The following is a 144,179-nucleotide window of genomic DNA, read 5'->3' on the forward strand; positions in this document are numbered from 1 at the left end:
AAACAGTTCAACCTTAATAAGTCTCTTATGATTTCTCTTTCCTGTTTACCTCTTCATGTTCCACTTGAGTCTTGTATTTGAAAGTCAAATTTTCTATTCAGCTCTGGTCTTTTCATCAAGAATGCTTGAAAGTCCTCTATTTCACTGAATGACCATTTTTTCCCCTGAAGGATTATACTCAGTTTTGCTGGGTAGGTGATTCTTGGTTGTAATCCTATCTCCTTTGCCCTCTGGAATATTATATTCCATGCCCTCGGTCCTTTAATGTAGAAGCTGCTAAATCTTGTGTTATCCTGATTGTGTTTCCACAGTACTTGAATTGTTTTTCTGGCAGCTTGTAATATTTTCTCCTTGACCTGGGAACTCTGGAATTTGGCTACAATATTCCTAGGAGTTTTCCTTCGGGGATCTCTTTCAGGAGGAGATCGAATGGATTCTTCCAATTTCTATTTTGCCCTCTGGTTCTACTATATCAGGGCAGTTTTCCTTGATAATTTCTTGAAAGATGATGTCTAGGCTCTTTTTTTGATCATGGCTTTCAGATAGTCCAATAATTTTTAAATTCTCTCTCCTGGATCTATTTTCCAGGTCAGTTGTTTTTCCAATGAGATATTTCACATTCTCTTCTATTTTTTCATTCTTTTGGATTTGTTTTACAGTGTCTTGATTTCTCATAAAGTCACTAGCTCCAATTGCTCTATTCTAATTTTTAAGGAAGTATTTTCTTCAGTAATCTTTTGGACTTCCTTTTCCATTTGGCCAATTTTTCTTTTTAGGGCATTCTTCTCCTCATTGGCTTTTTGGACCTCTTTTGCCATTTGGGTTAGGCTATTTTTTAAGGTGTTATTTTCTTCAGTATTTTTTGGGTCTCCTTTAGCAAGCTGTTGACTTGTTTTTCATGATTTTCTTGCATCACTCTCATTTCTCTTCCAGTTTTTCCTCTACTTCTCTTACTTGCTTCTCAAAATCCCTTTTGAGCTCTTCCAAGGCCTGGGACTGATTCATATTTTTCTTGGAGGCTTTGGATGTAGGAGCTTGACTTTGTTGTTCTTCTGGTTGTATATTTTGATATTCTTTGTCACCAAAGTAAGATAATATAGTCTGACTCTTTTTGTGCTGCTTGCTCATGATACCGGCCAGTTACTTGAGTTTTAAACTCTTTGTTAAGGTAAGAGTCTGCTTCCAAAGTGGAGAATGTACTGTCCCAAGTTTCGGGGGGTTTGTGTAGCTGTTTTCAGAGATACTTGTAGGGACCAGTAAATTTTCAGTTCTTGCAAGGTGGTATGATAAGGGGCGAGGTGTTTACTCCTTTCCTGGCCTGTGCTGTGGTCTATTAGTGACCACAAGCACTCCTTTCTGTCCTGGAACTGTGAGGAAGGTTTCCTGTCCACAGCCACTACAAGCTCCACCATGCCAGCACTCTTCCTCACCCCAGGACCCTGGTCCAGAACTGTGACCCAGATCCAAGCAAGGGCAAAGCAAGAGATTCCTGCCTCGGCATCAGCAGAGTGATCCCTGCAATCCCCCTCTGATCAGCCACTCGATTCCCCCTCAGTCTGTAGGCCGGAAGCTCAGGAAGCAGCTGCCCACCCCAGGGCCACGTTCTTGGGGAACTGGATCTGAGACCCCACCTTCCTCTCTTAGCACCGCAGAAGCAAACTTTTCCCACTGACCTTCTAAGTTGTCTTTGGCATTCGTGGATTGAGGAGCCTGGAAACTGCCACAGCTGCTGGTGATTCATTCCTCTGAGGCCTGCTCCAGGTTCCCTGCGGCCTGTGCGCCTATGCCGCACTTCACTCTGCTCCCAGCCCAGTGTGATATACCTTTCTGATCAATCATCCAGGTTGTCTTGGGCTGGAAATTTGTTTCACTCTGTCTTTTTGTGGGTTCTGCTGCCTTAGAATTTGTTTAGAGCCATTTTTATAGGTATTTGGAGGGATTTGGGAGAGAGCTCAAGTAAGTTGCTGCTTTCACTCCACCATCTTGACTCCACCCCGATTTGAGTAAATTCTTGAAGGAAATTAGGGAAACTGTGAGGCAGAGATGAGGAGGAAGACTATTCCAGGCATGGGAACAGCTGGTGAAAAGGCAGAGACAGGAGTTCAAATGTTATGTGTGAGAGATCTCAACAAGTAACCAAAAAAGTATAAGAGAAGCATAGCTGTAAGGAATAAGAAGGTGAAAAACCCTTTGTACTCTGACCCGCTCAGAGCTGGAGTATTGTGTTCAGTTCCAGGTGCCACAATTTCTGAAGGACACTGAAGAGCTAGAAAGCATCCAGAAGAAGGCAGCCGAGATGATGGGGGCCTTGAGTCATTGTCATATCAAGCAAACAACAAGCATCTATTGTATCTACTGTATGCTAACCTGTGTTAATAAGCTCCTGCCCTCAAGGAGCTTGTAATCTAGCCTGGTGAAGAAATTTACCTGATCAATACAGATTAGTAACTGTTATGCAACTTACAATGTTAGAGGGTTGTCTGGGCCACCAACAGTTTAAGCAACTTGCCCACAGTCCAGCAATTAATATATGTCAAAGGTTGGACTTGACCCAAGGTCTTCTTGATATTTAGCTAGAAGTCTAGAGGCTAGACTTGATATTTAGCTAGAGGCATTATGCTATGATGCTTCTAAATACAAAGGAATATGAAGTAAATGTATATGGGAAGGGAGGAGAGGACTAACAACTAGAGAGATCAGGAGAGGCTGCTTTTAGAAAGTGGTGCTTAAGGCAAATCTTGAAGGGAAGTAGGGATTCCAAGAGGTGGAGGTGAGGGAGGAAAGTTTCCCATGAATAAAGTGAGGTGGGGACAATCCATGCAAAGATGTAATGTGGGAGATGGAAAGTTGTGTGGGAGCAAATACACCTGTTTGACTGAAATGTTGAGTTCACAATGAAGAGAGACTTGAGGAAATCAGACTAGGAAATCAGTTGCTTTGAGCCAAAAGATGGGCTTTAAATTCCAAGCAGATGAGTTTATAGTTTAACCTAGAGGAAGTTGTAATTTACTGAGACTTCCTGAACATGGGAGTGACAAATGTGCTTTTTGTTTGTTTGTTTGTTTTGTTTGTTTGTTTTGGTGAGGCAATTGGGGTTAAGTGACTTGCCCAGGGTCACACAGCTAGTAAGTGTCAAGTGTCTGAGACTGGATTTGAACTCTGGTCCTGCTAACTCCAAGGCCAGAGCTCTATCCATTGTGCCACCTAGCTGCCCCAAGTGTGCTTTTTGAATATCATTTTGGCAGCTATGTGGAGGATAGTTTGAGAAGAGAGATACTGGAGGCAAGAAGACCAATTAGGAGGGTACTACAGTGTTCTTAGCAAGAGGTAATAATGGCCTAAACAAAGGTATTAGTCATGTGAAAGGCAAGGGACAAGAATTGACAACTGGGCCTATATTGTCAACTGAGGACCTATATATTCTTCCACAAACATACACTAACCCTGAGAGAAGGAACACAAGCCAAGAATGTACCATTGGCAATACAAGTAGTAGAAACCACACATGTTGCTGGGGCAACTCACACCTCCGACACTGCTTGATGTCCCACAGAGCTGCTCCTTCACTGTGGTGCCATCCCGGGACAAGCTTCGTTCTTGGATAAGCTGGGGTCCTCTGGTCCTCTCCACTGTGCTCCTCTCTGCTACTCTCTGCTGACATCTTCTGGTCCCCTGCTGCTATAGGACTTTTGCTCCTCTTTGGAGATTCTTTTGCTTGACAGCCCTCTAGTTAACTATTTTGTGGTTTCAGACACCAGCCATCCACACCCAGACAGCTAGCCAGAGAAATTAGGTATTTGAACTTTTTTTTCCTCTCCTGATGCCACTCTGATCCTCTCTTCCAAACTTTTACCAGAGTGATGTTCTGAAATTTTCTTTTGTCTTATATGCCCTGGACTGCTAGCCTGGGTTTTCTCAATATCTTCCTAGGGAATTTACTTAGGAAACCTTCAAAAGGCCTGAGTGGAGCTGGGGTAAGGGTATTCCTTTCAACCCCATCACATCCTGGTTGCCATTCATATAAACACAGGAGCATTACTGAAAAGAACCTAGTGGTAGTGCAGAATCTGGCAATATTGTCCTACTTCCGTCCAGCAATCAAAATCTGTACTTAACCCGGCACACAGCATCACCACTGAACCTCAAGTGAACTTCCACAAAGAATTTGTATTGGACAGCAGGATACAGTTTACAACAGATGTGATTCCTTTCTTCCTCCTATCCCTGTGTCTTTTCTTAAGACCCATTCAAGGGGTTCATTCTCCTACTTCCTGTTCTGGGTCCAGCATCTCAGCCCAGTTCCTACAGGTGCTACAAGAATATTTATTGAACTGAATTGGGTCATTTGTCAGAAAGGGTCTTTCAGTCGGCACACCCAACTAACTATTTGTAGGGAAAGGCACTCTAGGAAGGAGCCCCTGGCTATGTTCCCCGCAGTTGAGTATTGGCATCTGAGAAGATATATACTCTTCCACAGATTCTCAGAACGGGCTCTTTAGGTTTGAGTGATAAAGACACCCCCCCCCCCTTTTGTAGCTCAGATCGAGAGAAAAGACAGCTCTGACCAAGAGCTGGAGTTTCCTTGCCTGAGAACCTAGCTCTTCCAGGCTTAGTACAATGAAAACAACAGCTCTTCCTTCGCAGCTATGGGCACGTGCGGATCTTTCTCACGGTTCCTTACTTCTGTTTAGTGGTCTCCTTATTTCCCTTCAGGCGTTCCCCCTCGTGCTGGCTGTTTCAGCTACAGTACTTGATCCACAGGTGATCGGTGGCAAAAATATGTTCCCATCAAGGTATTAGCCCGCGGGTGGGGGGGTGGAATCCTCCTACACCCGGGGCTCCAGGAGCATCTGAGGCTAGGGAGAAGTCTTGGGCAGGTAACTGGAGCCAGAGGGGGCCAGATCCAATCCCAGGAGCTAGACTGACTGTGAGGGTCCCCTCAGCTCCACCCCTGGCTGACCATGTGAAGAGCGCAGGAGTGAGGAGGACAAACGGAGCACAAGGGGATTGTGGAGACACTTCTCCAGTGAAGGAGAAGCAGCTAAGGGGAGGGGCCCTCGAGGGGGCGAGAGACTGATGGGGAGAGAGAGAAGGGGGGCCGGCAGCGGGCGGGCTTTGGAGAAGAGCGAGGAGGAGAGAGAGGCGAGGAGAGGGGGGAGAGCACAGCGCGGGGCGCGGAGAGCAGAGAGCTCCGGGGTTGAGTCTGCCAGGGTGCTGGGCTCAGGGACCGCGGCGGTGCTGGCGGCGGCGGGCGATGCTGCTGCTGCCTGCCTACCCTGGGCTCCACTGCTGTGGGTGAAGGCTCAGTCTAGCCAAACCCAACCGCCAAAGGAGTCCGAAGCGGGACTGGAGTTGGAGGAGAGAGAGAAAGGAAGAGGAGGAGGTGAAGGAGGATGGGCTGCGGAGGGAGCCGTGCCGATGCCATCGAGCCCCGCTACTACGAGAGCTGGACCCGAGAGACCGAATCCACCTGGTTGACTAACACGGACACAGACCTGCAGCTCTCAGCTACCGCTACAGCCGCCGGGCTCAGCCCCGGGGAACAGGACAGCGGCCCAGAGGCGGGCGGCCTGCGGGACCAGGGCTCCCTGTACGCGGGTAAGTGAGCCAGCTGCTCACCGAGGCCAGGGCTTCCCCCATGCCCTCACCCTGGATCCCTCCCTCCAGCCCTCCAGGGGCAGTGGCGGAGCGAGGACGCCTGGGCAGAACTCCCCCCCTGGGCTCCAGCCCATAGTCCAGCCGGATCTTTGGGCAGAAGGGAACCGAGAATTAGGATCGGGGGAGGGGGTGATCGACAGGAGGAGCGACACATGTCCCTAGGGTGGCACCCTCACCCAGCAAATCCCTTTACTGGGACTTGATTACCAAAGGCTGGCTTCCTTTGCGATTACATCCCCAGTTTCTGGATTAAATCTACTTCTCTCCCTCGGTATTTTCGCTGTGTTCGTTCATCTACAAGGAGATAGGGTGGGAAGACATCCTGCTGTTATCATAATGGCGTATCCCCTTATTCCCCCCCCATCCCCACGCACCCCCAGCCCCCATACCCCCATTCTACCACTGCATCCATGTTTCTCTCCATCTTTCTCTCTAGCCATCTCATCACCTCTCCACCCAGCTAATTTTCTCATCTACCTAGTCATCTGGTCTTGCTCTGCTTGGACTTGGATCAGATGCTTAAATGCTATATCTCAGCAGATACTGGAGAGCAGTATTTCTCTCAGCTCTCCACATTTTGGTACTCTTAGAAAGCAGCTCTTTGCCTCTTCCAGAAAGCAAAATTCGAACTTACTTCATACATTTTATGAACCCTCAGAATACCAAGCAAGAGAATTTCGTGTTTAACCAGTGTTTCTGCTCTTAAGTTTCCTTGAAAAATTGTTTTGAAAGATGTTTTCCTGCCTGGTCGGTTTATTGTTTTCTTTGAATTTTAGAATGCGACCAGATCATTCATGTTTGTCTGTTACAATGTAAATAATTCCCAGTACCTTCCTTCTCTAGTGTAAAAGGAGGTGAGACTAGATGATAGCAAAGGTCCCTCCCAGGTCTAGTTCCCATGATTTTGTAATATGAGATTCTTAAAAATATGCAAATAACTTTCAGGTCCAACCATAAAGTTAGGATTTGGAAAGAAAACAGGCTAATAATAGTGAGAATTGATATAGAATCATTTTACTCAAAGGTGTTCCTACCTCTGACATACTGGCTGGGTGGCCCTGAATAAGTCACTTAACTTTTCAGTACTCTAGTTAAATTTAGTTCTGTAAGTTAAAAGAGCAGGTTCTGACTTTAATCAATGGAGAGAGTTTCTCCATATAGGAATTCCCTCTGCCAATGAAATCACAGGTCTAATCTCTATCCCTACCCATCTTATCTAAAAAATCTTAGAGTTGAAGTGACTTTAGAAGTCAGCTGGAGGATCAGCTAGGTGGCCCAGTGGAGAGGTCATGGGCCCATGATCAGAGTTCAATCCCAGCTTCAGACATTTACTAGCTGTGTGACCCAGGGCAAGTCACTTAATCCCCATTGCCTCAAAAAAAAAAAGTCATCTGGAAGATATGCAAGATTCCACTTCTGTAAAACCTTGCATCTAGTTGAACACTTCTCCTGAGAGAGAATTCACTACTTCATTAAGTTACTCATTCCACGTACAGACAGCTCTAATTTTAAGAAAAGTCTACTTTGCCTTAAGCCAAAACACACTTCTCTTTAGCTTCCACTCATTTGTTCAAGTTCCTGGCTTTAAGAGCTGTGCAGAACGAATCTAATCCCTCTTACGCAGGACAGATCTTCAAATATTTAGGAATACAGACTTAGAAATGGAAGGAACCTTAGAAATCATTTAGTTACACACAGGAAAGCTAGGTCTAGAAAGGTTAAGTGATTTACCTAAGGCCACACAGATAAGAAATGGCATTTACTTGGAGCTGGGGTTCAAACCCAAGTCCTCTGATCTGAGGACATATCCTCCTAACATTTTTTTACTTTTCTGGGCTAAACATCCCCAGTTCCTTCAATCGTTCCTTGTAAGAAATTATTTTGAGTCTCCTCATCAACCTAATCTCCTATACTAACTGGCATCATGCTGTGACATTTTACCCACAATCTTCAAAAATTATTTTGTAGAAAAGAGGAGAAAGAGCCAACATTCAGCTATTTATTACAAAGGAGCTACCATCTTCTTTCTCAATCAGTTCAAATCAAATCAAATCAAATCAAATCTTGGATAACAATTTCCGTGTTTGGTAGCCAGCATGGCTAATCACTTGAATTCTACTGACTCACTGTGTTGTTTCTGCATCTGAGAGTTCTTAAGATCATACATCTAGGGAAGCTTGTAAATTCTCTGGTCCAATCTTATTTTGCAAATGAGAAAGCAGATGATCTGTTGGTGTTCATACAGGAATTAAAGTAGTACCAATAGAATTCTAACCGAAATGTAACCATGTCAAAGTCACAACTTTTCTCCACTGCTTCACACTGTCTCTTTTAGTTCTTTTGTGAAAATAAAAATAAATGACCAGCCAGGGTATCTTCTAAAGGAGATACCAGCAGAACAAAAACTCTGAGGTCCTATCAAATTGCAAAGTCATCAGGTATTGGTATACCTCTTATTCAAAGATAAGCCTACCTGAATTTGGAGAGACCAGAAGATTGTACCATTAAGTACTATTTTTTCTTTTTTTGGAGGAAGTCACGCATAACAACTCAGTAATGCATCTAATTAAGGTGTGGAGGAGTTAGGATGTCTACCATTGAAGAGAGTACTTAGATGAAATAACAAGACTCTGAAGGGAGGGAAATGAAGCCCAAACTGCAAGTAATGACTGGAAAAATCAGGTGGGATCACACTTAAAAGTTCTTTCATCTCCTCTCAGTCATATCTCAAAACCTTCCTGTTTTGACTCCTGCTGTCATTCTGCCTTACCTCAGAGGATAATTCCCCTCTTTGCCAAAGTTATCCTAGTCACCTGTGCCCTAGATGCCATTCCTCCATCCCTACTCTATCATTCTCCATGGCCTCTTTCCAACCTACTTACAAACATCTTCCATTCTCTCCTCTCCTAAATTAAAAAAGAGCATAAAACAAAACAAAATCTTCTCTGGACCTTTTAGCCCTCTCAAACTATCATCTTGTTTCATCTAATAAACTTCTGGGAAAAATACTCTGACCCTGCTAGATTTTCAAGTTATTGTCTACTCAGTTATCAGATCCGTCCAGTTCTCACTCTTCAATATCTCTGTCTCTTTCTCTTTACTGCAACTACCTTAGTTCATACTTTTAGATCTCACCTTTATTATAATGGTCTCCTAAGTGGTCTTTCTGCCTCCTGTTCTTAACCCCTCTCCAATCCATCATCGACACTGCTGACCAGGTAATTCTCCAGATGCACTGTTCTGATAGTCTTCTTTCCAATCAAAAATCATCAGGGGCTCCCATTAGCTATCTAATAAGGTGTAAACTTCTGATCCTCATATTTAAGGCCTTCCATAATCTGGCTCCAGCCTCTCCGGGCATGTTTCAGTTTACTTCTTTGTGGACACTACTTTCCAATCAAACTAGCTCCCCTCACACCTCCCCCCACCCCTTTACTTTACTGGCTATTCATACTGTTTGTATGTATGTCCATCTCCATGCCTTTGCTCATACTGACTCCCACTACAGGAATGGATTTCCCCTTTCCCATTCCTACCTCATAAAGTTTCTTCCTTCAAGGCCAGGGTCAACGGCCACGACTGCCATGAAGCCTTCCCAGGTGAAAGTTATTTCTTCTTATAAGTCTCATGGCTCTTTGCCCTGCCCGATCCTTTGTTCTTATCATGCTCTCCCTTATATCATGTTTATTTATGCACTTGTCTTTCCCCTTAATTATTGTAAAGTGCTTGGAAGTTGGGTTTATGTCATGAATATCTTAATGTCCCTAAGTGGGGTCAAAATGCTTTGCACATAATAGATGCTTAGTAAATGTTGAATTGAACTGAATTAAAATTGTGTATTTATGTCCTTATAGAACAGAAGTTCCTAACCTTTGTGAATGAGTGAGTGAGTGAGTGTGTGTGTGTGTGTGTGTGTGTGTGTGTGTGTGTGTGTGTGTGTGTGTGTGTGTGTGATACTCCCCTCTGGCAGTTTGGTGAAGCCTATCTTTATAGAATAATGCCTTTAATTGCATAAAATAGAATAAATATTATTACAGAGAGAACCAGTTAAATTGAAATAAAGATGTAACTTTTTCCCATCCAAGTTCACAGACCATTTGAAATCTATACATGGACCCTTTGGAGGGCAGGGGAGTGAGTAGAGGGGGGCAGTCAGTCAATAAACATTTATTAAGTACTTTCTTTGTGACGCTATGGTTAAGCACTAGCAATACAAAGAAAGACCAAAGCACTCAGTGCTCTTAAAGGGTTTTCTAATGGAGGGGATAAGACATACAAGAGACATACAGAAGATCATCTCATGGGAGAAGGCACTAGCTAGCAGCTTGGGAGGAGGAGGAGACCAGGAAAAGAAGATATACATATATATTTTTGAGAATGGTCTAAGTAATGATAGTCATAATAATAGTAATTGATGTTTTATGTCGGTCAAGTCCCTTTCAGATGAAGCTCTCGTAAAACTGGCCAGGGACTGCTTTTCATCCTGAGTATAGAGCTGAGAATAAATCTTGAGACTTCCTAGATAATAACTTCAATAAATTATTACTATTATCTTTATAATAATGATAGCATTATTAATGTGATTCTCTTCTCTCTTGGCTCCTTTCTCATTGTCCAGATGCTCCATTCTGGATGTTTTTATCCAAGATTGTCTTAACTTTTGTTCTAAAATGTGAGCTTCACTATAAAGTCCTCTTAACTCCCCTTTCATCTGTACCAGTGTGTAGAACACCAGCCCTCCATGCCTCCTCATCTTGAGCAATTCTTCTTTATGTCTTTCTTTAAGTGCTTCTTTAGGGAATCCACCCAACTCATTGAAGGCCTTCCTCTAGTTCTTTCTCATGTCACTGGTGACCAATGTACAACTTGAACTCTTCTGCTTTCTGTGCACCTTTTGCCTCTCATATTTCATCTATGATGAGCCCACCTCCATTACTGGTCATACATGTCTTTGAGAAGGTCTTTCACACCACTCTTCATACACAGTTCTTTGTCAGTGACATGCTACAAACATGCTAACACTCTCCAGCCATCTTTCCATTGCCCTTTGGGTTGTCATTTATTTAATTTTGTAATTTTTACAATTAGCTTAATTAACTTTCTAGTTAAATTACAAATAACCTAAGTACATAATTAGCATGTCTAGAAAAAAAATGTACACATTGAACACATGTGAATTTTAATTCAAGTGCAATTCTCCTAGCCCTGGCAAATCAGCAGCCAGGTGGAACACCTTCCAAATCTATCATGACTTCACAAAGAGAGGCAGTGCTTTTGAAACTAGAACCATGAAGGAAAAAATGTCCTTGCTTATAAGACACTTTGTTGTGCAGTCATTTCAGGCATGTACAACTCTTCATGACCCAGTTTGGGTTTGTTTGGTTTTTTTTTGGCAAAGATACTGAAGTGGTTTGCCATTTCCTGCCTCAGCTCATTTTACAGGTTAGGAATGGAGGCAAACAAGGTTAAGTGACTTGCTCAGGGTCACAGAGCTAGTAATTTGTCTGAGGCCACATTTGACCTCAGGAAGATGAGTCTCCCTGACTCCAGGCCCAGCACTCTATCTACTGTGCACCTTGCTGCCCACAACATACTTTAGTTACTTTTTAATGAAGCTTGGGAGTTGGTCTTCTCCTGACCCTTGACAAAGACAGATTATAGGCTAGACTTCGCCACTAACTCACTGTGTGATCTTGGAAAAGGTAATGATTTTTCCTTCTCTGGATGTCTTCAGGCAGATGCTGCATGATCATTTGTTGGGTGTTTTGTAGAGGGGATTTTTTGATCAGATACATATCAAGCTAAATTATTGTTAGGAGGTATTCTTCCTTCTTTCCTTTCTTCCTTCCTTCCTTTCTTTCTGAAAAGTCATTTGTAATTATACTCTCAAATGCCCCCACTTTAGAAACATGACTTTTCTCTTAAGAGTGAAGTTTTTTCAAACTTTGCAGAAAGTCATTCCACTTTATAGTTGTGAATGGTTGTCATAACTCCAGGAATCATGCTTATGATACCATGTTTAACAAAAGTAAAAGCTACAGTATTTGTGGCTCCTAACACAATGATTTATTTAAGCAATTAAAATACAGTAAACAGTAATATCTACAGCTTTTATTTACATACTGGTTACATGCTTGGAAAAATAATTTTAAAAATATCAAAGGGCTGGCAGTGTGGTCAAGTAGTGTGAGATTTCTATCTAGTCTTTCTTCAGCTTTTGACTCTTGATCTCAACATCCCCTACAAATGTTCCACTTCTGTGATCAAGAATTCTGAGATTATTCCATATGACTATAACCTCCTATCATTCTATCTCTCTCTCTTTGTGTCTCCTGCCTTCTGAACCAACTTTATACATTTCTCTGTTTTAGAACTCCTTATCCTCTTGCCAAATAGTCATTAATACCTTGCCAAACCCCTGCCTGTGTTGCCATCATCAGCCTCTTTGGCTTCTACTCTGCTCAGCAGTGCTAATGGAAGTCATGCCATTCTACTGTATGGATCTGCTACAAATTTATGTTGTCTAACCTCAACTAGGGCCACACCACAGCAAGGCATTTTTTTTTTTACTTTTCCCAAATTGACTCATCACATATCTCACAGATGTTGTTCCAATCTTTTTCTTCCTTCCTCAGTTCTTCCAAATTACCTCCTACTCCCTCCATCTCCATCTTATACTTTACTGAGAGAATAGAAGATGTTTGCTTTGGGCTCCCATTTCTTTCCTACTCCATGACATTATTCCACATTCTCTTCTTCCTTATTTCAGTTTTGGAGGAAGAGTTGGCCCATCTCACCCAGGCTCACTTCTTTACTTGGACCCTTGATTCCTTCCTGTCTACTTGAGCAGATTACTCCTGAAACCATCTATTTCCCCATCCACTCTATCCCCCCATTTTTAACTTCTTCCTGTCTATTGGTTTCTTTCCTGCTGCCTACATACATGCCCAGTTCTCATCCAGCTTGAAAAAAATCTTCACTTGACTGCACAATACCCTCAAAGTGTCATGCTATATATCTCTACTCCTTTTCATAGTCAAACCTTTATGGAAGGAAAGATATCTACACATGGTGCTTCCGCTTCCTTTCTTCTCTCTCACATTTAGGCCCTTTGCCATCTGACTTCTAATTTTATGAATCAGCTAAAATGCTGTCACTAAGAAAACTGCAACAAAGAGAAACTGAGAAACTAAGTTCCAAACATAATCAATTTATTAACAAGGCTAGCAATTGCCAATAGATGGGATCCAAGGCTCCTCAGTGGCCAGGGACCCCCTGACAGGCAGAGCAACTCTTTTATACAGTTGGTTACATAAGGTCCAGTGATGCAAACTAAACTAAGACTGTGATTAGTCTAACACAGAGATGGGGCTGGACTTATATTGGGTTTGACTCAGAGAGGGCATTTCCAGAGCCCATGGCAATGGGTTGGCTAATATCCTCTAGAAAGGCTCATGGTGGGCAAACATCCTATACCTGAGCTGATTCACATCCCATCACGGGCAGCAAAAGCTCATAGAATTTGAGTCTTTGTGGTCAGACGGTAGCCCCTAGGAAGCCAAGGAAGTTAAACTCTTACAAATTCTACCACTGAGAGTTGTACAATCAATTCTAAACCTGATCCAGAAGTACTGATTCCAGTGATTAGATAACAATTCTCAATCAACAATTAATACACAATACAAAATAGTGGGGTATTAATTTTCAATTTCACAATGCTTACTCCAAAGTTACCAGGACATTCTTAATTGCCAAATCAAATCAAATAGTCTTTTCTCAGTGCTCATCTTTCTTGACTTCTGAAACACCTGACGTTGTTGACTATTTTCTTCTTCTGGATACCTTCTCTCCATTGTGTTTCTCTTCTATGTATTCTTCTGTCTTGGATCTTCTACCTGTCTGGCTGTTTCTTCTCAAGACCCCTTGATCATCCCTACCTTTCAAGACATGGTTCAAAAATTGAAGCCCTGTAATCAAACACTATCTTCTTAAAGTTTTCACTTCCAAAATCTGCCTTTCTCTCTTGAAGCCCTTGTCTGTGATCAGCAACAGGTGGTAACCTCAAGTCTTCAGTTTCTTGGGCAAGATTTTACAATATTTAGCAATGCTTTCTAGATTCCTTTTAGCATTATCATTTATGCCCATCTGAATGATCAGAGATAAGTAAGTTTGAATCTATCCCTCTTCTTTTTCTTTGTAATTCCTAGGAGTTATTTTCCATTCCTACAGCTTCAAATATTGGATAATATTCCCAAATAGATTATTTACAACCATGAACTCTCTCCTAGGCTCTAGTCCCACAATTTCTAACTCTTCAGTACACATTTCTACCTTGACCTGAAAGGGTGCTGGAACCTCAAAGTCAACATGTCTAATTGGACTTACCATCTTTCTTCCATAGCTAGCTCTTAACTTAACTATTTCCTTTCATACCAACATTTCCAATAGCCTTGCTTGAAACCTTGAAGTAATCTCTAGCTCCCTCCTTTTCCTTAGCCCCTACATCTAATCAGTTACTAAGTACAACTGGTTCTCCCTTTTGATTACTTCCTGTATTGGTCTTTGTTTCTATTCCCACAGCTACCACCCTAAATTCAGGATATCACCCCAGGGTGACATTGAAATAGCCCATGAACTTGTAAACCCGCCTCAATGTTCTTAAAATAGAAATACTCAAATAGAACACTAGACACTATTTTGTTCAAGTACCCCTACCTCTGCCATGATGGAGGAGGTTTGTTTCATTATCTCAATTCTTCAGGATCTTCATTGGCTCTTACATTATTCAGTTTGACTTCCCTGAGGGATCTTTTAATTTACATTGTTGTCATTATGTATTTTTTGTCTTAGTTCTGCTTATTTTGCTTTATATCAATTTGTACAAGCCTTCAATTTCTCTGAATTTCTCAAATTTGTCATTTCTTACTGTACAATAATGTTACATTACATTAATATACTATTTCCCGCTACCATTCCACAGTCAATTGTTATTTGTTTCAATCATGTCATGTTATTCATGACCCATTTGGGGTTTTCTTGGCAAAGATACTGAAGTGGTTTGCCATTTCCTTCTCCAGCTTGTTTTTACAGAAACTGAGGCAAAAGAAGTTAAGTAACTTCTCCAGGGTCACACAGCTAGTAAGATATGAACTCAGGAAGATGAGTCTTCCTGATTCCAGGCCTGACACTCTATCCACTGCACCACTTAGCTGATTTCCCAATCAATACACACCCCACTTTGTAGTAACTCTCCAGTTTTCCCAGAAATACTTATCTAAAAGGAAGTCCTTCATCCAGTAATTAATCTTCCTGGGTTTATCAAACTCTAGGCTCCTCTTTTTCCTTGCTTGTTTCTTGATTATATGATACTTAAAAAACCAGTACTAAATAATTTTGATGACCACTGCTTCAAAAAATAGCCTGAGGCTTGGCATACAAAGCTTTCCACAATGATTCTGTTTAATTTAAAAGCTTTAAAAATAAGCACTAGTCTTTTCCTTCCTCATGCTTATTCCTACAATCAAGGCTCACTAACATCTTTATCCCTGCGAGCTGCCAGGAGTACCTCTGGGAATCATTGGACTCCACTAGTAGGCTTCAGTTATAGGGCAGAGAAGGAAAAGGAAGAAAAGAATGGAAGGATAGGCATGGGAGAAGAGAGTTAGAAAAGAAGAGAAAAGAAGTGCTTCTAAAAGTTTTTAATCTCAGGACTCCTTTACACTCTTAAAATTATTGAGGCTCTCCTCCCCAAAGGGATTTTGTTTATGTGTTTATGTTTACAAACAGTAAGGAAGTCCGGTAGGACAATTTGAGTGTTAGATCAACTGGTCTATCATAGGTCATTCTCCAGGGATTCCTGAAGGCCTTATCAAGGCAACTGCTGGGATTAGAGCCTCTAGCATCAAGTGTCCTACACAACTGAAAACGTTAATGTGGAGGGAGGATCTCAGTGTCCTATAGGCAGAATACATTTGCAAAGGCCTGATAACTGGCCAAGGAATTCTGGCCTGGGCTCTGGCAATAGGGCAGGGTGAGTAGTACCTGCCAAGGACAGAACTTGGCACTCCCCCTGTGCCTAGTGATAATGTGGTTACTGAAGTCTCAACTGCCAGACTCTCAGCACCACTGGGAAGAAGCAGCAGCTCCTAAGGCCCAGGATCAGGGTCTCTTGACTCTCCCTCAGTCTTGCAGAGCTTTGAAGGTCATGGAGCTAAGCTGCAGTGAGCGTCCATATATTATCCGAACCCTTCCTGGTCTGGTTTAGACTTGACTTGGGTCAATGCAAGATCAATGAAATTATCTGAGGCCCTTGAATAAATGAGTATGTAGGGGAGTACCTAGAGTTGGGGACCATCATCTTGCCTGGATATACAGCCTCTGATTTTGGGAGACAGGGAGGTACGGTGAAAAAAAATGCTAGATGTGAAATTAGAGGACCTATTCTGAAATATAGCTCTGATGCTTATTGCCACAAAGACCTTGGGCAAGTCACTATTTCTTTAGGCCTCAAGTTCCTCATTTGTAAAATAAGGAGATTGGACAAGGTGACCTCTCTAAGGTCTCTTCTAATTCTGGTCATGATCAAATGATCATAATAACAATGTCAGTATCTATGTAGCATTTTAACATTTGCAAGTACTTTACAAATATTTCATTTGGTGCTCATAATGACTCTGTGAAGTAGGTGCCATTATTATCCCCATTTTACAGATGAGAGAACAGAGACTGAAAGAGGTTAAATGACTTGCCTGAGGTCACAGCACTGGTAAGTCTCCGAGGCAGGATGCAAGTTCGGGTTTTCCTGTCTTCAAGTTCAACACTATATCTATAAGGCCAACCACCTAGTGTCCATTTTACACAATATCTTATGTGTACTTAGTTATTTGAGTTCCTTGAGGACAGATAGTAGGTTTTTAATCTTTCTTTGCATCTCCAATGCTTACTTAGCACAATATCTGATATACCATAAGCACTTAATAAATGCTTGTTGACTGGCTGGCTGACTCTGTCATTGAAATCATGGATCTAGTTCCTAGCCCCATCTTGAAATCTGAGGTCATTGGCCAGGAGGCCTTTGCACAGCGTTGTAGGGGCTAGGGAAATGTGAGCTGCATTGTTGGAACTGAATCCTAACACTTCACAACAACTTTGGTGAAGCCATCTGACCCATTGATGGATGGTTGGGGTCATGTCATTGTTCAAGGGTGCGTTGGTGCTCCTTCATGAAGTATCTGGAATGAGCCAGCAGGGGGCTGTGTGATGTCATGAATGGCATTGCCCAGTCTATGGCAAGGCTCCCTGTTTAGATGCAAAATGTGCTGTGGCTAAAAGCTTTGGAGTCAGAATTCCTGGATCTGAGTCCTGGCACTGGCTAGATGTGTCACGTTGGGTGTCACTTTTCTCTGGGCTTCGGTACCCCCCACCCCCTGCAAATACTCAATTATTTCAGTGCATTTGTTATTTCATCAACATTCTCTCTACTATGTAAGAAACTGAGACCCTGAGAAGGGAAGAGGCTTGCAGAAGTTCACACAGGAAGCACAAAAGACATTTGAACCCAGATCCTCTGAAATCCGGTGATCTTTTTATTGCCTCTGACTGCTTTCCTACTAGAGGTTGGTCCAAGGTGGATTGCTTTAGGGGGCATCTAGTAGAATCATGCCACAGTTTATCTACTCCTAGATGTTAGACGGCCACTAGCAGAACTGTGGAAAGAGCCCAGAGTAGATGTTTTAGCAAATTTATTATTATTATTAATTATTAGAATTAATTATGGGTCACAGGAAAATATAACTGGGAAAGGGAGGACTTTCAATTGGGATATGAGGCAATGTCCCCTTGTGGCCCTGGTTTCCTTACTGAGAAAGTCAAACTCCATTTTTTTGGGGAAAACTTAGTAACTCACCTTATCTTTGGCTTGAATACAGAGATCACCAACTTTTCCTCCCCTTCCCTCCCCCTCAAACTCCCATAACACCAAGAAAGTATGACATAGATGTGTTTTTATATATATATATATATAAAATGGATATTCTAAGTAATTAAAAAAGAGGTGATTTTAATGGCCCTTAGCCCCTTAATTTTTATTCAGAAGTGTGGAAGGAGCCCAATTTAGAAATTTTAGAATGAGACCCTAGAATTAATTATGGGTCACAGAAAAACATAATGAGGAAAGGGAAGAATTGGGGAAGTTATCTGTACTGCAAACATCAAATGTTTTGTAGACCCATCTTTGTTTTCTCCTTCAACTTCGTGGGAGTCCAAGGCCCACCAGAGAATAATGTGCTCACTAACATTCTGTGGCACAAATTTCTAATTAGTGACAACAGGGGAAAAGGTTCACAGCAAGGGGTCACTGGCAGACAGGAAGGCTGACAGTCAGGAGACAGTGGACAATTGGCTAATTGAAAGTCTTGGCAAAGTTCCTTGTGGAAATTTGGGAGATCACCATGCCCTTGTCCAATGTGTTCATGGACTTCAGAGGATGAGAAACTGAAAGGCCTGGGAGAAAACAGCAGGACTGTTTAGAAAATGGGTTGCCATAACAACAGGGAGTGATGTTAGGACCACAGCAATCATCTGCTCTTCCACCCCCAGGATGCACTGAGCAGCAAAAGCAAACAAGCAGCACAGTTTCCAAGTAAAACCTGAATCAATCATTACCTCTAAGACTGAGTTCCCAGGAGACAGAGCTGATTTCAATAGGTTGAGGTCAGTTTGCCTTGTTGTGGTAGTACATCGTGTGCGGTAGATGGGCTCAGAATGATTTCTCTGCGTGAGCTCTTGAAGTTATGGGCATTTCCCATCTTCTGGGCTCTTAAGGCAGTAAAACCTGGCTACATGGCCTGGATTCCTCTTTGGATCAAAGATTGGGAAGAGAATCTAATGGAGTGCATTTGGATGGTCTACCCAGAGGTGCCTCATTTCTGTCTCTTTTCATTTTAAAAGTTGCCTTTATAAATTCAATTTAAATTGAAAAATTATTTAGTATGGGTGCCACATTTTGTAGATGATAGATTATCATTTTAGATATGATAAACTTGAAACCGAAAGGGACCTTAAAGATGACCTAGTCCAGTCCCATAACATTACAGGTGAAGAAAGTGGAGCCCAGAAAGGCTGGATTTTATCTAAATTCATATAGTTAGCAAGTAGTAGCGCCAGGATTTCAACCCAGGTAATCTGATTTCAAACCCAACCACACTTTCCATTGTACCACATAAATTCTGAGCTGTAAGGGATTTAACAGATGAGGAAACTGGGTGATAAAGTGGCTCGCCTGCTTTAAAAATTTTATTTTTCAGTTGACAAGCATTTATTTTTTTCTTCCTTCTCTCTCCCCCATTTAAAAGAAAAACAAAATCCTTGTAACAAGTATATATAGTCAAACAAAACAAATTTCCATATGAGGCATGTCAAAAATGTATGTCTCATTCTGCACCTTGAATCTGTCACCTCTCTCTTAGGAGGTAGGTAGCGGTCTTGCGCATTGATTATTAGTTATATAACCCTTAACAAGTCACTTAACCTCTGTCTGCCTCAGTTTTCTCATCTGTAAAATGAAGAAATAATAGCACCTACTTTCCAGGGTTCTTATGAAGATCAAATGACATAATAATTTACAAAACTCTATGTAAAAACTATTCTTCTTCTTCTCCTCCTCCTCCTCCTTCTCCTTCTTCTCCTTCTCCTTCTTCTCCTCCTTCTCCTCCTCCTCCTTCTCCTTCTTCTTCTCCTTCTTCTCCTCCTTCTTCTTCTCCTTCTTCTCCTCCTTCTTCTCCTTCTTCTTCTCCTTCTCCTTCTCCTTCTCCTTCTCCTTCTTCTCCTCCTCCTTCTCCTTCTCCTCCTCCTTCTTCTTCTCCTTCTTCTCCTTCTCCTTCTTCTCCTCCTTCTTCTTCTCCTCCTTCTTCTTCTCCTTCTTCTCCTCCTTCTTCTCCTTCTTCTCCTCCTCCTTCTCCTTCTTCTCCTTCTCCTTCTCCTCCTCCTTCTTCTTCTTCTCCTCCTTCTTCTTCTCCTTCTTCTTCTCCTTCTCCTTCTCCTTCTCCTTCTTCTTCTTCTTCTCCTCCTTCTTCTTCTCCTTCTTCTCCTCCTCCTTCTTCTCCTCCTCCTTCTCCTTCTTCTCCTCCTTCTTCTCCTCCTTCTTCTTCTCCTTCTTCTCCTCCTTCTTCTCCTCCTCCTTCTCCTTCTTCTCCTTCTCCTTCTTCTCCTTCTTCTCTTTCTTCTCCTCCTTCTTCTTCTTCTCCTTCTTCTCCTCCTTCTTCTTCTCCTTCTCCTTCTTCTCCTTCTTCTCCTCCTTCTTCTCCTCCTTCTTCTCCTCTTTCTTCTCTTCTCCTTCTCCTCCTTCTCCTTCTCCTTCTTCTCCTCCTTCTTCTTCTCCTTCTTCTCCTTCTCCTTCTTCTCCTCCTTCTCCTTCTCCTTCTCCTCCTTCTTCTTCTCCTTATCTCCGGGAATCATAGTTGGTTAATACATTGACAAAGGTTTCAAAGTCTTTCAAAGTTGTTTTCCTTCACAATGTTGTTTTTAGCTTTATATTTAAATTGTTCTCCTGGTTCTATTCATTTCACTGTCAATTCATACAAGTTTTCTCAGGTTTCCCTGAAACTGTCCCCTTCATTATTTCTTATAGCACAATAATATTCTGTTATATAGAATACTTTCTTTATCTATTCCTCAATTGATGGACACATCTTTACTTTCCAGTTCTTTGCCATTACAAAAAACCTGATGTAAATATATCTAGATAGCTAGGTGGATAGAGTGCTGAGCTTGGAGTCAGGAAGACCTGAGTTCAAATCCAGCCTCAGAGACTTACTGGCTAAGTAAACTAGGGAAAGTCACTTAACCTCTGTCTATCTCAGTTTCCTCATCTGTAAAATGGGAATAACAATAGTACCTACCTCACAGGGTTATTCTGAGGCTCAAATGAGATAACATGTGTACAAACCTTCAAGTGCTATATAAATGTTGTTACTATTATTTTCTGTACATGTCTTATTCCCTTACTAAATTATAAGCTTCTTGAGGTCGGGAACTTTCTGGTGCTTACTAAATGTTTGTTGAATTGAATTGATTTTTGTTTTGTATTTAAAAGGCTTAAGGCACAGGCTTTAGAGTTAACTCTGTCTGACATCTGAGTCTAGCTAAGTATGGAGGACTCTTCTCCACCATGCCATGCCAACTACTGGGTGGTCACGGTGGAAAAAAGAGGGAGAAGGAGAGAGAAAGATGAAGGGAAAGAGAGGAGACATGTAGGAAAAGGAGGGAGGGAGGAAGGGGAAGGGAAAATGAGGAGAGCCTGGGATAGAGAGGGAGAGAGAGAGGAAGGAAGGGAGAGAGGAAGTTCTATGTTCTTCCTATGTGCCAGGTGCTGTGCTGATTTTGCATTAGGAATACAATTGCTCAGGAAATTCCATGTCAAAAGATTATAGAATCATAGATTTAGAGCTGGAAGGGATCTCAGAGGTCATCTAGTTCAACACTCTCATTTGACCAATAAGGAAACTGAGGCTCAGAGAGGAGGTCACACAGCCAGTTAAGTGGCAGATTGAAGATTTATACCCAAATTCAACTAGGTGGTACAATTGATAGAGTTCCAGGCCTAGAGTCAGAAAGATTCATCTGGCCTCAGACTCTTGCTAGCTATGTGACCCTGAACAATTCGCTTAACCTTGTTTGCCTCAATTTCCTCATCTGTAAAATGAGCTGAGAAGAAAATGGCAAACTACTACCGTATCTTTGCCAAGAAAACCCCAAATGGGGTCAAAAAGAGTCAAATATGACTGAAAATGACTGGACAACAACAAAACAACCTTTGACTCCAAACCCAGCCCTTTTGCTTTACCACATATTCCCTCCCAATCAATGTTGCTGCAGCTTCAAGGTCTGACGTTGGAAGAAGAATGTTGATAAAGGGAAGAGGGCATGAAGTTCATGCCATATCAATATCTATATCAATATCTATCTATACATCTATATCTAAATATATATTTTTGCTTTTTGGTGAGGCAGTCGGGGTTAAGTGACTTGCCCAGAGTCACACAGCTAGTAAATGTCATGTGTCTCCTGAGTCTAAGGCCAGACTTCTACCCACTGCACCACCTAGCTGCCTCAAGGGGTTTATATTCTAATGCAGGAAAAGATATTTCTATATATAGGTATTTCTCTCTCTCTCTGTGTCTCTCAATATATATCTAGAGATATAGTGTAGAGATGTAGGTGGGGAGAGAGAGAGAGAGAGAGAGGAGAGAGAGAGAGAGAGAGAGAGAGAGAGAGAGAGAGAGAGAAATGTTCACCTGTTCCAAAGACACTGCTAAGATACTGTTGGGAAGGTAGGAAGACCTCTGGACCTCTAAAATCCACAAAATCCTACTTTTGCTAATTGTAGGAGTGGAGGGAAGCAAAAGCCTTGATACTCTCCTTTCCTCCAAGGATTCCTTCTCAGAAACAGTTTTCTCTCCTCTCCATTGTCATGAGCTTGCTGGACTTGGAATCTCTTGGGTTCTAACTGGCTTAATATTTTATAGCTGATTCCTAGGGTATGATACAGTTTCCTTACCCATTCCAAATGCCCTCTCTTTGTGCAATGCCACTTCCAGTTCATCCAGTGACTCATCAGAACTATCTAGATTGATCAAAGGCTTTTCACATGCTTTTGATTGATTTTTTTTTCCCAATCAAGATGAGTTCTCATCTGGTTAAGGTACAGCAGTTACTTTAGGTGGATGGAATAATTTGATTGATCAACTCATTAACCCCCCAACTCTTACATTTAACGTAGAGAAGAGAAATTTCAGAGTAGATGTGGTGGCTGTCCTCAAGTAGATGAAAAGCTATCATTTTTAGAGGGCTCAGTCACTTGTGCTTAGTCCTAGAAGGCAGACCAAGCAACAATGGGCAGAAGTTTCAGGGAAGAAGAATTAGGCTTGGTATCAGAAATAAGTCCAACTCCCTAATAATTTGAGCTAGCCCAAAGTGGGATGAGGCCTTTCAAAATTCAGGGAGTTCCCTTTCATTAGAGGTCTTCAAATAAAGATTGGCTTTGTTGTGGAATGGATTATGTTTAGGAACAAGTGGAACTAGGTGTCCCCTGAGGTCCCTTCCAACTCTGACATTCTAGGATTCTACTTTATTGTTATGATGAAAAACTTTTTTTGGGGGAAAAATAGGCTTAAAGGAGTTATACAGATGGATTCATTGGAATGCATTACTACATCTCTAGATTTGCCTAAATTCTGTAAAGACAGTAACCATTATTGAGGGCTTAGGTCTTAATAAAAACATCATTATTATCTCCAAAGAAAATTGTGTCCATTTAATCTATTTCTTTGTGCAAAATTGTAAATATTTGAGGCATTCAACTTGTTTTCTCCTACTCATAGCATATTTGGTCACATGACTCCTCCCCCACCCCATGGGGCACATCGGGATATTTCAGATCAAGAAGGACTCTCAAAATACATACTTTCTAGTTGAGTTCAAATGCCTGGCCAATTGGACAACCATGAAACCTAATTACAATAAAGAAAGAAATTCAAATAAAATACAGTCCTCTGACTTTAACATAGCTCAACACAGCTCACTATGTTTACCTGGATATAAGCTGGACAGCCATAATTACTAATCCTGTTACTTGTTTTGATAGGAATTGGCTCAGTGTTGGAATTGAGGCTGTCTATGTGCGGTAAAAAAAATGTAATCAACTAAATCAATATTTGTTGAACAAAATTCATAGTTCATTATATCCAATGGGGAAAAAGCAGTCAAACTAGTCATTAGACTGATTGCATTTCCCATTTTGAGCAGATGTTTTGGCACCATTTAGACATGGCCTAAATCTCTTCATATTTCATTTCTAGTACTTTTGTTTGGCTGATATAGAAAGACAGATTCAGGGAAGCAGCATCAGACTCACACTCTATTCCTGAAATATACACCGTCTTTCTCACTCCGAATCTTAGAATCCTGAGCTTCCTTAAGCCACAGCTCAGGTACAACCTTCTATACGAGACCCTTCTAGATTCCACTTTTCTCCCCCAGTTGTTCGTGCTTTTTCCCTCTTGCAGTTGCTTTTTGTATCTCTTTATATACTTTGAAATTATCTGTTATACTTTATCCTCTTGCTAGGGTTTAGGCTCCTTGGGGTTGGAACTATTTTGTTTTTGTCTTTGTATTAATAAAAATAATAACTAACATTTACATAGAATTTTAAGATTTATAAAGTGGTAGTGCAAGTTAGACTCAATAACTTCTAAGTTCCTTCCAACTTTAAATCTGTGATCTTATGCTCTCGTTCCAAAGCTCTCTTATGTCATTCTCTGCTCACAACTCTGAGACAGGTGGTATTATGTCCATCTTACAGATGGGGAAACTGAGTCTCAGAATTAAAGGTTAAGTTAACCTTTAAATTAACCTGCCCAGAGTCATACAGCTAATTAAGAATCTGAAGCAGGATTAAAACTCAGCTCTTCTTGATTCCAGGTCACCTAGCTTCCTAAAAATAGCCCCTTCCCTCAAGACTAGGAAGTATCACAGGTCAGATTTGAACACAAGTCTTCTTAAATCCAAGGCTATCATATACATTGGCACTAAACACAGTGTCTTGCACATAGTAAATGCTTAGTAAATGTTTGTTGAATTTTAAGTTTTTAGCCTTTGTATATATGCACTGCTGCTGCTAGAGTCTTTGTTTCTCATAAAATTTTTCTTAGATTGTGTATTTATTTGTCTGAATAAAAGAACAGGAGGCTACATAGTATTTTGGGAGATGGGATGGGAAAAGACTTTAATCATCATGATTGAACCATTGGAATTACCAGTGTAGGAAATATGCCTTTGTCTTGATGGATAGATAAGAGATCCCAAACTTTGTACTATTCTTTTGTTAATTTGTTTTAAGGATAGCCTTATATCATCAAAGCCTTAACTTTTCCTCAAAACTGGGGAAAATGAAGTCAATCAATCAGTAAGTGTTTAGGCTTTGTATTAAGCTCTAGGGAGAAAGAAAAAGTATACAGTAGTCCCTGCCCTCAAGGACCTTACATTCCTTTGGGGTAGAAAATGTGTAAATAAATAAGCACATACAAGATACATGAAGATTAGATGGAAGGTAACTATAGAGGGAAGGGGCTATCAGACAAGGGCACCTAGACAGATCTCCTGCATTTGAGATTTGGCATTTCAGGCATTTGAGATTTGAGTTTAGCCTTGAGGGAAGCCAGGGGTTTTGTAATGGAGGGTAGCTAGTGCAACAGTATAGAGATGTGAAATGGAACATTGTGTTTGAAGAACAGAAAGGCCAGTATGGCTAGACTTTTCAGGAGGTGGGGTAGGATAATGTGTAAGAAGACTGGAAAGGTAGTAAGGGGTCAATTAAGCTGTGTTGTTGTTCCATCATTTCAGTCGTGTCCAACTCTTCCTGATCCCATTTGGGGTTTTCTTGACAAAAATACTGGAGTGGTCTGCCATTTCCTTTTCCAGCTCCTTTTACAAATAAGGAACTGAGGCAAACAGGTTTATATGATTTGCCGAGGGTCACACAGCTATTAAGTGTCTGAGGTTAGATTTGAACTCAGGAAGCTGAATCTATCTTCTTGACTTCAAGACTGCATCACTTAGCTGCCCTCGGCCAGGCTATAAAGAGCTTTAAATGTTAACAGAAGGCTTTGTACTTGATCTTAGAGGCAATAGGGAGCCACTAGAGATTATTGGGGTGGTATGAAGTATTGAGGCTTACTTGAAGGAATATGAATTTGGTGGCAGGGTGGAAGATGGATCAGAGTAGGGAGAGATTTGAGGTAGAGAGACTAATTAGAAGATAAGAAGATTGCCTGAATGAGGATTGTGGCTATAGGAGTGAAGAGAGGATTCATAGAAGAGAAAGAAATGACAAGATTGTTCACTATGGAGATAGAAATGACATGCTTTGGTAACTAACTAAATGGGGTGAGAATAAGGAGTAGAGGATGACACAGGTTAGAAATCTGGGTGAATGGGAGAATTGTGGTACCTTCAACAGTAACAGAGAAGTTCAGAATAGGAGTGGCCTTTTTTTTTTTAAGATAATAGGTCATTTTTTTGACTTTTGAGTTTGAGATTTCTATAAGACTTCCAGCTCAAATTGTCCAATAGGCAATTAATAATGAAGGAGTGCTCAGGGGAGAAACTAGGGCTAGATATATAGACCTGATAATCTGCATCGAGGTGATAATTGAACCCCAGGGAACTAATGAGATCACCAAATGGGATAATATATAGAGAAAAAAGGACCAAGGACAGACCACGGTGGGACATTCATAGTTAGGGGGTATGACGTGGCTGAAGATGTAGTAAAGGAGACTGAGAAAAAGCAGTCAAGTAGGAGGAGGAGAACCAGGTGAGAACTATGTCATTAAAAACCCAAAGAGGAAAAAGTATCTAGGACAAGGTAATCAAGACTCAAATGCTGCAGAGAGATCAACAAGGATGAGGATTAAAAAAGGACTGTGAGATTCGGCAATTAAGAGACTATTGGTAACTTTGAGGAAAGCAATTTCAGTTGAATGGTGAAGACTGAAAGCTAGATTGGTGAGGGTTTAAAAGAGAGTGAGGAGAAAAGATGGTGGCACTATTAGTCATTCAGTAAACATTTATTAAATGTCTACTATGCCAGGCATTGTGCTAAGCGCTGGGGATTCAAAGAATGGCAGGACAGTTCCTACTCTTGTAGAGTTCACAGTATAATGGGGAAGAAAATAGACAAGCAAATATATGCACATAAACTACCTACAAGATAAATAGGCAATAATTAACAGAGGGAAGGAGCTAGAAATAAGAGAGACTGGGAAAGGCTTTCCAGAAGAAGGTGGTATTTTAGCAAAGACATTAATGAAACCAGGGAAGCCAGGAGGCAGAGATGAAGAGGGAGAGCATTCAGGCATGGGGGACAGCCAGAGAAAGTGTCTGGAATTGAGAGATGAGTATCTTGTTCATGAAGGCTGGTGTCACTGGATTATAGAGTAGGGGTGTGTGTGCGAGGTACAAGAAAGATGGAAAGGTAAGGAAGGATAGTTTATGAAGGGTTTAAAATGCCAAACAGAGGATTTTGTATTTGATCTTCATGATTATAGGGAGCCACTGGAGTTTTTTTAAGGGGGTAGGGGATAGATGGCATGATCATATCTGTGCTTTAGGAAAATCATTTTGACATCTGAATGGAGGATGGACAGGAGTGGAGCGAGACTTGTGGCAGACAGACCAACCAGCAGACTTTTGCAAAAGTCCAGGCTTGAGGAGATGAGGGGCTGCAGCATGGTGGTGACAGTATCAGACGAGAGGAGTTGTATCGGAGAAAGGTTACAAATGTGAAGTCAGTGGGCGTTGGCAGCAGATTGGATATGGAGTGTGAGAGAGAATGTGGAGGAGTTAAGGATGATGCCTACACTGTGAGCTTGGTGAACTGGGAAGATGGTGGCACACTTGACAATTATAGGAAAGTTTGGAGGGGAGAGGGGAGACTGGATAGGTCAGACCACAGAGTTTAGCTGAGAAAAGGAAGTTTTATATATATCTGTATGTCATATGTTTTATATACACATATATGACAACAACTAGCCAAGATTATATGATCTAGTGAGGGTTTACTTTTTGTTTTGTTTTGTTTTATAGTGGTGGTTTTTTTTTTTAGGCAATTGTGACTTGCCCAGGGTCACACAGCTAGTAAGTGTTGAGTGTTTGGTCTGAGGCCGGATTTGAACTCAAGTCCTCCTGACTTCAGGCTGGTGCTCTATCCACTGTGCCACCTAGCTGCCCCTAAAACTTTTTTTTTAAGCAATTGGGGTTAAGTGACTTGCCCAGGGTCACACAGCTAGTAAGTGTCAAGTGTTTGGTCTGAGGCTGAATTTGAACTCAGGTCCTCCTGACTTCAGGGCCAGTGCTCTATTCACTGCGCCACCTAACTGCCCGAGGGTTTACCTAACTGGCCAAGGGTTTACATTTTCAAAAGATTTTAAACACCAAATGAGCTTTTGCATAAACAAAATAAAAGAGAAATAGAGAATTGTACATGAAACTGAATATTATATATAGCTTGCTTTTCCTTTTAAGTACATAATAAATTCAACCTATAACTTCTGAAGCTCTTCTGCTTATCTGTGTTTCCTTCTGGCCTTCCTTCTGTTCTTTTCTGCACATTTTTAAAAAAAACACTTCAATGACATTTTCTTTTGGTAACCTTATCACTAGGCCCCCTTTCTCTTCCACCTCTGCTTTCCACACCCCCCCCCCATTGGGGACAAGAAAGAACAAAAAAAAAAAACCCAACCCTTGTGTAACAAATATGCATAATTAGGCAAGACAAATTCCCGCATTGGCCATTTTCAAAAAACACTGGTCTCTTTCTGTACCCTGAGTCCATTACCTGTGAGGAGGTGAGCAACATGCTTAATCATCAGTGGTCTGGAGAAGCAGTTGCTCATTCTATTGACCAGCATTCTCAAGTCTTTCAGAGTTATTTATTTTTACAATGTTGTTACTGCAGTATAAATTGTTCTTCTGGCTCTGTTCACTTCCATCTACCTCAATTCATAGAATTCTTTCCAGGTTTACAGGAGATAGTGTTTGAATATAAGGTACTGTCAGAGATTGGATGGAGGGAGGCAAGAACTAAGTTTTAAACTGGCCAGTTTAGACCACCACAAAGATTGGAAGAGGGAAGCTGGGTCTGGGAATGAAGGAAACATGAATGCAAGACTGCTCATGTTTGGGTCAAAACCATGTTGGAATCAAGTTTGCTGGCTTTTATCATTTACCAGGAGGTCTGGCCACATGTGGGAGAAAAATAAGCAGGGGGAGATGAGGCCTTGGGATAGTGGCATCATGGATTTAGATCTGGAAGAAACTTTAGAGGTCATCTCGTTCAACGGCTGAAGAAACTGAGGCCCATGGAAGTTAAATAAGTAAGAATGCCCACCTCCTCTGACTATCCTTCACATTTTTACTGAATTGTTCCAAAGACATTGGCATAGATAAATACTTAGGAGAAAAAACAAAGCCAAATAAGAGATAACAAAAACCAGTCAGGCTTAAGAACACGAATAAGCCAGATGGGAACCATGAGGGTCAGCCTATAAGGAGATAAATTGTCCAAAGACAAGGTAGCGTTAGCCATGCCCATCCTCAGGTCTTCTCAGCTTATTAAATGCACTTATGAAAGCATCATTGAATCTGCTTAGGTTCTTCAGACTGCCTGTTATAAGATAATGAATTTCAGGTGAAGAATGCATCTGCCCATTGTGTCCTTCTGCTGGATGACCTTTCATGTCTACTCAGAATGGAAGAAACGGTGCCAAATAGAGCCAGCTACAAGTTCAGGGAAGCCAAATCAGTGAAAAAGCAAATGAGGAGAAAATGATTTTATATAATTTGAACCAATTCTAACATAAAACAAGCATAACTCAGTGGACATTAAAGACAATGAGAACACAATCTGCTTGCAAAGAATCCCAAAGGCAGCAATGACCCATACAAGTCACTAGTTCCCATTGCTCATATTCTCACTTCCTTTAGAATTCTGCCAGTATTCCTTAGAATCACAGCTATTATTTTTAAATTTCTTGAATCCCTCCAAACCACTCTCATGCAATCCAGGCCAAATCTACCTGACACTGAAGTTTCCAAGGTCCTCCTGGTAGTGGTCTTCAAAAGCCTCAGTCCCTAAACTGTCCCCAAATCAGAACTGATGCCTCATTACCCCAACTTAGAATCACAAAATCTCAGAATTGGAATGTAAGGTCATCAGTCAAATATATTTCTGAGTAGAAACATATCAGACAAGTAGTCTAACTTCTCCTACCTTCTCTATCCCTGTAGAGGGCAATACTATCCTCCCAGTTGCCTAGGCTTACAACCTAGGTGTCATCCTTAACTCCTCACTATCTCTCACCCTCATATCCAATCTATTGCCAGGGTCTGTTGATTTCACCTTTGTAACATCTCTCAGATATGCCCTATTTACTCCTCTGATGATGTCAGCCCTCATTGCTCGTTTCTGGAACATTGAAATAGCCTGTTGGGTCTTTCTTCACTCCAATCTATCTTCCATTCAGCCATCAGAATGATTTTCCTAAAGCTCAGGTCCAACCATGTTGCCCCCCTCCTCAATAAATGTCAGTGGCTCCCTATTATTTCCAGGATCAAATACAAAATCCTTTGTTTGGCATTCAAACCCCTTCAAACTTAGTCCACTGCTACCTTTCTTACACATTACTTCAATCCAGTGACACTGGTCTCTTGGCTGTTCCATTAACACTGGTTAATAAATGTTTGTTGACTGACTGACTGACTTTTTTTGATGTCTGCACAACTATCCTCTCTCCATTCTTGTTGCTATCACCTACCAATTGCTGAAACACTTTGCCCACTTTATTGGTGACTTTAGTATCTGGCTCAAGGTTTTTTTCACTAACCCATCTCTTGCCATGGTTCAATGACTTCAATACAGACTGATGATTCCACTCTCAATGCCTTATCTTGCCCTCTCATTTCCTTAATCTTTTCAACTCCAGAAATTGTGTATGTACGTGTAGGGAGGGAGGGGGGAAAGAGCACTAGCTGTTGAGTCAGAGGACTTGAATTCAAATCCTACCTTTGACATTTAACAGCTTTGTGACGTTAGGCAAGTCACAACCTCCTTGGACTAAAGCTTTCCCAGCTGTATTTAAAGAGATCTGACATGATAAGACTCTTGTCTAATAATTCTGGTCCCACCTATAATAATTATATTGATAATAATAAATGTCCATCTAGATAATGTCCTTCCTAACATATGACACCTGGAATTGAACACAACACTCAAGATGTAATGACTAGATCAGTGTGCAGTATGACTATTATCTCCATTGTTCTGGCTCTATTAAGAGTATCTAGTATCAATAAATATTTCAGCGCCTAATATGTTCTAGGCACTGTGCTAAATGCTGGCAATACAATTAATAAAAAGAAAGATAGTCTCTGCTCTCAAGAAGCTTACAATATAATGGGGGAGAGAATACATAAAAGGAGGCAGGAAGCTGGCAGGGAGACAAGTCAGGACACCAGGCAGGACAGGTATACCCGGCATGCGGGCATCTCACTCCATGGAGTTGAAACCAGCCAGAGTAACAAATACAAAGTGAAGCTAGCTGAGTGTCCAATTTCTGCCCTCTATAAAAGAAGGCACTGGAATGGGTTTAGTACTCCAACTGTTTAGCCCTCCAGTAAGAGGGGAGAGGAGCCTGAGGGAGGTGGTGTCAATCAGACCTTGAGTTAGCAGCATGGTGATGAGGTTAGAGGTGACAAGCTTACCCTAAGAGTAGAGTTGAAACCAGGCAGAGCAGCAGATGCAAAGTGGAGTGAGAGAACCTAACAGATAGATAACAGATAGGAAACAGTCTAACATGAAAGACAGATAGATACATAGATAGACAGACAGACAGATAGATAGATTGATAGATAGATAGAGGGCAGCTAGGTGGCACAGTTGTTAGAGCACCGGGGTCAGAAAGACCTGAGTTTGAATTCAACCTCACATACTTACTAGCTATGTAACTGGCCACATCATTTAACCTTTCTGAGCTTCAGTTTCTGCATCCATAAAATGCAAATAATAAAACATCTGTTTCTAAGAGTTGTTGTTAGGATAACATAAGATAGTATTTACAAAATGCTTTGAAAACTTTAAAATGCTACATAAATATTATTATTATTATTATTACTATTATTATATGGACAGATGGATAGCTACCTATCCTCAATCACAAGGGCTGATGGGCAACTAGGTTTGGTGCTAGAAATCATTCTAACTAGTTGACCAGCTATATAACAATCTTAAACCAAATAACTTCATTGCCAATTAGTACTTGAAACACCATTTTTTCAACTTTCATTTCATGTGAAGTTTTTGCCTCCATGGCTCATGTTTGCCTCTCAGATTTCTCTTACTAGGTCTATGGAATGGTGATAATTTATATGCTTTCTCTTTCTGCTATCTGGGAGGGAGACTAACAAGGAAAGTTAATGGAGATCTAGTAGCACACCAGGGTGGAGGAGGAGAAAAGAAAGATGTGAAGGATGCTGCATGTGAGACTCAGCAGCCCATTCCATGATTGGCTACTTCTATTGGGGGCACATCCCTGTCATTATCATTTGTAACAGGAATCTGCAGGAGTACATGGTGGCAGGAAACAGGACGTCTGGGGAAAAGTCACCTTATTCTGATCCCCAAATCAATCTTCCATTACTCAACAAGAGCTGAGGGCTCAACAATATGGGTTCTTTGTATACTTCTTCCCAATGTCTTCAGTCAGTACCAAACTGAAACATCACCAATCCTGTGAACTCTGGGTAAAAATCTGTTCAGTTGTCATCTGTCTATTAACACCAAAGGTTCTCATTAAGACTGTCTCCTTGTTGGAGATCCCGCCAACAAACTTGGGCATCCTACCATCTCTTATTTCTATATGAACTCCTCCAAAGTGAAATCACAGCTAGTTGATAAAGCTTCCTTCACCCTCTCTCTCAGATAATAGATATATTGTTGTGAATATTTGTGACTTCTGTCTTCCCTTTTGTAACTGTATCTCCAGTACTTAGCACAGTGCTTGGAACATGGGAAGTGCTTAATAAATGCTTTTTCATTCATTCACTTATTCATTCAGTCTCCAAAGCACAAATCAAAAGGTATGCAAACATCATGAAGTTTATGGTATAAAGTTTGTAGTATCATTCTTGGTGAAGTTAACATCACATACTGACTCCAATGAGATACCCCCCCTTCGCCTGCCCAATTCAGTGTTCCTAACGTAGTAGTATGTTTGATTGGAATGCTTAGGGGAGTGAGATATAGTTCTAAATTTCTGCACATCAAGGCTAGCATTTCTTTGGTTAGATTGTTCTCGGAGTCTGCGCCTTGATCATAATGAATCCTGGCAGGGAATCCATAAACTGAGAAATACTTCAGGCAGGCATGGTGGTACATGTTTGTAATCCCTGCCACTGGGAAGCTGAGGCTGGTGGATGTCTTGAGTTCAGGAGTTCTGAGCTGCAGTAAGGCTAAAGCTGATTAAATTACCATGCTATAATTACCATCATCAATATGGTGAGCTTCCAAGAGTAAAAGACCACCATGATGCCCAAAGAGGGGCAAAATAGGTCAGGTCAGAAAAATGGAGCACGTTAAGGCTTCTGTATTAATCTGCACCGGGATAGAGTCCATGAATGGCTCCTGCCCTTCCAGCCAGGGTGGAATAGGGAAACTCAGTCTCCTGACACCCCCCTCCAAAAAAAAAAAGCAAGAACAAAGCAAAAGCAATTTTACCCACAATGCTTTGTCAGCCACAGGAAATTTACAATTCCTAATTGGGGATACTTATTCAGAACTGATGAAATAATCAGTTACTACTAAGATATGACTTATATTATTGCTATCTCTTCCAGAAGCAAAAAAAGTCAATGTAGACAAGTTAAAAAGATTTATTACTGCTTTCTCTCCAAATATGCAGCACGAATTAGTAATGCTTTTCTCTTCACATACTGAGGACAACATGCACACTTCTTAGTGGCATCTATTGCTATCTTGGGCCAGTAAGATCATTTTCTTACTAGCTTCAGTTTAGCAAGAGTTGTCAAGAGGACTTACGATGTTAAAAATAACTATGGCATTGTGTGTCCTTATGACCAAACAAGAGATGGAGAGCATTATGAGATGTAAAATAGATAATTTTGATTATATTAAATTAAAAAGTTTTTGCACAAACAAAACCAATGCAACCAAGATTAGAAAGAAAGCAGAAAGCTGGGAAATAGATTTTATAGCAAGTATTACTGATAAAGGTCTCATTTCTCAAATATTTAGAGAACTGAGTCAAATTTATAAGAATACAAGTCATTCCTCATTGATAAAAGATCAAAGGATATGAACAGGCAGTTTTCAGATGAAAAAAATTGAATATCTATTGTCATATGAAAAATGCTCTAAATTACTATTGATTAGAGACATGCAAATTAAAAGAACTCTGAGGCACCACCTCACACCTACCAGATTGGCTAATATGACACAAAAGGAAAATATAAATGTTGGAGGGAATGTGGGAAAATTGGGACACTAATGCACTGTTGGTGGAGTTGTGAACTGATCCAACCATTCTGGAGATCAATTTGGAGCTGTGCTCAAAGGGCAATCAAACTGTGCATTCTGTTTGATCCAGCAATATCACCACTAGGTCTTTATCCCAAAGAGATTAAGAAAAGGAAAAGGACTTATTTGTAAAAAATATTTATATCAGCTCTTTCTGTGGTGGTTAAGAATTGGAAATTGAGGGGATGCCCATCAACTGGAGAATGACTGAACATGGTATATGAATGTAATGGAATACTATTGTGCTATAAGAAATGATGAGCAGTAGATTTCAGAAGAACCTGGAAAGACTTTACATGAATTGATGCCAAGTGAAGTGAGCAAAAACAGGAGAACATTACACATAACAGCAACATTGTGTGATGATCAACTATAAATGACTTAGCTCTTCTCAGCAATACAATAATCCAAGACAATTCCAAAGGATTTATGATGAACAATGCTATCCATACCCAGAGAAAGAACTGATGGAGTCTGAATACAGATTGAAGCATTCTATTTTTACCATTTTTTGTGTTTTTCCCTTTTGGTCTGTTTCTTCTTTCATAACATGACTAATATGGACATATGTTTTACGTGATGGCACATATTAGCTATATTGAATTGCTAGAGAGGGACACGGAGGTAGGGAGAAATTTTGGAACTCAAAAATTTTTTTAAATGAATGTTAAAAATGGTCTTTACATGTAACTGGAAAAAATAAAATACTATTAAAAAAGAAATGCCATTGCAACTGAGCAGAATTTTACCTAATGCTCATTACATGAATGAACTCCTAAGTCTATAAAGTCTTCATGTAGCACTTTTGTGTCCATAGATCAACATGCTTGGTAGCACCATTTGCTTCCTGGTCCTGTGAGTGAGATCATTCGTAGTCTGGTGCTCCATTGTACTGCTCAGTATCTAGCATCATTTACCTTCAAATGAAGGCAATTTGAGAGTATTAGCATTATCTCCTTGCCCTTTGGTTCATATCCCTGCTCATAGTCCTTCATCACCCATCTGCTCTTGCTGTGAGTCATCCACATGACACCTGAGGCAAAGACAGGATCAAGGAAACAAGTTTCACATACAGTCCTGCCATGCTGGCTGGTGGAAGTCTCAAGCTCTCTGGTGTACTTGATTGTGGCCAAGCTCCTTGGATATCATATTTCACCTTCACTCCCTCTTTCACTATCACCATAACTTCAATATCACATGGCCTTTGGGACAAGGTATCTGCATCCTTAGTAGACTCCCTTAACCATGCTATTTGTAGCTGACTATGAACTGCTACTCTTCTCTGGCAAGAAGCATCTAACTTGACACTGGTCCAAATATGTTAGGGGAGAGTTGTCCTCTGTACTTGAAATTTTGCTTCATGTACATAGTCTTTGTACTTTTCTATGACAGCCCATTCCAAAATCAAGAACTTCAGTTTGTCTATGGAGAGCGAAGCTCATTGTCACTAAGTCTTCTGCAGGTGAATGCAGCTGGTTTTTGGTGACCATCATTCTCTTGACATAGGACTGCTCTCAACTTTAGCATCTGAGTGCAGGACAAATGGCTTGCTTGGATCTGCATAGGCCACTGATGTATGATTATTGCAATAACCAAATCTTTGAAAGTTTGTTCACATTTGTCCATCCATAGATCTCCAAATGGCTTTACAGGTTTTAGAGCAATTGGACCTTTCTAAGCCTGTTTCTGCATCTCTTCAATTATGTATGCACAAGTGATGTCATTTAGTAGCCTAGATGTAGTGTCATTGTTCTTAATAAACCACCAAATTCTAGAAAAAAATCCTCAGATCTCTAAGGTTCTGCAGATGGGCTAATTTAGGAATGCTTCTGTTTTCTCTGGGTTAGAATACATCTTGCTGAGATGCTGTGTGACCCACGTACTTGCCACATTCTGCAGAATTGAGTATTGTCAATCGGTAGCTTCATACAAACTTATTCTAGTCAATCCAATACTTTTAACAGTCTCACTGTCCCTAAGTCTTCATGTTGTTCCAAAGACAATGAGGTCTCATAGATATGCCAACAATTCCATATTATTCATGTTGTCAACTACTTTCTTCATCGATTGTTGCGAAATGATAACAAGTGCTTCCAAGATGCCTTGAGACAGATGATAAGCTGATAAAATACCACTCAGTAGATAAAAGTCGTCTTTTTCCTTGTCTTTCTATATATGGAAATCTGGTAATATGTACTTAAGTAAATCTAAAATTGAGAACCACTGGTGGGCTGCCTAATTGATGGTCCAGAGAAGATTGACCTGTTGGCATGGTTTGCTTGTCTGTTTTGCTTTTTTTGTCCAAAGTTTTGTAGCCTATACACATTTGTATCTTCCATACCTCACAATAGGTGACAAATGTGGGCTACTGGACTCTGTGATGATGCCATTACCAATCATTCTTTGAGATGGTCTTCCAGTAGGATTAAATAATCTTCCTAGATTGTTTCCATAAGAATAAGGTATTCTGTAGGTTGTGCCATGAGCACATCCCACATCCCACATCCCACTCAGGCAGTGAACTCTGCGTAAAATGTCTGCTCGGTTGCCGTGGTTACTTCTGGCCTCTTCTGTCCTTGAGTGAATAACAGTGTTCTTTATACTGGCAAGCTGAGCTATAGCGGATAAATCAGCAGATAACCTCTCCGGTCCCTTCAAGGTCTACCTATGATCCCATGATCCCGTGGCACATTAGTATGGTCAAACATTAGACATTCCTGTTCTCTAACATCTGGAACTTTGAAATTTAACTCTCTAACTACAGCCTTATATCCTTCTAGCTGTCCCACTGTCTAATTAATTCTAAACCTGTTCTCTTCCTTTATTGTGATGTGGATGAACTAGATCTCTCCCTTTTCTCCCAGTCCCCTTCTCCCACTCTGGTTTCATTTTCTTCCATGCCCAGGCTTGAGCCCATTCTCAGTTAATTTTTCACTAACTACTTCCCTGTCTCTTATATCCCACCTTTCCTGACCACTTCTTGAATAATCTCCACCATCCAATTTCTCTGCTCCTGATCGAGGGTTACTAAGCATTGATGGAGAACATCATGACCCCGAGCTGACTTCATCCACTCCAGATTTATCCTACATCATTGGAGCTGGATTCTTACCCCTGCTTAACAATTTTTCTATTCCACCTTTATTGACTCCCAATCTCATTCCTCACAGTGTCCATTTCAAACCTTTTCTTCTCTCTGTATAGTCCCTTGTCTTCCCCCAAATATCCTTTCTCCTCACACTTATATCCGATGGCCCAGCCTCCTACTTCACTGAGAAGATTGAGGTCTTCTAACACCCTTATTATTTGAAATTTCTCAGTCTTAGCATCATGTCTCTTTAACATATCTCTATTCCTCACCATGGCTAATCCTTCTCCCTAAGTCTTCACTTCCATTCTCTCCTGCCCGTTCCAGGACTTTGCTCTAGCATTTGTCTCATTCCTCTCATGCATCTTTAACCTCTCCCCCCCCCTTTTTTTTTTACTGGTTCTTTCCTATCAGTCTACAAACAACCTCATCTACCCAATATTAAAAAAAAATTCTGCCTTTGATATTTCTACTCTATGCAGATATTGTCCTATGTCTCCTCAATCTTTTGAAGAACTTGTTTATGGATGGATCATTCCCCTTCCACTGTACCCACTATCTCCTTTGTTCCTTGGTTAGGGCTTTTGCCCCTAACACTTGACAGAAACTGTACTCTCATAGGTCCCAATTGACCTTCACATTATCTGACATCAGGTTGTAAAGTTCTCATCCCCCTTGACCTCTCTGCCACTTTTGACTCAAAGACCACCCCCTCTCATTTAGTACTCCTCCCTTGGCTTTAGCTAGCTAGCAGCTAGAACATTTATAAGTATTCATTATATGTCAAGTACTTTGTTGGGGATACAAATGAAAGCACACCAGAAAGTTCTGGCTTTCACACAGTTTATATTCTGATAGGGGAAATCAACACAAAAAGGAGAGATATAACCAAGGAAGTGCATTGTGGTTCAGAAAGTTACAATGATGGTGAGTGAGACCTTAGGCAGTAGACTGACACATCCTTTCTAGTAACAATTGCCTCTTCTAAATTCAAAGTATCACAGTATTGTAGATCCAGAGCAAGAAGGGATCTTCCAGGGCATATAGTCCCACACCATCATTTAACAGATAAGGAAATTAAGGCCCATGGTGGCTGTGACTTGCCCAAGGTCACACAGGCAGAGTGGGGATTCAGTCCCAGGTATTAGTGCCTATGATGGTGTATGGTGATGGTTCTATATGTCTGTGATGTCAAGTGGCTGAAGGACTTGAAGATGTTTAACTTGTAGGAGAGAAGACACACAGTGGGGACATTTTAAAGTACTTTCAAACCTAGTCCCTTCCTATCTTTCCAATCTTCTTACACATTACTCACTCCCCACATAATCTTTGATCAATAATGCTAACCTCTTTGCTCTTTCTTAAACACAATACTCCATCCCCCAACTCTGAGCATTTTCTCTGGCTGTCTTCCATGTCTGGGAATATTTTCCCTCTCTCTGTCCCTCCTGGCTTCTCTGGTTTCCTTTAATTCTTAATCATAGTCTCATTTTCTTCAAGAAGCCTTTTCAAGTCTTCCTTATGTTAGCATCTTTCCTCTGAGACTACCCTCAATTGATCCTGTCTATACATTGTTTGTACACAGTTGTTTTTTGTTGTTTCCTGCGCTAGATTGACTTCCTTGAGGACAGGGACTATTTTTTTGTCTTTCTTTGTATCCCCAGTGCTTAGCACATTGCCTGGCACATTGGTGCCTAATAAATGCTTGTTGAATAACTGATATGGTAGGTTATACTCAAGTATTTGAAGAGCTGTCTTGAAGAAGAGGGGTTAGGCATATTTTGCTTGGCTCCAAACAGGAGAACTAGGACCCATGGGCAGAAGTTACAGAGAGGCAGATTTTGATTTACTATAAAAATGAACTCTTCATAATTATAGCTGAGCAAAACTGGAATGGGCTTCCTCCAGAGGCAGTAAGTTACTCTAAAGCAGAAGTCATATAACTGTGACCATAAGGAATGCCATAGTAGAGATATCAACATTAAGTGGAAGTGTACACTAAATGACCTTTGGTCATTTCCGACTCTAAAATTCTATGTAGGACGGATGAGGGGGCAGCTCTTCATCAGAGAGAATGTTGTCTAAGCCAGGTTATGTCTCAAAGTTCAGGACTTTCACAAGCATGCAATTGTCAATTCAAAAGCATCCCCTCCATTGAAGTAGTTTTCTTTAAATATTAGTAAGGCCAAATATTCCCCATGTGAGATTTGTAAGATATTACCAGTTGTATCTAAAATATTAAAGAATAATAATCATCAATATTATAAAAACTCATATTCAGAGACCATTTTAAGCTTGGTAAAACACTTTCCTCACAACCATCCCATGAGGGAAGTGATGTGTGTGTGTGTGGTGTATATATATATATATATATATATATATATATATATATATATATATATATATATATATATATGCTTGTGCCCATTTTATTTTTTTTTTAAATTTTTATTTATTTTATTTTTAATTTATGGAATAAAACAAACATTTCTATAATATAGTATAATTTAAAAATATGATTGCACATAAAACTGTAACTCTATTATGTACAACTTGCTATTCCTTTTAAATATATAATTAACATATAAATTTATTTTTTTCCTTTCTTTCTCCCCTCCCCCTTTCCCCCTGCCCTAGAGATGGCTACTATTTTATAAGATGAGAAACTGAAGCTTAGAGCAGTTAAATCACGTTAGTTAACCATGTAGGGCCCAGAGGTGGGGAACCTGTGACCTCAAGGCCACATGTGGCCCTCTAGGTCCTCAAGTGCAGCCCTTTGACTTCAAGGGGCCGTACTTGAGGACCTAGAGTTGTTCTGTGAAGTTTGGATTCAGTCCAAACTAGAGGGCCACATGTGTCCTCAAGGCCACAGGTTCCCCACCCCTGATTCTAAACTCTGTGGCTATAGCCCTTTGTTCCAGACCTAGAATTGAGGGGAATATGTCACAGCTCTTGTGGAGCCTTATGCCTTGCTGGACCAGGTGGCTGATTGAGTCCTGACCAAGTTCAAATGACTAATCAGTATCAGAGCTGAGTTTTGAACCCAGGTTTCTCCTGATTTTATCTAGCACTTAAAGAAGAGAAAAAATAGTAATGAAAACCCTCCCAAAGCTCTCCCCTTTTAAACCTTAAGGAAGCTTAAAGTTGGAACACTGGCATTAGTAAAAATGATGCCAGTTGCTGTACAGAATGTAAGATTAGTCGGCGTCCTTGTCCCATGGGCTAATAATTTACATAAGAACCGGAAGGGACTCCAAAGATTAATTCTTAAAACCATCATAGAAAGACAAAGTTTAAAAAACAAAAGGCAAACATTTCCAGAGTGAACAGGCAACATCATCACCATTGAGAAAACCAGTGGCCTAGATCTGTGAATCATCCAGAGAATGGATAATCAAGTCTTCATTAGAGGAGAATGAAAGCCTGAGGACTGGAGGCCAGTTGGCTCCTCTAGGATCTCTTGGCACTGTGCTGCTGCCCTCCTGCCTCTCCCAGGAAGTGACATTTGGCTGTGACATCAGCCCCTGGCTGGAATCCTGCCAATCCTCCTTTACTTGTAAAGGAAACCAATCAATCTATGGAAATTCTACCCTAGCTTCTTACCAAAGAAAGTGGCCCCACTGTGATCTGAGTATAGAGGAGAAAGTCATTTGTGCTTCTTGGCTAGAACAGCCTGCAAAGTAGGTCTTATAGAAGTCACACTCAAGGCTTCCTGGCTGCAGGTGCTAGACCCAGAGAACAGGAACATTTCCTGGCTCTTGTGGCCCAGGTACCCCATTGTGACCAAGCAGCTGATTGAGTCATGACGTTGTGAACCTGCTGTGTTTAAATCTGGAAGCATTTTCTGTGTTTGCCTTGTGATTTCTGAAGACTCAGAACTGTGTTGTCAACATCTTAGGTACATGAGAAACATAAGATCATTGAGTTAGACCTGGAATAACCTTAGAGCTCATCAGGTCCAATCCCTTCATTTTACAGAGGGGGAACTGAAGCCCACTTAACAGTGACTTGTCCAAGGTCATACAGGCAGGATTCAAATCCAAGTCCTCTGACATAAAAATGGCAGGGACAGTATTCTTGAATCTAGGCCCTTTGACAGCAAAGCTAATACTCATTCTAGTGTAGTATGCTGCCTGGCAGTGGAAAGAGCACTGAACTTGAAGCCCCAGATTTGGGCCCCACTTTTGCCATTTACTTGGTGTGTGACCTTGGGCAAGTCACTTCAGTTCTCTTTACTGCAGTTCCTCACCTAAAATATAAAGGGGTTGGATTGGTGGTGTCAGACTCAAAAGGGGGCCACTAAGCCATGTGTAAAGGCTCCCACTGGGCAGCGTTGTTGATGGTCAGTTCTTTCAGTCATGTCTGACTCTTTGTGACCCCATTTGGGGTTTTCTTAGCCAAGCTACTAGAGGGGTTTGCCATTGCCTTCTCTAGCTCATTTTTTTTATGTCTGAGGAAACTGAGGCAAACAGAGTTAAGTGACTCGCCCAGGGTCACACAGCTAGTAAGTATCTGAAGTCAGATTTGAACACAGGAAGATAAATATTCCTGGCTCCAGGCCCAGAACTCTATCCTAGCTGTCCATGTGGTCAGCATATTGACTTAGGAAACCACATAATAATATTATCTTTTTTTTTGGTATTTTATCTATTTTTTGTGTTTTTATTAATTTTGTTAAATATTTCCCAATTAAATTTTAATCAAGTTCTGGGCACTCTAAGGTGCTGAGGATCACATATAGCCCTCAGGCCTGGTATTTGACACCTAAGATCTATTTGATATCTAAGGTGCAAGTTATATCATCATCTCCCTGATGTCATGGTCCTCTTCAAGAATGAAGAACAAACCACACAGAGCTCTATTGGGTTATTCTGTGAAAAGCAGAAAACTGGACCCAAAGCCAAGAAACACCTGGGTTCAAGTGTAGATTCTGACATACAGTGGCTATGCATCTCTGTACAATTGATTCAAGCTCTCAGTGACCTGAGGAAACTAAGATATAAATTGCAGGGGAGGCACTGCCCTGTATCAGCAATGGGAATTTCCTCACCTGGAAATTCTCTATACTGGTAAAATTACAGGCCCAGTCTGCCTTTTCTCTCCACAGCATATCTTGTGAAATATTTGTTGAATTGAATAGGGGCAGAAAAAGAAATGGACACAATCATGCCAAAGTTTCTAATTTGCACAGGGAAGGTTCCCAAGGGCTCCTAGATGGGTCTTGCTCAGAATCAGAAGATTGTTGGAGGAGCTGAATTTGTCCTGCAGCACAACCTTTGAAAGGATGGTGCTTGAAAGGCAGAACTTAGGAATGCAGGAAGATGAGCTATGTGTTTTGTCAAGCTCTACTTACTGGTGAGGCTTGCAATCAGAGCCAAAGAAAAGGCTGAAAATGAAGTAATAAAAATGCAGCCAAGCTCCCATCCAACTCTGCCTTACAAATACATTTTCAAAATTTGTTTTCAGGAATCAGAAAGAACATTTAAGATTCTATTCAGCCCATGGAACTTGCTTTGCTTTCTTCCCTCCTACTTTTTCCCAGAATCTCTGACAATTGTCTGCTAATCAGTCTCTCCTGTGTGTGTTCCCTGGTTTGGTGGGCTGCAAAACACAACTGTCTATCAGTAGCAGACAAATTGCTTGCTCACAAATGTCAATCCTCATGACAATTCAATAGAATTGAGTGCAGGTGCTGCTGATTTTTTTTCATAATCGACATTATCCAGAAGAACTCTGCAAATGGAGCATTTGTAAAATGAAGCCTTTTTTTTCCTCATTGACTTTCAGTCTAATTGCAGAGATACTTTGTTTTCAATTCTGATCACCCTTCCCTCAGCAATGACTCCTAACATTTTGGCTTTAAGCTCCTTGACTTCCTGGTAAGTTAATGATTTGCAAATGATTCAAAAAACATTTATTAAGTACCTACTACACAGAAGGCACTTAATTATAATGGGAAGTTCATTGTCTAAATTCCTGGGGAGAATTTGCTGGTTTTGTATATATCTTTTCATGTAAATTGCACAGAATGGTAACACAAACAACATGTTTTGCTTAGGGATCGTGGGCTCATTGATTCAGAGTTGGAAGGGATCTTAAGTGTTACCTAATCCAACATTTTATAGATGAAGAAACTGAGATACAAAGACAACAGTTTGTCCAAGGACATACAGATAATAATTGACAGAGCTGAAATTTGAAACTAGGTCAATCAGTCACTAAGCATTTATTAAGCTCCTATTATGTGTCAGGCACTGTGCAAAGCACTGGTGATATGTAAAAGGCAAAAGATAGTCCCTGGCTCCTTTCCAGTGCTCTTTTCCAGCCCCTATTCCAAGCCATCATAACCTATACTTCAATCCAACAAACATTTATTGAGGACCTGCCATGTTGCTATGTGGAACATAGTGTACTAGACAGCAAGTGAGATTCAGTTCAGTTGTGTCCAATTGCCGTGACCCCATTTAGGTTATTTTTGGCAAAGGTACTGGAGTGGTTTGCCGTCTCCTTCCCCAGCTCATTTTACAGTTGAGAAACTGAGGCAAACAGGGCTAAGTGACTTGCCCAGGTGAAATAGCTAGTAAGTGTCTGAGGCTGCATTTAAACTCAGGTCTTTCTGATTCCAGGCCTGGTACTCTATTCACTATACCACTCAGCTGCCCCCACTAAGAAGGACATACAGATTAAAAAAAGACATAGTCCTTGCCACTGAAGAGCTTTATAATCTACTGGGAGAGCTAAAATAAAGACTCAAATAGCTAGAAGAAGAGATAGGGACTGGGCCTATGATTTCTTTCATATAGGCAACTTCCAAATGAAGAAACTCCCTCTACCAATGCAGATCTGCACCTTCCCTGCAATTTACAGTATTAGAGGGTCATCCAGGGCACTAAGAGGTTGGTGGTCACATTGTGTCAGAGGTAGGAAATGGTGTTATTTTCTTCAGTACTGTGAGAGATGATCTGTCAGAAGTGAAGCCTCCTCAAAGGGTCATTAGTTCTTGTTAATGGTTCTGGTAGTGTTGCTTTTGAGTGGTACATGTGTACCAACACAATGTGAAGACCCCTCAGAATACAAGACCCCCTCCCCTAGCCTTATCCCTCCCCTACTCTTAGATAGTGTTAGCACAAATTCCTGAGCCATAAGAGCATCCTGTCTATCTCACCCTCTAACTAGTTATATGATGTTGGGTAAAAGGCTGCTGAAACTGTGAGGCCCTGAAAAGGGGAACATGCTAACATAATTTCTATACCTCTTTGTTCTCTCTGTTACTGGGGCAGTTTTTATACGAATAGATTGCATACGTGAGGCTCAGTCAATGAGCCGACAGGAAGGAGGTTACAGGTAGCTTGCTGCGTTAGGGTCTATATAATCTTGCCTTAAGTAGAGAGCACTCACACTCTCGGGGCAGCTGAGGTAGCATGGGGGTGCCCTTTCTCGAGAAAGTCAATAAGGAGATCTCTCCTTTTTGCAAACTTTTGTCAAGACTCTGGTTTTTAACTGAGTAAAACAATGTAAACAATGTGAGATCTCTCAGATGGACTGAGTGTAGCAATGTCTTAGACTGTTGCAAACTCGAGCTTGGTTACACTAACCTGAATAGGCCTAAGTTTCCGGTTCCTAGAAATCACATGATTTGTATTGTTACATCAGCATTAGGTAATGGCTAATTACTAAATAAGGATAAATAGCTAGGATTGGTAGTATTATAATGTGGTTTCTTGTTTCTGGGGTAGATTTTTGCGTTTTAGATTGTAAGGCTGAAATTCCTGTCCAATGGGAATTCAAAGCCAGTGGTGGGTGGGTATCTCTGCGTTAGGGCTATATAACCTTTGTCCTGGCATTTGTGCCTTGCCTCACTTCGCTCAGACTGCCAGACGAAGCAGACACCCGCTTCTCGAGAGAAGGTAATAAATCTTTCACTTTATACCTAGAAAATCTCTGAGTGTTAGTTTTGGACAGCTGTACCACACAGTACTTTTTTGTGCCTTCTTTACCAAGTTGTTGACTCTTTTTTTCATGATTTTCTTACATCACTCTCATTTCTTTCCCTAATTTTCCCTCTACTTCTCTTATTTGATTTTCAAAATCCTTTTTAACTCTTTCAGGAATTCTTTTGGAGCCTGAGATCAATTCACTTTTTTTTTTTTGAGACTTTGGATATAGTAGTTTTGATTTTGTTGCCTTCTTTTGAGTTTGTGTTTTGATTTTCCCTGCCACCATAGTAATTTTCTATGGTCAAGTTCTTTTTTTGTTGTTTGCTCATTTTCCAACCTATTTAGTGACTTTTAACTCTATGTTAAAGTGGGGCTGTGCTCCTTGGGTGGAAGGAGCGCTGTCCCAAGCTTCAGACTTTTCTTGCTGCTGCTCTCAGAGTTAGTTCTAGGGGTCTGTAAGTTTTCAGTTCTTCCAGTGTGGTATAATCTAAAGAGAGGTGTAGTCACTTCCTCTCGTGGCCTGTGCCCTGGTGACCACAAGCACTCTTTTTTTCACCCTGGAACTATTACCTGCTTCCCTTCAGCTGCAAGCTCTAGTGTGCTAGTCCTCCTCCTTGCCCTGGGACTGTGACGCAGGACTGCCACCAGGATCCAAATATGGGCAATGCAACAGAGTCCTGCATCTAGTACAAGCAAAAGGACCCCTGTGATCTCCTTCTGACCAGTTGTCTGACCCCTTTACCATTTGTGGACTGGAGCCCTGGAAACCACCACTGCCATCACTGATTCAGCTGGTTTGCCGGGGCCCAGTTTACCTTGGCATAGCCTGTACTGGACTGCATCCACTCTTACACTGGTGCAATAGGTCTTTCTTGCCAACCTTCTAAGTTGCCTTGGGCTGGAAAATTGTTCCATCTTGTCCTGCTATGGGGGTTCTGCCACTCCAGAATTCATTTTGAGGTGTTATTTAAAGTTGTTTGGAGGGAAATTTGGGAGTGCTTAGGTGAGATCCTGTCTTTTCTCTGCCGTTTTGGCTCTGTCCCTCCTTCCTCTGTGTTCCCCTCCCCCTCCCCCAAGGTAGGACTTGATTCGAGGCCATTTTAACTTCAAGGCAAGATCTCTAGCCATTATGTCAAGCTGCCTCTCAAATAACTCTAATACAAAGTAGAATACGGTAACTGAATGGAAAATTTACAAACAATAACTGATAATTAAATAGTACTTTGAAGTTTACAAGGCATTTTATATATATATGTATATATATATATAATATGTGTATATATATATGTGTGTGTATGTGTGTATATATATATATATATACATATATATGTATATATATTATATATATATTTACATCAATCCAGTGAGATAAGTGCTGTGGTTATTACTAAATGTGGTGGCTCTAGAGAATCCAAAGGGGAAGGGCCATGTGTTCACATGGACCTGTAATAATTTTAGGGGTTCTGAAGTGGTCAGATTTGTCTCTCTGGTGCTGCTCCACAAGGATATTTCTAAGAAAATCTCTAAAAACAAAACTAAGATGTGTCTGGGGTCTCCTCAATAGCAGGTTTCAGAGTCCCCTTCCATAAAGGTATTCAATGTACAATGTGAGTATCAGGTATAGGACAGATGTTTATTTCCTTCACCATAGATCTGAAAGACTTACAGACACTTGTTCACAGATATAGAACCATAAACCATATCAAACAGCTCATTATATTCCTCCTAGAAAGTAAAGACAAGGAAGGAAATAAGCATTTATTAAACCTACTATGTGTCAGACACTGTGTGAAGTGCTTTATAAATACTATCTCTTTTGATCTTCAAAACAACTCTGGGAGGTAGGGCTAGTATCCCCATTTTACAGCTGAGGAAACTGAGGCAGACAAAAGTTAAATGGCTTGCCCAGAGTCACACAACTAGTAAGAGTCTGAGGCTGGATTTGAACTCAGCTTTTTTTGACTCCAGGCCAAATGCTCTAGCCACTGCATCATCCACCTGCCAAAGACAACTTTGTGGAACTGCTGAAGAGATATTTCATATTCGCCTTGGACTTGCATTCTCTGAGCAACTACCTTACAAGATCCAGTAGTGGATATCCTGAGCAGCCAGGATATGCCATTCTTGAGGCCTTCAGTGACAGAGTTGTCCTGGTGGTATTTAGCTTCTCCTCTGAGAAGTAGGCTCTTATAGAAATTTCCTCTCCCTAATCCGCTGATTCCCAAATTGCAAATGCAACATTTCTCAGCCCAGGTGATAAATGGGAAGGCTGAAAGGATCCATTTCTCAGGCTTGCTAGGCGTTAACTGGTACTTATCAAAGGAAACAAAAGTCTGCCAGGGACTCAGGCTTACCCAGGCATACATATGTTCCTGCCGATATGTGCTTATGGTATAAGCTGCCATTGCCAATGGGCGGGGAAAGGAAGAGGAGAGGAAAAATCTCCTCCCTACACCTTGCTGGAAATCCAAAGGAGAGAAAACTATGTGAAAACAGTCCACAAAAGAGAATGGCAGATTGTTTTTACAGATCTTACAGATCACAGTGGGGAAAGGGTTGGGGGGGGGAAGATCCTCTTGAGTCCATCCTCCTGGCTCTATGTTTCCCATCATCTTTTCTGTGTTATTCCAAAAAAGTACATGTCTTTCAGAATGGAGCCAGAATTCATGCCATGTTTAGCCCCATGGGAGTTGCCCCAGTCTAGCAAAGCAGGGGTTTCTTTGACAACCTCCTACTACTTTATCATTCCCACTTTACAGATTAGGAAACAGGCAGGGAGAAATTGGGTGACTTGCCTAGGATCGCAGAGCTAATAAGTGTCTAGAGTAGGATTTGAACCTAAGTCTTCCTAACTGCAAGTCCAACATTCTATCCATTATGCGAGGCTGCCCCTTCTAACAAAATAACATGAATGATTCAAGGAAAGAGATCATTTTGGGCTGGGGGAGGAGGAGATTAGGGAACACCTAATATAAGAGGATGCACCTGCTCTGGGCCTTGAAGGATGTCAGCAGGAAGAGATGTGTGGAAGGACAACAGGCGTAAAAAAGGATAGAGAAAGGTGATAATGATTTGAGTTCCGAGAGTAGTCTAGAGCATAATAGGATAGGCAATCTAATTAGACTGTAAATAATAGTAAAATTGCCCCCAGTGCAATTAAATCCCTTCATTCTCACTACCTTCTGCTGTGCTTAAAGGTTTGAGAGCATCTCGAACTACTCTGGTTATGTGCGAATGGCTTCCCACCCCCACCCTCCAGTCAATAACAAAGTAAAGAGGCCTTCTGAGTTCTCATGAATGACATTTGTGCCTGGGAGGCCAAGGATATCATTTGGGATGACAGTTTGTCTTATGACCCCCAATCCTTATCAAAGGAGCTCTGATATTGGGTAGCTTCATCCGTGTAGCTGATTCAGCTCTTAACAACAAAGATTGAGGAGCAACTAGGTGGCGCAGTGGATAGAGCACCAGTCCTGGAGTCAGGAGGACTTGAGTTCAAATCTGGCCTCAGATATTACTAGCTGTGTGACCCTAAGCAAGTCACTTAACCCTGATTGCCTCTAAAAAGAAAAAGAACAAAAACAGAAAGGCCAATGCTGAAGTTGAATATGGGTCTTTGGTGGGCACACTTAGTGGTAAATATTTGGATTCTGTATCCAACTAGGATAGATATTTCTGTGAGATCCCAAGGATGGACTACACCTTCTGAGATACTAAGTCACCAGGCTTAGACACAGACCTCAGCATGGAGATAGAGTACTGGCTTCTGTTAGGAAGCCCTGAATTAAAGTTCTGTCTCTGCTGTATGTAGTTTGTGGGACACCCAACAGGGCAAGTAACCTCTCCAAGTTCTAAGCAGTTCTCTAAGGCACTGTATATTAAGAATGGTTTTTACATTTTTAAACAGTTTTATTTTATTAAAAATAGAGTCTATATCACTGAGCAAGTGCTGTCTGCATTAATAGAGGGGAGTTCCTCTCTGTGATGACCTCACAGGTGTCTTCCACCTTCCCCCACAAAGTACCTACTGTGTGCAATTTGAACCAACAAATCTTTATTAAATACCCATTTGTCCAAGGCACTGGACTAAGTCTTGTGGTAGATACAAAGATTAAAAAGTTTTAAAACAAACTTAGGAAGGTTAGGAATACCAGAGTATCGTGAAAGGAAATATGGAGCTCGCAACAAGACAGTACAGTAAGCCAGCCTTATTGAGGAGAGATACTCACAAAATGAAAGTTAGTCAAAAAGAATGATGGAAACAGATTAGGTTTTCTGGACTCCTGCATGGAATTGAACACCCTTTTGGTGCCCAGAGAGAATGGGGACCTTATTCCCAAATCAGTAAAATCTGTTAGGTTGTTATAGGTTCTTATCTGGTTCTAGCAGGACCAATCAGGCATTGGGAAAAGGGAATGAGGGCCCTGGACCTGGGCACTGGTGCTGATTCATGCAACTGAGGGACTCCTGGGGAATTAGCAGGTAGTTAATATTCAAATTCCAGGCTCTTACTGCAGATCTTACCTTGACAGGTAGACTCAGTGGGTTTTGAGTTTCCCCCAGTCTTTTTTATTAGCCAATTGTGAAGCTAATGTATTCTTTTTTTTTTTTTTGGTTAGGCAATGGGGTTAAGTGACTTGCCCAGGGTCACACAGCTAGTAACTGTTATGTGTCTGAGGCCACGTTTGAACTCAGGTCCTCCTGAATCTAGGGCCGCTGCTCTATCCACTGCACCACCTAGCTGCCCCCAAAGCTAATGTATTCTTTACAAGGACACTTATACTTACTAGATGGGAGAAGAATGGTTATCCAGCAAAGGATATTGAGAAGGGGGTAGGAGAGATTAACACTGTGGGAATCAGAAAAGGCCTCTTGAAGAAGTTGGCATTTAAACTGAGACCACTAGGGAGTGAAGGTTTCCAAGAATCAGAGGTGAGAGGGGAAAAAATTCCAGGCTTATGGTACAGGCTGCAAAAGGGTATGGCAGCCAGAGAGACAATGGATGAGGAGCAGAAAGCAGGCAAGTGCAGGTGGATTGTAGAGGAGGGAGAAGTTGTACAAAATTACACAGAATCAAAATAAATTAATGAAATTTAAAAAAAAACAAAAATTACACAAAATTATACAAAAATATTTATAGTAGCTCTTTTTGTGGTGGTTAAGAATTGGAGATTGAGGGGATGCCCATCAAATGGGGAATGGCTGAATAAGTTGTGGTATATGAATTTAATGGAATAGTATTGTGCTGTAAGAAATAATGAGCAGGTGGATTTCAGAAAAACCTGGACTTACATGAACTGATGCAAAGTGAAGTGACCAGAAATAGGAGAATATCATACACAGTAACAGCAACATTGTGTGATTATCAACTATGAATGATAGCTCTTCTCAGCAATACAATAATCCAAGACAATTCCAAAGGATTCATAATGAAAAATGCTACCTCCAAAGAAAGAACTGAGGAAATCTGAAGACAGATTGAAGCATACTATTTTTATATTCTTCATTTTTTTCTTTTTTTTTCATTTGGTCCATTTCTTCTTTCACAACATGACTAATATGGAAATACATTTTATGTGATTGCATATATACAACCTGTATCAGATTACTTATTGTCTTAGGGAGAGAGAAGGAAAGAGAGTGAGGGAAAAAATTTGGAACTCAAATGTTTTTAAAAAAATGAATGTTAAAATTTGTCTTTACATGTAATTGAAAAAATAAAATACTATTTTAAAGAAAGAATATCAAATTGGCTGCTGTGTGGAAGATGGCTTAGAAAGAGGATGGGATTAGAGAAAGAGAGACTAATTAGAGGCAACTGTAGTTGTCCAAGTAAGTGGTGATAAGGCCTAAATGAGAGTGTTTAAGCACAGAGAACAGAATAAGTGTGAAATATATTGAGGAAATGGAATTTGACAAAACTTGGCAATGAATTGGATAATGGAGGTAGAGTGTGAAGAATAAGGATGATTCCTAGGTTGAAAACCTGAGAGATTGGTAGACTGGTTGTACCCTTGGCAGAAATGGGGAAATTTGGAGGAGAGATAGGTTATGAGGCATAGATCAGGTTCTGATACTGGTATGATGAGTTTGAGATGTGTACAGAACATTTGGGTGGAGAGCTCCTCTAGTTATTCTTTTTCACATTTTACAGATGAGGAAATTGAGGCTCAGAGAGATTAAATAACCTGTCCAGAATCACATAGCTAGTAAGTATCAGAGACAGGATTTGAACCCAAGTTTTCATGACTTTAAATAGAGCAGTAGGTCTCGTTGCTGAAAAAGACCTCCCCCATTGGTCTTTCAATTTTTTCTGGCCTTTTTGGTGAGACAGTCGGGGTTAAATGACTTGCCCAGTGTTACACAGCTAGTATCATGTGTCTGAGGCCAGATTTGAACTCAGGTCCTCCTGACTCCAAGGCTGGAGCTTATCCACTGTGCCACCTAGCTGTCCCTCAGATTCAATTTTCACTTTAATTCACCAAACATGTTGAGTCTACTGTGTATAAAGCATAATTTTAGATGCTGGGGCTACAAAGACAATTTTTTTATCACATGTAGATAAATACATACAAGATAATCTGAAGAGGGAGAGAGTGTAAATAACTGGCAGGGTGGTGGTGAGGTGGTGGAATCTTCTTCTACCAACTCAGGTACAGTAGCCTGCAACAAATATGACAACCGTATGGGGACCAGTGCGTGGCCAGAAAAGTGCATGAACACCATAAAGTCCGTGCCTTGTGCTACCTTCAATCTGTTAGAGAAAACAATTAACACAATTCTTATATGAAGTATAAGTAAACATGTACAGGAAAGATTTAAAGTGCTTTCAAAAGAGGGAAGGATCCACTTTCTGACTGAAGTGGACAGGGAAGGCTATATGGAGGAAGTTACATTTGAGCCAGACCTTGTATGGTGGATAGAATTTTAAGATCTCAACATGCTTAAAAGGGAAAAACGTAAAGTCTTAGATTTGGGTTCAAAAAATCAACTCCACAAGTACAAGATGGAGGAGAGATGGTTATACAGCAGTTTGTAAAAGTCTTGGTGTTTTATTTGGCTTCAGACTCAATGTCAATTGATAGCACAATGTGGCACCCAATAAACCTAATTCAATCTTGGGCTCTATCAAAAAAGAAGAGTGTCTGGGACTGGGCCAGTAAAAGCTTTGCAGTGCACTGCCCTGGTTGAACCACATCTGTAGGTGTTCAGTTCTGGGATGCCATCTTTTATAAAGGACATTGATAAGCTGGAGAGTACCAAATGGGGCCAACCAGGTTGGTAAAGGGCTTAAGAGCATTGCTTATAAGGACCAGCAGAAAGAAATGAGGATGTTGCCCATGGAGAAGAAAAGACTAGGAATTGGAGAGAGAAGAAGGACTTGATAGCTCTCTTCAAGCATTTGAAGGGCTATCATGGAAGGAGAATTTGATTTATTCTTCTGGAGGGCAGAATTAAGAGCAATGAGTGAAAGTTTCAAATAGGCAAATTTAGACTTGAGGTAAGGAAAAACTTCTTAACAGAGTCAACCAGAAATGGAATGTATTGCCTTGGGAGAAAGTGAGTTCTCTATTACTGGAAGTATTGAAACAAAAGATGGATTTTGTTCAGGATTGGGCCTCTGGGGTCCTATCTAATTCTGAACTTCTGTGATTCTAGAAGATATCTGAGGGAGAGGGAACAGTATGAGAAAAGGCTGGAATGTAGGTAAGATCCTTGGGATATGGCGCGTAGGATAATTTGGCTGAAGTATGGAGTCCAGGAAAGGGAATAATTTGAAATAAGATTGGGAACATAGGCTGGAACCAGTTTGTAGAGAGTAGTGAAAACCAAGTAAGGAGTTCAGACAAAGAGTCACCAAAAATGGACTCTAGTTGATTCTACCTCAGTATTTACATGGCCTTTGGGAATTTTTCATGACATATCAAAGGAAATCAGCAGGATTTGGACAGTTAGCCCAAATATTTTAGCTGATTAGTCTAAACTTTGAGTGACTAACAGGATAGTATTTCCCCTAAGCCACATGAATATTAACAAGGCCACGTTAATTCCCCAATACTTTCCTGTTCAACTACAATGATTTCAAAACCTCCATTTATAAAATCATTCTAGCTCTGCATGTTCACGGGAACAACCGCAGAATACTAAAGACAAGAGTTTTCCTTAAGTGACTCTTTGTTTCTAGTGGTCATTGAATTTCTTATGCTCTAGCCTCACCCCCTGCATTCATGACCTTTCTTTCTGTTCCACCATTTTGACCTGACCAGCCTTGAAGAATAAAGGAGACTGTGTTTTCTTAGCCAGGCAAGGCTGATCTGAAAGGCAGTTGGTGTTTTCTGTCTAGAACATTTGCTCCTGGTGACTGGCTTGAGTAAAAGCACATTTCACTAAATGGAACATGCTCTTGGACAGAGAGAAAAGACAGGTGGAATGTGGGTAAATGAATAAGAATAGTGTATGTACAACAACTGGGGGACTAGAATAAGTGATGGTGCCTCAAGAACCTTATTTAGAACAAGAAATCATCACATCTGAATGGGCTTCAGAGAGCTGGTTCACCCCTGCCTTGTTTTACAGATAAAAACAGAGACATACAGAGGTCACAAAGCAGGTATAGCAGCACTGGACCCAAAACCAAAGTCTCTTGCCTCCCAGTGCACTGCTTTGGAAAACTTTAGGAAATGATCTTTGAGAATTTCTGTGACTCCTAAAATTTAATACTTTGTGGCTGGTCTAGGAATAAATGATCCCCTCACATAATTCTCAGCTAAGCAGGCCCTCAGATAAAGGACACACAGACCATCACCAGGCCCATACTTTAGTTAAAATTCTTATAGTTTTGCTAACACCTGCAAATACCTTTCAAGAACTCAGGGTCACCTCCAAACCACAATGAGAAACCTGAAGGCAACTTCAGTGGAGATTGTCAAATAATTTGTAGAGGTGGGGAGAGGATTTCAGACTATGATGTGGGAACTTTAAATGTTTCTTAGTCACTTCTCATATAGAGTAGAACTTGTGGTCTTAGAAGGGATGTATGAGGTGCTCAGGGAGGACTAGCACCTTTGGTGGAAAGGCTTGCAGAGCCTTTTTCAGGCTGTTTATCTACCTTTGGTGTCCATCTGATTCACCCAACTCTCATCTGTGATAAGCTGTAACGTGCACAGTAGCCACACCCCAGTAAAACCACTTCAGCAGATGGGCTAACTGAGGTTGAGGGTAACTGATGGGCCACAAACCCATCTGTGACCTTGGAGTGTCTACCCAAAGCACATGAAGACTTCTCCTAGTGGATGGATGGATGAGAACAATTCATTCCAATAGCCATGAAGGTGGCTGAAGTATGCTGCGGGGTGCTTAGAGTTTGGTCCACTGCATCCTGGACCATTGCCAATTGTCCTGACTTTCATCTTGCCGCTGGACTTAGATGACTCTGGAAGAGGGAGTGGGGCTGATCACTTTGTGCAAGTCTTTTTACTTAAATCCAATTCATGAGCAAGTCAAGACATCACCGCGTGATATCATTGGGCCTCTTTGAAGTGAATGACAAGCAACAATAGTCTTGGAGAGCTGTTGGAGCACTGAGGGATTAAGTCACAAAGCCAGTATGTGTCCAATGCAGGATTTGAACCTAGCTTCTAGGCTCCAAGGCTGGTCCTCCATCAGTTACTCCATACTATCTCTTTATCAGGTTATAGTTGGTGGGGTGGGTTGAATGTCAGACCTGAGTTCTAATCTGGCCTCAGATACTTATCAACTGTGTGACCCTGAGTGAATTACCTAACCTCTCACTGCCTCAGCTTCCTCAGTTATAAACCTCCAGAAGTTAGGAACTGTATCATATTTTATTTGTATCTCCCAGAGTTCCTTATTGAATGAATGAATAAATGAATACAAGTGAGTGAATCTGTCTCTTCATTCTGAGAGTCCCACTTTCCAAGACTCCAAAGCTCAATACTGTGTTGTTACTAAACTTTGCTTTTCCAACCTAGTGGGATCCCTACTTGTAGGTGGTAGATTTTTGGTGTACTGTGAGTCCAGAAGCCCATATGAGGTTTTATAAATGAGGAAATATACCCTCTATTGACTGGTTAAAAATATCTCACAGAAATACATATTACTCTTTTCAAATGTTTATAGATGCTACTATGATTGTTAAATGCAAATTCACTTAAAAGTATTATTGCATTCATAAGAATTTTGAGGTCATTATGCAGTAGATATTAATAGTACAATTACTGTGAGGGCACCTAGGTGGCAAAGTAGATAAAGTGCTAGGTCTGGAGTCAGGAAGACTAATCTTCCTGAGTTCAAATATGGCCTTAGATTCTTATTAGCTGTGTGACCCTGGGCAAGTCACTTAACCCTGTTTGCCTTAGTTTCCTCATGTATAAAATGAGCTGGAGAAGGAAATGTCAAACCACTCCAGTATCTTTGCCAAGAAAACCCCATGTGGGGTCACAGAAAGTTGCATACAACCGAAATGACTGAACAACAACAATAAACTGGGATGTGAACGTCTTTGAAATTTTTTATTTTTAGGCAGTTGAGGTTAAGTGACTTGCCCAGGGTCACACAGCTAGTAAGTGTCAAGTGTTTGGTCAGAGGCTGGATTTAAACTCAGGTCCTCCTGACTCCAGGGCCAGTGCTCTATCCACTGCACCACCTAGCTGTCCCCTGAATTTTACTATATACTCTGAAGCATTAGTATTAGAACCCTATTTTAGCTCCCTCTAGAGAAAACATCCCACTTGAATGTATCAGCTGCTTTTAAATGTTTCCACTGTCTTTTGAAGTCAGCACAGGCTTGGTGTAATATTTTCTATTTGAGGGTAATATGATTCAGTATGAATAATCATCATTACTCAGACTGAAGTACATTGTCATTTTTATCATGAACACTTTGATTTTTGAATACAACAATTCAAAAGGGAGTTTGTAACTTTACTGTTTGGGGGGTAGTTTACTATGATGAGGTGAAAAGTATTTCTACTTTTCACATTAAAAGGTAACATTAAACTGTCCTTGAGATTTTGTTTAATGCTGCAAGAGATGGTTAACCTCATAGGATCATAGATTTCAAGCTGGAAGAGACTTCGTAGGACATTCAGTCCAATTGCTTAATTTTATTGTTGAGAAAGCTGATACCCAAGAAAGTTAAATGACTTATTCAAGGTCACGTAAGTTGTAAATGACAGAGACAGGATTTGGACTCAGACCCTCGGAGTCCCAATCCAGTGCTTTTGCCACTGTATTATAGCACTTCTTGCCAAAATTCTAAAATATGTCAGAGGAATTGCTTGTGACCATTTAAAAAGGAATCAAAGATGATGAAAAGCCAACATGGCTTCATCGCAAAGAGATCATAGCAGACTAACACTTTCCTTTTATGACAGGGTCACAAGACTGGTTATTCAGGAGAACGGTCCTGATTTAATTTACTAAGATTTTAGCGAAACATTTGGCAAAGTTTCTCATGTTCTTTTTGAGACAAGATGAAGAGATGTATTCTAGACATTAATATACTCAGGTGGACAGAGAACTGGCTAAATTATCAAATGCAAAGACTAGATTCATTAATGGGTCAATGCTTGCTTGGAGGTTGGTCTCTATTAGAGTGTCCCAGGGATTTCTCCTTGGGCCTGGGCTGTTCAACATTTTTGTCAATGATTTATATGAAAACCTAGATGGCATACTTATCAGATTTGCAGAGGAATCTGTTGGGTGATGGTCAGGGTCCAAAAAGGTATGACTAGCCTTCAATGATAAGTTAAATTTCATAAAATGACATTTGATAGAGATAAATATAAAGTCCTACACAATGCCAAAAAGAAAAAAAAATAGCTCCACAACTACAGGATAGGAGAAGCATGGGTAGTAAGTTCTTGCAAAAAAAAAATCTGGGGGGATTATGCTCAATATGAGTCAGAAGTGTGGCCTGATAGCTAAGAGTTAATTCAGTTTTAGGCAGTAGAGAAGTAGGGGACATGATAGCCGCATTATATTCTGCTCTATTTAGACCACCTCTGGGATATTGTGTTCTAGGTACCCTACTTTGGGAAAGATATTGTCAGGTTGAAGCATATTCAGAGGATAGCCCTGATGGTAGGGAGACTGAAGAGTATGATTCTTAGTGAGGAGCAGTTGAAGGAACAAGGGATGCCTAACTTTAATGGGTATATTTGAAGGGATGTCGTGGCTGAGGGATTACACTTGTCTTCTTTGGCCTTAGAGGACAGTCAAACTGGGATCGATGGGTGGAAGTTGTAAAGAGGTAAATTTTAGGTCAATGTAAGGCAATACTTCCTAATAATTTGGGCTATCCCAAAAGGCAATGAGCTACCTCAGGACCTGGTCAGTTTCCTCTTAACGGAGCTTTTAGGCAAAGGCTGGCCGGTAACTTGTTGACTACATTATAGATGGTAATCTTGTTCAGGTGCAGTTGGAGTAGACAGCTTCTAATGCCTTCCATCTCTGAGATTCTGCAATTCAGTGATATTTGAAGTTGGCTAAAATGAAATATATTTCTTAGGAAAAGTTATGAAAGATAAAGTCACATGCATCAATCAACAAGCATTTATGTCTAGCACTGTGCTAGGTATTGTGGGGAACAGAAAATAGGGATCAAGCATAATTATTGCCCTCAAGGAGGTTACAGTCTAGTTGGAGAGATGCAACAATCAATGAAAGAGTAAAAGCTACTCAACCCATTTTCTTCAACATAAATCAGATCAGGGTTCAAAAAAGAGAATTTATGCTTTTCAGGACAGTTAGGAAGACCTAGATCTTGAAGGACAAGTAGGATTTAGAGAGGAAGAGTGGAGAAGAAGGACATTTTAGATTGAAGAATATCATGTGTGAAGGAATAAAAGAAATTATGTAGTATATTTGGATAGCTAGGAGATCAAGATAACTGAAAGGAAAGGGTAGTGTGGAATAAAGTTGGATCAAAATGTAGAGCCAAAAAAAGGGGCTGAACAGAGTGTCCATGATAAAATGAGCAATAGGGAGTTGGGCAATAATGAAATTCAGAAAGATCAGCTAAGTGGCTGTTTGATAATATAATACAGTGTTGAGATACTGGTCTTGATCTGTGATGGTAGGAGAAAAAAGGAAAAGGTAGATCATAGAGACATTTTCTTTTTTTTTCTTTTTTCTTTTTTTGGCTAGGCAATGGGGTTAAGTGACTTGCCTATGGTCACACAGCTAGAAAGTGTTATGTGTCTGAGGCTGGATTTTGAACTCAAGTCCTCCTGACTTCAGGGCTGGTGCTCTATCCACTGTGCCACCTAGCTGCCCCTCATAGAGACATTTTCAATGAAGAAATAAGGGTTTCATGATTACTTACTTGCAAGGGTCCCATAGCCCCTTACATATACATGCCCAAGGGAATAGGGAAGTGTTCTGATGTGTTGTCAAGGACACAACTGTACTGACCTTGTGATGCTAAAATAATCATTTCCTAGCCCTTTGGTGCACTCTGAGTCTGAGATCTCACAAATCAATGCACAGTATTTTCTCAAGGGTACACAAAACAAAGGGAAACTCAAACAAATACATAGGCAAAGTCACTCATGTAATCAGACACCCTATAACTGCACTGTTCTGCCATGTCAAAGGTTTACCAGACTCCTTACTCTCCCTCCTGCACAGAATAGGGTACACAGCCAACTCTACAGTTCAGGTGTAGGAAGAGCAGCCCAGAACCCTGATTTACCTGAGAGGCATCTTCAGACTAAAAGAGTGGCTGATGCCCATATGAAGGCTGCTGACAGTAGATGCTGCCTTCTTGCTTCCATGGTTCACTTGTTCTACTTACGTGACTGTGATACCTGAGCAAATGACAGAATCTGATGGTGGTTTAGATATAAGTAATGAGAAGAAGAAATAGTCAGAGATGGCTATCAAGTTTTTAGTCTGGAATATTGGAAGAATGACAAATAGTAATTGGATAGTTGGAAAGGGAAACATTCAAGGTTGAGTCTGAGGTGATGGTGGGACATTGAATTAGAGATGTCTGATAGATAGCTGGATATACAACGCTGAACTATAAGTGAGAGGTCCTGATCCTGGGTGATATTATTTCCATTGTAAAGATGAGAAAACTGAGGCAAACAGAGGCTGTGACTTGTGCTAGGGCACACAGCTAGTAAGTGTTTGAGGCTGGATTTGAATTTAGTTCTTCCTGACTTCCAGGTCCAGCACTATCTGATGTATCCCTGAGATGCCTCAGACGGTGATTAAAAGTTTAGAACAAAACAGAACAAAACAAGGGAGCTGTTTTCTCCATCTGTCTTAAAAACCCTCAAGGATTCTATTGGGATAGAGACTTGCAGTTATCAACACATAAACAATAGCTGAAACCTTGAGAATTGGATGAGCTCTCAGCAGGAGTGAGCGAGTGTGTGTGTGTGTGTGTGTGTGTGTGTGTGTGTGTGTGTGTGTGTGTGTGTGTGTGTGTAGAGGGGGGGGAAAGGGAGGGACAGAGGGAGGAAGAGAGAGAGAGAGAGAGAGAGAGAGAGAGAGAGAGAGAGAGAGAGAGAGAGAGAGAGAGAGAGAGAGAGAGAGAGCAAGAGCTGAAGACAGAGCATTGGGGGAAAATAAATCCAAGCTATATTTGACCCTTAAAAAGTAAGGTCTTCTTATTATAGTTTTCTTGAACAAAAGCCATAAAGACATGGGTGAGTGGGGTGAGGTCATAAAAAAGCCAATTTTTATCCCTCCTTAAACCTCCCATAGCTCCCCACTCTTTCAACTGAGGATTTTGCCTCATGTTTCACAGACAAATTGAAACAAGAGAGCTCCCTTTTCTCCACTGCTCCTTATCTTACATCAGATGCCTTCTCCCACTGTCTCTTCCTTTTTGACTGACATTGCAACCATCCTGGTGCAGACCCCATCACCTCATGTTTTGACTATTGCCTTAACCTTCTGATTGCCCTCCGTGACACATCTTTCCTCCAATCCATCCTCTCCTCCTAACGCACAGGTATTATTACCATGTCTGCTCGTACTGACTTGCTGAACCCCAAAGACTCCAAGTTGACTCCAGGATCAAACACAAAATCCTCTGTTGGCATTTTAATGTCCTCTGTAATCCAGCCCCTTCCTACTTTTCTAGTCTCCTTACTCCTTACTTCCCTCACACTCTGAGATCTGACCATCTTTCTATTCCTCACACAAGATACTTGAGAATTTTCACTAGCTGTCCCCTTTCCTGAAACTCTGTCTCCTCTCTATCTCCTAATTTCCCTGGTTTCCTTCAAGTTTCAGTTTATGTCCCACCTTCTGTAAGAAGTCTTTTCCAATCCTCTGTATCTTAGTGCCTTCCCTCTGAGACTACGTCAAATTTATCCTAAATATATCTTATTTGTACATAATTGTTTTCATGTTATCTCCTCCATTAGACTGTGAACTCCTTGAGAGCAGGAACTATTTTTGTTTCTTTTTATGCCCAGGCCCTTAATATTAATGCTAGTTGACTGCTTGGCCCAGGGGTGGGCACCCTGTGGCCTCTAGGCCATGGATTCCTCACCCCTGCTTGGCCCATTTTGTAATAGTAACTAGAATTTGTATAAAGCTTTAAAGTTTGCAAAACACTTCAGAAATGTTATCTCATTTTCTCCTCACAACAACCCAGGGAGTTAGGTGATATTATACTATCCCCATTTTAAAGATGAGGAAGCTGGGGCAAACAGAGACTGTGACTTGTCCTAGGGCACACAGCTAGTAAGTGTTTGAGACTGGATTTGAATTTAGTTCTTCCTGACTCCAGGTCCAGCACTAACTGCTGTATCCCCGAGATGCCTCAGTCTGTAATTAAAAGTTTAGAACAAAACAGAACAAAACAAGGGAGATATTTTCTCCGTCTGTCTTAGAAACCCTCAAGGATTCTATTGGTAAAATTTCATAATGACTACCCCCTTAATCAATTCTATGTCCTTCAGGTCTCATTCCAACATGTGGAATAGGAAATCTTGGAATAAACACTTAAATAACTATTACATGGAGGCAGCTAGGTGGCTTAGTGGATAGAATGCTGGGCCTGGAGTCAGGAAGATCTGAGTTCAAATTGCCCTCAGATAGTCACTAGCTGTGTGACCCTGGGCAAATCACTTAAGCTCTGTTTGCCTTAATCCGCTGGAGAAGGAATTGGCAAACCACTCCAGTATCTTTGCCAAGAAAACCCTACGAGGCGTCACAGAGAGTCAGATACAACAGAACAATAAAATTATTTTATACCAAAGAAAAAAAACAGTAGAAAAATAGAAAACATGGGAAAGGTATTGACTTTTTAAAGCCATCTAGTTCTATGGCTTTATTACACAGAAGAGAATAGAATCCCAGAGTTGAGATATGGCCCACAGCTTTGTGAGCAGGTTATTACCTGTGATAATGATGCCTTCTAAATCCTTCCATTGGGAAGGACGCCTCATTCTGTAAATATTGACAGGTGTGGTTTGGTTTAAGTCAAAGCCAGCAGTCTCTGCTCCTGGGGCCTAAGTCTTGTTAGCACTTGTCAGGAGGGGAGGGGGAAAGCCTTTAACTTGATTTGTCTGAAAAACAAAATGAGATGATTAAACTGGCTTCTAATGACATTCAAGGGAAGCTGCTGAGACAAGATTAGGGCTCCAGGGACCAGATATTGCACTCTAAAAATGTGAAATTAAAATCAGTCAAGAAGGAAAATTGACTTTATATTTGCAATAACTTAATATGGTTATACAGAAAGGATTAGAGATACCATATATATTATGAGCACTGAACATTAAGTTTCGTGTAGTAAATAGGCTCCCACATTTAATCACTTCCATTTTATCTTTTCTTGAGGTGGTTAATCAATCAATCAATAAACATTTATTATGTGCCTGCTATGTGCCAGATGCTGATTACAGAAAACCTTTGTTAGCTACAGGGAGCTAATACGGTAGTATTAATTTGTGATAGCTTTTACATAAATCATTTAATTTAATCCTCCCAGTAACCCCATGAAATAAGTTGTAGAAGGATCATTATTACTCTCATTTTTCTGATTAGTAAGCTGAAAATCAGAAAGATTAAATGAATTGTTCAAAGTCCTGTACCTGGTCAGCAGCAGAAATGGTGCAAAAATCCAGGTATTTAGGACCCTGAGCCCTCTTTCCTCTAATACATCTTGCCTTCTCTTTCTATGATGCACATTCCTAATAAATTTACTTTCCCTTTATTGTACTTAAAGGGAATATGTTACATTTGCCATAATTGGCAAAAACCATATGTTTGGGGGGTGGTGTGTGGAGAAGGATGCCTGCTGTATTCATTCAGAGATTCTGAGATGGCTTTCCTCAAATGAAATTATCAGTGCCGATGAATAAAATATGACCATCATAAAGGGAATTAAGGCTTCCAAAAGGGGCCCAGGTTTCGCATTTGGCCACGTTCAGTTGCTCAATTGGCAAGCAGTTATTATGTGCCAGACAAAAAAGAAATAGTACCTATGCTCATAGAGCTAACATTTTATTAAGGGAAAATGCATGCAGATCAATTCAAGATAATTTGGTGGGGAGAGTATTAACAGCTAGGGAGAATGGATAGAGAAAACCTCATGTAAAAGGTGGTGCTTCAGCTGAATTTTGTCTCTTCTCAGTAAGACAAAGATAAGAAATGGCAGCTGTAAAGATTACTTATCTTGTCCACCTGCTATGTGCAAATGAATTATGAACAAGCTATTTCACATTGACATTGAGTTCGTTCACCTAGTTATTTTGCTCTGTGAGGCAATCCTTTCAAAGGTTCTGGCAAGGTGAGCTCTCTCTACCCAGCAAAAGGGCCCTGAGGTCCCAGTCATCACTATCAAGAAGCTTTTTAACTTATTCTCCAAGTGCTGAGAGGTAACTATGTCACACACATACATATACAATTGCTGGCAAAATCTCATCTCAACAAATATTATTACAAAGAAGCATTTTGTTGTGTAAAGCCATGGTTCTTACCACAGCCTCAGGTGATAGTACTTGTAGATCTGGTTACAACTAATTGTCTCTAATTCTTAGAAGAAATGTTTTCTTTGGTCCCTGCTTATGAAACAATTATTTTCTATAACAAAGAGGGATGAAGGATGAGGAGCCTTAGAACTGAATTCAACTAGTCTCTATATGATTTTTTCCTCTTGCAATAAAGTAGCAAATTATCTAACTCCCCTTACCTCTCTTCATCTCAAAAACTGTACTGCAGGAAAAAAAAAATTAGGGAGGCCTAAATTCAAAAATTCAGTTTAATTCAACTCAACATACATTTCATAAATGTATTCTATATGCAGAAAATTGTGCTAGGAGTAAGGGAGAAATAAAGCTTAAATAAGACATGGTCCCTGCCCTCAGGAAGCACATAGTCTAGTAATGGGGAAAAAACCTCAATACAGGTTATACTATCAACTTAATGTACCAAGAGTCAATCTACTATTAACTATAGTATCACATTATTTGTATATTAAAGAGATAGAAAACAGAAGTATGTTGTAAGGTCTGAGGGACACAAGGTTATTTGCAACAGAAAGGATCTGAGAAGGCTTTCTAGGGTGATCACTTTTGAAGCCTGCTATGTGCCAGGCATTGTGGTGGGTGCTGGAGATAGAAAGACAAAAAAAGTAATCCCTGCCCTCAAGGAGCATACATTCTATAGTATGATGCTGGTGTTAGGCTTTAAAAGATCAGCAGTAATTCAAAAGGCAAGATGTTCAAAGAAGGACATTTTAGGCATAAGCATCTCCACAAGCAAAGACAGAGAGTTATCATGGGGGATGGGAGAGTTGTACAGTTCAATTGGAGGTTGGAATGTATGATGGAAAGTCACATGTAGTGAGATTGAAAAGGCAGGGTGATCCTGGATTTCAGAGTGTCTTGAATATCAGGCAAAGGAGTTTAAACTTGACTTTTTAGGCAATAGAGAGCCACTGAAGATTTATGAGCACAAGAATTGCATGATAAGATTCATGTATAATAAAAGTTATTCTGGCAATGGCATGAAAGATGGATTTTAAGGAGGAAGGAGTAGAGGTAGAACTATCCATTAGGACCCTACATCCAAGAAGATGATAATAAGAGAATTGATTATGGCATTGGGAAGTGAAAGGAGATAAAAGAGAAATGTTGTACAGGGAAAGGAATTGCAGACTAGATAAAATTAAAGTATCAAAGATTTGAAAGCAACACTGGGGGAATAGTTGTGCTATTGACAGTCAGAAGAAGAAGTAGATTTAGAGAGGGACATACAAACTTTGTTTTAGACAGGTCAAGTTTGAGATATTGGTGGAACATCTGAATAGAGATGTCCTACAGGCAACTGGGGATGCTGATCTGTAGCTCAGAAGAGAGATCAGGGATTTAAAATGCAAATACCCGTGGGAAAGGCAACATATAACAATAAGCTATATATAACGTATATGTATGTATATTTCAATGTATATATCAAGCATTTATTGAGCACTTGTTATGTGTCTGACACTGTGCTGTGTGCTGGGAATACAAAGAAAGACAAAAAGACAGTCACATTTTAATGGAGGAGTACAGGTGTTGCATGTTATGTACACTGGCACATGTCATCATAGGGTTCATTGATTTTATTTAACCTTTTCTGGTTAGGAGAGGAAGGCTCATGGTGGACAGCGGAGGGGAGTGGGATAGATGATAATTATGTGATGTAGAAACAAAAGATATAAATAAAACCTTAAGAAAAGAAACATCTCAAGTCCATTTGCCATTTAGGTGATGTTTACGTTTGTGGTAAAAGAAAAAGAAGAATGTTTATACTTTCCTCCTGCAGACCAAAAGAACCACATGTTAACTTAATGTGCTGGTTAACTTTCTAGTGAGCATCTTCTGCAAATTTAGAGGATTTATCTTTAGTGACTATGATATGTAAAAGGACAGTGAGTTCTCTGATAAGAGATTGCTAGTAACTTACTGGACCAGGATAATCCCTAAAGAGTAGGCCTGGGGCTACCCCTGCAGCCCTAGACGTGCAGAGCTGAAAGATCTCATGTAAGACATCTAGACCAATTCCTCCTTGAAATCTGAATCTCTTTATAACATTCCTGAAAAGTAGTCATTCAACATCCAGTATATTCCTTTCAACTTTTGGATCCCTCATAGCCTTGCAGGGGATTTGCTGACCTTACACATCTTTTCTCTCTTCTCCTGTCCAGTATCCCTGTCTTTGTATGGTCAGTCCCTATTTCTGGAATGCACTTCTTCCTTACCTCCAACTCTCGGAAACTCTGGTTTCCTTCAAGATTCAGCTCAAGCCTTTTCTGGTTCTTCCTCACTGATTATACCTTCTCTCCAAAGTTACCTCATATCTGCTTTGTATATGTCTTGTATGAATGTATATATATATAAACATATACTTACATAGTGCATATAATACATATGTGCATGTTGGTTGTGCGTAATACAAAGCTCAAAGCCCATTTGCATAAGATTCTCCTTACTGGTGGAGATTGATTACTCAATTGACAGAATTGGTGAGAGCTTGGGAGAAGAGAGAGCCTAGTCTTATGGTTTTCAGGTTTGAGAGAAAGGACATATGGTACCAGATTCTTTTCAGGTCCTTGAAGGGAAAGAAAGATTCTGGGAAGAAGCCAACATATAGAGGAGATGGCACCTTGATTATGTCCCTATCCTAGGCTTATTAGGAGACTGGAGGGTATTTCTCCTTGGGTGAGATCTGAGACTCTCTCTCTTGGTTGGACTGAGTTATCTCACTCCCAATGGGAGAGCTCATTCACTTTGTATTGTCTGAAATATTCTTATATGTATACCTCCTCTGATTTTTGTCTTGTCTGACTTGGATATTTATTATGTTTGTTCATTGTAGAACTGGCATTTGGTGGGAAGGGAATCGAGATATATATCTTGGGGCACTCTTTCCCCATTAAATTTTTTTCTCATTCATTCATTCTTTTTTTTTTTTTTTGGTGAGGCAGTGGAGTTAAGTGACTTGCCCAGGATCACACAGCTAGTAAGTGTTACGTGTCTGAGGCTGGATTTGAACTCAGACTCCTAGCTGCCCCATACTCATTCATTCTTGATCACAATCCACAGATAGCTGCCTAATCTAACTTTATGGATACTATGATTTTTCTACTTTGATTAAAAAGGGAAATAAATCTGCTCCCCATTACTTGTTTTCTGCATTGAAACAACCGTTGAGTGGGGTAAGGGAAAAATCCCAATCAAAATAACCTGTCCTAAATATATTCCCAGGTCTACCTCCTGCACTGCCCAGTCCTGTCATCTTACCCCTTAATCTGACCCCCACTTTGAAGTCAACATTGATGCTGGTAACATCTTACGGAGTGCTCCTCCTGACCCCAGTAAATCATGCATTGAACAGACTTTTCCAACTGTTGCCTAGTATAATGTGACCTTTATCAAGCAAAGGTTGTTTAAGAACTGCTTTATATAGGGAGCTCTGACGTCTGTTGGCTGGCGGTTCCTGCTGCCTGGAGGGGAAAACAGGAGGGAAATAGAAACAGAGCAAAGAGAGAGACCATGAATTCTCAAGATATTAAGAGGATTGGAGGGCAAGCTGACAGTCTTGTAATTAAGCACATCCTGGAAAGATGCTATAGTTCAAGATCCCCTTAGGAACTGCAGAAGACATTGGGAAAATACTATTTGAGCACCAGCAGCAGCTTCTAAAGATTTGCAAAATCAACTGCCTCCCCTCTTGGTCCTCATTTATGTAAGCACCTCTCATTTCCCAGGACATCTCAAAGAGAAATCTCAGCAGAAGGAATTTTTCATGTTTGCACTTGCTTCCTTGGGTATTTTAGCAGTTTGTGCTTAAAGGGAAAAAAACACCTACCCAGAAATAAATCTCACTAACTCTGGCTGCCTGCTGAGAGCTGTTGCACTATCTCCAGGGTTCCTCTCATTTTGGCAGGTCACCCTATTTACTAAGTCGCCAAGTCTCAACACATCCTAACAGTTAGAGTTGGGGACAGGGGCAGGTTTTCCTAAGAATAGTATCCACAATATGCCTGAGAACTAGCTTTGGAAAAAATCGTCTGTACAATTTTAGAGATGCAAAGTGTCCAAAGTGGAAAACTCATCTAGACCATAGGCGTTATTGATAAAAGGCTACTTTTCAGTGAGGTGAGTCAGAGCTCTGTGTGCATAGAAGGACGCTAATAATAACAGCCTTTATTGCTATAGCCATTCATAATAATAATAACAATCAATCAACCAGTATTTGTTAATCACTTACTTTGTGCCAAGCGCCATGCTAACTAAGTATAGGAGATAAAAAGAGAAATGTGAAACAATCCTTTTCCCTCAAGGAGTTTCCATTCTAATAGGGGAAAATGCATATATAGCATATTTGTAAAGACATGCAGAATATATACACAATGAATGCAAGATACTTTTAGAAGAGAGAGTACAAGAATGAAGAGGAAAACTTGTCCAGAGTTACACACCTAATAAGAATTAGTGGAAGGATTTGAATTCAGATTTTCCTGACTCCATGACTAGCAGTCAATCCATTACACAAGGAATATATGAATGTAGAAGAATGCTTAAATTAAATAAGCCATCTTTTCTCACTGATCATAACCTATTTAATATCAATTGCTTAGAACTAACTTTACCCAAATAGCTGGTGTTACGGGGGGCAGGGAGAGGGAGAAGAGCATAGATATATGATCTGACTTAAAACCACATCAATGAAATCAGATCTTCAATGAAATTAGATCATTTAGAGGGGTTCTTAACCTGGAGTTCATAAACTTGGTAGTTTTTAAAAAAAATTTTGATCACTATATTTCAATGTATCTGCTTTTCCTTTCCTTTTAAAATAATTATCCTTTGTTTATTTTAATAGTTATTTAAAAATTTTGAGTTCCCAATTCCCTCCCTCCTTCCAGTTCCCCCTCACCAATTCAGAAGGAAGCAATATGATATCAATTACACATGTGAAATCATGTAAAACATTTCCATATGAGTCATATTGCAAAAAATAAAAAGCAAGGAATGTAAGTAAATGTAAGTAAGTAAATGTAAGTAAGTAAAAAAGTATGCTTCAATCTGCACTCAGAATTCAACATCTCTCTTTGGATGTAAATAGAATTTTTCTTTGTGAGTCCTTTAGAATTGTATTGGGTCATTCTATTGATTAGAGTAGTTAAGTCTTTCACAGTTGATCATCACAATAGTATTGCTGGTACTATGTACAATGTTCTACTGATTTTGCTTACTTCACTTTGCATCAGTTCATGTAAATCTTCCCACATTTTTCTGAAACCATGCCCTTCATCATTTCTTATAATGCAATAGTATTTCATCACAGTCATATACCAAATTTGTTCAGCCATTCACCAATTGATGAGTATCACCTGAATTTCTAATTTTTTTGGCTATCACAAAAAGAGCTGCTGTAAATATTTTGGTACATATAGAACCATTTCTTTTCTCTTTGATATCTTTTGGGATACTACCTAGTAGTATCTATTGTATTGCTGGGCCAAAGGGTACGCACAGTTTTATAGTCCTTTGGACATAGTTTCAAATTGTTCTCCAGAATGAGATTCCCTTCCTTTTTATGCTATGTATTTTATTTTATGCACTTATAAACATTAATCTAAGAAGGGGTCCATAGGTTCCACCAGACTGCCAAAAGGATCCATGACACAAAAGGGTTAAGGACTCTTGCTTTAGAGCATTGTAGTAAAACGGGAATAAATATATTATCCACCTGACTCACAGCTTGCTGTGAAGAAAGTTCTCTGCAAAGTGCTATATAAATGTATGAATTCTTATGATGATTATGGCCCAAACTTAACTGGAATGGCCTCAAAGACAAGAAGGCTATAAGGGAACAAGAAGATGAAAGGTTGATTCACATACACAGGTGTGTTTGAGTGTAGAGAGAAAGCCAGGCTAGGGAAAAGAGTTGATGGTAAAGAGAGAAGGAAGAAAAGAAGGAGAAAAAAAAAGAAACGAAGAGGGGGACAGAAGAGGAGGAAAAAGAAAAGAACAAGAAGAACAACAAGAAGAAGATGAAGAAGATGGAGAAGAAGGAGGAGGAGGAGGAGGAGTGGAAGGAGTAGTAATAGTAGTAGTAGTAGTAGTAGTAGTAGAAGAAGAAGAAGAAAGAGGAGGAGGAAAAAGGTAGTTATAGTGCTAAGTGTAAGTGATAAAGTAATAGCGTAAGAACTGCCAGGCAAGTGAAGAAGGAAAAGATGGCAGATGAGAAAGATGAACAAAAAAAAATGAATGGGAGAAGTTAGACATTGAAAAAGAATTGGAAGGAAGAGGAGAGAAGTGCAAGAGGAGTACTGTAAATAAACCAGAAGAGTGGACCTCCCAAAGTATGAGGACATGCGATCCCTCTTATCATTACTCACCTGAGGCCACACAGTAAGCACAATCAGTGCTGGAACCCAGGTATCCTGATGCCCAGCTTAGTGTTATCTGCACCAAAAGTGCTTAGGTAGGGCCCTACTGATAAATTATTATGCATAGAAGGCATACAGTTTATAATAATTAGCACAAAAATAAGAAAGTTCTTGCCCAGAAAAACTGACAGGAGAGTGAACCTGGATCATTGGTGAAAGCTTTGAGGTAAGATGGTTTTTACAGATATGATCTGAGGCAAGTAAGGAAAAGTTATCAGTAAAAGCTAATTAGGAAACTATGTGAGTGGATGGAATAGAATTACATCTTTTGATTATAGTACCTAACAATGATTCACATGAAGTAGGCATTTAAAGGTTTGTTGAATGAATGCACTAAATTTTCAGTAATCACTTAGTGTTAAACATTTTAAAGCACCTACTATGTGCTAGGCAGTGCAGCTAAATGTTAGGGAAACAAAGAAATTAATCAATAACATTTAAGTGCCTACTGTGTGCCAGGAGCTGTACTAAGTGCTGAGGATACAGGAAGAGGCAAAAGATAGTCTCTGCCCTCAAAGAGCTTACAGTCTAATGGAGGAGACAATATGCAAACAAATATATACAAAACAAGCTATATATAGGGTAAATAAGAAATAATTAAGGGGAATACATTAGAATTAAGATGAACTGAAGAAAGCTTCCAGTAAAAGATAGGATTTTAGTTGGGACTTAAAGGAAGCCAGGGAGGTCAATAGGTAGAGGGATAGTGTTCCAGGCATGGGAGACAGCTAGAGAAAATACCCAGAACTGAGACATACAATGTCTTGTCCATGGAATAGCCAGGAGGCCAGTGTCACTGAATCAGAGAGTATCTGCTAGCAAGTAAAGTCTAAGAAGGCTGGAAAGGTTAGAAGAGGGGGTTAATTATGAAGGACTTTGAATGCCAAACCGAGGATTTTGTGTTTGATCCTGGGGATAATAGAATTACTAGAGTTTATTGAGTAGGAAAGGTGATGTGATCAGAACTGCCCTTTAGGAAAATCACTTTAGATGCTGAATGAAGGATGGATTGGAGTAGAGAGAGACTTGAGATGGGAGAGACCAGCAGGCTACTGCAATACTCCAGTTGTGAGATGATGAGGGCCTGCATTAGACTAGTGGCAGCATCAGAGAAGAGAAGGTGCCTGATTTGAAAAATGTTGCAAAGATGAAATCGGCAAGCCTTGGCAACAAATCCAAGATGACTTTTAGGCTGCAAGCCTGAAAGACTGGGAGGATCTTGTTGCCCTCTACAGTAAAAGGGAAGGTAGGAGGTAAGGAAGGGTTTAGGGGAAAGATAATGAATTCTATTCTGGACATACTGAGTTTAAGATGTTTACTGGACATCCAGTTCAAGATATCTGTGAGATTGGAGGTTAGAAAAAGTGTTTGGAGAAGAATAGGTAGATTTGAGAATTATCAGCATAGAGACAGATAGTAATTAAATCCATGGTAGCTAATGTGATTATCAAATGAAATAGTAAAGAGGGCGAAGAGGAGAAGGCCCAGGATTAAAACCCAAGGAATATCTGTGGTTAGAGTGTGTGATCTGGAAGACGATCCAGCAAAGGAGACAGAAGTGGAGAGGTCAGATAGGTAGAATGAGAACCAGGAGAGAATGTTATCCTGAAAACCTAGAGATAAGAGATGAGAGATGAGAGATGAGAGAGTAACAGTGTCAGAAGCAGCAGAGAGGTCAAGGTTAATGAGAAAAGGCCATTGGATTTGGCAACAAAGAGATCATTAGTAATTGTAGAGAGAGCAGTTTCAATGGAATGATAAGGTCAGAAGCCTAATTATAAGGGGTTAAGAAAAGAGAGAGAAGGGAGAAAGTGGAGGTACCTATTTTATATGGCCTTTTAGAGGAGTTTAGCTAAAAAGTGCAGAAGAGATATAGGATGATAGTAGGGATGGAAAGATCAAGAGAGTTTTCCCAGGATAGGGAGGATATGGGTATGTTTGTAGTTAGGAGGGAGGGAGAGAATGAAAATAAATGAAAGAGTGGGGATGACAGAGGATATTATCTTTTGGAGGAGACAGGATGGAATGGCATTGTTTGAACAAGTATAGTGGTTAGCCTTGGTAAATGATTCCAAAGAAATGGAAATTGAGGGAATGCCCATCAACTGGGGAATGGCAGAACAAGTTGTGTTATATGATTGTGATAGAATGCTAAGGAATATATATGTGCTATAAGGAATGATGAGGGGAACAGTTTCAGAAAAACCTGGGAAGACCTATATGAACTGATGTGAAGGGAAGTGCGTAGAACCAGAAGAGATAATTCTCTACAGTAACAGCAATATTATAATGATGAGCAACTATGAAAGATTTCACTATTCTGATCAATACAATGATCCAAGACAATTCTGAATAAATCATGATGAAAAATGGTATCCACCTCCACAGAGAGAACTGATGAACTCTGAGTGCAAACTGAAATATAATTTTCTCATTTTCTTTATTTTTCTTGCTTTTTCCGTGATACTGCTAATATGGAAATTTGTTTTCCATGATTTCATATGTATAATTAATATTATATTGATTTCCTACTCAGTGGGTAGGGGAGAGATTGGAGGTAGGGGGAGAATTTGGAACTCAAAATTTTAAAAAGAATTTAAAAATGAATAATAAAAATTTACAAGTAAAACAAAAAAAAGAGTAAAGCTACTTCATCATGTGAGAGGAGTGAAGAAGGCATCAGTAATAGGAGATAAAGAAGATGGAAGAAGAGGGAGCTCACAGCAAATGGCTTCAACATTTTCTGTAAAATATGAGGCAAGTTTCTCAGCTAAAAGAGTAGAAGGAGGGGGAGCCAAGAGAGATTTGAGGAGGAATGAAAAGGTTTGGAAGAGCTGCTGTGTGAGCAGGATAGTGAGTTGGTAAGGGAGACATAGTATGATTGCCTAGCAGCAGCAACACCCAGTTGAATTTGTGTTAGATAAATTTGTAGTAGACTCATTTAGAATGGTTATGTGATTTTCTCCATCATCATTCAGCAGCATACATGTAGGAGTGAAGGCGGCAAATGCTGGCAGTGATTCAACCATAATGCTTGGCTGGACATAATTGGATATGATAAGGGGGTTAGGCATTCAAGTTAGGAGAACAGTGTAGAGTTGGAGAAAAGAGGAAAGAATGATCAGTGCAAGAGAGATAACTTGGGAGAGAATTGAGGGGTGAAGAGATTAGAGGTCATGATGTAAGTGAAGAATAGGGTTTTGTAGGAGAAGGCAGAGGGAGAGATGAAAAGCCAGTAAGATTATGGTTAGGTAAGGGGATTTAAGAATTCTTTAATTTATGATGGTATATTCATGGTGATGGCAAGATAAAAAATATAGCCGTCTTTATGTGTGTGTGAAGTGGGATGGAGGAGTAGGTCATGAGAAGTGAATAGGTTGAAGAACTGAGTGGTTAAGGTGTTTGAGGGAGAGTCAGTGTGTCTGTTGAAGTCCTCTAGTATGAAAGAAGGCCTTAAATTGGAGAGAACAATTGTGAGCCAGGTAGCAAATTCATTGAGGAAGGAAGGAACTTGGGGTCTATAGACAACAGCTACTGGGATTTTGAATGGGTGGTAGATATGAATAGCATAAACTTTAAATGAAAAGGATCTTTCCATCCCATGAATCTTTAAAGGAAGATAGGCAAAAGACAGGCCCTGCTCCCAAGAAGCTCACGGTTTAGTGTGGGAGACAACATATAAACAACTATGTACAGACAGACTTTATTCAGGATAAATTGGAAATAATTGGAAGAGAGAAAGTAGTAGAGTTAAGAGGTAATCTCATTTCGATGAATGATTCTTTGGATTAAGAATCTAGAATCTGGAGGATGGGGAAAGAATACAGCATTTTAAATCTGAATACCTTAGTTCAAATCTTAACTCTGCTACTCCCTGCCCATGTGACCTTGGACAAGTTACAGCACCAATCTGGGGATCGATTTCCTCCACTTCAAAAAGGCTGAGGGGAGAGAGAGAGAAATAGTTAAGTCCAGAACTGTGTAAGATGTGCCAAGCATTGTGCTTAGTGCTTGGAATATACATGCAAGCAGAAAGAAAGATAGTCCCTGCCCTCAAGGAGGTTATGATCTAATGGGCAAAGACAACATATGAAAGGAAAGCTGAAAAACTCGGCGTGGAGATGGGGGCAGAGGATAAAGGTACCCAGCTGGGGACATGGTAAAGAAGTCCTGAGTAAAGCCTAGAGAGGAATGAAGACATGGCTACTTGAGTCATCCTCCTTACATTGAGGTTCTGAGAGTAACCAGCCAATTAAAGGGAGAAGCCAAAGGGTTTAACATACCCCATAACATGCTGGTTTGGTCTTGGTAGCTACATTCATCAAGTTGTTTTCACGTACCCAGATTTTCTTTTTTTCAAGCTATGTGCCACATGTTGGGTGTTTTCGTTGTAGTTATTTTTTTGTTGGTAGGTTTTTTTGTTGTTGTTTTTTACTATAATGCCCATGATTCAAGAACAAGATGCTTTTCCTTAATTAAGTTTGTCTTTGGGAAAATTTGTGCCATTTTTTCCCAGATGCCTTCTGAATCAAAGCTTGTGGATCTTAGATGTTGTTTGACTGTAGCCAAAGCTGTCCTTGAAATCTTTGGAATCTGGTCAATTTTGTCTCTTTACACCCTGCAGGCCCTCTTTGATTTTGTGTAATGGTTTCCTATGAGGGTCTGCCACATTCCAATTGACAGTGAAGACAGTAAGACAGAAAAACGCCAGTAGCAAGGAGAGATTTTCCTGTCCTATATACTGTTGCAGGATGAAGAGTTAAGGTTTCTGTAGGTGGCAGTGTGACAGCAGAGCATTAATCCAGAACATTATTCCCATAACATTATCCTGCCCATATGTCCTAGTCCAAGTCTGAACAGTCTAGAGGGACAGTGTGATGATTCCAGTTCTAATTTTATGGGAGCCTAGAGAATATTCCCCAAATAAATAGTTAATATTTTACATTCCAGACTGTTCAGTTTTCCTTCTATCTAATAGAATCATAGCCATGCAATTCCTGAGGACTTTGGACAGATAGATGATCAATGATTTTCATCACTTACTGAAACCAGGTGCTGGGGCGAGGATGGCATGACCCTTGTGTGTGTCTGCCATTTGCCTCCCAGCTGCTATTTTGGTTTTCTGTGGATCCTTTGGCGGGGGGGGGCAAAGAGTGAAGTCTGGGGACCAGACAGCTTCCTCAACAGCTAGAAGTCTCTCCTTTTTGGAAAGAAGTCACTTGTTTAAATTCATTAGCAAGTATAGTAGACATCTGCTCTCTTTCCTTTGGCTAAGTCTGTGATTTGGCTTGTCTAGTATATGGAAAGAGAATGCTATGAAGTGCGTCAAGAAGACATGCCCAAGGAGCAAGCAAATGGCTTGTGATTTTTCATTATGATGTTCACTGTGGGGAAAAGAGAACTATGTTTTCTTCAATTCCAAGAAATCAGCACTGGGCCTTTGATTCTTGCCATGCCTATACCCCTAAACCTCCAGAGGTTCTCTGTACTCTCTGTCAACAGGGGTTCTGACCCTCTTAATGGGAGCCTAAAAGATCTGTCAAGATTTTCCTAGAAGACTGGGACCTGGGCCAAAGTCATTCCAAGTATTTCTCGGGTCAAGGCTATCCATCTAGAGGTGAGACTGTGAAATCAGGGAAATAAGTCTTTGCTGCAATCCCCTCCCACTGGTTCTCTGCTTCCTTACCACCTCCCAAAATGTGTCTTGTGTTTCCTGTTAGCCCAGCTGCTGACTGACTTTGGGAATCCTGTCATTTACCACTAACTCCTTCCTCTGGTGAGTGCCCATGCCTCTAGGTTGCCCACAACCCTCAACTGTGGGACTCTAACTAGGCCCTCCTTCTGTTGCCTTGTGCTTTGGACCAATTTCCTCCTTCCTTCTATCAGACTTTACTGGTTTTCTCTCCTTTTTGCTAAAGAAGCCTCTTCTCAGTAGTAATTAGGAAAGGGTCTGAAAAAATTTGCACTAAAGTGTTAATGACTAACAAGCTTTGTTTTGACTATTTGTATTTTTATAGCAGATAATAAAGGAATGGTAGAATTTGAAATGATGATAGTTGAGGACTTGGAACACCTTTAGCTCACACCACGTTGGTGGCTCTTTCCTGAACCTCAAGGAGATCTTACAGAGAAGATTCAGGTCTCAAGTATGGATTGGATCACTGAGGCCCCTTCAGACTCTTAGATTTCTAGTATTTTATGATTAGTCTAGAGCAGAGGTTCTTAACCTGGAGTCCTTTAATTTGTTTTAAATTTTTTGATAACTGTATCTTACTATAATTATTCCTTCCACACCAGCAGGGTTAAGGGCACGGTGCCCTTGCAATCTGGAAAATCTGTGTAAAATTTTTTGACCCTCCCTTCATACCAGAGAATTATTATAGTGTTAAAAGATAAAATATGTTGATATCAGACAATACCATACATATATTTTATGCATATCTGAGTTTCTAAACTTTTTTCTGCATCATCTGCTGGCTTTCGCATGTCATCTGTGGTTTCCTCAGAACTCCCAAAAAATTCCCATTTAATTTCTTATGCTGACCCTTGATCTATTGAAATTATGATGGGGAAAGTCACAATGTGGAGGGGATAACTGTAATTGGTTTTTGAAAATAATCCAATGTTTTATTTTATGCATTTAAAAACTTTCTTCTGAGGAGGAATCCATAGGTTTCAGCAGAGTGTTAAAGGGGTTTATAACACGGAAAAAATTAAGAATCCCTGGTCTAAAGGGAACCTCTGTTAGGTGGTGGGTCCCAAAGACAGAATGCAGATTGCAAAGTTACTCCCTTGGGCCACTTCAGTTTAGAAAGAACCATCTTTTCTGATTGCAAATGGAAAATCCCAGGATCAGAGAATTTGAGAACAGGAAAGGGACCTCCCCTCAGAGGCCATCTAGCTCAATCCATACCTGAAAGGAATTCCCACTGAATATTTCCCAGAAATGGTTATCCATACCAAACTTCTGCTTGAAGACCTCTAATAAAAGGGAGAACCATGCCTCCTCCTCCCCGCCCCACCTGCCACCACCATCTCAAGGTAGGTGAATGCTCTGTGGCATAGCTCAAATTGTTAGGAAGTTCTTCCTGATATCAAGCCTGACTTGGCCTCTTTGTCTTCTTCCCCTCACTCTTGGCTCTGTCCTCTGGGGCCAAACAGAACAAATATAATCTCTCCTTCACATGACAGCTCTTCAAATACTTGAAGATAGCCGTCATGTCCCATCCTCCCTCCGTCTCTAGTCTTCTCTTCTCCAGACTAAGCACCTCATTGTACAACATGAACTCAAGGCCCTGCACTATCCTTCTTGCCTTCCTCAGGATTCTCTCCAGCTTATAACTGTCCTTCTTATTTCTTCTAAATACATAATTGCTAGCACAACATACATCCAGAGTCTTCTCCCTGAAAGGCATGTCAAGCTGCTGTGCAGTCTACATTGTCACATATATGTACAAATATGACCTCATTTTATGCTATCGTGTTTCTGAAAGTTGCATATCATCAATATTTAACATGAATAGTATTTTGAATATTTTCATTGAAATCACAGATCTGAACCAAATAGATAATATATATGCATACAGTATGCATTTGTGAACACACACACACACACACACACACGTGTATATACTAGAAGATCTCTTAGAGTTGGAAGATTTTTTCCACATCTGAAGTCCTGCAATTCTCTCTCTCTCTCTCTCTCTCTCTCTCTCTCTCTCTCTCTCTTCTCTGTCTCTCTCTCTCTCTGTCTCTCTCTCTCTCTCTCTGTCTCTCTCTCTCTCTCTCTCTCGTCTCTCTCTCTCTCTGTCTCTCTCTCTCTGTCTCTCTCTCGTCTCTCTCTCTCTCTGTCTCTCTCTCTCTCTCTCTCTGTCTCTCTCTCTGTCTCTCTCTCTCTCTGTCTCTCTCTCTCTCTGTCTCTCTCTCTCTGTCTCTCTCTCTCTCTGTCTCTCTCTCTCTCTGTCTCTCTCTCTCTCTCTGTCTCTCTCTGTCTCTCTCTCTCTGTCTCTCTCTCTCTCTCTGTCTCTCTCTCTCTCTCTCTCTCTCTCTGTCTCTCTCTCTCTCTCTCTCTCTCCTGAAATAAGTGAATGATTTAAGATTGCTGCCTGGGAACTTGGATGATTAACCTGCACATCTAAAGCAGCAGTAAGTGCACACTGAGAGTTGTTGTCAAGTGAAAGCCACTCTGCATTTATTTGAGTACTTTTAATCATGTACCCCTGCTAGGACCAGAAATACTATATCACATCATTATTTTCTAATTTCTCATATTGCTAGGCTGCACAGCCGGTGACCAGGGTAGAGCCAAGCTGTTGACACAGAAGCCTGGGTCCCTTTTCTTTCCTTTTCAATTATTTCTTTCAGTCAAAAGAAAATCAAGTAGCATTATTTAAGCACCTACTATGTGTTCAGTCCTGTGCTAGGTGCTGGAACATCAAGACAAAATGGAAACCGTCCCTTCCCTTAAGGAGCTTAAATTCTACTGAGGGGAGCAACTTGTATATATAATGGAGATTTGGTTTCCACCCCTCCACTCTTCCCTAGTTCATTTGATTTAACTCTAGATATTGAGATTTTAAGGTATTAACATAAAATGATGAACTTGGAGTCACGAAGACCTAGGTTCAGATCCTATCTCTGACATTTAGTAGCTGGGTCATCCTGGGTAAATGACTTAACTTCTTTGGGATTCAATTTCCTCATCTGTAAAATAAGGGAGTTGGCTTGGCTGGCCTGTAGGGTCTATTTCAGCTCTAAATCTATGATCTTATGTATGTTATCTATTTATTAGTATAAATACCTCCCTGATTGAGTTAGAAGAGAGTAATACCACTGGATGAGCAAAAATTGGCCATACCTCTGAAGGGCTTTACATAACTAAGACTTAGCTATAGTCTGTAACTCAAGTGGGTTGGAATTAGGTCAGGGAAGAACCCAGAGCTTCATTTCTTGGAGGGACGAGATGATTTTCTCTCCTCAGTACTGAGATTGGCCTTAGTATTTAGCAGTTTATCAGCTTACTTAAAAAGAGACAACTTATATAGTAGGTGAAGTATTTTTTAATTTTTATTTATTTTTGTTTATTTTTATTTTTTGCCAGTCAATTGGGGTTAAGTGACTTGCCCAGGATCACAGAGCTAGTAAGTGTCAACTGTCTGAGGCCAGATTTCAACTCAGATCTTAACCTCCTGACTCCAAGGCTGGTGCTCTATCTGCTGTGCCACCTAGCTGCCCCTGAAGTATCATTCAAGACATAATTCAAGGCATAGCTGAGAGAGCAGAGATATACCTTCCAGAGATATATGGATACAAAAAGTTAATCACTAGAGGGAGGATGCACCATTGAGGAACAGGTCATCTGGCAGTGAAAAAGAAGGCCAACTCTGGACTCAAGTAAGAGGTAGCCCCAACAATTAAGAGTCAAGCTGTGGAGCAGAGCAAACCTTGAAATCCAGTTGAGCAGCCCTTCCAAAAGAGACACCATGCCCAACAGGTGGCTTTGTGAAGAAAACTCCACAAGAGAGGAAGTACTTACAAGTCCAACAATAATGGAGGAGTTAGTAGTCTTGGTCAGATGTGTTCCCCACACATGTGCCTTACTATCATTGTACTGTAAGTTTGTGTCTGCCCACTCTTCTCATGGACACTGAGTATATTTGTGGGATACTGTACCCCAGGCTTATGAAGACAATATTGTATAATTATAAAAAAATTTATGCCGTCTTAGAAATGATTTTGCCAACAGCTAATTTTGTCTAGTGGCTGACTATTAAGGAAATTGCACATTGGCGGGAGCTTATGAACCAAAATTTTAAGGAGTGGATGTTTTCCTCAATTCATCATCTGTAAAACAGTCTGGAGATAGATAGGGGAACCCACTCTAGTATCTTTGCCAAGAAAACCCCAAAGAGGGTCACAAAGAGTTGGACATGACTGAAAACACCTAACCTGACCCATGGGGTATCTTTATAATCTGAATTCGCAGGACTCTTTAGGAGGCAACATGGTATGAGATAAAGCACACTACAAGAGAACTGAGGTCTTGCCCCAGTTCTAACTCTGATTTATTGCACAACATGGGCAATTCGGTTAAGTGTCTTGTATATCGGTTTTCTCTGATGTAAAATGAGTGATCAGACTACATGATCTCTAAAGTTCTTTCCAGTTTTTAGATTCTTTGATACTATTTCTAACAACAGTCACTGTCAAGAGTTTACCAGATGTTTAGAAAAGGTGTGTTGCATCTTAAGTTGTGACATCTGCACCTTCAGTTGTCTTACTAACCATGTTTCTTTGGCCCAAGAAGGAGCACTGTGATTACTTGTTAAGTAAACTTTGCTTAATCAAAGTAGCTGCTAAGGAATCTTGCAGAGTAGCTGATACTTTGTGCTTCTGGGTTCTTACTTCACAGTAAATAGGTCTTATACAATAATGATAACACTTTCTCTTATCTGATGCCTCCATAACTCTTCACTAACCACAAGGATTTCCTAACACCCTGGGAAAGGAGTCTGTTTGTTTTTATTCAGCTATATTGCAAACAAATCAAGGGAGAACACAAGGCTTGAGGCCCATTGGCAGTGAGCAATGTCATGTTCAATCACATGACTCCATGTTCTGCTCCCCTTCCCCAGGCATGTTAGAAGATAGACTCTCAGTTCTGACCTATGTCCCCCTGTCTTCATCAGTAAGTGGAATCATGAACCCCGAGAAGCCTGCTACTTGTGGTACTCAGTGTACCAACCCCCTCAGTCGCAGTGCTGGTACTTTCAGCCAGAAATAGAATGGTTTTCAGACTACAGAGGTAGGAATGTGACAATGTAACTAAATTCAAAATTACTGTTGGCCATGCCCCAAATGGTGCAACGTATAGAGCACTGGACCTGGAGACAAGAAGTTTCAAATCCTACCTCTGATGCTTAACTAGCCGTGCAACCAGCGACAAGTCGCCTAAACTCTCTGAGCCTCAATTTCCCTGTCTGTAAAATAGGGATAATAATATCTATTGTATCTACCTCATAGAATTGTTATGAGGTCCAAATTATATTTTATACACATGCCTATTTATAAATATAAATATATACATATGTAAATATTTATATATGTATATGTCAGATAGTATTATTTATGGTTACTGAAATTAAGTATCCCACCATGTAAGAATTTAAGTGCTTTTTACTTACCAGGAAAAATTATGCTTTATTTAGTATGCAGAAAAACAAAAGACTTCTTCCAAGAGTACCCATTTGATTTGAATCAATGAAGTTGGGTCTTCATTCTAAAGGACAATACAGTATTGCTGAATTGTAGTTTTGTTTAAGAGGCATATTTTCTGCCTCCGGCTTTTAACCTAAGGAATTCTATATTTACCACGAATAGTGATCAAATTCAGTCGATAGCTTGGTTCTGGTGTTGGGGGTCAGGGTGGTGAAAATGATCCAGTAGAATGAATGAGGGCAGAATGGAGGAAGCAGAAATGTTTTTGATGAGCATGAAGGAAATCTAGTGGAAAGAGCTTTGATTTTGAGTTATAGGCCCTAGGTTAAAATCGACTTACTAGCTATGTTATTTTGGGCAAGTCACTTAATTTCTCTGTGCCTCAGTGTCCTCATCCAACAGTGACCTTACAGATACCTTGTGCTTCTGGTATCTCTGTGCTTCTGGGATAGATACAGTGCTATTATATGACTTCCCAGCCCAAGGCAACTAAAGCTATGGCCAGTACTGCCTCTTTTCTCTTTCATGCGGGACATCATATACTATACCCAGTACACTCTCCTAAATCTTGTCCATATTTTCTATTCCGATTTCCTTTGAGACATATAGGTCTTTTTACACTTGCTCCTCTGGCCAAAAGTTCAACAATTCAACAAAGTTGGCCTTCAATGCCCATCCCCTTTCCTATTCAGAACCTTTCCTCTCCTAGGAGTCATAAATCATTAATGCTAGAAGGAAACCCACTTTACAGATGAGGAAATTAAGACCTGGAAAGGTCAAGTGATTTGCCCAAGATCATATAGTTAGTAGCAGAGTTATTACTGGGGCCTAGGTCTCTGGACTTCCAATAGGAGTGGGTACCCACGGGATACCCTTAGAATCTGAGTTAATAGCCCTCCTCTGGGGTCCCAAATGCCAGTGTAAGTACAAATTGGGGAAGTAACCCAGAGGGGGAAGGGATATGCATACACATAGGAACCAAAATAAATATGTCTCTTTACAGCTTTTTTGGTCAGGACTCATGATTATTAAAAAAAAAAGTGTTATCATATTGAAGGCGGTAAAAAAGATGTATGGTAGATAATGAGGAATTTCGAAGAAGAACAGATGCAAAAGGTAACACTGAAGAAATAGATGCCAAGAAAAGAAGATGGACTGTCTGTGAGTAAGGGATGTCAGGCAGAGAGCCAGAGTGCTTCAATAGTACTCTTCTGCTATTGGGAGAAATGGAGGGAATCCTCTATAACATGTTGGTGTTCACCTTGTAGTGAACTTGTGTAAGGACAAGGATGAAAATCATGTCTTTTGAGCAGGCATGAGTAGATTGTGTTATGCATTGTTGTTTGTGAGAATAGGATTTGGATTTCTGGATCACTAGTTACAATATATGGTTGACAGATACCTGGCCAGAGATGGAGAACACTTAACAAAGGATTATAAGAACCTATGTCAGGTATCTTGCCAATCTAATCAAAAGAGCATTAAACTAAAAAGGACAGGGGAGGGAGAAGACTTTATGCATATCCCTTAAGTAAGATACTACAAACAGGAGTTTTTAACCTTTGTGTATCATGGACCTTTTCAGCAGTCTGGGGAAACCTGTGGACAATTTCTCAGACTAATGCTTTTAAATGTATAAAATGAAATACATAGGATTAAAAAGGAAGCCAATTATATTGAAATGAATATGTAATTTTTTCCCATCTAAGTTCATACGTTCTCTGAAATCATCCGTAGACATCTTGTGTGGACCCCTAATTAAGAACCTCTGTTATAAAGAGTAGCCACAAAGAGGGAAAAATAGTCAGTCAATAGATATGTATTAAGTACCTACTATGGGTTAAGCCCTGTGCTAAGTGCTGGGGATACAGAGAAAAGTAAAAGTCCCTGTTCTTGAGGAACCTACAATCTAAGGGGGAAGACAACATGCAAATAACTATGTACAAATATGCAAAACATAGGATAAATAGGAAATAATCAACCAAGGGAAGGTACTAGAATTAGTATCTGGAGATTTTAGCTGGAACTTGAAGAAAGCTAGGGAAGCCTCTTAAGAGACTGAGATAGGCAGCTAGGTGGTGCAGTGGATAGAGTGCCGGCCTTGAAGTCAGGAGGGCCTGGGTTCAAATCTGGTCTCAGACCAAACACTTGACACTTAGTAGCTGTGTGACCCTGGGCAAGTCACTTAACCCCAGTTGCCTTAAAGAGAGAGAGAGAGAGAGAGAGAGAGAGAGAGAGAGAGAGAGAGAGAGAGAGAGACTGAGATAGAGATAGAGAGAGAGAGACTGAGATAGAGAAGAAAAGAATTCCAAACATGGGAGACAGAGATAACTGTCAGGAAGTAAAGTATCTACTTCGAGGAACAGCAAGAGGCCAATGTCACTGGATCACAGGGTGTATGTTGGTATAAGTTATAAAGGAAAAGGTAGCTGTGGGGCAGCTTATGGAAGGCTTTGAATGCCAATTTTATATTTGATCCTGGAAGTGATAGGGAGCCACTGGAGTGAGGGGCAGGAGAGTTACATGGCCATACTTGCCCTTTAGGAAGATTATTGACAGCTGAGTGGAGGATGGACTAGAGTAGGGAGAGGCTTGTGGCAGGCAGATCAACCCACAGGCTATTGCCAGTTATGAGGTGATAAAGGCTACCGCCAGGGTGGGGGCAGTGTCAGAAGAGAGAAGCAGGCATATGCAAAAGGAGTTGTGAAGGTAAAAGCAACAGACCCTAGAAACAGATTGGATTTGGAGGGTGAGACAGTGTTAGCCAAGCCAGCCTGAGTGACTGGAAGAATGGGGGTGCCCTCAAGAGCAATAGAGAAGTTTTGAAGGAGGAGGGTTTGGGGAGAAAGATGATTAAGTCAGTTGTGGACATATTGATTTAAGATATTTACAGGACATCCATTTTGAGATGTCTGATAGATAGTTGGAGATGTGAGGCTAGGGGTCAGCAGAGAGGTTAGGCTTGATAAGTCGATTTGAGAACAATCAGTATAGAGATGATAATTGAATCCATGGGTCCTGATGAAGTCACTAAGTGAAATAGTCTAGAGGGAGAAGACAAGAGGGCTCAAGACGGAGCCCTATGGGCACCCACAGGGTGGATAACAGCCATGACCTAAATGAAAATCCAGCAAAGGAGACTGAGAAGCAGTCACAAGAGAACCAGAAGAGATCAGTGTCATGAAAACCCAAAGAAAAAGAGGGTGTTAAGGAGAAGACAGCAATCAACAGTATCAAAGGCTTCAGGGTGGTTAAGAAGGATGAAGATTGAGAAATTACCATTAGATTTGTCAGTTAAGAGATCACTGGTAACTTTGGGGAGGTCAGTTTTAGTTGAATGATGGGGTTGGAAGCTGCATTGTAGAAAGTTAAGAAGAGAGGAAGGAGAGGCACCAGTATTGTAGATGGCATTTTCAAGGAGTGAGCCACAAAATGCAGGAGAGATATGGATTGATAGAGATGGGTCAGATGGGAGTTTTTGAGGGTGTGGGAGACATGGTTATGTGTGTAAGCAGTAAGGAAACGACAAGTAAACAGGAAAAGACTGAAGGTAAGTGACACAATAGGAATGAAAGAGGAGGTTGTCTCTTGGAGAAGACAGAATGGAATGGGATCAAGAGGGATTTGCCTTGTCTAGGAGAAAGACCATCTCATTACATGAAACAGGGGTAAAGAGAGGGTACTTGAAAGATAGTGGCAGAAGGCATCTGAGTAATGTGAGATGAGGAGGAGGGGAAAAGAAGATCTTGACAAATAGCCTCAAAATTTTCAGTAAAATATGAGGCAAGATTTTCAGCTGAGGGGATAGAGAGAGAGAGCCATGGAAGGATTGAGGAAGGATGAAAAGGTTTGGTAGAGCTGCTATGTTAAGTGAGTTAATTAGGAATTCGGAAAAGGATTGCCTTGCAGCATTAAGGGTCCAGTTGAGGTTATGGAAACATCAATCTGTAGTAGAATATTAGCTGAGTCACCCAGAAATTCACAGGAGACAAAGATAAAAAGTTAGTAGTAAAACCCCTGGAGCAGCTAGATGGCACAGTAGAGACAAGTGCCAGGCCTGGAATCGGGAAGGCTGAGTTCAAATCTGGCATTAGATACTAGCTATATGACTCTGGGCAAGTCACTTAACCCAGTTTGCCTCAGTTTCACCATCTATAAAATGAGCTAGAGAAGGAAATGGCAAACCATTCTAGTTTCTTTGCCAAGAAAATACCCAAAAGGGGCCATGAAGAGTGGGACATGACTGAAAACAACTCGACAACAGCAACAAAACCCCTGACCTCTAACATCTGTAAACAGATGTTCAAAGTCTAGGGACTAGAGGTCCTTGTGCAAAGAAAGTAACTTTTACCTTACAGGTATCACTGAGACTTGGTGAGAGGAAACTCATAACTTGACTGTGATTTTGGATATGCATGCCTAATTCTAAAGAAACAGGCTAGGTAAAAATGGGGGTGCTGTAGCTTTGTATATTAAGAGGAACCCACAAGAGATAATTCTATTCTGGATCAGATTCTCACTAACAAAGAGGAAGTGGTTGCTGACATGATGGACACCTTGGGGGGGTGGAATGGAAAGTGGCCATTCCATCTTGGAATTTGTGATAGAAAAGTCAATTTAGACATAACCTGATATGCATCCTAGAATGGGAGAAAGCAGATTTCAAACACTTCAAAGGAAAGATAAATAGGATCGCAGAGACTAAAACTTTCAGAGAAAGTCAGTGAGATCATGAATCCATTTGAATATCAGTGTGGGAATCTTTCTAGTGAGGAGATGAGTAAATATTCCACCACATTTGGTATTAGAACATTACAAAGGCACTCAGAAGTTAATGACTTTTTCAGGGTCACACAGCCAGTATGAGTCAAAAGTGGAACTTGAACCCAGTTTTTCTGACTCTAAGACCAATTCTCTATTCCCTATACATGACACTGCCTGTCTTCTTGAATGGTTCATTTGGCTATTTAAGTCACAGTCTGAATATAATCTTTATGGAATGGTGTGAAACTGTCCCACCCATCTGGTAAAAGGAGAAATTTCTTTATCCCCCCCCCCCAGTTAATCAATTGCTTGTTCTGGCTATACATAAAGCCAGCTTGACAGTGACCCCATTCACACCATTGCCACCAGTCCTTGGGTTTCCTTCCCCAAATGGCATCTGCTGGCCATACCAAGGGCGGGGCAGAGTCTATTAGTAGTGTTCTAGCTGTACATTTACCAGATTCCAGTTAGTAGCAGCCTTCTTCAGCCTCTCCATGTTTTAGTTGAGAAGGAAGTATGTTTATCTCTTTTACTATTCCCCAGAAGTATGTTATAGCTAATGTGATTATCCCCTGGCCCTTGGAATGCCACAGCTGCTTCTGCCATACTTCATGCCCAGACTCTACTTCATGTGTAGGATGAATTGCTCCCAAATATCCCTAGTGTGGCAGAATAGGGTGAAGCATGTGAAACAGTAAACATACCTGTCTGGGCATGTCTCATCCATCATTTCTCAGGGTTCCCAGGAACTAGAAAGTGAATTTATAAACAAAACAAACCCCAGACCATAAATGTCACAGACACACACACACACACACACACACACACACACACACACACAGAGTCTAACTTTATACCTAAACAAAAATGTATTCTTTGAATCAGTGGTCAATAAATATTAAGTGACTACTATGTGGCAGGCACTGTGTTAAATGCAGGGGCTACAAATATGAAAAAAGATAGTCCCTGTCCTCAAGGAGCTTGCAATCTAATGGGGGAAGCAACAAACAAAAGGAAGCAGAAAAGGGGTCAAAACTATTCCCTGCTCCTCATAAGAGTAGTTAAATGCACTCAAGTAAATGATAAAAGGCATTGATTTGCTCTCTTCCATCTTTTTTTTTTCAATCGAAGTGGCAAGGTTTTATCACAGTGCCAATAGAAGGGGCTAGATTCTAGTGAATCTGCAACATAATGGGGTGAGACTGATACTTATATATATGTATATATATATATATATATATATATATATATATATATATATATATATATATATGAAGACAGTGAAAAGATCTAGAGGGGATTAAGGAGTGGTAAATAGCCTGAGGTGGGCCAAGCAACAGTGAAAAGAATAAAGAAGTCTGGGGGTGGATCAAGAGGGACTGTGAAAAGACAGTCAAGTATCTAGGTGGGCTGGCATGCCTTGCTCTCTTTTGCTGAATCTCCCGGTGATACCACAGACGGTCCTATCAGAGGTCACAAGGCTGGCATGGAAGCTTGGAGACTGAAGACTCTATTTATAGATAACTAGGTCACTTCACAAGATTTGACCTTGGACTTGGTCCAGTCCAGGTTTGAAGAGCTAGACCTTGAACCCAGCAAGGTTTTTCTAAAGAGGTTATTTTCAGGCACAAAATTCATAAAAATGCCATTCAGGGACAAATCAAGTATACTTTTTTTTCTTTTTCTTTCTTTATTTTAACATTCATTTAAAAAAATGTTGAGTTCCCAATTCTCTCTCTCCTTCCATTTTCTCCCCAGCCCATTGAGAAGGCAAGTAATATGACATCAATTATACATGTGAAGTCATGTAAAACATATTTCATATTACCATGTTGCAAAAAAATAAAGACAATGAAAAATAATATGTTTCAATCTTCACTCAGAGTTCATCAGTTCTCTCTGTGCAGGTGGGTAGCATTTTTCACCTAGAGTCCTTTGGAATTTTCTTAGATCATTGTATTGATTAGAATAGCCAAATCTTTCACTTGGTCAGCATTAACATTTTGTAGCCAGTATACATATTGAAGGGAGAAGGAAGGTGGGTGTCATGCTGATGTGCCTGAAAAGATAATTGCAGGTGAAAGGGTAATGAGGTACTTGGTGGGCTTCAGGAATTAAAAGAGCTAGAGAACCTTAGAAAATATTTCATTTACCATGAACTAGTGTTGGTCATTTTTTAACCTGTAATCTTATCAACATAAAGGACTCCTGAAATGGAAACTCTTTCCCTTGATATAGATTGACAACTTGTTTATAATTTAAGATCACAGATTTAGAGCTAAAAAGAGACTTTTAACACTATCTACTCCAATCTCCTTACTTTAAAGATGAGGAACAGAGCCCTACAGAATTTAAATGACTTGCCCAATGTCAAATAGGCAGGAAATTGGAGAGCCTGGACTGGAATGAGGGTCCTTCAACTCCAAATCCCGTTGTACCACACAGCCTCCCTATGATCTTAAAGAGTTGCCAGAAACACAGAGGTCTTTCCCTTAGTCACACAGCTAGTAGGTAATCTTAAAATATTGCCTGGGACACTCAAGGGGTTAAGTGATTTGAGCCTCGTCTCTTAGTTGGTAGCTACAAAGGGCAGAACTTGAACCCAGGTCTTCCTGACTCCAAATCCCACTTCCATACATTATATTACACTATTTCCCAGGACTGGCCATGCCCATGGCTTAAGTAGGGGCAAGGGCCCTGAGTTTCTAGTGCAACCTTCTATATGCCTTATCTCCCCCAATAATCAGGTAAGCACCTTGAGAGCAAGGACTATCTTACTTTTCTTCTTGTAGCAGTAGTTTTTAGTATAGTACTTGGTACATACTAAAAACTTGATAGTGCTTTTTTCATTCATTCATTCATTCATTCATTCATTCATTCGTTCGTTCGTTCGTTCATTCATTCAAAAACAAGGCAGTCAACATATATAGGTACAGTAATGGCCACTCTGGCCCCCACTGCCTGAGAGCCAGGTATGTTACAATTCACCACTGTCTAGGGTTCTCCGGGACCTTGAAGAGGGTTTGGAGGTATCTAGTATCTCTGCCTCTGGCTCTAGCCTCCTCCAACAGTGTTCCCCCAATTTTAGGGGTCCTCTATACTCCATTCCATCTAACCATTAATAGTCAGATTAGCTTTTACAAAGGAATATTTACTTCAACATATTAATTATTATTAACTATTAATATTGTAAGAACAAATATATAAACATCACCCAGACAGGTGAGGGCATAATCCCTTCCTACCCTATCTCAGTCTTTGGAAAGCAGATGGAGAAGTTCACAGCTTAATCCTGTTCCTATAGTCTCATCAAGTTCCAAGTCCAAATTTCCTCCGAGCTGATGTCTCAGCACCCAGAACTCATGTCTGTAGCCTAGAATCCTGCCTCTGAGGTTGCCGTGGATTGAGTTCCCAGATCTGGGGACTCTGCCTCCTGCTCCTAGAATGAAAAAGGGCGAACAAACCAGACCAAAACCCTAAGGCCATTTTTTGAGGTCACAGGGCCTACTCAAAGAGGTGAGAGGTAGCCCCTCCCCCCACCCACATTGGTTCACCTGTGGGTAAACAAAACTTCCACTCCCTGGATGCTGCTGACCGAGTCTCCTCAGTTTTAATGACAGCCTGGTCTGGATATGGAAAGAGGCTGCTCCCATCCAGGTGTTAGGATTCCTAGTGGGTACTTCCATCTTATACAGCTTGGGCATGCACAGAAAAATGCCATTATAGGACACTATAGGGCTTCACCTGCCCCAAAATATATTTCCTAATTTATATGTAAACTACTTTTCTCATCATTGGAGTTATTCTTTTGGACTGTGCATACAGTGCCAGGCATGGAGACAGGAAGACTCATCTTTGTGAGTTCAAATCTAGCCTCAGACACACACTAGTTGTGTGACCTTGGGCAAGTCACTTAACCCTGTTTACCTCAGTTTCCTCATCTGTAAAATGAGCTGGAGAAGGAAATGACAAGCCACTCCAGTATCTTTGCCAAGAAAACTCCAGATTGGGTCATGAAGAGTCAGACATGACTGAACAGCTGGCTCTGGATGGTCACTTAACAGAGATTACAATGCACTTTGAAATACAGCAGCATTCCATAGTAGAGTGGAAAGAGTGCTGAACCTGGTGTTAGGAGATCTGGTCCAAAAACAGACTGACTTTTTCTGTGAAACCATGGGTAAATCACTTAATCTTTTTGAGGATCGGGCCTTTCATCTATAAAATGGGGAGGCTTTACTTGTACTCCTTAACTCAGAGGGTAGAGTGTATGGGATAGTCATCTCTGGTGTGAAGGCTTACCGAACCCTTTCCAGGGCTGTTTGTGAACCTTTGGTGTCCACCTAGCACTCACCTCTCAGCTGTGGCTTCAAGAAGCTGTAGCAGGCACCGTGGCAACATACCTCACAGATGGCTAAACCAGGTAGAGGGTAACTGACAGGCCTCAAACCTATCAGTGAGTTAGGGGGATATCTACCCCAAGCATGTGATCCTGGTGGAATGGGTGGATGAGAACAATTTGTTCCAATGGTCACAAAGGCAGCTGAAGCAGGTGCTGTGGAGCACTTACCGCTTGGTCAGACATTGAAGACACCAAGGTCAAGTACTGCATCACAGGCCACTGCCGGTCATCTTGTCTTTTGTCTTGCCATGGATCTCTATGACTCAGGAAGAGAGAGTGAGGCTGATGACTTTGTGCGGTTTTGTCCCACTTAAATCCAATTCGCTCTCAAGTCAAGCCATCAAGTGATGTCATTGGTCCTGTTGGAGAATGAAAGAGAACAATAACTCACAGAGTAGTTGTATCCTTCTAAGTAAATGTTAATTAAGTTGTTATTTTGATTAAACACACATTTTAATAATATTAATGCTCTAAATACAATAATAGCACTGGGAGGTATATAATGAAATCTTCATAAAGAAATGAGCAGAAATAATCTGATTATCTAGCTACCATCTGACAGAGAACAAGGTCAGTAAGGAATTGTAGAAAGAATCAAAGAAACACTGAATGTGTCATAGAGTTCAGAGTTATAAGAGACTTCAGAATTCATTTAGTCCAACCTATAACTGAGCAGGAATCCCTCCTGTGACATCGTTGACAAATGGTCATCTAACCTCCACTAGAGAGCCTCCAATGATTGGAAAACTCAGTACATTATGGTGCTAGCCAGTTCTACATTTGGATAGCTCTTAAGTGGTAGGCTATTTTTTCTTACATTGAGTTTAAATCTGCTTCTCTTTGACTTCTACCCCATTAATTCTAGCTCTGCTCTCGGGGGTTGACTCAGAACATGCATAAATTGTGCAGTGGATGGAGTGCTAGATTTGGATCTGGAAAAACGAGTTCAAATACTGCTTCAGGTATCAACTGTATGACCCTGAGAAAATCACTTGTTTTTTCTGTGCCTCAGTTTCCTCTGGAAAAAATGACTTAATCTCCACTAGAGTCTCTCAATCTGTAGTCCTACAATAAGTATGATAGCTCTTCAAATACTCATTACCTTTAGGCCTCTCTTCTCCAAGTGAAACATTGCTAGTTCCTTCAACTGTTTTTTTTTTGATTAGGCAGCGGGGTTAAGTGACTTGCCTAGGGTCACACAGCTAGGAAGTGTTATATGTCTGAGGCTGGATTTGAACTCAGGTCCTCCTGAATCCAGGGTTGGTGCTGTATTGTGGCACAGTCTCCAAGTCTTCCCACCATCCTGGTTGTTCTTCCTTGGACCTGCTCCATTTTTTCAATGTTCTTCCTAAAATGTGATGGCCAAGAAGATAATACAGTACTCCAGATATGATCTGACCAGGGCTGAGTGTGGTGGTACTCTCTCCCAGGACACTAGAATTTAGAGGCATCCAAGTAGTACAGTGGATAGAGCAGTAGAGTAAGAGTCAGGATGACCTGAGCTCAAATATTGTCTCAGATACATACTAGCTGTGTGACCCTGGGCAAGTCACTTATCCTCTATCTCAGTTTCCTCATCTGTAAAGTGAGGACAATAACAGCACTTACCTCTCAGGCTTGTTGTGAGGATAAAATGAGATAATATTTTGCAAACTTGTAAGCACTATATAAATACTAGCTATTATCATGCTTATGACTATTACAGTTTCATTAACACAGCCCAAATTGCTTTAGTTTTTGGTGACTATCATATCATACCACTGACTTATTTTGAGTGTGCAGTGCCCTAAAGCCTGTGGATATTTTCTTTTTTTAAAAAAATTTATTTATTTTTAGTTTTCAACATTTACTTCCACAAGATTTTGAGTTTCAAATTTTCATCTCACCCCTCCCCCCACCCCAAATAGCATCCCTTCTACTAGTCTGCCCTCCCTTCTATCTTTCCCCCCCTTCTCTTATCCCCTTCCCCTTGTACTTTCCTGTAGGGCAGGATAGAGTTCCGTACCCCATTTCCTGTATTTCTTATTTCCCAGTTGCATTTTTTTTAATCATGTGTTTTTAAAACTTTGGGTTCCAAATTTTCTCCCTTCCTCCCTCCCCACCCACCCTCATTGAAAAGGCAAGCAACTCAATATAGGTTATACTTGTGCAGTTATGCAAAACACTTCCATAGTAGTCATGTGGTGAAAAACTAACTCTATTTCCCTTAATCCTATCCTGCCCTCCCATTTATTCTGTTCTTTCTTTTGACCCTGTCCCTCCTCAGAAGTATTTGCTTCTGATTACCCCCTTTCCCAATCTGCCCTCCTCTCTATCATTCCCTTGCTCTCTTGCCTTCTCCCCCTATTTTCCTGTAGGGTAAGACAGATTTCCATACCCAATTGAGTGTGTATGTTTTCCCTCCTTAAGCCAAATCCTATGAGAATAAGATTCACTCATTGCCTCTCATCTTCCCCTATTTCCCCTCTGCTGTAAGAACCTTTACTTTTCTGTTTTTGTGTGTGTGAGATAATTTACCCTGTTCTACCTCTCCTTTTCTCCTTCTCCCAGTGTAATCCTCTCTCACCCCTTAATTTTATTCTCCAGATATGACCCCTTCATCTTCAACTCACCCTGTGCCCTCTATCTATCTCTATCTATCTATCTATCTATCTATCTATCTATCTATCTATCTATCTATCTGTCTGTCTGTCTGTCTGTCTCTATATCTATACATACATATAAGTTTTTCCCTCCAACTACCCTAATATTGACAAAGGTCTCATGAGTTATAAATATCATCTTTCCATGCAGGAATGTAAACAATTCAACCTTACTAAGTGTCTTATGATTTCTCTTTCCTGTTTACCTCTTCACGTTCCACTTGAGCCTTGTATCTGAAAGTGAAATTTTCTATTCAGCTCTGGTCTTTTCATCAAGAATGCTTGAAAGTCCTCTATTTCACTGAAAAACCATTTTTTCCCTTGAAGGATTATACTCAGTTTTGCTGGGTAGGTGATTCTTGGTTGTAATCCTATCTCCTTTGCCCTCTGGAATATTATATTCCATGCCCTCTGGTCTCTTAATATAGAAGCTGCTAAATCTTGTGTTAGCTTGAATGTGTTTCCACAAAACTTGAATTGTGTCTTTCTGACTGCTTGCAATATTTTCTCCTTGACCTGGGAACTCTGGAATTTGGCTATAATATTCCTAGGAGTTTTACTTTGAGGATCTCTTTCAGGAGATTTTGTACAGCTGTTTTCTAATTTTTCATTCTTTTGGATTTGTTTTACAGTGTCTTGATTTCTCATAAAGTCACTAGCTTCCAATTGCTTTATTCTAATTTTTAAGGAAGTATTTTCTTCACTAAACTTTTGGACTTCCTTTTCCATTTGGCCAATTTTGCTTTTTAGGTCATTCTTCTCCTCATTGGCTTTTTGGACCTCTTTTGCCATTTGGGTTAGGCTATTTTTTAAGGTGTTATTTTCTTCAGTATTTTTTTGGGTCTCCTTTAGCAAGCTGTTGACTTGTTTTTCATGATTTTCTTGCATCACTTTCATTTCTCTTCCCAGTTTTTCCTCTACTTCTCTTACTTGATTCTTAAAATCCTTTTAGAGCTCTTCCAAGGCCTGGGACTGATTCATATTTTTCTTGGAGGCTTTGGATGTAGGAGCTTTGACTTCATTGTCTTCTTCTGGTTGTATGTTTTGATCTTCTTTTTTACCAAATAAAAATTCTATGGTCTGACTTTTTTTTTTTTGCGAGGTTTGCTCATGATCCCAGCCAATTGCTTGAGTTATAAACTCTTTATTAAGGTAGAGGTCTGCTTCCGATGTGGAGAATGTGCTGTCCCAAGCTTCGGGGGTTTGTATAGCTGTTTTCAGAGATACTTCTAGAGACCTGTAAATTTTCAGTTCTTCCAAGGTGGTATGATAAGGGATGAGGGGTTTACTCCTTTCCTGGCCTGTGCTGTGGTCTATGAGTGACCACAAGCACTCTTTTCTGTCTTGGAACTATGAGCAAGATTTTCTTTCCACAGCCACTACAAGCTCCACTACACCAGCGCTCCTCCTCACCCCAGAAACACCCCTCAGAACTGTGACCCAGATCCAAGCACAGGCAAAGCAAGAGATCCCTGCAATCTCCCTCTGATCAGCCACCTGATTTCCCCTCAGTCTGTGGGCCAGTCAGGAGGCAGCCACCAGCCTGGAGCCATCCTCTCTTGGGAATTGAGGCTGAGACCTAGCTCCTCTCTCACCACAGAAACAGACTTTTCCCACTGACCTTCTGAGTTGTTTTTGGTGTTCTTGGGTTGAGAGGTCTGGAAACCACCACAGCTGCCTGCAATTTAGTCCTCTGAGGCCTGCTCCAGGTTCGCTGGGGCCTGTGTGCCCATACTGAACTGTGCTCCTCTCCCAGCCTGGCATGGTATACCTTTCTGATCAACCATCCAGGTTGTCTTGGGCTGGAAATTTGTTTCACTCTGTCTTTTTGTGGATTCTGCTGCTTTAGAGTTTGTTTACAGCCATTTTTTATAGGTATTTGGGAAAATATCCACAGGCAAGGGGCGGAGCCAAGATGGCAGAGTGAAAGCAGTGATATACTTGAGCTCTCCCCCAAACCCCTCCAGACAAATTGTTGCTTTATCTAGCCTTTATCTGTGCAATCCCCATTATTCTAATCTGTCAATATCTTTCTTGGATCCTGATTCTGTCATCTGATATGTTAGTTCATTTCCTCCCAGCACTACATTAAAAAAACCCAGAAACAAAAATAACTTACCCCAAATGGATAACAATGAAGTGAGTGAATGATTTATGTGAGTTCAGAATACAAAGCAATATTTCTTTCTTGCCTAACAAACCACCATTCAGGAGATAGCTTGATATAGTGGAAAGAGTTCCACAATCTCTGGAGTCAGAGGATCTAGGGTTAAAATCCTGCCTCTGATACTTACTGTTTGTATGAGACCTTGGCTAGGTCATTTAACCCCCATGAGCATCCGTTTCCTCATCTGTAAAATGAAGGGATTGGATTAGATGGTTTCTGAGGGTAAAAACAACTACAACTCTGTTGCTGACTCTGCATCCCCAGAACATCAAAGGCAAACACTTTCTGTTTCCCAACTCAACATCAAGCCAATCACGCATGTGAAAGCCTCAAGCAGTCAGTTTATTTCCTAGGATTCCAGATATCAAAGAAAAGTGATGTAGCTGTTTTCAGTTGTATCCAACTTTTCATGACCCCATTTGGGTCTTGGCAAAGACACTGGAGTGGTTTGTCATTTCCTTCTTCAGTTCATTTTACAGATGAGAAAACTGAGGCAAACAGGATTAAGTGGCTTGCCCAGGGTCACACAGCTAGTAAGTGTCTGAGGCCAGATTTCAGCTCAGGAAGAGTAGTCTTCCTGATTCCAAGCCTGGCTGTCTATCTGTTGCATTGCCTAGCTGCCCAATGTAGCCTCAGCTCGGTACAACAATAATAATAACAAACGTTTTATTTTATAGTTTATGAAGTGTTTTTTTCCCCAGTAACCCCATGAGGTAGGGAATGCAATATACTCATGTAATATATATATGAGGAAAATGAGACTCAGAGACAATTAGTGAATTGGCCACAATGACATAGTTACCCATTTAGAAAGGCCTGGACTCAGATTCAGGTCTTTTGAATGGGGTTCCCAACTAATCTGGATCTAACTCTAATTTGATTCAATATAACAAACATTTATTGATTAAATAGTGCCCACACCAGTCATACTCATTTCAAACCTAGATTACCTTATGACTTACAAGACTACTTTGCTATCTTTGCTTCCACTTCCTGCTGTCTCCCACTTTTCACCTCCTTTTTATGTGTTATCTTCACACATTAAAATATAAGCTCCTTGAGGGTAGGGGTTGTCTTTCTTTGTGCTTGTATTTGTATCCCCAGTGTCTTACACAATGCTTGGCATATAGTAAGTGCTATATCCATCCATCCATCCATCCATCCATCCATCCATCCATCTACTTATCTATCTATGAAGAGCCTACAGTATGTTGGATCTTTTTCTCTGGATGTAGGGAGACTTGAGTTTTCTTTCATAGATGTCTGGATTCATTTACTAGATCTGGAGGCCATACTTCCTTCTGTTATTGTTTTTCCTATTGATTTATCTGCTTATGTTCAAGGTCTTTGAGATTTCTTCTTCCTGAGTTCTTTGACATTTTCAATCTCTTTTTCCCCCTTCCCCCACTTATTTTCCTTTTCACTCACTTTCTGACTCCCTTCCCTCTGATTGTGTTTTCCTTTGGGGCTGAATCTCAAAATGTTTCAGCCTTCTCCCACACTTGGCAATTCACAATTCTCCAGTCTAGGGCTCTTCCCCAACTGACTTTTGCATGCTCAGAAGTGGCCCCAGTTGGAAGTGATGCTCTTTCCCTCAAGCTTGGTGGATTGCTGCACAGCTCCAAAAATATGGGTTGTCTGGTCCTTGTGACTTGTTCCGCTCCCTCTGTTCCTTAGTTCTCTGGCCTTGCTCCAATAATTCAGAACCTGCTGATGGCCTGTTTTCCCTAACACTTGCAATTCAGGGCTTTGCAGCACTAGTGCCACTGGGTGGCAGCCCCTAGCAGGCTTTTTACTCTTGAAGGAATGTGGCCAAGCTGACTGTTGAGGCCTGAGCAAATATCCATAGCCTGGAGCCAGGATCTCTAAGGAACTGAAAAGAAGTAAGCAATGAGGTGCAGGAGGTGGGTTTTCATGTAAGCTTGTATTGTGTCTGGTCATGGGTGCTACTGCGGCCTCACTGCCAGTAGCATGAGAGGTGGAAGAGGGGTGCTGAGTGAGATCAAGATCAGTGAGTATCAGTTCTTGGATTTGCAGGGTTTTTTTTTTTTAATCTTTTGTATTCTGGGTATCTGAGATCATGAAAACAATTAACATTACTTTATCTTTGGCACATAATTTCAGTTTTGGAGATATTAGAAAGGTCATGGGAATGGGAGAAAATGTCTAGTCCACCATCTTGTAGCTCACCTGACCTGGAAGTCCACCTTTTCACTCATTTTAAGTAGAAGAGGTGGTATTTGAATTGGCCTTTAAGGAATTAATAGGAATTCAGCATGCTGAGTAGACCATTGTGGAGAGTGTAAGGATTGGGGAGGAAGGGTGGAACATTCTAGTCATAGAGAACAATAGTAGCAAAGATGCCAAGGGTAGAAACTATGTAGCATGTGTAAAAAACAGTATGACTGAAGCATATAACAACAAAAACAACAACAATAATAGCAATTATATATAGCTCTTTAAGGTTTGCAAAGTGCTTTACAAATATCTCATTTATCCTCACAACAACCCTGGAAGGTATTATTCACATTTTACAGATGGGGGAAACTGAGGCAGATGGCGATGGAATGATTTGCCCAGGGTCGCATAGCTAAATAAATATATGGAACTAGATTTAATCTCAGGTTTTCCTGACTCCAGGTCTAGCACTCTATCCACAGTACCACCTAACTGCTCAATAATAGCTATTGTTTATATCGCAAGGTCTGAAAAGCGCTTTGCATACATTATTTCTTTGATCCTACCAAGGACCCTTTGAGGAAGTTGTTTGAGAGAAGGCCAAAAAAGTTGGATTACATCAAATGTGGAGTGCTTTGAATATCAGGCTAACAATTTTAAATTTTAATCAGCGGGTAATAAGAAGACATGGACGTATTCACAAATACTCACGATCACTTCACCACTTACTACTCTTTATGGGCACATCCAAATAAGGCATCTACCTGAGCGCTCTTTTTTTTCCCTTCCATTCAAGGATTTCAATCAGATATCTTCACCTGCCAAGGCATTGTCATCACAGCTTTCAGAATTATGATTTTGCTCCAGAAGACTGGGCACGAGGACTTCTCAGACCAGCTAACTCAAGTAGGAGTTAACTGACTCTTCTTGACTTTTAGCCCAGTGATATCAAACTCAAATAAAAACAGGGGCCATTAATCTGTACATAAGGATCCCTGCTGACATTATATTAACTTAGTTTTAAAATACAATCTTTGTTTTATTGTATTTTTATTTATTTTGTTAATTTCCCAATTACATTTTCATCTGGTTCCCTCTGTTTTGGGTTGAGAGTTTGACATCTCTGCTCTAGCCACCTCTCCCCAAACTCAATGGGAAAACAGTCAGGTCCCAGGGTCTGTATTCAGGTGCCCTTTCACCCTCATGTTCACTATCTAGCATTCTATGCCTACTCACCACTTCCACACTCTCTGCTTCCATCTAATCACAAACCAATTCTTGGCCTACCCCCATCACAATCACACCCCGAGGCTGAATCTTGTACTACCATGCCAAACGACAATCTATAGGAACAATACTTGTGGGCAGTGGCTTGAATTTTATACCTCTCTTGTACTGCCTTCCCTCAGCATTTGCAGCCCTAAAACAGGAAGCTACCAAAGAATTGGGCACAGTGGAATGATATGGCCAGGTCTATACTAGGAAGAAGATTAACCAAACAGTGGTTTAAGGGATAATTAGAAGACCTGAGAGTGAAGGGTGGGGTGGGTACCTGTAAGGATGTTATTTCAGTGATTCCAGGGTGGTCATGGGAACCTGCAGTAGTGCTGAACAAGGTTGCCTTCTTTGGTACAAATCGCCCAAAGCAGCTCCTCTATCATCACCTGCCTTTTCTAAACTCTGGAAGATGGAAGGATCACTATGTGATTCACATGACTTTCGTGCTCTGTCATCAGGCTCTCAGCAAAATAACGAAGCAGGTAAAGGTGGTTCCCTCAACTTTTCATTCTGTGTCTTGCTGCACCCATTGGCATTTCTCCCACTCTCCACCTCCCCGCTTTCCCCTATGGTAGATATGCTTGTCCATGCTCCTTTCTTCAAATATTTGAAGAGCTGTCATGTGGAAGAGAGAAATTTGTTCTGCTTGGCCCTACAGGGAAGAATTAGGAACATTGAATGGAAGTTGCCAAAAGGCAAATTTTGGCTTGATGTAAGGAAAAAATTTCTTAAGGTTATAGCTATCCACAACTGAGATGGGAAGCTTTAGGAGGGAGTGGCTTCCCTATCAGTAGATACTTTTAAGCAGAGGCTTAATGATTATTTGTCAGGGATTCTATTGAATGGATTACTGCTTAAGGAGGGTTTGGACTATTCGATCTCTGTTTCTTTACAACTCTGAGATGCTGAGATGCTCAGATTCAGGGAAATGCACTAGCTAGGGAGATCAGATGACAGGGGTTTGACTCTCACCTGTGACACCTGTTAACCTGTGAACTTGTGCAAGTCATTTAACTTTCTCGTGCCTCAGTAAAATAAAGAAGGTAGGGTTGCCACGCATAGAGGACTGGGCCTGGAGTCAGGAAGTCATCTTCCTGAGGTCAAATCTGGCCTCAGACACTTATTAGCTGTGGGACCATGGGCAAATCACTTAACCCTATTTGCCTCAGTTCCTCGTCTGTCAAATCAGCTGGAGAAGGAAATGGAAAAGTACTCCAGTATCTTTGCCAAGAAAACACCAAAATGAAGAGCTGAACTGAAACAACACAACAACCACAACCACAACCACAACAACAAAAATAAGGAAACTCCAGGGTCCCTTACCACTCTAGATAATAATGATTGCTGGTGTTTAGATGGCATTTTGAGGTATACAGAGTCCTTTACAGATGGCATTTCATTTGATCTTCACAACCGCCCCGGGAGGTAGGTGATATTATTATTATTCCCATTTCACATATGAGGAAACTGAGGCACAGAAAAGATTAAGTAACTTTCCCAAGGTCATACAGCTAGTAAGCGTCTGAGGCAAGATTGGAACTCAGGTTTTTCTGACTCCAGGTCCAGCAGTCTTTCAACTGCACCACCTAGCTGCCTTTCTGATTGCTATGATCCTTCTCTAGAGGCAGTATTGTTTATATAATACAAATTTCAAGTACTGAGTTGTCAAGGAATTTCAGCAAATGAACTGTAGGCAGTTGAAGTAAATTTCCACTCATTTTAACCTTTCCTTGTATCCCTGACACATTAACACAGTGCCTGGCACACAGAAACGCTTGCTGATTGACTGATTGAAAGACAAGTGCAGTCTTATTCATGATGCAGTTTGAGCAGGAAATTATCCATTCAAGATGATTCTTGTTCCTTTCCTTTAGGCCAAAGAATCCTCTATGCAGTCCTGTCATTGTTGTTCTGGATCCTATTTCTATCTTCTAGTTGCAGTTTGAGCTAAGGCCATTTACCTGTTTTTGAGGTTCTGGTCATTTCTTCTTGTAACCTGAGGTATATTCCTTCAGATTTCTGGCCGAATCTGGAATCAATAGTAGCCATTTTCCTCATCCACTCTACTGTGTCCTTCCATCTTAGACCCTTAGAATCACACTTTCTCTTCATTTTCTCTTTTTCTGTCCCCTTTGATGGAAGCTCTGAACCCAGAATATTCTCCCTCCAGGACAATCTTAGTGTCATAGATACTAAGGTAGAAGGAACTTAAGATCCACTCCTTCATTTTACAGATAAGGAAACTGAGACCTAGAAAGGTTAAATTACTCACTCAAGGCCAACAGGAAGCAGAGTTAGTGGACGACTCAGGATTTGAAGCCAGGTCCTTCAATTCCAAATCCAGGATGTTCACCACTGTATCATTCTGCTTCTTTGGCGTATGACTGTTTTCTCTTCTTCCTAGCTAACCCTTTTTCTTTAGAATCATAGAATAATTCAATTCAACTACTATCTAAAGAATCCTTTAGAGAGCCATGATTCTGCCCCCCCCATCACCAGGCCACCTAGATACTATTTACCTCCATGCATCAAGAACCCAAATCCCATACTACAATAGTCTTATTTGAAGATTTGAAACATATATTTATATAGTATATCAAAGGTCATGAACGGCATCTTCATGTGCCTATTTTTCTCTATCTCTTACCTCATCAAAACTCACCCCTCTTTGTCCTATTCCCCCAGGGACCTGCTCACTGCTAGATGACAAGAGTGCTAATTGATAGAAAGAATGTTGATTTAAATGGGCTTTCATAAATTGAGGTTGACAGTCACAGAAAAAAGTATCAATGAGAAGAGACGGGCAAGTTGAGACATGAAAGTCCCCAAGAAAGTAGAAAGAAAAGATGCATAGCTACATTTGCTACATGTATAGCAAGTAACTATGATTCTTAGAATAGAAAGGGCGAGAGCAAAAGCGGGAGGGAGAGAGAAAGAATTAAAGGAATTCAGTCACAAAATCGTAGATCTCCAGTTGGAAAGGACCTTAACAATTAATAATTGCAGAAAAGTTGCAGGATATAAATTAAATCCACACAAATCACTAGCATTTTCATATAATGACCAAGAAATCCCATCAGGGAGAGATAGGAAGAGAGACTCCACTGAAAATAACTATAGCATATATAAAATACTGTTAGACTACCTCCAAACACACACACAAGAACTATATACATACAACTATAAAACATTCTTTGCAGAAATAAAGACATACTTAAATGATTGGAGAAATATTAATTGCTCATGGATATGCATGGATATGCTCATGGATATTTAATAAAATGACATTTATAGCTAAAATAATTTATTTAATGCCACACCAATCTAATTGCCTAATCAAACTATGACTACTTTTTAGAGCTAGAAAAAAAATAATAAATTTTATCTGGAGGCACAAAAGGTCAACAGTCTCAAGGGAAATAATGAAAAAAGAGTAAAAATGAAGAGGGTTTAGAAGTACCATATTTCAAACTATATTACAAAGCAGTCATTCTCAAAACAATTTGGTACTGCTTAAAAAATAGAGCTGGAACAGTAGAACAAATTAGGGACATAAATAAAGAAGCAAAGAAACCTATGAATTCAATTTTCAATAAACAGAAAGACCTCAGTTAATGGGTTAAGGAGTCACTTTGGGACTCTTCACCCTATGCTGCTGCTGTTAGGAATTTTGGATATCAGTATGGAAGAAAATAGGGTTAGACCAACCCCTCACAACTTATACCAAGATAAGTTCAAAAGGATGTATGACCTAGATATAACAGATCAGAAATTAGAGAAACAAGAAAGAAATTACTTACCAGATCTGGGGGTTAAAGTTCATGATCAAACGAGGGATAGAAAGGATCACAGAAGATAAAATGGATAATTTTGAGTGCATAACATTTTTAAAAGTTTTTGCCTAAACACATCAAATACAGCTAAAATTAGAAGAGTAACAATTGCTGGGGCGGGGGGAGAGGGAGGAATCCTGTGGCAAATTTGTCTGATAAATGTCTCATTTCCAAGATACATAAGGAACTGATTCAAATTTTATAAGAGCCATTCCCCAACATATAAAAGTCTAAAGATATGAAAAGGTCATTTTCCAAGTAACAAATACAAACTATCTATACTTATATGAAAAAGTGATTTGCATTATTAACAAATAGAGAAATGCAAATTAAAGTGATTCTGAGGTTCTACCTCATATCAATCAGGTTGGCAAAGATGGAGAAAAAAAAGAAAATGACATATATTGGAGGGGATGCAGGAAAACAGGTATCTTGATACATCGTTGTGGGGTTGTGAGCAGGTACAATCATTCTGGAAAGGAGTTTAGAACCATGCACAAAAAGCTACAAAACATTGCACGATCTTTGACCCAGCATGCTATTGCTGCATATTCCAAAGTGATCAAAGGTTATACTTACCCAATTATATATAGCAGTTCTTTTTGTGGTGACAAAAAACTGGAAGCTAAAGGGATGTCTAATAATTGAAGAATGTCTGAACAAATTGTTGTATTATGAATATGCTATTGTGCTATAAAATATGAAGAAATAAATGGTTTCAAAGTGCCATGAAAGACTTTCAAGAACGGATACAGAGTGAACCGAGCAGAACTAGAAAATAGTTTATGTACTATGACATCAATAGTACAAAAACAAACAATTTGGAAGATTTAAGAACTTTGATTAACTAAATGATTATAACTATGCATCCATAGGGCTGATAAAGAAGAATGTTACCTACCCCATGACAGAGACATAATGGATTAACATGCAGAGTAAGAAATGCATTTTTGGACATGAACAATGTAAAAATTTGTTTTACGTATCTGTGCTTATGTGAAACAGAGATTCTTTCTTCTTTCCTTTCTTTTCAGTGAGTTTGGGGAGGTGAGAGGGAGGAAAAATGAATGGTTAATAATTGAAAATAAAATTTAAATAAAAAGAAGATTCCAAGTCATCTAACTTCAATGACCTAATTTAACAAATGAGCATACTGAGGCCAGAAAGGTTAAATGATTTCCCCAGCATCAGGGAGACAGTACAGCTAGGGCCTGATTAGTGCAAATAATGAATCCCATGAAGTGATATTATTATTCAAATAATGAATTATTTAAATTTCATTATGTATTCATTTCATTATTCAAATGTTAACTATATGAAGTAATAATTATGTTAAATGTGGTAGTTAGTTCCAGCCCAATAAAAGTATGCAAAGAAAAAAACTTTAAAACAAGATTTTAAAAAATTTGTTTATTAACATTACATAACAGCAAAGGATATGAGAAAAATGTATTTCTGATTCAATTTTCTTACAAAGCAATAGACTAGTTATAGAAAACAATTTTTTAAAATTACAAAATACATACCTAAAGATAAGCTTACACTTTTTGATAAGGTGAAAACATCTTCCCTTTCTCTAGATCTGCATACATAGGCTGATAGGTGCAAAACCCTTTATCCTCATCTCGGTGAATTTGCTTGCTCAAATTTTTATGCTATGAACCAAGTGCAATTGAATAACTTAAGGCTCTATCTAAAATCATTACTGCTTTAAATGTGACAATGTTTTCCTTGCAATATTTTTTCAACAGCTGGGCTAAATAACTTGAAAACTAGTCTTCAAGAACAGCTTTAGTCACCCAAGCTTTCTCACTTGACTGCCAAAGAATTGGAAGAGATCAATATCAATGGTTGTAGCCACTCAGAGCTCTAGGATTTTGAGACCAATAAACAAACATTGGTTTTAATTAAAAATCCCTTTCTGTGTTACCTCCCAATTAAAAGTATTAGGCAATCCTTAGATATTTTAAATCTGGGATGAGTTTTTTCTTTCTTTCTTAGGAATGTAAGTTCTGGAAGGCATCCTTTTCCAGAATAGACTGCTTTATCTACATTAAAAATGTGTTGATGAGTGTGTTTACATTTTTCTTCAATTATTTTCTTCAAAACATCAGAATATTTAGCTGCCACATCTTCATCTGCACTGGCCATCTCTCCAATAATTTTAAAACTATGATAATGAGCTCAATTTTTAAAGCATGGGAATCAGCCAACACTTGCAGCAGAAGTTTCTTCACTATCCGCTTCATTTCTATTTTCTCTCACTGTCCTAAACAGATTTGAAGCTTTTGTCTGAATGGCATCTCTGCTAAGAGGAATGTGGTTTTCATTGCAATCTTCCATCCTTATAGCTAAAAGACACTCCATCTCTACTATTATAACACTTCTATTGCTTGCAGTTGTTTGTAAATCACAAACAGCTGATGCAATTTTGCCTTTTTCTCTTTTTTCTTCTGTGTATCTTATAATATTATGGGCCATAGACTCAGGCATCCAGACATCTTGTTCTTTTGAGTTGCTATGACCATATTTATACTATTCAAATACACTAAATTTTTGTTCTGATATTCTGAGAAGCCTCTTGTTGTTCTTCTTCTTCTTCCTCTTCTTCCTCTTCTTCTTCTTCTTCCTCTTCTTCTTCTTTTATTCTTCTTCTTCCTCTTCTTCTTTTCTTCCTCTTCTTCTTCTTCTTCCTCTTCTTCTTCCTCCTCTTCTTCTTCTTCCTCCTCCTCCTCCTCCTCCTCTTCTTCTTCTTCTTCTTCTTCTTCTTCTTCTTCTTCTTCTTCTTCTTCTTCTTCTTCTTCTTCTTCTTCTTCTCCTCCTTCTTTCATGTGTCCATATGAAGTATTCTTTCTTTTGGCCATTTTGTTAAGGACTCTTTAAAAATCAGTGCAGCTGTTGGTAGTATGGTATGCTGCAGCACATTACATTCACCTTTCATGAGCGGCAAATTTGGACTGATGATGTAGCATATTAAAACCTGATCAAAAACATCTCATTAATTGAATTTTGGCTCACCTTAAATGCAGCCTGGTATCATTTTATAATCACACTAAATCAAATTTTGTAGCTTTCAAACTCACATTAATCTCAACCAGCTGTAATTGACAGAGCTGGAATTATGAACCAAGGTCCTTCAGTTTGTTCAGTATTGTGCCTATTGTATCACAGCTATGGTCTTTGAAGAGGCTAACAGAAGGAAGGAAAAAACAAAAGAAGAAGCCTCACTGAGAGACAAAATATTGGTCTTATTCACATTAATTAACCCAGATATACTCCAATTTGAGGGCAGCTAGGTGGCACAGAGTATAGAGCACTAGCCTTTGGAAGTAGGAAGACTCACCTTCATGAGTTCAAATTTGACCTCAAACACTTAATAGTTGTGCAACCGTAGGCAACCTCTGTTTGTATCAGTTTCCTCATCTTTAAAAATGGGAAACCATTCCAATATTTTGTCAAGAAAATCCCAAATGGGCTCACTGAGAGTTGGACCCAACTAAAAGAACTCAACATTTGCATTTAAGAACTTCTTGTCAGGAAGGCATTTTGCTGTAAAGATACATGAAAATGTCTTGAAGCTCTCTCTGAGTGTGTGGGGGTGAGGGTTGGGAGGGTTGGCAATAAAGAGAAGAAGCTTAGCAACTCACCCCATGACTTTAGGATCCATCTCCTGGGGGTGTGTGTGTGTGTGGGGGTGTGTGTGTGTGTGTGTGTGTGTGTGTGTGTGTGTGTGTGTGTGTAACTAATACACACTTGCAAAGTTGACTAGCCCTGTCCTCAGGAAAAAACCTAGATTGAAAGATCAAAGGCACCTAAAATTAGATTTCTTCTAACTCAACCATCAGTTAATGTTCTCGTCACTGTGCTGGGATACAAAGGTAAATCAAAACAAACAGTCCCTGCCCTCAAGGAGCTTACTCCTATTTCTTTGTATCTCCCTCAACACATAGTGTTCCGCATGTAGTCAGCTACTGATACTGATTAAATGGACAGACTAGGAAACCGCCTCATATGAATCCCCCAACTTCTGTAAAGCCAGAAGTCCTTTTTGGAATGTAAATCCCAGGGCATCTCCATGTGACAGGCCTCCAGAATAAAATTATCAGTTGCATATTTAAAACTAAAGTTCAGAGTGATCATTATTCTGTCCACACAATTTTTATGCATGAAAATTTCTAAGTTGTGCTGAATCAAGGTAATTCTTTGGCCATCTGCCTCCTGTGCTGGACTTGTTGATGGCTCCCAGAATTCTTTTCATCTTGACCTTTAGTGTGTCCGGCCTAATGATGCAAACAAGGCTGACTCTTGTTTGAGCTGCTAAGATCAAATACTCCTCATTGACTCTGTGTTAGTGCCTTGAAAATCCATGAAGCAGCGGCAAAGAGATCAGCGGAACCCAAGAGAGATCTGAGGTTTGTTAAATGTTTGTCTCCCTTTAATGGAACTAGAGAAGTGGGGAAAAAATGATGTGGAGTTTGAATGAACAGGGCTTTTTAGGGTTTGCCTTTTAGTCATTTGAATAAGAAGGAAACCCTGTCTGATTGGTACTGGGACTGTGTGGCTCACAGGAACTTGGATAGCACAATGGGAAAGGCAAATGAGGTTCCCATAGCAAGCAGGAAACTAATGAGAGTCTGCAGCTCTGGTCCTGGTTCATTGTGATTCTGGCAGATGCTTGGTCAAATTGCTCTAGCCTTTGTGACCGTGACTGAAAGTAGCCTCATATCTTCTACCTTTCTCACAGGGAGGTTGAGAGAATGGGTCAATCCTGAGCATAATTGAAATACTATCTCTAAAACTCTTAGGACACTCAGGCAGAGCAGTGCAAACAGGTAGCATTCACAAAGCAACTTTTTTTTTTCCTGAATAAGTCTCACCTTCAGGCTCACCTTCAATAGGAATTAAGAACTGTGAATAAAAGACTGATAGAAACTCAGAGTTTAGAGGAATCTCAGAGGTCATTTAAGCTAGTCCATACCCTTAAAGAAATTCCTTTTATGATATCCCCAGGGACTAGTCACCCAGCCTCCACTTGCAGACCTATGGGAATAGGAAACTCATTCCAGAGGGGGCAGCAGATTTCACGTTTGGATAGCTCTATGGATCCAACTGGCAAACCTTTCATTGCCCAGTCGGAGAAGGTGAGGAGATGGTGGGTGAATTACCAAGAAAGAACGTTAACTCCTCAAAGGATAACAAGTCAAACAGTTTATTACTGACAGGCATGTGTGTGACAAGTGTGTGGCTCTCCAGCCCTAGGGGCCCCTGGGCAGAAAAGCAGTGGTACAGGTGTACTATGGGAGTATACTCCAGTGGAGAGCCCAGATCTCTGCTCTTATATCTGATTCTTATTGTTGGGCAGATTCACAGGGAACTGAGAAGGAAGGATACCTTAGGGGTGGTCTGAACTCCAAACTCTCTGCCCCTCCCTTATTGACCTTGACAGGAGCATTGTGATTAGGAAAGTGTGCTAACCCTTTATTTATACAAATAAAGGAATTGTGATGATTTATTAAACTGATTATGATAAGTAGAACTTTGCATCCCTTGACTAAATGTAGCTAACTAAACCTATATTGGGTACATAGAAACTTCTTAGTGCATTGGAGAGTCAATCAGTGGTCAAACTTGGAGTCACTTCTGTCAGCCAGGGCCTAGCTAGGTGAGCATTAGGGCAACATTACAGGAACATAGCCTAGAACGGCTGTGACAAAAGGCAAAGAGCAAGTTGTGAAGAATTTTTGAATGCCAAGTACAAGTTTGTATTTTGATCCTAGAGGTAATAGGGAGACACTGGATTTTCTTATTTTAAATTTTCTCTTTATTCTAAACTAAAATTATTTTTCCAATTCTTTGTTCAAGGGGTTTTATTTATTTGTTTTTTTATCTCTTGTTTCATTTCCTTAAGAATTCATGCATTCCTCTGGATATTCACATCGTCCTTGTGGGAAATCCATCTTTTTCCTTTGTATCTCTGCTGACAGTTGTTACGGAGTCAGATTTGCAATGGTTTTCGATACTAGATGATATTTTCTTTGATTTATTTCTGTCTAGCTTTTCCCCCTGAATTAGGGCTTTGGCCAGGGTCAAGCTCTGGCCCCGGCTTCACTCTTGGGTGAGATGACCAGCCCTGCTTGGTCTTGCCATGTTCTCCGGGGTTCTTGCACTAACCTTCACCCCTTTGGATCTTTGGTGTTTAGAGTGCTTCAGGCTCTCTTTGGCATGTAGGACATGAATGTTAGTGACCCCAGGACCCATGCACCTGGTCTGTTGAGGTCTGAGTGCTGTGGTACCCTGTTGGCTGGACCACCATGTCGGTTGCTGCCTGCTTTTCCACTCCTGTGGCTCCTAATTCTGATGATCTTGTGGCTTTCTCAGGTGAATCTTCCACTCTTCCTATCTTTGGACACAGACCACTACAGGATCCAAGTGTCCTTGGGAGGCTACAACTATGCTAGTGGTGGCTTTGCTATTGGAAGTCTCCAGTTGACCTCTTGTGCCGTTCTGGTGTAGAAGATATCAATGTAGTCTCTCAGTCATTTATTGATCGTTATTTGGTCTGGTGTAAACTTCAGGGTTGCTGGAGAGTATGGAGAGCATGTGGTTGCTGAGTGCTCTACTTCCAGGACGAAAGTCCAGCCATTTGGTCTTACTAAGTGTGTGGGTGACATGATCTGGTTCATACAGGCTTTAGGAAAATCACCTTGGCAGCTGTGTGGAGAATGGAATGAAGAGAGAGAGAAAGGTAGAGACAGAAACAGAGAGAGAAAGAGACTGAGACAGAGACAGAAACAGAGAGAGAAAGAGAAGAGAGAGAGAGAGAGAGAGAGAGAGAGAGAGAGAGAGAGAGAGAGAGAGAGAGAGAGAGAGAGAGAGAGAGAGAGAGAGAGTTTTAAGGCAATGCAGGAGAACTCCTTATTTTTCTTACTCTTAAGACCAGCTCTGCTCAATAAACTCTCTCAGCTAACTCCCATACTCACTCAGTGAACTAAACTAGGGCTCTGTTACTAAGGACTCTTGAGTGTCTAAAGCAGGTTTTACTTTTTTTACTAGGTTTTTTCCACTCTTTATCATATGATGCTATATATTTGATTTACAATTAGAGGGTTGTCAAAGTATTAATGTAGTCTCTGCCCTTCTGTTTCTGAGGTCAGTTCTAGAAATGCAAATGCCAGCTTCCTTAAAGTCTGCTCTCCATCATTAAATCAAATATTCTTGGTGTCCTGCCTCTTTGTTGTCTTATATCTTAAATTTACAGATTAACTTAATCTTATTAAAACATTGCTTTAATCATTTCATATCCCAGCTCAAAATTTTCCACTGTCTCCTTACTGCCTAGAGGATACATTCCAAAATCCTAAACCTGGCATTTGAAGAGCCCAAGGGGTAGAAAAATCCTTCACTTGGGTGTGGTGGAATCTGTGGAGCCTGGGTAAGGCTGATAGCATCTGGATTTCCACTTGTTGAGGAGAAAATTAAAGAGACCAAAAAGATTTTACCTGAGATCCTGAATCAGAATTTTGAAAGGATATAAGAAATCATCTAGTCCAATCCTACTCCTCTCATTTTACAGGGGAGGAAACTGAGGCTCAGAATAAATGAATTTAAAAAATTTATTAAGCCTTTACTAATGTAGGCACCATGTTAAAAGCTGGGGATGAAATACAAAAAAATGGGGTTTGCCCTCAAGGAGCTTACATTTTAACAGAAGATAATATATAGGGGAATTGTGTATAGGGAGGGGTATTTCAGACTGAGAAGTCCCTGGGGTGGTGAGTGGAGTAAAGGGGAATTGATGGTGTGCCCTTTCCAGGAATGGTAGTGTCAATTTGATCTTGTCCTAGATCACTCAATAGTTGAGCTAAAACTAGAAACCAGTTTTCCTGACTTCCAGTTCAGTATTCTGCTAAGTGCACCCTGACTGGGTCCAAGCCTACACTGAGCAGTTAAGAAAGAATTTTCTGTGGAATTTAATAAGCTGGGTAATTGCCTTCTGAACCATGAGAGAAACAAGCCCATATAGATTTGGGGCTGCCGGGGAGTTACTGTTTCCAATTTGGCTTCTCCAGTGCAAGGATGGCTGGAGAATCATTTTCAATGAAAAAGCTCAACCTAGAGTACTAGAAAGTACAGATTCCTGGGGCAGGAAACCTACAAAAGCCAAAAAGCAAACAGCAAGAAAAGGAAGGACAGCGGTGAAAGGCCACTAAAAGAAAGATGGTGCACCACTGACCTTCTAGAGACTTTACACTAAGCTCATGGAACTTGAGGATAGTTCAAACAACCTCCAAAAAGAGGGCAGTATGGAAGAGGCACCACTGATCTCTGCAGTGGGAGCCACAAGACAGAGGAGCAGCCAGTAATTTAAATGAAGTAACACTTTTTCCTTGGCCCTCATTAAAGAAAATAAATCACTAAATTAAAGGGTTCAACTGCTGCTAGGAAACCACACCAGAAAGGAAAATACCTGCATGACTCAAATGCCCTAGGCACTTGAGGAGGTTATATATTTACCCAGAACCTTTAGCTCTTAGAAGCCCAGAGCACTTTTTATTACCTCAAAAACTCTGAGAGCATTCCTTAAAGAAGTGACCTGCATACACTAGGGTCCTGCAGCTTTTTCTCCTGTTTCAGCTTTGTACTTGAAATTATAATTAGCTAGTTTCTGCTGAAGTAAAACAACTCAATTAGCCTCCCTCCATGTAACTCCCAGGTCCAAAACCGATTGAGAGATCGGTTTACTGGTAGAGATCTCTCCAACTCTGGCCTGTCCACCCTTCTGGAAGACTCGGGCTTTGAGGTCCATACCAATGGGCTTTAGGACTGAGGTGCTACAGCCATCTATAGACTGCTAAGATAGGAAAAGAATACCTTGTAGACCCTGTAAAAGTTTCCCAAGCTTCAAAACAACCCTAAGAGGGAGAGACCTTGGAGTGGTGCACAGACAGCTGGCCTAGAGAAAGGGAGAACCTGGCAATGTTCAGGTCCTGCCTTTTATTTCGCACATAGGTAGCTTGTGGCCCTGGACAAGCCTCTAAGATGTATCATCTGCATTAGTTGAGAGATTTTCCTTCTCAGGAGTTCCCTTTATTAATGAAATTACAGGGTCTGGTCTGCAACATTAGATATGGTATAATATAATTGTTGTTATAATATAAATAAATGTTGGTAGCAGAGTGGATAGAGCGCTGGACTTAGAGTCAGGAAGACACTTCTTCCTGAATTCAAATCTGGCCTCAGACACTTACTAGCTGTGTGATCCTAGGGAAGTCACTTAACCCTGTTTGCCTCAGTTTCCTCATCTGTAAACTACTAGGGCTTGGACTAGATAAATTTCAAAAGTGCTTTCTAGTCTTAAATCTTTGATTCTAATAGCAACCACTTGGATATAGCTTGTAAGACATCTTCACTTGTATTGGGGTCAGTTGCTGGGAACCAAAGGAGCTTTCCAGAAGTACACTGAGACAGTCACCCCTGTCTCACATGATGAAGTGGCCTTCCTCCTTACCAAGGCTAACTCCTCTCCCTGCTCAAGCCCATTCCATCCTGTCTCCTCCAACAGATGCCCCCCTCTGTCATCCCCTTTCTATCACTTATTTTTAATCTCTCCCTGTATACTGGCTTATTCTCTGATGTCTACAAACATGCTCATACCACCCTCATCCTGAAAAAACCTTCACTTGATCCTTCCATTCTCCTATCATTCCATATCTCTTCTACCCTGTGTAGTTCAACTTCTGGAAAGAAGTACAGGAGGGGAACGGAGGGAAAGGATACAACCATGGAGTGTCACCACAGTCTCTGGCACACATGTTCTTTGGGTCAGGACATGAGAATGGTTGATGAACTGGGAAATTAGTGTGTCTGAGTGCATGTTCACATGTATATATAAATGACAAGACATTTCTGGCATTTAATGTCTACATATGCAAAACATAAGCAATCCGATTGATATCACATTTGCGATTTTGATCTGATATTGATTATATTTCTTAAACAAGTATTGACAAGTACCCTTGCCTTGTGTGCAGTCAGTGCTTTGACAACTCGCAAAGGATGTTTATCATTGTTAGTCACACATTTGAGTTATATCTTTAGCCTTGTCCTTTAAAAGGGATAACAAACACACTACTAAGAGAGAGACAAGAGGAGGGAGGGAGGGAGAGAGGGAGAGAGGGGAGAGAGAGAGAGAGAGAGAGAGAGAGAGAGAGAGAGAGAGAGAGAGAGAGAGAGAGAGAGAGAGAGAGAGAGAGAGAGAGAGAAAATAGAATAAATATACACATAAAAGAAAGGCTACAGAAATCAAACTTAGTTCCCTGGAACGGAAGCCTATGTATGTTACATGTCTCCATTTTAGGGAACTTAAATGGCCTCAGGGGAGAAGAATTAATAGTTCTTAGGAGAAGAGGAACCACAAGGCCACAGAACTGACAGTGGCTGGAGACAGTGAAAGAGCAACATCGAGTTTCTGACCAAACAGAGGAGCCCTGTGACCAGAGCCAAAGGGAAACAAGGGATAAAGCCATGATGTAAAGAAGAAAAACCAGTCTTTGCCCTCCCGCACTACTGTCAATTATGTGCACTATGTCCATAGTGGAGGAAAGGAGTCAATTCTTTATTATTCCTAATCTTTTGGAGGATCCCAACCGTGGGCTAGTCCTGTTTGTCTGGAAGACTGCCTAGGAGAGATGGGGTTCACTAGAGAAAGGAGAGTTGTGCTGACTATTTGTAAGCCTAGGTATGAGTCCTTTCTAGTTTCTGACTGGTGAAATATGAAATAAAGCCTTCCCTGATTCAATGTAATACTGAATGCTAGATGTGAGCTATAATCTGATGTTTATCTATGTATCTCTCCCTCATTACCACCCCCTCCTCAATATGTTCTTTGAGGGCAGGGACATGTTTTTTTTCCTTTGCATCTCCAGAGCCTACACCACAGTGCTTGTTGAAATGAATTGAATACTAGAATTTCAGGGCCAGTCTCAGAAAAATGTTCGGGTACTGCCCTCATTCCTATCCAAGTAGATGAGAGATGTAGTAATTGGGACAGTTCCAAAGCAGGTTTGCTATTTGCAGAATGTATTTCTAACATTCTTTGACAGTTTTCATTGTCATACTGTCAACTGATGGAAAATTTAAATCTTTAAGTCTTGGAGTTGGTGGAAGTTACAGGGAGACAAATTTGAATTAAATGTAAAGCTAAACCTCCAAACAACTAGAATTAATCCACAGCAGAATGAATTGCCTTGCCATGTAGTAGTATCCCTCTCACAAAAACAAGAAAAACTTGGAAGGCCATTTTTGATGTTGTATGGGAGTATGGGGAGAGGGAGGGACTCATTTTTAGGTATGAATTTTACTAAATGGATTCTAATTTCCCTCTCACCTTAGAGACTGGTTTTAAGCAGATTCCTTGTTTAGCAGAGAAAGACAGTGGTTTACAGATTCAGAAACAGCCTCTTGGCAAGTCCTAGAGTAAGGATACTGTACCTCAGATAAAGGTTTTATCCTTTTTTTGGGGGGGAGGGGTTAGGCAATGAAGTTAAATGACTTGCCCCAGGGTCATACAGCTAATAAGTGTTAAGTGTCTGAGGCTGGATTTGAACTCAGGTCCTCCTGATTCTAGGGCCAGTACTTTATCCACTGTGCCACCTAGCTGCTCCTTTATCCTTTTATTTTAATGCTGCACCAAGAATTATATATATATATATATATATATCTGTGTGTGTGTGTGTATGTATATATATACATATATATACATATATATATATCTGACCTTATTAATGCATTTTTTATAAAATGGGAAAGTATATGTTTACAGAGCATTTTTATGAAAGGAACTGAAATTGATCCATTGTGAGTACCTATGAGGATGATACAATTTTAATTTTTTGCCTGTTAATGACGTTTCAAGAGTGGGAAGTTTTTTCTTGGTTCCTTATTGGCCCTGAAATGGCAATTTGAGTGAATAAAGAAAAAAACAAACAGAAAAAAATATTTCAACCTTTAAGCAAGCTTGGAGATTAGGAACTAGCATTTCAGTGATATAGTCAAGTGAATTTTGCCTTAGAAAATACACACTGCCAATCAATGGAGCCAGTTTTGAATAGGTATAATCTTTGCTCTCCTGGGGAATTTAGCCAGGTGCTCCCAAGAATGGCAATTAGCTGATTCTGAGCTTTTAAAATTTAACAGCTGAAAGCCAGTCAACCAGCGTGCCTAGACAATTTTGTGTGAATGTTGTCATCAACCAATCTTATTTGAAAGAAGTTGATTTATCTCTTCCCTGCACCATTGAGTATTTTTTGTTGTTTTTTTTTTTCCTATTAACATCCTGGCCCAATGAAACTCAGTAGTGTGAGTGAGGAGAGACTCTGCCTTCCACTGGGAAAGAAATGCTATTTGGGTAAACTTAATGCTGACTGATTCTGGGCTGAATTAATGATTTTTCTTCTGAAAAGTTCATGAGGTGAAGTTACTTCCAGAAACTGAGTTCTAGGTGGAGAACATCGCTTGCTGTTTGTGGCTTAATCTATTTCACACACACACACACACACACACACACACACACACACACACACACACATCCCACCCTGTGATATTATTCAAAATATTAAAGAAGGAAGGATCTTTGGCTATTACCCAATGGAGGTATAACTTAATATTGTAAACCTTTTTTAACAGGTGAAAAAAGAACACAAGCAGATGTCAGCAAGAGAAGTCACCATCAGTGTTACCCAAAGCATCCAACAAATGGACAGATATAGAAGAATTCTGAAGAATTGAGTGAATTAGCCGTGTTTTCAAATCAAAGGGAGGATGGACACTAATGTCATTTGGCAGTACTTTGCTGATCTCTCAAGGGAACTTAAAGAAACATGGATGTTCCTAATTGAACAGGCTAAATTGCTGAGTGCCTTGGGTTACTTTGCATCTCTTACCTGGCATCAAACAACTGCCATCAATGTTTGGACATTCGCTGAGCTGTGTGTACCTAATGTGTTGGCAGAGTACTCCTACATGACAATAAACTGCTAATGGGACATTTGATTTTTTCCCCCTCTCTCCAGGCTCTCAAGTGTTCTTCCCCAAGTCTGAGATCCTAGAACTGCAGTGTTCTGTTGCAGCCACAGGCCACTTTTTGAAAAGGAAAATGGCAGGGGAAGGGTGTTACAGTGGGGGAGTTATTACCCAAGAGCAGGCATTGAATAATTGTGGGCCATCACACCAGTGGTATTTTTATACCTGTGTTCTAATACTTTTAGCATTTCAGTTGGCCCCAAAGGGAGAAGCCAAGGAGTAGGAAATTATTTTGTTTTTACTCCCTTGCTTCAGATCCATTCTAGTGCTACAACAATGTCCCCTCCAACAGGGAAGCAGCCAGCCTTTGGGAGGGGGAGGGAAGACATTTCCAGTGTCATGACTCCAACACCAAACAAGGCTTAGACAATTATTGACTTTCCATCGTTCTCCTACAGGAGGTGCCATGTCAGCCCCAAGGAGTAATTGCGGAGTACGAGGCCCACCTAGCCAATTCCGGGGAGCCGTTTTGGATCACTCAGTACAGCAGAACTCATCTTTCCTCTTCATTAAGTCTGTATTCTTCCATAGGATCAGAAGAGTAGAAAGAACACTGGGTTTGGAGCCAGAGGATCTGCTTCAGATTCTGCCTCTAACACATCTTACCTGTGTGACCTTGGGCAAGTGATTTCCCTCTCTGAGCCTTAGATTTTTCATCTATAAATGAGAGAGTTGGACGAAATGGCACATATGGTCCCTCCCAGCTCCAAATCTGTGAACATGTCATCTAGAGCTGGAAAAGACCTTATTGGTCAATCATATCAACCCACTCACTTTATAGGTAAGGAAAGAGAAGCCTAGAGGTATGAGTGACTTGCTCATAATCACACAAGTTAAGAAGGGGAGGGCTTGGATTGGCGCTCAGGTCCCCTAACTCTCCACACCCAGAACTCTGTCTCCTGAGAACAAGGGTTCTCAGGACAATTATATGACATCACTAAAAATGACTAATCAAAGGTTATTCATCACTCACATGAAGTAAGAAACCAAGGAACATTTCAGTGGCACAAGCTGATTCCCTTCTACCCTTCCCCTACTGCCTTCCAGGTAAATAACATAAAGCAGATTCCAGGGATTACGTCATCTTGGGACCTGGGAGGTAATCATATTAAGAAACTATTAGAATAATGTGCATTTACTCTTCTTAGAAAGTTTATACAGTTAAAAACAAAACCTTTTGGTAGACAACTATTTTCTAGCAGGCCTCTAAAATGATGGAGAAATGTGTATATTTAGCTGAAAGCATTTTTTCCCCACCAATAACATTACATGCTTCTCTAAGCTGTATAACACACCTGGGATCTTCCTAAGGGAGAATAAGGGTTCTTTCATCAGCTGCTGTTTAAATAAACTCAATTTTTAGCTGAACTAGGCAATCTGGTGGTGTGTGTTTATGTAACCTAACCCAGAGAACAAACACATGCAGGTGAAAATGCTGTTAGCCAATTTGCCTGTCAATTCATTGCCCTAGTAGGCCTCCACTGAAGCCAGGTGCACACTGAAGCTACAAACTCCTTTTGTAGTTAGTGTTGAGAAGACTAATTCAGATTCTAGGTACATAGATCCCAAAACTTCATAAGGGACCTACCTTCAAGATCAATTAGTCCAGTCCCTGCCCCCCTCGCCTTACAAGTGAGGAAGCAGAGACCCAGAAAGGTGAAACAATTTGTTGAAGGTCACCCACTAAGTCATTTGAGCCAGAATTTGAACTTAGAGCCTCTGATTCCAGACCCAAGGTTCCTCCTACCACACCACACCACATTGACTCATGGCACAACATGAACTGGTCCTAGTACTTGTAACTAAATTTCCTATTTAATTAGATCTGTGCCTTAAATTCTAGACTCAGATCTTGTCTTCATCAACTACACAAACCTTTAGATAACCTCAATTTAATGAATATTGTTAAGTGCCTACTATGTTCAGGCTCCTGTGATAGGCAGTGTGAAATGCCAAACTTAGATTGGGTGATGGTCTCTTCCCCCCCCCCCCAAAGCTCATGGTCTGGTATAGGAGACATTATATACGTACACATATACACACATACGAACACACATGTGTATATGTACATGTACATGTACATGTACATATACACACACAGATAAAATTCAAGATAAATGCACAGAAGAGGTTAAAAGGTGCTACATGAAGTCCTGATGGGGTAAGCTAAAGGTCATTAGTATTTGAGAGTAGAAAGCCTTCAGGAAAAGCTTCCTGAAGGGTGTTGTACTTGTGTTTGGTTCCCCAAAATCCTTCTTCATCTTCCTCTTTTACTCTCCTTTTTCACTTTAGTCTGTCATAAAGACGTGGCTCTTTTCCACCCATATAATTGTGCCTTGCCAGTTTCTTCCAGGGGCTTGCCTTTCCAATCAGTCCCTCTCACTCTCTCCTTATGTAGCAGTTCCTTCCCTGCTGCCTACAAACATGTCCAGTCCTACATTTGTACTTTCAAAAATTTTGAAGCTCAGTTACACATCTTGACTCTGCATCCCTTTCACAGCCAAATTCCTAGAAAAAGTCATTTATTCTCTTGCCTTCACTTTTCACTTCTTCTCCTCCCAAACACTTTTCAGCCCCTTGCCATCTGGTTTCTAACCCCAACACTTGACAAAAACTGTTCTCTCTAAGCTCGCTAATGATATTTTAGCTATTAAATCTGACCACCTTTTGTAATAAACTTTATTTACTTCTCTTCAGATTTTGACACTGGGAAACATCACTACCTCTACGAGACTCTTTCCACCAACTGTGAGACTGTTTTCCTGATTCTCCTACCAACCTGAATGTTTTTCAGTCTCTTTTACTTTTTTTAATCATTGAAGTCAGCATCTATTGTTCATTTTATTTTTGTATCCCAACCACAATGCCTTACACATATATTAGGTGTATAATAACCATAGGATTGGATTGAGTTATCATATATCACCTGCCCCATAACTGTAAATCCCCCCAATGCTGTCTAGACCCTATTCTCTCTCTAAAACCTCTTTCTTGGTGATGTCATTAGCAACCATGCATTCAATGATCATCTCTTCACAAATGACTCTAAAATCTACATATATAGACTTCTTCCCTCCTGAACTCTAGTCTGACATTATCAACTTCCTGCTAGACAGCTCCACCTGGAAATCCCATGGGTTTCTTGAACTCAACACATCCAAAATGGAATTCATCTTTTTACCCCAGCACTAGACACAGTCTGGCAGATCCTTTGCCTATTATCCATCTCTGGGTTGCAGATCCAGGATGGAAAGGAGTGGTTGTGGTCACAAAAGAACAGGAGTCCTACTTGGGTGTGGATTGTAGTTCCAAGGCAGAGAGGAACAGTTGTGTTTGTGAGGGCTCAGGGGCCTTACCTGGGAAAGCACTAAAGTGAAGACTGGGAGGACAGTGACCAGACCTCTTCCGAGATCACACAACTTTGGAAACACTGAAAACTTATAGGTCTACAGATATAGCTATGAAAGCTGCAGAAGGATATATAAGAGATAAGTATAGGTCAGTCATCCCCTGTCAGAGATAGATGAAAGGAGCCCCACTCTTAACATAAAATCCAAAGTCAATAAATAGACTGGAAAAATGAACAAACAACAACAAAAAAGAACCTGATCATAAAAATCTACTATGGTGACAGGAATATTAAACATACAAACTCAGAAGAAGATCGTGACCTGAAAATATCTACCTGCAAAGTTTCAAAGAAAAATGCATATTGGACACAAGCACAACAAGAAATCCTAGAAGGGCTAAAGAAAGAGATTTTAAAAAAAAGAGTGGGAAATGATTTTTTTTTAATCAAATAAGAGCTATAGAGAAAAAGTTGGGAAAAAATAAATGAGAACAATGAAAGAAAATTATGAAAAGAGTATTAATAGTTTGGTAAAAGAGGCACAAAAATACTAAAGAAAATAACTCCTTAAAAATCAGAACTGGTCAAATCATAAAAGAGGAACAAAAATTACTGAAGAAAACTCCTTCGAATTGGCCAATTGGTAAAAAAGGTACAAAACCTCACTGCAGAAAATAACTTTTTAAAAATTAGAATTGGTCAAGTGGAAGCTAATGACTCCATGAAACATCAAGAAACAATCAAAAAAAGTCAAAAGACTGGAAAAAATAGAAGAAAACATGAAATATCTCAAAGGAAAAACAACTGACCTGGAAAATGGATTGAGGAGAAATGATTTAAGAATTATTGGACTACCTGAAAGCCATGATAACAAAAAAGAGCCTAGTGTTCATATTTCAAAAAATTATAAAGGAAAATTGCCCAGGTATCTTAGAACCAGAGAGCAAAGTAGAAATTGAAAGAATCCACCAATTTTCTCCTGAAAAAGATCCCAAAATGAAAACTCCCAGGAATATTATGGCCAAATTTGAGAGCTCTGATGTAAAGGAAAATTGCTGAAATTAGCCATAAAGAAATCATTTAAATATAGTGGAGTCATACTCAGGATAACACAAGAGTTAGTAATTACTACTAGAAAGGAGGGGAGGGCTTAGAATATGATATTTTGGAAGGCAAAGGCGCTATGGTTACAACCAAGAGTAACCTATCCAGCAAAAATGAGTAAAGTCCTACATGGAGTCAGGGGGAATGAATGGGCATTCAATTAAATAGAGGCCTTCTAAGCATTCCTGTTGAAAAGAGAAAATTGACATTCAAACACAAGACTCAAGAGAAATATAAAAAGGTAAACAAGAATGAGAAATCATAAGGAACTTAATAAGGTTAAACTGTTTATATTCCCAAATGAGAAGATGATACATGTTAACCACTAAGAACGTTATCATCATTGGGGCAGTTAGAAGGAATCTACTTAGAGGACATAGGTGTGAGTTGGGATAATCTCAAAAGAAAATGGAAGGGTGAAAAAGAGGGATATACTGGGAGAAGGGGCGAGGAAAAGGAAGAATGGGAAAATTTATTTCATATAAAAGAGACATGCAAAGAATAGATTTTACAATGGAGGGAGAAATGGGGGAAGTGAGTAATGCTTGAATTTCATTATCATCTGAACTGGTTTAAAGAGAGAAGAATGTATGTATATACGTATGTATGTGGATATACACATACAAACATATATATATACACACACACACACAAATGGGCATAGATATTCATCTTAGCCAAAAGAATGTAGAAGGGCAAGGGGATAAGAGAAGGGAGGAGGACAGTAATAAGAAGGAGGACAGATTAAAGAAGACAATGGTCAGAAGCACAGACTTTGGAGAAGACAGTGTGAAAAAGAGAAGGATAAATAGAAGAGAATAGGGTGAAGGGAGATAAATTAGCAATCATAACTGTGAATGTGAATGCGAATGTGATGAATTCACTCATAGAATTGGAAGCAGATAGCAGAATAGATTAGAAACCAGAATCTAACAATATGTTGTTTACAAGAGACATGCTTGAAACAGAAAGACACACATAAGGGCCAGAGCAGAATCTATTATGCTTTAACTGAAGTAAAAAACAAAAACAAAAACAAGACAGGGTTAGCCATCATGATTTCAGACAAAGCAAAAGTAAAGAATAGACCAAATTTAAAATGATAATCAGGGAAACTACATTTTTCTAAAAGATATAATAGACAATGAAGTAATATCAATGCTAAATATATATATGAACAAAATGGCATAGCAACCAAACTCTTGAAGGAAAAGTTAAATGAGTTACAGGACAAAATCATAAAATGATATTATAAAGGCAGAAATAGACAATAAAATAATATTAAAAAGACAGTAAAATTATACTGTACTAGTGGGGAACCTCAATTTACCCCTCTTAGATCTAAATAAATCTAACCACAAAATAAACAAGAAAGAAATTAAGGAGATAAATAGAATCTTTGAAAAGTTAGATATGACAAACCTGTGGACACTATTGAATGGGAATGGAAAGAAGTATATCTATTCTCAGCTGTATTATCACACCTTTGCAAAAACTGACTATGTATTAGGGCATTAAAAACCTCACAAATAAATACAGAAAAGCAGAAATATTACATGCACACTTTCCAGACCATAATGCAATAAAAATTACATTCAATAAAGGGCCTTAGAAACTCAGCTTAAAAGTAATTGGAAATTAATCTAATCCTAAAGAATGAGTGGGTCAAAGAACAAATCATAGGAAAAAATCAATAATTTCATTAAGAGCAAGAAGCCAACAAGAAGACAACACACCAAAATTTGCAGAATGTAGCCAAAGCAGTACTTAAGGGAAAATTTATGTTTATTGCTAAATACTTAACGGGAAAATTACATTAGTAAAAGAGAGAAAGATCAGATCAATGAATTGTGCATGCAACTAAAAAAAAAACTAGAAAAAAATTAAATACCTCCAATTAAGCACGAAAATAAAAATCCTGAAAATTAAAGGAGAGATTTGATAAATTTAAAAGTTAAAAAGAGTATTGAACTAATAAATAAAACTAGGAGCTGGTTTTATTAAAAAAAATCAATAAAATAGACAAACCACTTGCTAACTTGGTTTAAAAAATAAAGAAGAAAATCAAATGGCCATTATCAAAAAAGCAAAAGGTGAATGCATAACCAATAAAGATGAAATTAAAGCAATTATTGAGAACTATTTTGCCCAATTATATGCAAATAAGACTGATAATCTAAACAAAATGGTTGAATATTTATAAAGATATAAATTGCTCAGATTAATGGAAGAGGAAATAGAATGGCTACATAATCCCATCTTAGAAAAACAAATTGAGCAAGTCATAAATCTCTAAAGAGAAAAAAGCAGAACCAGATGGATTTACAAGTGATTTTTTTTCTTTTTGGTGAGGCAATCAGGGTTAAGTGACTTGCCCAGGATCACACAGCTAGTAAGTGTCAAGTGTCTGAGGCCGGATTTACAAGTGAATTCTACCAAACATTCAAACAACAATTTCAACATTATGTAAACTGTTTGAAAAAAAAAGGTAAATAAAAAGTCCTACTAAATTCTTTCCTGACACAAACATAATTTTATGCCTGAAACAGGGAGAGCAAAACAGAAGGGAAAAAAACAAACTGTGAGCTAATTTTTCTAATGAAAATTGAAGCAAAATTTTTAAATAAAATATTATCAGGGCAGCTAGGTGGCACAGTGGATAGAGCGCTGGCCCTGGAGTCAAGAGGACTTGAGTTCAAATCCAGGCTCAGATATTTGACATTTACTGTGTGACCCTGGACAAGATACATGCGCATACATACATACACACACACACACACACACACACACACACATATATATATATATATATATATATATATATATTTGCAAGGTGATTACAGCAAGATATAGAAAAGATTATCACTATGATTAGGCTGGATTTATATCAGGAAGTCAGTGTTAATTCAATATTTGAAAAACTATAAGCATATTTGACCATAACAAAAACAATATTATTATATTATATGATTATGTCAATTATATGAGTATGTCAGTAGATGCAAAAAAGCTTTTGGCAAAATGCAACATCCCCTCCTGCTTTAAAAAAAAAAAAACAACACTAGAAGGCATAACAATAAATGGAGAATAAATGGAGCTTTTCTTAAAATGATAAGTAGTATCTATCTAAAACCAAGAGCAAGCATTATATGCAATGGGGATAAACTAGAGGAACAAAAGATCAAATCTATCAAGGGAATCAATGAAAAAAACATGAAGGAATGTGGCAGTGTAGTATCATATCTCAGACTACATTACAAAATACTAATCATTAAAACAACCTGGCACTGGATAAGAAATAGAGTGGTTGATCAATGGAATAGATTAGGCACACAATATACATAAAACAAATGAGTGCAGTAGCCTAGTGCTTGATAAACACAAGGATTCCACCTATTAGAGCAAGACCTCGTTATTTAACAAAACTGCTGGAAAAACTGGGAAGCAGTTGGCAGAAACTAGACACAGACCAACATCTTACACCACATACCAGTTAAACTCAATATGAGTGTATGATTTGGAGATAAGTAAATTAGAGACGCATGGAAGAAATGAGTGGCCAGATCTATAGATAGGGTGAAAGTTTGTAACCAAAATAGAGATAGGGAGGTAAAATGAAAAATTTTGATTACATGAAATCAAAAAGGTTTTGCACAAACAAAGCCAATGTAGCCAAAATTAGAAGGAAAGCTGAAAACTGGAGGGGGGGATTTACCACAGATTTTCTCTGATAAAGATCCCATCTCTAAGTATATAGTGAACTGAGCCAAATTTATAAAAATTAGAGCTATTTCCCAATTGATATATGGTCAAATTATATGAACAGGCTGTTTTCAGAGGAAGAAGTCAAAGCTACCAATAGTCACATAAAATGCTCTGAATCATTAATAATTAGAGAAATCCAAATTAAAATACACTCTGAGGTACTACCTCACACCCATTATAGTGGCAAAATGATAAATTCTGAAGTGGATGTGGGATAATAAGTACACTAAGGCACTGTTGGTGGAGCTGCAAACTAGTCTAACCATTCTGGAGAATGATTTGGAAATATGCCCAAAGGACTAAAAAACTGTACATACCTTTTGACCCAGTAATACCACTACTTGATATATACCCCAGGGAAATCAAGGAAAAAGGAAAAGGACTCATATGTACAAAAATATTTATAGCAGCTCTTTTTGTAATAGAAAAGAGTTGGAAACTGAGTAGATGCCCATCAATATGGAAATGGCTGAAAAGTCATGGTGATGGAATTGGCTGCTGTCCTTTGTTCTCAAAGGGGACAAAAATGACATCACTATATTGGAGCCAAATTATAGTCTGTTTGCTTGTGACTGATTAGACCAATATGGGCTTGGAATGCTCCACTACAGATCAGGCACAAATAGTCCATATGAACATTTAGGGTGGAGATGTCTTTAAATCTGCACATCTCACATTTCTTTTAAGCTATTGCAATTCTGCTTTGATCATAGAGCATATTGCCTTTTTTGATGGGAGAATGCCATGCTGGGAGGGGGAGGGTGATCCTTTGCCAGTTTCTCCCATGTCAGGTAATCAATTCCAAAATTCCTCAGAGAGACCTTAAGAGTGTCCTTGTATCACCTTTTATGTGAGTTCTCTGTTAAATAATCTTTTAGGCAAGCATACATTTGGCATTAGAACAATGTGGCCAGTTCCTCAACACTTTCTGAAGCCACATTGGTTCTCAGGTAGATGACCTATATTCCAGGTGAATAATCAGCCTATTAAGGAGGACTCTGGCAAGAATATTGGCAGTAATGACTGAGAGACACCCTCCCCCCTTTGATTGTCATAGGACAATCTATTTCCTTCACCTTTATAGATATGGACAATGAAGGCATCCTTGAACTCCTGTGGGATAAAGTGTTCTTGCCAAATAATCCAGAAAATGTCAGTCAGATTTTATATGAGCAATGGACTCCCTACCTTGTAAATCTCAGCTGGAATAGAATGAGCACCAGGTGCTTTGCCACAGGAGAGGAGCCTAATGGCATTCAAAACCTCTTCTTCAGTTGGAAATCTGGCTAGAGAGGGATTGGCTTCAACCTGAGGTAAACAGTCAGTGGTTTCAGCACTGATTGATGACCATCTGTTGAGAACACTATGGAAGTGTTCAGCCCATCTCTCCTGGATCATGTTCTTATCACTAATCAATGTGGTTCCATCAGTACTGAGTAGTTGAGATCCACCATACAACTTTGGCCCATAAATAACCTTCAGGGAATCATAAAAGCACTTTGGATTGTTACTATCAGTGTAAAACTGAATTTCATCTGTTTTCTTATTGATGGAATGCTATTATGCTGTAAGAAATGATGAAGGGGTTGGTTTCAGAAAAATCTAGGAAAACTTATATGAACTGATATAAAGGGAAGTGAACAATCTATACAGTAATAGCAATATTGTAAAGAAAATGAACTGTGAAAGACAGTAACTCTGATCAATACAAAGATTCACTGCAAGTCTAAAGGGACTCATGATATAAAATGCTATCCACCTTGAGATGGAGAACTGGTGGTCTCAGAGTACAGACTGAAGCACATTTCCCCCCTTTATTTCTCTTGTTCCTCCTCTCATCCCAAACATTGCTAAAGTAGAAATATGTTTTGTATGGCTTAATAGGTAACATATTTCCAGCCTTCTCAATGGGAGGTGTGCAGGAGGGAGAGAACTTGGAATGAAAAACAAAAGAAAATTTCAAAACAAAAATAAAAGTGTTATTCTGAGAAGGGGTCTGTAGACTTCTGTAGACTTCCAAAGGAATGTGTGACACAAAAAAGGTTAAGAAACCCTTTTGTCCTTCAAACTTTCTTATTTCTTTTGAGCTGGTTACTATCTTCCGGACACAGAGATTCACAAGCTCAGAATTATCCTTGACTCTTTCTTAATTTCCACCTTAGTTTTCGAGGCTTCCAAATTCTCTCTCCCTTTCTTTCCACTTCCAAGGCCACCAGACTATATCAAACCCCATGGTCTATAAGCAAAAGGCTATTAATTGGCCACTCAGCTTTTAATCTTCACTTTCTAATCCAATCTCTCTACACAATTGCCAAAACTATTTTCTTAAAGCACAGATCTGACTGGCCACTCCCTCAATGGTTCCTTCTAGCTTCTAGGATAAAACAAGAAGTCAGCCTAGCATTTAAGACTTGATGCCATTCCAGACAATCTCTAACCTCACTTTGAGTCGTGTTTCACATCTTTATTCCCTCCAAACTGGAATATTCACTGTTCCCTAAACTCAGCATCTGTCATCTCCCTTCTCTGTACTTTCTCACTCTGTCTCTTCTGGTGCACTCCCTCTTTGACTCATCCTTCCAGGCTCAGTTCATGTGACACTTCCTATGGGAAGCCTTTCCTGATTCCTTCTATTTGTTAGTGTTTCTTTCTCTCTCCTCCCTCCTTAAATTACCTTGTATTAATTTTATCTGTGGATGTGTTGTATCACCCAGCAGAATGTCGTGGGATCATGGGATTATTGGATCATAGATCTAGACCTGGAAGAGACCTCAGAAGCTATCTAGTCCTCTCTGCACATTTTACAGTTGAGGGAACTGAGGGTCAGAGAAGTTGTTACTTCTTCCTGATCACACAGGTAATAAGTAGCAGAGCTGGGATTTGAACTAATATCTTCAGAATCCAGGGGTAGTGTTCATTCCAAATATATATATATATACATATATATATTATATATATATATATATATAGTATTATTAGGTTATTCCTTTGAGGGAAGGAAGTGTTCTTAGACAGCTAGATATCATAATGGCTAGAGTGCTGAATTTGGAATCAGGATAATCTGGTTTCAAATTCACCCTCAGACTTTTACTAGCTCTGTGACCTTGGGTAAGTCACTTGACTTCTGTCTGACTCAGTTTCCTCATCTGTAAAATAGGAATAATAATAGCCTCTACCTCCCAGGGTTGTTGTGAGGATAAAAAAAATTGTAAGGCACTTTGCAAAGCTAAGCTACCTATTGTTATTTTTTATTTTTGTATCCTTGGCATCCGGAACGGTACCTTGTAGATAATTAATGAATTTATTTAGAATCAATTTGACAAGACGGGTAGGAATTCAACAACTTGGTTGGGAGGAAGAAGAACTAGCTTGAGGATAAGAATACTTCATACTCCATACAGTTCTCAGAAACTTCCAGATTCATTTTATGCCTCTTCAAAAAGAGCATTTAGGGCATCTCGTGTTCTAAAAATAATTTTTTTAAGTTGCCCGTGAATCATATGTCCCTACCAACATTACTTAGCATGAGTTCATAACTGCAGCCAGCCAGAGAGGCACTACAAATTTTCCTCCAAGTAAAAGGGCCAGTTTTTGAAATCTACTACCTTCTATGAGTCAGTTTCCCTGCCATCTACCCTATAACCAGGAATAGACTGAACACAGCAGGAATCTTAGCTTTACTACTTCACTTAGCATCATTTTAAATGTTATACATTCTCAGAATGCAGAGAATATTCCTATTTTAGGTACAATACTTTACAGTACTTTCCAAGGGAACAATTAAATGTCTCATATTAAATCTGGTCTCACAGTTCCCCTACCTCCCTCTCCCCTGGCAAAAAAAAAAATTGTGGGTATCTCCATGAATCTCAATGAATACCTTAAGTAAAACTGAAAATTTCTTCAGCATTAAAGTTCCTTCATCCTGGGTTAAAATTCTAGCTCTGCCACTTACTAGCTGTGGGCTTTTAGGAAATTCATTTAATCCCTTTGTGCCTCCATTTATCATCTGTAAAATAAGGGAAGTGCCTAGATTATCTTTAAGACCTCTTATATGTCCCAATCCTATGATCTGGGTTCAAATCTGCACACTGACACCAGTACTCAAAGTGGTCCAGGACCTGATAGGCATTCTTCCAGGCATATAGACATTAAGTCCTTAATAGTACCCTCAATAGTACCTTGGGATGAAACCCATCTGGGCCAAATGATTGGCCACTTAATTAAATTGAATTAATTAATTTGACACTTAATAAAATGCTTGATGATGGGTGGCTGGCTGGCTGGCTGGATGGACGGATAGATAGAGGGCATCCAGGTACTCTCTTGACTTAACCTTGGGTTTCAATTCTCTATTAACCATTTTTAAGTCAACTCAGCAAACATTTATTAAGCATCTACTATTTGCAAGGTATTGTGCTGGATGCTAGTACTACAAAGAAAAATGGAAACAGTCATATCCCATTTAACAGCTGAGAAAACTGAGGCTGAGAGTGGTACAGTGATTTGCTCAGGATCACATAGCTAATTAGTATCTAAGGCTGGTTTTGTTTTGTTTTGTTTTTTGGCTAGGCAGTGGGGTTAAGTGACTTGCCCAGGGTCACACAGCTAAGTAAGCGTTATGTGTCTGAGGCCAGATTTGAACTCAGGTCCTCCTGAATCCAGGGCTGGTGCTCTATCCACTGTTCTCTATCCACTATCCATTCTAAGGCTGGTTTTGATCTCAGGTCTTTTGGACTGCAGGCCTATATCAAATGTACCACAAAGCAGCCACTAAGTGGTTATAGTGAATACAACACTTCTCAGAAAGTGGAATCAGGAAGACCTAAATTCAAATGTTATTCAGATATTCACTAGTTGTGTGACCCTAGGTAAGTCAACCCTCCTTTTCCTCAAAATGGGGATGATAACATTACCTGCATCATAGTGAGGCTGTAAAGATCAAAGGAGTAATTTCCTTTATATGTAAAACCCTTTTAACAAATTCAATTTCATTTTATTTTCAGCCCCAAATTGTCTTTCTCATCCCACCTTTCCACATCCATTGAGATGTCAAGAAAAACACAACTCATTGCAAATATATATAGTCATACCAAACAAACTCCCACATCAGCCATGTCCCCCCTCCCAAAAAAAAGGCAAGAAAAAGAAAGATAAAAAAAGTTTCAATCTGCATTCTGAGTCTATTAATTTTCTATCTGAAGGTGGATAGCTTGCTTCATCATTCTCTCATTGAAATTGTAGTGGGTCTGCAAAGTACTTTGCAAACCCTAAAGTGTGATATAAAGGTTAGCTATTGTTAGTATTCCCTTTTTTTCTGTCACAAGTGATTATTACATGGCATGGAAGCAGATGCCAAGTGAGCCTCTTCTGAGAGGCCATGCTTTCTCTTTCAGGCCAGGGTTCTACTCAACCACATTTCTGCCAAGAGTTTTTTCTTCTTCAATGTTTAACCCTACTCTATGTACATAAATTGCTTGTGAAAAGAAGTCTGTAAAGTACAGGATGAAAAAGTGAAAATATGCCATTATCTACAGAAAAGAGAACAAGCTAGGTTTCTCTTACAAGCCCCTTCCAGCCTGAAGATTCTTTGGTCAACAAGGCAGTTTCCAGAAAAGACTGCCTGAATGTGGAGAGCCATTGGTCCCTGTCCAATTTAACTCAGTGACTTAAATATTGTGAAAAAGAGAGAGCCTTCTTTTCTAGTTGTTAACTTGTCAGACCCATTAAGGACTATAAATGGAAACTGTAGATAGGTATGCTTGTTAATTACCTCATCTGCCCAGCCAAGCTGGAAAAATCATTTGGTGCCATTCAAAGCCATAATTCAAAAGGGTCTATTATCAGGCAGCTATGAAGTTACCTGCCATTGTGATAAGTTCAGTAAACCTGACAATGAAACTCATTAGAATCCATTTGTGAGACAGACATAGCTCAGAGGTGGAGAACTTGTGTCTTGGAAAGCAAGAAGCTTGAATTGAACCTCCTGCTGGAAGCTGGAGCCAAAAATAACAGGTTTCAATTGTCCTAAGTGTCTTTTCTGTAGTGGGAAAGACAGGCTTAGGCAAATAGGCGTATTTCAGCAAAATGACCCTAATTTGCATATTGATATCCTGTGTCTACTATAGAAGACACTCTTATGAAGTCGTTCATCTTTCTTCTTTCCTCCACAAAACCATCCCTCCTCCCTTGTCCTGTCACAGTTCATTCATCCATTCCTTCATTTAACAATTATTTATTAAGCATCTATTTTGTGCAAGGCATTGTTCTAGGTATTGAGGGTGCAACCACACAAAATGAAACAGGCCTTGCTCTCAGAGGGGGAGAATAGATAAATTAAAAACCAAAAATCAAATCTCAAATAAATACAAGGTCTTTTCTGGAGAGAAGGATACTGGAAGTGGGTGGGAGGGGGGAATCAAGGCTGGCTTCTTGTAGGAGATCATAGTAGATGTGAACTTTAAAGGAATCTAGAGATTCTATGTGAGAAAGCATTCCAGGCTGGGGCAGAGGCAGAATAGGGATTGTGGGGAGGGGATAGATAGTCTGTGCAAAGGGTTGGCTGTCGCCACAAGACTCTTCTCCTTCAAAGATAAGTCTGAGATTATTTTGGATCATTGATCTTGCCACTTGGCCCCCTCTCTTTCCCTCCCCATTAGAATCTCAAAATAAACACCCATTGTCTCCTAAACCCTTTCCAACAACAGAGGCAACCTCTCTACCATAGTACCCTACACATTAATTTTAACATCAGTGGTGTGAGAATTCTTCTGCCCAGGGATGCCTACAGGGGGAAACACTGACCCAACAACACCAGGGTAAGACTATGACATAGCAGTCACCAAAGCTAATGAGACCTTTGGTTATAAAGAGTATCTCAAAAATCATAGTGCAGAAACAGCACTAAAAGACGTGAAGTGTCCAGGACTTAGGAGATGATTATTATAGCATCAGAGATTTTGGACTGCAAGGGACCTCAGAGACCATTTAGTTCAGTCCTTCCATTTTTTTAAAAAGCAACTGGGGTTAAGTGACTTGCTCAGGGTCAGTCACACAGCTAGAAAGTGTCAAGTGTTTGGTCTGAGGCCAGATTTGAACTCAGGTCCTCCTGAGTTCAAGGCTGGTGCTCTATCCACTGCACCATCTAGCTGCCCCCAGCCCTTTCATTTCACAGATGAGGAAACCAATACTCAGAGATTATATTATCAGGTTCAAGGTCATGCAGTGCTTGGAATTAAACCTAGGACCTCTGATTTCAAATCTAGCACTTTCTCCTCAGTACTATGCTTCTTTACAGAGCCCCTCTGGACTTTGCTCTGGTTAGACCACATCTGGAATATTATGTCCAGGTCTAGACATTTCAAGAAGGACATTGACAAATGAAGTGTTGAATTCCAGAGGAATTCAACCAGAGTGGTGTGAGGACTGGAGACTGTTCCGTATGAGGTTTGGCAAAAGGAACCAAGGGTATGTACTTAGCCTGGAGAAAAGAAGAATTCAGAAGGACACAGTAGTTGTCTTCAAGTACTTAAAAGGCAACACTGTGTGAAAGAGGAATTAGCACTTGTTCTGCTTTGTCCCAGAGAACAAAGTAGGGGAAAATTCTTAAAAATTAGAGGTGTCCCAAAGGCAAATGGGTTCCCTGAAGAAGTAGGGAGTTTCACATCACTGGAAGTCTACAAGAGGAGGCCATAGGACTGCATCTTGGGGGTTGAACAGTTTTCCTATAGGTACAATTCAATTCAGCCAACCTTTACTAAGCACATAGGTGACCTCTGAGGTCCCTTGTAGCCTTCAGAGTCTGTGATTCCATGATCTAGAATGAATGGAGCCATTGGCCAGGAGCTGTACAGATTGTGAACCTGTCCAATGATGATCCTGGATGCATCATTAGTATTTAAAAAATTAGCTGCTCGTAATCAAAAGGTCAAAGGGTTATAGGATTTAGAGCTGAAGTTCTAAAAGAGGACCTAAGAAATGATCTAATCTGACCCTCTTGTGTATAAAAAAGGAAACTGAGGCCAGAGTGGCAAAATGATTTGCTGTGGTACACATAGATAATAATACTAGTAATAATAATAATATACAGCTCATATTTACATAGCACTTTAAGGTTTGCAAAGCTTTTTATATATGTTATCTCATTTGGTCTGGAGAAAGGTTTCAGATCCAGATCTTCTGATTTCAAATCACACTTTTCTTCCTAGATACCACTTAATCAGATGGTTGAAGGAAGAAATTTTAGAAACCATCTAGTCCACTGTCTCATTATGTAAAAATGTAGAAACTGAGGATTCAAGAGGTGAGGTAATTTGTCCAAAGCCACAAAGGTAGTGAAAGTCAGAGCCAGAATTCAAACCCAACTCCTTTGATTCTTTTTTATTTTTTTGGTGAGGCAATCAGGGTTAAGTGACTTACCCAAGGTCACACAGCGAGTATCAAGTGTCTGAGGCTGGATTTGAACTCAGGTCCTCCTGACTCCAAAGCCAGAGCTCTGTCCACTGTATCCACTCTATCCAGCTACCTAGCTGCCCTGACTCCTTTGAATCTAAAGCCAGTGTTCTTTTCACCACATCATGCCATTCAGTGCAGGTCAGCCCTGTATTGAAATGAATGTTCTCAACACTATAACCCATCTGACATACATACTCTTATGACCAATCAATGAAATGTATATAATGGAAAATAGCATGACTCAATGGAAAGAGTAAGGATCTGGATTCAGAAGACCTGGATTCAGATCCTGTCTCTGATGCTTATTACTTTTGTGACTTTGGACCAGTCACTATCTCCCTGGGCTTCAGAGGTTTCTTCATCATAAAATGAAGGGAGTTAGACAAGATAGACTTTGAAGCCCTGTATAGCTCTAGGTCTATAATCTTAGTGAAATGCTGTTATAATAATTAGCTTGGTTTAAGCCTGGTGGCAATATAATGACCCCCTAAGGTCCACATGGTTTCTTCCTCTTCAGCTTTAGGGAATTTGTTTTAGATGGAAAGTTATGATTCCAGATGCAATCACTCTGAGCCCCCAGTTAGGAAAATTCCTGTCATTCAGTCAGAGCTTGGGCTCTTTGCCTAAGCTTCATTTTATATCTATTTCTAGTTCAACTGTTGGCAAAATTCAGTTTACTGGAAACGTTTGGGCAACAAGACAGCAGGTTAGTTTAATAACAAGATTATATTGTAGTGTCTATAGTTAGAAAGGCACTGGGAGGGGAGGTTGGGAAATGAGCTTGCCTTTTCTCTGGACTTCCTTCAGCTCAGGTCTTCTGTTCTGAAATGTCTATGGAGTCAACAACTTTCCTCTCTATTTCCCTGTCTGCCACTGCTCCTCAGGGATGTGCTTCAGCTTATTCCAACCCAATGCCTAGCTTATTCTAACCTCTTGAATGAATGTGGTTCTAACTAGTTCGATAATATATAGATGAGCCCTTGAGTGTGACTGTTTCCTAAGCCTATATGAACATGATTTGATTTAAATCATCTTGGTGTAGTAGATAAAGAACTTACCTTTGAGCCAGGAAGACCTAGATTCAAGTCTAACAATGGGCACATATTGGCTGTGTGACCTTGTGTAAATCTAACCTCTCAGTGCTCAGAAGTTCCCTTATCTATGAGTTCTCTACGCCAACCATATTACAGGTCTAGTCCCCATCCTGTCTTTAAATTAATGGCAAGCACTTGAATCTATGACTGCCCTTAAAGGCCACTTAGTATAATGGTAAACGTTTTGGAATCAAAGGACTTGAGTTGGAATCTCAAAACTTGAAAGTTACTCTCTATGTAACCTTGAGTAACTAATCATTTCTGTTTCAATCTGTAAAAGAGAGGATAAAGACATTTGTACCAAAGAACTGGAAACAAAGTAGGTGCCATATTATGCTATATTAATGCCATGGAATATTATAGGATTATAAGAAATGCCAGATATGAAGAATTCGGAGAAGTACAGGAAGATGTGAACTGATATAGAGTGAAATGATTAGAACCAGTAAAACAATATGGACAATGATTGTACAATGTAATTGAAAAGAAAGAAACTGAATGCTTTGTAATTATGACGAAGTTTGACTTCAGTCAAAAATTGAGAATAAACTCTTCCCTTCATTGTAAAAGTAGGGATTATCGTTGTGGAGTATTGCATATGCTATCAGACTAGCTGAAAGGTGTTGATTTTATTGAAATGTTTTGTTTTGTTTTTCCTTTCTGTTTCTTTTTTTATGCTTTGTTACAAGGAATGTCTGGGCACAAAGGGGGTATAAAATTGCTAATGAAGGTGATATAAAAATAATATCAATAACATGTGCTTTAAATGTCAGCTATTATTATTGTTATTATTATTATTATTACTACACTTTCAAATGCTTTTTCAATGTGAGCAATTATTAAGAAAGAAGCAGCACAGGGAATTAAGATTTGGTGGAAAGAGAACTGGATTTGGAATAGACTAGTTCCATCTCTTCCATTTAGTAGCTGTTTGACTTTGGGGGAGTTACTTAACTGCCCCTGAGTCTCAGTTTACTCATTTATAGGATGAAAAAAAAATGCTTCTGCTCCTTCCCATGCACCTCATGGGGTTGTTGTGAAGGCCAAAGGACATCATGTCAGTAAAGTGTTTTTAAAATCTAAGCTATCATTGTTGAGGAAGAGAACAGCACAATAGCAGCCTAGATCTTCTAGGTAGAGCTTTCCACCTTCATCTCCCAATCCATCCAAGACAAGATATTTACCTGAAATAGCTACTGGAAACTTGGCAATGCTTGAGAGAAAAGTCATTAACAGTGGCCAATCTATTAAGCCAAACAGAAATACAGTTATCCCTTCCACGTCTCAACTTTCCTCATCACAGTTTATATATATTGTGGGTAGACATAAGAAATTAAGTGGAAATTTTGGGGGAGTTTTGTGGAAGCCACAGACAACACCTAAAAGCCAGCAGACAACACAGAAAAAGTTTAGAAATTCAGAAATGCATAAAATATATGTATAGTATTGTATAATATCAGCATATTTTGTCTTTCAATACCATAATAATTTAGACTTCTTCTCTGGTACAAAAAGAGGGCCAAAAAATTTTACACAGATTTTCCAGATCATGGGGGCACTATGCCCCTAACCCCTGTAATGTGGAAGAGATAACTATAAATTGATGATTTGTGACAACTTTGGAGCATTTGCTAGTCTTCCTGTGTTATCTAATAAATATGAACCATTCTTACAAGCCCCAAACACACAGGTTAATAGACAACCTGTCGAAATGAGAAGAACACTAGGTTTGGGGAAAAAAAAAGGTCTAAGTTAGATTTTTGAGTCATAAATTTTTAAACTTGGATTTTTTATTTTAGTAGAATAATTGAGCAAAGCTCCCGGGACTTCATTTTTCATAATTCTTGGGGCCCAGATGGCACAAATCATTGGAAGACCTTCACTGGACTTCATTTCTAAGAAGACTATCCATCTGGCCTCAGAGCTGAACCATCATCAGGTAAGGACTATGATTGGTAGAAAGAAGAGACTGAAGAGAAGCCACTACTGCAGTAAGAGTCAGGAGTAGGAAGAAGAATTCTTGAAGCAGTTCTGCAGAGGAATTTTGAACCCAAGCATCCCAGAAGAATTCCTATCTAGGACTGAGTTGAAAGGCTTCTAGCTATTTTAAACCTGTTCCAAAAAAATTCTGCAGATCCATGAGACAGGGTATGCTGAATTCTAAACTTTTTTTAAACCACTGGGACATGAATTCAGAGGTGTGAATTTAAGGAGATGTGAGATTAAAATCCTCCTGAAACCTCTAAGAATTTGCACTCATCTGTGTGTCTGTGGGTGGAATGGGTCTATTGACCAATTGCTTCTCCTTTGCTGGTTATATTGCTTTGAAATTTTAATTAAATGCTACTGCATTTGTGGTTTATATAAGTAATATCAAACTCAGGAACCCTAGAAAAGCACAAATTCACGTCATCTTTGTTATATTGTAATTTTATTTATTTTGTTAAACATTTCCCAGTTATATTTTAAACTGTATCAGTCATACTCCAAGCAGTAAATTTGACAACTCTCAACATGGTCGGTGAACATTGAATTTTGCTCTGATGGGTTTTCAGACTGTGATTAATTACCCAAAGCACTTCACATTAAACATGAAAAAAGTAGAGACAGGGTGCTAGAATATGGTGAAGACTCAGTGTAACATTTGCAATCTTTATTTCCTGGCTCCTATATTATTATTATTATTATTATTATTCACTTCTTTTATGCCATTAAAATTATGTTGGACATGCCAGCCCTTTGTCTGCCTTGTTTGCATACAATTTCATATCACCACGGGAAACTCTGCTTTCCTAACCATTTTCTATGGATTAAAATACACTTGGAAATGTCGTTGAATGATGATTGCTCTGGCAGGAGGACCAAAGGCCAAGTTCATACAGCTCTTGCAAGCTTGTCAGGAAAAAAAATCCAGACAATTTGTGGACAGCATAAGGGATCTTGATTTCATGGCTGATGCCAAAACGTTGAAGCTTTTTCTTATTAAATAAATGAATAAATACTGAAAAAATGTGATATTTGTCCTATTTTCAGTCCATGAGCTATGGAAACATCATGAATAACATAGATAGTGCTTGAAGAAAGGAAAAATTAGAAATAATAATGAGTCTTTTCTTTTCCTTCTTGTCTGTCCATCCAGGAGAAATATTGTGAAGAAATAAGTCTAGCTTCATCAATGAATCCCAAAGTCTCTGTTACTAGCCTTCACCTGACCTCAGAGAGAATTTTAATCCTCCATCCTTTTTTTCAGAGCCATGGCTAGGTTGGTGCCAGCAAGGCTTTGACCTGAGGTTGTGAATTTAAGGGGCATTAACAGCCTATTTTCTACCCTGTGTGGCCCCATTCCCACAACAATATCAGCCTTGTCCAGGGAAGCTTTCAGGAACTTAGAAACCTCTGCCTAAGAGACACACTCCAGATGAACCTACCTCATCCCTTGCCCCAGGCACAAAAATTGTTAGTTATAGGCCTATTTCACCACCAATACCCCACCCCACTCATAAACCCTTAATTCAATTTTTGGCTTTCCTAGTTCGGAAGCTTTACCAGAGAACTGAGGGGAAATTAAAATCAAAATAAGGTACAAAAGTGGAGAAATGTGATATTTACATAGGCAAAAATATCTCAGTTTGAACCAGGCTGATCCTGTCTGTCTACTGACAGACTTCTGCTAAACATCCCTCCTTATCTGTCCTTAGCCTAGATGTCTTTATATCTCTAACCATTTTATTTTCTTTTCTCTCTGTGACTGGAGGGACATGGAGGTATCCCACTGTGGGCAAACCACTTTTCTTTGAACCTCAGTTTCCTGATCTGTAAAGTGAAGGTGTTGGGTTAGACTGCTAAGGTCCCCTCCTGCTATCCTGATTTATGAACCTCTAACTCAACCAAATTGGTCATTAAGAGACTGATGGGTAATCTTATGGTCAAGAAAATCATCCCTATCTATATAGGGATAACATATCAACATTTTTCCTCTGGGTGTTCTTTTTTCTCTTCCTTATTTTTATGTGAATGGCAAAGAAGAGGAAGGAAAGAAAAAAATTAAAAAAGAAGAAAGGCCATTTTCTCTCAGACATTTTGCTTACCAAAGGCAAAATTCAGTCTCTGATAGAGATTATTTGGAAAGTCATTTAGACTTCACCTTGTTCTGTGTTACTAATTGTTTTGGCATCAGATTTCCCTAATGAATTATGCTGAGTTCAGGCTAATCTTAAAATTAATTTTCCTCATCAGTACAGCGCCCAGTGACTGAGGAGTAGCCCAGAAAGAATCCGGAGGCTTAAAATATGCATCAGATAACAAGTAAAATGGTTAATCAAGGCTGAATGAGAAAAGAATTTTTTTTTGAGTGGGAAAACAGGTTTAATTGCTAACCTAAGAAGGTTAGGAGCTCAAGTTGAATGGAATTTCCATAGCTCACTGCTTTATCAAGTCAAGTTAATTACCTGAAGGCCACTTTAATGAAGTCTGGTGAAAAAGATACAAAACGACAACAATAATAACTCTTGTTTATTCAGGGTGTCCCAAAAGTCTTAGTGCAGTTTTAAGTTTTAATTGCTTTCATGTAAAAGCTTTGATTTAAAAGATGTTAAATGGAAGAAGGGGAGGGCAACAGCAGGAAGTCTAGGAGTTCAGTCAGGTGGGGAATAATGAGATGGTTTCCCTGAGTGCCCTGGAGAACCCTCTCCCCACCCCTCATACTACAGCCATTTCTTGGGAAGGAGAAAAGGACAAAAATAAGAGAGTAAGTAATTAAGGACAGTAGGTAATTCAGTGAATAGAACACTATACTTGGAGTCAGAAAGACTTGAGTTCATGTGATCTCAGACTCCTACTAGTGTGACCCTGGGCAAGTCATACTTAACCAATGTCTGCCTCAATTTCCTCATCTGTATAGTGGGGATAGCACCTACTTCCCAGGCTTGTTGTAAGGAAAAATTGAGATAATATTTCTCAAGTATGCTGCAAATCTTAAAGTGATATATAAATGTTAATATAGACAGCTCTCGATTTACATAAGTAGACAATTCAGCAGACCTCTACTTAAAGTTACATAATGCAAATTTGCCAGAGAACCGGGGAAGAGAGTAAAAAGAGGCAGGAAGTGCAGCCTGACATGGAGGGAGGGGGCCTGAACTTGGTTCAAGGACATCTGGAGGGTGGGGCAGGGACAGAGAAGTGAGAGAGAGCAGGAGGAGATACCAGGCCAGCCACATGGGGCCCTAGCTAGAGCTGAGAGGAAGAAGTGGAGAGGGAGAGAACAGGCACCTGGAGGCCAGACTCCGATGGGCATCACACTAGGGACACAGGGAATGATAGGCAACACATGGGGCTAGGGACAGTCACGTGGTACCTGAGCTTGGTGGGATGAAAGATAGATGGACACTTGGGAGCAGATACAGTGGGGAGGTGGAATAGGCAAAGGTCTCCTCTCAGTGCTGGATGTCTCAAGCCAAGCCCCTGATCCAGCTGTCTCTCTGCCTGTCTGTTCTTCTACTTTCATTTAGCATGTCATATTTTGGATTTTGGGGAGTTTTTGTTGTGGTTGGAGATTGCTGAACTGAGGGGCAGGAGTGGAGAGAAAGAGCACAGTACTGCCAAGTTAGCAAGCATTTTTGGGGAATGCAGATTTCTTTCAGAATTCTTTATGTAAAATTGAATTTGCTTGATGCTAATTTATGTTAAGCAAGAACTGTTCACATTATTAAGTAAAGTTAGCAGCAGGAGGAGCAGACACATTGACACCACTATTCTGGGTAGTAACAGCTTGGCTGTAACTTATCTCTACTCCTAACTAATAAGTCTCAGAGTATTTAGGTGATGGACAACAAGATACTAGGTTGGATTTGCTTCACTGGAAAGAGAGAGAATGAGGTCTAGCAAGCCTATGCACTTTGGGAAAATTTCTAGATCAATACAATCATGTAAAGCCACCAAAAATGATTTCTTATTGAGACTATAATCCTTGATAATAGCCCTAAGGAAACAGACACATGAGCATTTCTGAAAATAGCACAGAATTAAATGACCTCTCCTGATGACCTTGCTCAGATGAGCCAACCCTGACATAGGTCCACCCCAGCCAGCCAGATCCAAAACAAACACAGAAGAGGCCAGTTAAGCATCGACAAGTTATATTCCTCCACAGAACTAGAAGGCAATGAGAGGTCTGTAACACAGAACATTATTTTACCATTTAGGTAGTAGGGCCCTTTAAGTCATGGAAAGCAGAAATTACTGCTTAATCTTGCCCCAGACCTCTTTCCTCCTAAATCTAAACAATAGTGAAATGTACTCTTGCATAGCTCAGCATAGCCGTACCTTCAACGCAAATGGATAAGAAAGCTTGCAATATAATTGCTTTAGATAATTATGTTTATACCAGAGACCAGGACACCTGGTCTGGTTTGTGTGATCTCTGACCCGTAATGATGGGGTGCTCGGGTGCTTGTGCTTGTACTTGTGCCCCAATTTCTCCCTACTCTCAGAAACACTGTCTCTGACAACCACTCCCCAGCCCAAGGACACTGTGCCTAGCAGTTATTCACGCATGGGCCTCAGCATGACCCTTATCTCTCTCCCTGGTACAGCTACACAGAGCTGGGCTGCTCAGGCCCCAGCCCTCAGATCATGTCTCTGGAAGTCTCCCAATTCCTTAGTAAGTTCCTGTGTTGTGAGAAAGCTTTCCCTTGTTGCAGAGCATTCTGTCATCAAGACAAAGGGAGAGGGGTGACCTTGGCCAGCCCAAGGACTCTTCCTCCTTCCAGACTCCAAAGATCCATCCCCCTCCCTTTCTGGTATACTCCCTGTACTTTCCCATCCATAGCCCCCAAAGACACCTGCACCTTTGGATTACCTCATCAGTGTTCCTGGCATTTCTTTCCCATGCTCTTTTCCATGTAAACCCTAGCTCGACCCCTGATCAGGGCTGCTTGATTTGGGTGTGCATACCCCTTGCAGCCGCGCGCTAATAAATCCACATTTTAAATTACATCTGGGTCTCGCTCACTGATTTCTCGGTACAACAGGTCAACAAAACATTACAACACTTCCAAGGCTAGCTAAGCAGGCAGGTTCCTAAAAGGCAAGGGGTCCTTCCAGAACCTGGGTAAAGTAGAAAGGTAGACAGAGTTCACCATCTCTCCTTCTCCATCTTCTCTCCACCTGAAGCGCTTCCCCCAGGGACTTGATGTCCTCCCTTTGCCCCGACTGCCCAAGTCTTCCCCACTTAGGTGTGCTTTCCAGGGGCCTGTTCTGTGCTCTGAACCTTTCATACCCTGTTAGGCCCACACACAAGTGTAAATAGCAATTGTTTCTGTTCTGGACAAAAACGTCTGAGGCTCTTCCCCTTCCAGATGGATTCTTTTATGAGGGCAAACTAAGCCATCTTTTGCCTCAATTTGATTTAGTCTTTAATTACTGAATGGGCATTGCCTCAGATAAACTGAAACCTGAGAAAGACCTTAGCTTAAAAAGGCCAAGGTCTGACACTGCACTGGGGGCCATCACCAATCGTCTTGACCAATGTCTTGCCATTAGACTCCGATGCCTCTGGAGGAGAGAGTGGGGCTGATGAGTTAGCACAGCCCTGCCTCACTTAAATCCAATTCACTTGTAAGTCAAGACATCACCCTCCTGATGTCATTGGTCTTCTTTGAGAACAAAGGACAAACGGCAAGGCCCATATACTCTGCCTTTGTTTCCTCAGGTCTTTATTCTCTAATACTAACTACTCTGTCAAGCTAATTTGTGTTAAGACATATCACCATCTTATTAGACAATATTCAAGAAGGCATCTGTCTTTTAACAAGGCTCTTCTGGAGAAAAACATTGTCCACTCAGAACAATGATTCTAATATGGGGAGGGGGAGGGGATAGAGAATAATCATCTATATAGCACTTACAATGTATGAGGGACCGTGCTAAATGCTTTACAGATATCTCATTTGATCCTCACAACAACCCTGTGGGGTAAGTACTAATCTTTTTCTCCATCTTACAGTTTAAGAAACTGAGATAAATGGAGGTAAAGTGACTTGCCCAGAGTCACACAGCTAGTAAGTATTTGAAGCTGAATTTGAACGGAGATCTTCCAAGCCCATTGCTTTCTCCATTGTGCCACTTAGCTTCCTCTAGTGGGAATGTCAGACACCTTGGTAGGCTGATAAAACAGAGGATTACATGAGGGCATTTTGTAATGTATTTTTCAAAATCCTTTGGAATTTACTGGAGAGAGAAAAAACCATTTCCAATTTTCCTTTTCACCATTTAATAGCTGGTTGGGCCAAAGCTCATCCCCAGGTCAGTCAACCCACCTCCCTTTTACAACCTAAGGATCAGGAGCTAAGGACAAAGAGCTAAGGCAGGGAATGGAACAAGACACTTCTACTATTATCCCTCCCACATCTCACCGTTCCTGTTGTGGTTTCAATGTATCAAAGGTCAGCCTAAGAAATTAAATAGGAATTTTTTGGGAGTTAAGCAGAAGCTGCAGGCAACATGGAAAAGATTTTAAAAACACAGAAATGCATAAAATGTATATATAGTATTATATAATATCAATATACTTTACCTTTGAATACCATAATAATTAAGATGTCTCTGGTATTAAGGGAGAGCCAAAAAATTTATGTGGATTTTCTAGATTGTGGTGGTATGGTGCCCCTAATCCCCCACCCCACCCCATGATGTGGAAGGGATAACTGTAGTTAAGACCCAGGCATCCACAAATGGGGCAATGCCATCAACTGTCCTCGGTGTGTTTATAACCTTAAAAGGGTAATATATTTGGGGGAGCTAGGTGTGGTGATACACACTTAAAATCCCTGCTTCTGAGGAAGCTGAGGCTGGTGATCACTGGAGCCCAGATCTGAGGGGGCAGAATGGCTAACACCAAACATGTGTCTGCACTAATTCCAGCACTAGTATACCAAGACTCACCCTGGGAGGGGGATAGGCACTAGGCTGCCTAAGGAAGGGGAAACAGATCTGGCTGAAAAAACAGAGCAAGTCAAGCTCCCATGCCTATCAGCACTGCATTTCCAGCCTGGGTGAGATAGGGAAACCTGATCTCAAAAACAAAAACAAACCAAAAACCAGGATACTTGGAGGAGAATGACTTTTGGACATCCTTTAGAGGACATCCCATAGATAGCTTCCTTATGCATCTTTGGAAAGACTGAACTCTGTCTGGATTAGTTTTCAGTTAGAAGGAAGTAGAATTAAAGGTACAGTTACATAAAAGGTGGAAATGAAAGTGAAGTCCTTTAACATCCAAGTGACCGCATTTCATGGTAAAAGTAGCTGTGGTTTCCCCCAGGCACAAATCTTCCCACCAGTCTATTATCTGAGAACAATCATTTAATCTACACAAAGTAGCCGACATTTGAACTGAAAGCATGAGGTAATTCTGAGATTTGCCATCCTGATTTTCCAACTAAAATTAAATGCCCACTTTCAGGACCCTGTGTTTTTTGGTCTTTACAAGTTCAACCTTAGTGCAGTTAACAGGAATTTTCTGATCTATTCCTACTGGTTACTGGGATCCTTCTGTTTCCTGAGCAGCCATTCAAAGGTCACCAACCAACCAGCTGTGCAGTTCTTTGTTACATAGACACAGAGAATGAATGAGTGATTAAGTTTTCCAGGGTCTACAGGAAGCTGATTAGGCTCCACTGAAAGCTTCAGGCACCTGCTTGGGTGTTGGGAGAAGGGAGACATGCTGTAAGCTTTGCATTTTATACTCCTGAGTACACGTGGGGTGGTGTTTTTTATTTTCTTTTTTGGGGGGGAGTGAAGCAATCAAGGTTAAGTGACTTGCTCAGGGTCACACACCTAGTAAGTGTCAAGTATTTAAGGTCAGATTTGAACTCAGGTCCTCTTGACTCTAGGGCTGGTGCTGTGTCGACTGCAGCACCTCTACCCCGGCAGTGTTTTTTAAAAGCATAACGTTTTCCTGTCTAATCCAAATAGCTCTTCCATTCATATTGCCATGTGCCAATTCGGCATTATCAAGCCCTACTGCCATTTTAATTTTATCTCATTAAACAGAAGGGAAAAAAATCTCTGATTTAAGGTGGGGTGTATGTGTGTGAAGCAAATCAGGATCAGATGTAAGAGTGGGCTCAGAGCCTGGATGGACTTGCTAGCCATGCATAAGTAATGGCTATATTGTATGTGGGTAGAGGAGAGCACCAGCTTGTAATAGCAATGGACAGTACTAAAGGGTCATGCACCAGGAAGGAGTTTTCAGGTGAGGTAACCCCAGGACTCCACAACACTACTCCACATGAGGCTGGTAAAAGGAATTTCTAGCAGAATGCTCTCCAGGTTTGCATTCACCTTTAGGGCTTATCTACATCAAGTCTAGGGGCACATAAATAATGTTATATGTTTAAACTGTCTCTTTTTGTGGGAATCTTGCATTTGTCCAATTGCATGATAATAGTACATCTCTATTGTTTCTGGGGAAACCTAAATAAGATCAGTTTCTACTTCCCACCTCATGGTATCAGTATTCACTGGCCCTGCCCCCCATTCTCAGCTTACGCTGAAACTAGGGTAATGCTTCTCAACTCTTCAAAGGCATAAACATCACTTCTCAGATCTCTAAGTGTGCTGGTGTTGAATACACAAAGATTTAGGTGGCTGCCAGAGCTTTGATTTATGAAACCAGAGGCAGCAAGGAAGTACGGTGTATAGATTACTGGACCTTTAGTCAAGAAAATCTGAGTTCAAATCCAGCCTTAGATACTTATTAACTCGGTGATCCTGGGCAAGTTACTTAATGTCTCATAACCTCAGTTTCCTCATCTATCTATAATAGAATCTACCACTCAAGGTTGGTGCAAGGATAAAAAGATATTTCTAAAGCCCTTTGCAAACCTTAAAGAGCTATATAAATGTTAGCTATTATTATCATAATCATACATACAGACACACATAATGACATGAGTAAGTAAGCAAATTATAGAACTGAGATCAGGAAATAGACAACATAATTGAGCACTGGCCTCTTTTAACCAGCAGCTTCAAGTGTCAGATCTCTGTCTCTCTGTCTCTACTTCCCCTTACCAAGCAAAAAATAGAGTAGGATTACTAATGAGTGCCCCAGTTCCACTTATCATTATCCTCCAAAAGCAGTCTAACAGAGTCCTGGAGGAAGAGGTCAAGGGATCAGATTCCCAGATCAAAAGTACTGTTCCTTTCAGGTACTACCTATTCACATATTATAAGATATGAATAACAGCTGTTTTATGATTGTGGGCAAATTATTTGATTGTAGATGGAAGATGAGAATTTGTCTTTTAACTGTAAGCTAAGGAGGGGTTATTTGCGGAGACAACCCGGAATATAAACCCAGAAACATGAAAGAAGAGAAAGGGCAAACATTATGAGTTACTTCAAAACACATAGGTTTTCTGAACTCTGGCAGGTTTCTGTGTGTGCCTATTTTATCGGTTAGATACTGAGTAAATTGGTAGAAGAATGTGACCCAGGATTATATGTGTATTGTGATGTATTTGTTATTCTTGCGTTTATTTTTAATATGGGAATACCTCTGATGTTATTGGTTCTTTTGCC

General features: G+C 40.1%; 1 protein-coding gene across 1 annotated transcript; it reads left to right on the top strand.

The window, feature by feature from the left end:
* Positions 1-5,165: 5,165 nt before the first annotated feature.
* On the top strand, positions 5,166-116,195 carry BAALC (BAALC binder of MAP3K1 and KLF4). The gene is made up of 2 exons (XM_020968235.2): positions 5,166-5,598; positions 114,432-116,195. Exons 1-2 carry the CDS (start codon positions 5,394-5,396, stop codon positions 114,512-114,514), a joined length of 288 nt encoding a protein of 95 aa, XP_020823894.1. The 5' UTR covers positions 5,166-5,393; the 3' UTR covers positions 114,515-116,195.
* The last annotated feature ends 27,984 nt before the right edge of the window (positions 116,196-144,179 follow it).

The sequence above is a fragment of the Phascolarctos cinereus genome, unplaced genomic scaffold (genome assembly GCF_003287225.1).
Source record: "Phascolarctos cinereus isolate Bilbo 61053 unplaced genomic scaffold, phaCin_HiC Scaffold_4;HRSCAF=312, whole genome shotgun sequence".
Taxonomy (NCBI): Eukaryota; Metazoa; Chordata; class Mammalia; order Diprotodontia; family Phascolarctidae; genus Phascolarctos; species Phascolarctos cinereus.

What these genes read in the sequence shown, in the direction of transcription:
- BAALC (XM_020968235.2), top strand. Translation starts at nt 5,394, where the DNA reads ATGGGCTGCGGAGGGAGCCGTGCCGATGCCATCGAGCCCCGCTACTAC. An exon ending in CCAGGGCTCCCTGTACGCGG is followed by an intron (nt 5,599 to 114,431) that starts GTAAGTGAGCCA and finishes CTTTTTTAACAG; the next exon opens with GTGAAAAAAGAACACAAGCA.